We start from the raw sequence: 123,837 nt of genomic DNA, 5'->3' as shown, positions 1-123,837 counted from the left end.
TGTCTCCGAGTGTTTGATTAAAAGTATTGAAAGTAAACACAAGGAGGTATTTATCGCGATTCCCTTGTGTCAGGGGGCGGGAGAATTGGAGGGGTTCATACTTATGAAATAGCACATGGATTAATCTGACCACGGTTATGAATATTCGATTAGGTCAAGGCTTACTCAAATGTCAAAGCTTCACATTGGTCTACAGCATATGCTGATATATGAACGATTCCCCAGCTTTACTTTGCTGTGTTTGGACCCATACTGTCATCAAACATGCCTCCGGTTTGCTCGCTACGTTTGAGATACAGAGAAGAGATCTGTTCCTCTGCCATGAGGAAGTGCTTTGAGGAGCCAAGCTAGCAAAGCTCATCTGAATTCTGCTAGCGGAGCCAATCTCTCTGAGTGTGAAAGACCGGTGACGGGGGCACCTTCCAAAGAGCTGGAACCATTTCAATGGGAAACGCTGCTTTCCTCAGGGCTTGGCTCTGAGCCTTGACTAAAATACAGTAAAAGGATAAAATGAGACTAGATATTAACTGCATTACTGTAATGCTGAAATGCAGATATTGGAAGGTTGTTTCTTTTGTCTTTACTGTTGTTGTTGCCACCTCCTTTCTAAAGAAGTTGCTGATTTTTATAATACAAAATATGATGCACTGTACCACAAAATTACAGTACTGATTGCACAGTAATATAAAACATGCCATGTAAAGTCAATACTGATGGCAGAAGTGGAGACGCACTGCAAGTCAAATTTTAGTGTTGAGCTTATTTCTTCTGCTTAAAACGTGTGGAAAATAATATGTACAGTAAACCTTTTTAAACGCGCAGTATGGAATTTTTGGCCACCAGGGGTCACTCAATCAAAATAATAACATAAGACGTACTTTGATGACGTTAGGAAAGAGCGTAAGGCTCATGGGAGTTGTTGTTCATTGGAACACGTGCTCTGTCGCTCCCTATCATTCCTAACTCATTCTAACTTAGTATTTTGACAATCACGTCTTTTCAAAAGGAGAGACGGTTTCAACGGCAACAACATAAACAAACGTTACTGCGCATGAGCGCTTTTGTGGACCTAACTTCCGGTAGACTTTCCAAATAGAATCAATAACAACAGCCAAGTCCCTCTAGAGTAGATATTTTTTGATAACAAACAAAATGTTTGCTGCGTGGATCAGGCGGACTGAATGAAAATGCAATTCATTATTTGCCAACAGTAGATGTTTTAAAGCATAGACATAAAGCGCCAGAAATAGAGGTTTCCCCAGTAACAGCTGTAAACGAAGCAGAGCTGGTACGCTCACACGCTGCTATCAGGCATGTAACATGCAAGTCTTCCTTCAGAAATACAGCGATATAAAAACACCTGTGCCTCGTTTTGATATTTAAACATATAAATTTAAGGAATTATTATTATTAAACGAGCAGTACTTAACGTTACTCAATGAAGCCTTTTTGAAAAAAAATCAGTTTTAAAATTGTGGCGAGTCTCAAAAAATTAATAAATGTATGGGAAACGCATCCCACAGCACAACCACCTGAGCCCAACTTCAGTCTACTCATCACCTTGCCTTTAACTGCGTTTGTAGAAGGCACCGCAGCCAGACCGATATACACGACCGTGCGCCCAATGAAACAGTCTATATGAATTATGAGACCCCTATCAAATCAATATTCCATCTAGCTAGTAGTAATATATGTTAAAAAACACGGCCGCCTTTCGTTAATAATTATAATTACGTTATACTATGATATCGAACAAGTTATAGAACTGCATTTGAAGCTACTTTATTCAGCTAGATATATAACAAATGTAGATTTACATGAGAGCTAGTCCGTTTGCGTTTTACACAAGACATCATATCGTTTCACAAAATATACGGATAGATAAAGTTAGCTGAATGGATGCATACCTGTTTATCAGAATGCAAGCGAGTTCGGCATCTCTCTGTAGTTTCAGCTTGTCACGAAGCTCTCTCTATCTTGGAAATGCAACTCCAATATTTACCCGTGTCTTGTAGCTTCTCTTGTCCCAAAACCATCTCGGGTCATTTATTTCACCCGTGCGTTTGCGCTTCACAGAACGTGCAGGCAAAGCATAATCATGATCCATAACTAAGTTATTGATTTAGGTTTAAATACGAATATAAATATAAAATATAATAGTCTCAATCAAGGCTACTACTTTTTCTTCTTCGTCTCGTCTTTGTTTCTGTTCACCTTTGTATTTGGCGGTTCGCAGGAAGTTAGATAAACTAGAGGGGTCAAAGTTCATATGACGCCATAGACGGGCGACAAAACGGAAATAAAGAAACGTGCTGTGTCTTCTAATTAAACTTTAATTTTCTCCGGATTTGAAAGTTCGTGGAAACTGACAGGTTGATGTAAGTACACAACTAAAAAATATATATAACATAGATATAGTGATTTCTGCTATTTTTAAAGCAGAAAAATTACATATTGCGCCTTTAACATAATCTTTTGCTGTTTTTGTGTTTATAGAGTGATTTAATGTAATAAAGTAAACTACTTGCATCTTGTTTAAAAAGATATCTATTGGACACGATGCAAAGTTAATGTCTGAATTCAGACAGTTTGGGTTTTTGTTCCTTTCCTATTGAACTAATAGCTCCCATTTTCTGGCATTTATTGAAAATAAATATTGAATGCAGTAACCCAGAAGTCACTATTTTCTGTGTGGAGCCGAGTTACACAACAGAAACATTGTCCAGGTGAAGCACTATGCACATTTATGTTGCTGCTTTAAGAACTGCTTCTGTGGGGGAAACGGTGCTTAAACGTCAGCACATAACTCTTCCTGTTCCATTTGTGCAACTAAATGCATTAGTGCATGTCCACTTTTTCAGCAGCATTGGTTCCAAAACATTTTTTTTAGGTTTTAATTCATTTTTCTCATAGAGATATTAAAAGAGTTATCTTTAAAGCATTATATGACCACATAAATCACAATTGTTTTTATTTAAAGTAAAAAAAGGAAAAGGTACAAGACCGTGTACTTAAAGGGATTGTTCGCCCAAATAGCAAAATTATGTCATTAATAACTCACCCTTATGCTGTTCCAAACATGTAAGACCTCCTTTTATCTTCAGAACACAGTTTAAGATATTTTAGATTTAGTCTGAGAGCTCTCAGTCCCTCCATTGAAGCTGTGTGTACGGTATACTGTCCATGTCCAGAAAGGTAAGAAAAACATCATCAAAGTAGTCCATGTGACATCAGAGGGTCCGTTGGAATTTTTTGAAGCATCGAAAATACATTTTGGTCCAAAAAAAAGCAAGAACTACGACTTTATTCAGCATTGTCTTCTCTTCCATGTCTGTGTGTGAGAGAGTTCAAAACAAAGCAGTTTGTGATATCCGGTTCGTGAACGAATCATTCGATATAACCGGATCTTTTTGAACCAGTTCACCAAATCGAACTGAATCGTTTTAAACGGTTTGCGTCTCTAATATGCATTAATCCACAAATGACTTAAGCTGTTAACTTTTTAATGTTGCTGAAACTCCCTCTGAGTTAAAACAAACCAATATCCCGGAGTAATTCATGTACTTAAACAGTACACTGACTTGAACTGATGTGAAGAGAGAACTTAAGATGAACACCGAGCCGAGCCAGCTTAAAACAGTTCACCCAAATATAATTTACTCACCCTCGTGATGTTCTAACCCTCTATGACTTCAAGAACTTACAGTATGTTGGTAACCAAACAGTTTATAGTAGCCATTGACTTCCATAATGCAGTGAAAAAATACTATACTATGGAAGTCACTTTCTACTGTCAACAGTTACCAACATTCTTCACAATAATTTTTTGTTCAACAGAAGAAAGAAACTCATACATGTCTAGAACAATGTGAGGATGAGTCAGTGATGGTTTTGGCATGATTTGCCTGCCAACTTTCATTGCAACATTCTGATTGGTGGAATTGTCTGTATCCATCATGGATATGTTTCGTGATTAATTCAGCTTTTAAGCACGAAAAAGCTCTAGACAGCTGCAAAACAAAGCATATACCATCAATTAACAACCTCAGAACTTAGAAGTTATTCCAAATCAGTTTTCCTGTGGAGAAAATGGAGCGTTTACTTCTGAAACCCAGCTGATGCGGCCTAGATCACACAGCTTTTTTAGGCTTGCCAATTTCACATGGCTGACAATATAACGAGTGGAAAAAGTCCTTTGAGGCTCGAGTTGAAAAGGCGCTCTTTGAGAGTATCATATGGACTTGGGATTGGGCATTCGACCCACTCAACACCTTATCAACCATATAACGGAGTCCTGGCAGGCTCCCACAACACTCAGCGAGATTTGCTTTCTGGAGAAGATGTCAAACTGTAATTATTATATCTACAGCACTTCACATGCTTTCTACAATGCTAATTAAAGTCTGCTTGTGTAGCCAAGAACCCAAGAGGTAGAAAAGGTGCATCAAGGTGATAACAAGTACATTGCTTCCTTTACAGTATATTCCACTTCCTCTCTACCTCTCAGACAGGAAAGTCAGTCTCTTTGGAAATATCAGAAGAGCAAGGCGCAATTTTACCTATGGCAGGCCGCAAAATTCATGAGCAAATCAAGCCGCAATCCACCTTAAATTCATCTGTGACAAAACCTAATCAGAGAGTGCGGCAGGCTCTCCAGTTTTGAAGAGGTTGAAAAGGAGTTTTTCTCCAGTTTCACCATTCATAGAGACTGTGGACAGATTTCCATGAATTTATAGTGACCGTGCCTTTTCTTAACATATCTTGTGTAGCTCGTGTTCACTTTGACTGAAAATCCACATGAAGCACATTTCCCTTTGACACCAATTACAAACTGTGAGGCATTACAGGTTTAAAGCTCTGTGGTATAATAGCGGACTATGTCAGGTAGATGTAGCTATAGTCGTTGAATAATTTCATATATGTATTGAAGAATTACACAAAATATTACTAAATCAAAGGCTTAAAGTCTTTTTGATCTTACTCATTGGATTTTTCTTTGCTTCATCAAAATGAATGCTTTTAAGACTTATTAATGTGCATTTTATTTTTAGAATTATGTTTTCCAATATGTGAGTTGTTGTCCATGTACTGAATGTTTGAACTTCTTTAGCATTAAATAGAAACAACACTTTCCTTGCACTTTTCACTGACCTGCATTACAGGACTGTGTTTCCTGTGCAGGAATCTTCTTTTCAGTTTAGACAGTTGCCGAAACATACAGAAGTATTTGAAAGCAATCTGATTTTACGGTAACATATTCTAATGCTACTGTACACCGCAGCTGAATATAGCCCAAATCTGTCCCCGAACCCTCATGTGAAAAAATGTGCATTGCATCTGACATTTTTAGTTACGATCTGGGCCACTTTTTTATATGTGGAAAAAAAAAAATAGAACGCATATTAAAATGTTGACTGTTGACAGTGTGAGACGAGTATAAACATTAAGATAAGAATTCATATGGATTTTTTTGTCAATTGAATTCTACATTTGTCTTAGTAATAATGAAAATAATAATGTTCTTGATTTACAGTGAAGAAGGTGATGAAAATGGCATGTGCTCTTATGGATCATTTGTTCAAACACAAGTTTGTATGAACAATTTCAAGAAGATGTATTTAAGCAGAAAGTTGGAAAGGGAAACTAGTATCAATGCAGCCAGGCTATGTACAGTTACACTTGGAGTGTGGCTTTCCAATATCTCACTACTCCACTGCAATATGAGCTGTTTCCATGTCATTTTTGTGTAACATAGTACCTTTGTTAAGGTGTAGAGCATGAATATGGCAGTAGACTGCTTTGAGATGGGACCAGATATAGATATGGTCTGGTGTACTTGCATGTCTAAGTGTTCACCCAATGAAAATGGAGTCAAAACAGAGGCTTATTTCATATGCCCTCTGACCAAAGCTATGGGGGAACTGAAAATGAGACGTAACCCTGCACACGACTCCTTGAGGCCTGAAACTCAAGTGATGAGTTAGGACCATAAATCTTCCTTGCAGCAGTCTTACGTGACAAACGCAGGTGCCCTCCTGTCTCCTGTCTGAAAAAAAAAAACACAAACAAACAAACAACCAAAAAAAAACTATGCTTATTAGCATCACACTGGACAAGTGACCTAAAACATAACCAATAAAACTTTACTTTGAAACAAATTTTACTTAGAAATCCCAGCAGATTTCACAAATAATAAACAGAGAATAGAATAAACACAAATAGCAATTAACACACTGAATTAAAAGTGTAAAATAATCTCCAATAATCTTAACAGTGTATTACAGTATGTATGCGCGCGCGTGTGTGTTTGTGTATAATATCACGTCATTCATCCTTATTAATGATATTAAATATATTATACAGTCACATTTACAGATTTACATTGGATGTTATTTTAAAAATATTTGTTGCTTGAATCTTTTTTTTTCTCCAGAAATTACTAGTAAAGTAATTACTAAAATACGACAAGAAAACGGCACATTCAATTTTAATGCGCAAAAACATAGTATTTGGAGTAAATATATATTACACAGTCATATTAACACTGAATGTTGCATATGCACATATGTAATTACATGTTATATGTGGAATAAGCGCTCCCGTCTCTCCTTATTGGGCGCAGCGCTCGTTCAGAGGAAGTGAGAGAGAGAGAGAGAGAGAGAGAGAGAGAGAGAGAGACGCGCACAGAGGAGCGCATCGACTCCAGTCCACGGCTCTCCAGCGGAGGAGCGGAGCGGAGCGCACACAGACAGACACGCTGCCGGTATTTCGCAGTCAGTGCTTTCTATTCGACCCGCTTCGAAGATTTGAACACTGACGGATCTAAACCTCACCACCCTTCCCTTCCAAACACGGGAGAGCAGCGGCGCGTTTGGATATACGCACCGCGCAAGCACGGGGATGTGGATCAGAAAGTTCGTGTTGATTTGGACCTGCTGGATCGCAGTGAGCGCGGACTTCGATGGCAGGTGAGACCTCAGCTGAACGCGTGTGGACTACCCAGTCAATGTGTTTTGGTAGAGTAAACACATTTGAGTTTGTTTTATTAAAAGTAGTTTCCTTTTTAAAGGTGGTTTTAAAGTAAAGTACTTTAAGACTTTCAACACCCTGTCAGATAAGGAATCTCTACAAGTGTTAAGCTGCATTGGGTCATCTCAAGATAAATGTACAAATATTAAGATGTGTTGGGCTATGGAGGTGTGAGTTTAAAAGTAACAGGGTTGACTGTTTTACAGTTAATATATTATAAGCCATTACTAGATTAATGTGCAGGGGCAAAACATAAAGTGCAAAACACTTTATTTTATTGCTGATATTTATTGAAAGATCCAGTTTTGAATAAGCAGTTGTGTGATTTATGAAATCTTGATAACATGGTTGAGTGTTTAAGATCATCCCTCGACAAGCCTAACAGATAATGTGATACAAATCAAGGAGACACTTGTGCTTGAAGACCTCACATTCTGGAAGTATAATAATGACAGCATTTTTTATCAATAATAATAATAATAATAATAATAATAATAAATCTTTTAATAACAGGGTAGATGGATAACAAATCTAAAATAACCATAGGCATCCTCATGAAGGAAAGCTTTTCCATTTCTGAGGTCATCGTTTACACAAATGCTCAAGATTTGTTTCCACGAAAGTCACTTTTCATGAAATGAGCAAGTAATACTGCAACGCTTTAGAAAGCATAACCGGTGTAAAGCACAATTCAGTTTAGGACGGGTTTAAAGTTTGTGTTGTTACTGTGTTGTCAATGAAACTGTGAACTTGCATCTGTCTGAAGCTGCTCTTAAAGATCTTCACAAATGCAAAATCCTGGCATTCATTCTTTAACTTCAGTAGTTAAAATCAGTAGTTTTGAATACATAAATAGACAGCAGTTTGTAAAGCATGCGTGTTTAAGAATCATTCATTCTCCCTCTTTTACAGTCAGTGCGCACATTCCCGGTTGTTTCGTGCCCTAACATGTAATGTGAAATACGCTGTGAACAGAAACGTGCCAAAGATTCAGATCTGCTTAAAGCTTCATTGATATTAAAGAGGATCATATATCCATGCTCAACATTAACTATGTGCTTCAGTAGAGGTATCTCACTATACCTTAGGGCAAGGTTTCTCAGTCATTTCCTACAGGCCCACCTGTGCTGCTCATTATAGGGGTCTCACTAAACTGACACACCCAGTGTAGTTCATGAATCCCTCAGCTGGTGAGATGATAGTTGAATTAGATGTGCTAAATAAAAGAGATATTCAACAGCTTTCAAGAATGGCTTGCTGTAGGGAGATTATTACAGTGGTTCATTGATCTCTCCTGTCACATTGTGTAACTGCTTTTAAAGCAAGTTCTAAGTGCCAACTGTCAGCTTATTATGACTCATCTCTGATTGAGTATGCACTGCTGAATCACATCATTTATTATGTAATGCTTAATTATGTCATTAAAGTATGTATTACTTAAATAGGCCTACTCATTAAATATGAAAGGTAATACTTCATGTATTAATAAGTTATGTAAATATGCTGCATACTGAAGTATATAACAATTCACATAAAGTCAACATAAAATCAAACTGTTTACTTTTTTAATGCACATTTTTGGTCTTTATGAAACACCCCCCCCCCCCCCACATCCCCCACCCCCCCACACTGATTCCTGCCCTACAATTTTACTCCTATGGAAGAATAGTTCACCCAAAAATGAAAAAGGTATCATGTCATTCCAAACCAGTTTGAATTTCTTTCTTCTGTGGAACAAAAATAAATATATTTTGAAAAATGAAAGCAATTGGGTTCAGTGATGTTTTGGATCCCGCTGACTTTCATTTTATGGTTCAAAATACCTTGTCAAAGAAATTCATACATGTTTGAAAATGAGAGTGAAAGACAGAATTTTCATTTTTCTATGAAGTATCCCTTTTCATTTGGTAATAAAACTTATGGAAATAAAACTGGTTTCGAATAACATTTCAACATTTATTAACTTTGCAATGATTATTAATGTCATTTTAGTTTGCATAGCCATATAACGTCATGTACTAAGTATGCAATGCCTAATTCCATCATGTATTAATTATGCATCTCCTACTTATGCCATGTATTATGCATCACTTACTTAGGTCATTTATTCAGTTTGCATCACCTAATTACGTCATTTATACAGTATGCATCTCCTAATTACGTCCTTTATTGAGTATGGATCGTTTGTGTCCTGTATTCAGAATGCATCGTCTAATTACGTCATTCATTATGCATCATCTAATTACACTATTTATTCAGTATGCATCACCGAAATACGCCATTGAAGTATGCGTTGCCTAATTACATCATTTATTCAGAATGCATCACTAGTTACGTCATGTATTAAGAATGCCTTGCCTAATTATTTCATTTAAATATGTGTTGCTTAATTGTGTCATGTACTGTATTCAGAATGCATCACATATTACATCATCTAAGTATGCATCGCGTAATTACGTCATATATTCATAATGCATTACCTAATTACGACATTTATTAAGTACACATTGCCTAATTGCATCATGCATTAAGTATGCATCGTCTGCTTGCATCACGTATTAAGTATGCATCACCTACTTGCATCATGCATTAAGTATGCATTGCCTATTTACAGTACGTCACTTATTAAGCGTGTCACCTACTTGCATAATGTATTAAGTATGCATTGCCTAATTACATCATTTATTAATTATGCATAACTTAATTACATAATTTATTAAGTATGCATCGCCTAATTACGTCATGTTTCAGCATGCATCTCCTAGTTACTTCATTGTTGAAAACGCATGGCTTCACACTGATGCAGTCACCCGGTTCCTACAGGGTGTTCCTCTGAGACACTGGCCACCCAAGTTTGGACTTGTCAATGCAACTCGTGTGGTGATCTTTATGGCATTCTTTGTCTTCTGCTGTGCTGGGAAGCATTTTGTCCTGTTGGCAAGATGAGCAATAGCTGTCCTTCTAAATGGACTGGAAATTTATTCACTGGCAGAAGTACTTTCTGTGTTAAAATTCAAGCTTGGTTCTTTTGCTTCTTCATATTTCCCTTATTTATCATTGCCAGTTGCCCAGAGGCAGAGCACAGCTATGATGCGCTTTCGCGAACACATCCAAACACAGTTAGGGGGACATTAATAATGGGCTTTTGGTACGACATTACCAGCACCATTTTAGAGACATAATGAATAACTAATGCATATTTGTTTGTCATCTATATTTTTCCAAATGACCTTAGCGCGCTCATTTAGTCAAGACTCTGGAATTCATAGCTTTCTATACATTCTAACTTCTCCGTGTCATCCCATACATCATGTGTTTAATGTTTGTGTAACTCACCGACACAATATTGATGATTTTTCCGCAGGGCATGGCTTGCGCTGGCATTTCAGGAGCGGGAGCTGCCCACTGTAATGAACGTGTACATTAACCTGCTGGCATACGTTATTAATTTCAGTCGTGATGGAGTTCGCTTGTCACCAGGGCCATTATTTGCCAATTTGGCCTGCTTATAAACCTGCTTCACTGCCCCGATCTAAATTCAAAGAGAGAATATAGTGCATGAGTGCACTGTGAGGGGCCCATTCATTATCTGCAGGCCCTTTGCAGGGGCCGTTAAGCTCCTGTCTAATGGCTTATGCTACACCTGAGGGACGACTCGCTGCTAAACCGACAACTTGTCATTTGCTGACATGATAACAAGAGTAATCAATTGCAGACAGACTCATTAAAGTGTCCAACTTTTTAAACTCTTCCAACTTGGGCTTTTGGACGGTTGAGCAGTGGGTTTCTGTGACTCACTGGAGTAGAATGTACAATCCCTTCATCCCTTATTGTACTAATATTTTTTGTCAACAGTGCCTTGTTACTCCCTCGCATTGTCTTGGGGTACTACACTATGTGCCAGTTTAGAGGGCTTAAATGAAGTCCACATGTCCGGTTGGCCCTCCTTGTTGTCTTTCAGTTGATTTCATCATCTGAATTGTCTTAGGGAGCAGCATTTGACCCCAGTCCTGCAGTTGGCTGCCATGACCAGTGAATGTGCATTTGACCAGAAGTGCATTGGTCACTAAGTCTGTAAATTTACTTTCAGTGTTTATACTGCTCTAGCTCCTAATTGATTTCTAAATTTAAATGCATTCATTTAATATAATTTAATTTTATCGGTTGTGCACAATTGTTTTCAAATGCTCATAAACCTCTCAGAAACTGTGGGAGAGTCCTAAATCCATCCATTCTGTCACAGAGGTGCATTTATTTCAGACTTGTACCTGCTGTGTCGGATTGCCGCTTAGCACCGGATGAGATGGACTTTGCTTGACCGGTGTGTCAGTCTGCAGAGGCATGTATTCTATATTGAGGCTGGTGAATGAAGACAGCTCGACTCTGAAGCGCCTGTTTCAAAGGCGCGTGTCTAATTGTCTGGCAGCCTGTGGAGGTGGCGGAGGAATGTGAAGGGTTGTAATTAAACCCCCCTGCACTTGCACCCGAGCCCGGGTGCGTGTCATCATTCATATACATGTGCAGACGCACAACCGAACCGCATGAACAGTGTCAGACTGCCGCAGACAAATAGAAATGTGCATTTTTCATGACTTAAATGTGCCAGTGCACAGAGATAAAGGCATATACTGCTAATATTCGTGACCTGGTTGCCTTCTTTGAGCAGCCGGGCCGGAATTGCATTATGTAGATATTTGTGGTTTGTTTAATCTGCTAATGCCAGACTGAGCTGGAAATTGAAACTGTGTAATAGCTGCATCTTTAACAAGGTGAGGAAAGACACTTTCTCAGGTGGACGAGGGGTTTGTTGTGACAGCCTTGTTACCTCAGTGAGCACGGCGCCGGTTTCTTGCTGGGCGATGCTCTCTCTCTCTCTCTCTCTCTCTCTCAGTTTAGTGTCTCTTTGGATCGGGCCCAAAGTTTGCAGATTGCTGACTGGCACGCAATCACTTGTCTCTGGTGGGGCAAGTGCTGCACACATGGAGATTTGTCTTTCTTTCATTGTCCCTCTCAACTTTTCTTCATTCTTGCTCGTTTGCTTTTTTGTGTTAAGCGCTGAAGGTTATGTGAATCATCTTCTATTGTCAGACACAGTCTTAGTATTGTAACACGGTGTACTGAAAAGCTTTCCATCAAGTAATCTTTCAGTCCTCCCTGAAAGTCCAATTTTGGGTGAAAAGGCAGAATAGGAGCCAGTCGGAACATATTTGGTGTTCCACCCATCTGGAGTCCAACCGTGAATGATAGTATGCATTGTGACCCCGCTCTGTCATGCTCATTATTTTTCTAGACAGTCATTATTCTTTACATCAGTGATTCTCAACTAATGGCTGTTCTGATAGGGTCACGGTCAACTAAATGCAAATAAAAAAAATGCTTCTAACCGTATAACTGTGCATTGTTAGAATAGCTTAATAAATAGCCTTTGCATCTTTTAGCTGAAAATAAGTCTTATATTTTGATATTATTAATGTCAAATGTCATGCAGCAAATCAAACTGAGTATTTTGACTCATCTGATTCTGAATGAAAATCTGTGAAAGCTACTAAAAATGTGATTAAGACTAAATACGGCTTCACTTTCATTTAAACATAAATTTCTATGCTATTAAGCCGATCTTGTATGTTGTTTTTTGCCTACAGTTAAAACTGAAATATTATGACATACCGTATTATTGCAATTTAAAATAACTGTTCTCTATTTTAGTATATTTTAATATGAAATTAATTCATGTGATGCATAGCTGAATTTTTGGCACCATTGTTCGCATCTTCAGTGTCATGTGATCATTCAGAAATCATTCTAATATGCTGATTAAAAAAAAAAAAAACATTTCTTATTATTATCACTGTTGTGAACACCATTTTATTGCTTAAACCTACTGTTTCCTATCGTTTGTCATAAAGAAGTATATTTGAATACATATATTTTGAATGTCTTTTATACTCTCTTTAATAATAAACAGTTTTAATACTATATTGCCTTTTCCTATGTAAAATCTGCAGCAGAAATAGCTTGTTTTATAGTAGTGTCCTACCTTTTCTCACTCTTGTGTACCCTTAAATAGCCTCGTCAGTAAGGTTCAAATGCCCTTTCATCAACACCAAACCAGTCCTCATAAATATGTATAAAATAATAATCCTCAAAAATGTGTTTGCAATTCACATTTACACTGAATATCCCTCAGCATTCGAATTATAATTAAAATGGCCATTAATCCAAAGCACCATGCTTAAAACCAGGCAATGTTCTGGGTGAAAACAGACACCGGTTAGCTTCTACTCGAGAACGACATCCTCTGTGCATTTTCTAACTGCGTTTAGTTTGATGTTGTCATGGCAAAATCACAAAGGGCTTTGTATTGTTGTGGAAAAATGAGAGTGAAATGAATAAAGATGCATGTGTGGGGGCTTCATGGACAGATGTCCTGCTGTGTGTGCCATCTACACAGATTGACTACAACCTATATATAGACCTATTATTTGGTTATAATTTGGTAATAATTAAAATGCATGTGCACCCATGGGAACTATTGCAATAAATGACACATTGTGCACCCAAAGTATCTCGCATATGTTTGCAGTCAGTTAAAAGTGATGTTTTAATACACTCAGAGGAGATTATATGCTGGTACATAGTGAGTCTGGCCAGTCTGCCTGTGTGTGTGTGTGTGTGTGTGTGTGTGTGTGTGTGTGTGTGTGTGTGTGTGTGTGTGTGTGTGTGTGTGATTAAATGTATGTTTCAGGTGAGATACAGTGGAGTGACAGGCAGGAGCCTGGACTCAATCCTCTTAACATGCACGCTGTGTCTTTAGAGGCGTTGTGAAGTCTCCTCTCCCTCTCTGAGCTGCACACGCAAACATCTTCCCTTCAGCCTGTCACTCTCATTTAGTGCCACCATCACAGTTTCATACTGGAGTGACTGGCAGCAGGACGGCCCGCATTAGCATTTTCACCGAAGCCAATGCAGCATGTGGGCAAAATTCACAATTCACTTCCTGCCTCACTTGTGTAACGCGTGATTTGAAAAATATATAACAATGCCTAGTAGATTAAATATCTATCTATCTATCTATCTATCTATCTATCTATCTATCTATCTATCTATCTATCTATCTATCTATCGTTCATCATCTAAGGATGTGAATTTGGCATATTCTAGCACATTTGCAAGTCATGAGTTAACTTCTATTGTTCCTGTTGTCTTATCCATTGCATCAGTCAGCCACCTGAGGTTTTATCTATATTCTCAAAGCTTCCGTTGTACTCAGTGACACAGGTGCCGCAGATAAGACCACTGTGAATTATCATTGCGCGGTACCACACCAGAGGCAGATGTTCTCGGATGTTGATGCTGGATACACACACAGAGCCCATGATAAGATGAAGTCTGTCTGTGCTCCTGCTGCCTGTAGCTAGAGGGGAGTTATGGGAAATAAGAATGATGTTCTTAGAAGGAGATTTGTTGCATGACCCAACGATGTGAGCGAACAAGACAGATTTTTTGGAAAACATCATATTCTTGGAAACAAAGGCGAAGGGCCGTTTAAAACCGATTTTCCATAAAATGGAAAATAAAGATACAGCTGATGTGCTTTTGAATCTGAGAGTTTCTTGGCAGTGCACACTGGGATTACAGATTTCTTTTTTTTCCGCCAGCAGCGCTCCAAATGTTTTTGTGAAGAAGTAAAACCTTTTAAGGTCTGTGAAAATAAGGAAAAGGGAATGAGCACAGGTCAGATGACGTAACGTAAATGGATCATGGGTAATAGATACAGGGAAAGCACAGCACACAACCTAAAATTAAACTTCGACTTAATACGCCTGGCTGTATTTAAACAGAGAAGACAAAATAAGAGGGAAAATTAATTGAGCTGGTTATATTTCAAATATAATGTATTTAAAACATTCTCAGTTTTTTATTTTATTTTACTGAAGCTTCAGTGATTCTTCCTTGTCTGACAAGTATATGAGCATTGATTCAACAAAAAAAAAATACATTAAATTTAAGTCAATCATCTTGAAATGTCAATAAATTGATTCTTGATTAAAAAAAATCTTCCAAACAATATATTGCATCAACTTGTAAAATGTAAAAACGTTCAAGTGGATGGATGCATGCATGCATGGATGGAAGGTAATTCTTTGGCAATGTTATTCCGATGTAACTGATTTCTGTGTAGTGATTGGTCAAGGTCTAATCTTACTGTGTCCTGACAGGTGGCCCAGACAGATGGCCTCGACCAATGGGCTGTGTCGGTACGGCGCCCGCATCGACTGCTGCTGGGGGTGGACACGTGTCTCCTGGGGCCAGTGCCAGCGTGAGTAACTGCTGCTTTAGGGGTGAACAGTGCTGTGGGGGGCCAGCTAAGGGTGCTTCTAGACTTCCATGATGCTGTAACCTTCTTTAAGCCACTTAACAACAGCACGGCACAGCAAGTCACCAGTTCCCATTTGTGAAATGCATTTGAATAACTTAACAAAATTGAACAAAACCTCTGTGGACAATATTCAGTATTCGGTCCTAAGTTTGGCATAATGTTTGACATATTGATTTTCGGGGTCCATTTGATTCCAACACACACTGAAGAATGAACTGGTGACTTGTGATGCCCTCACTGAAGCGGTAGCTGCAAGGATCAGATCACGTGGGCTGGAAATAAGCAAGACTACATCCCGGGACATAATGCTTCTGAATTTCATGCTAACTAACTGGGTTAGACGTAAGAAAATACCTGGCAGTTGTCCGCTTTGTCTGTGAGATATTCTGCATGACACCCAATATTATGTGGTTCAGTCATTTGGAATAATTAAAAGGTACAATGAGCAGTTGCTGCAACAGCACCACATTCCTGCAGGATTAGTTTGAAGTCTAAAAAACTAAAAAAATAGCATTCTTATTCATAGTCTTAGTCTTAGTCTTTGTCTTATTCTTATTCCTAAATTTAGTTTGTGATTACATTACCCATAATGCCCTATATTAAAAGTATTAAAAATGATAAAAATGATCACATTGTTATTATTATTATCAAAAATGTAAATACAAATAACAACAATAACATTATTATTATTATTATCATTATATTTTTTATTGTTGGTTATTTGTTGTTGTTGTTGCTGTTGTCATTTTATTTAAGTTAAATGTTGTTTGTCATTACATTACCCATAATGCCCTTAGTTGGCGCTAGTGTGGTTTGTGCCAGATCTGTAATGTGAGATCCCTAAAGAAAAGTGCATTCATCTCACACTAGAAGTGATGAGGCCTCTCAAATCTTTCCCAGCATTAATCACATAATGATTTTCAAGTAGGGATTAGCTCATTTTATTGCGTTATTATCATGGAATCAGAGGATGTGCTTCCCCTGCTCATATTAATAGCGTCTTATGCTTCATTTATCAGCTTCCATATGTTCGCTACAAACCTAAAAATGATACAGCATGCTTCTGAGCGAATGTTTGACTGCATCACCAAATGGAAGCAGTCTAGTGATGATTCAAGGGCTATTCCGTGATGCATGATGGTATTAGCGGGACAATGTACGGGGCAGCCTGACAAACGCGAGATTCTCCGCATGGCTTGTGCACTTGATAGCCCAGCTGTTGCCTTTGCCACAGAATTGCAGATTGTCTGGGGGCCACATGCTGAGGGGCTCCAAAAGCTGACGCTGATGCTTTATGCTTGTAGATTGCCGTTGTTCTGACCATATTTTGTAACATGAAGCAATGTTTTCTTTGTGTGACTGTTGTACGGATGTGTGCAAATGTCTCTCACACTTCACATGACCGAGATGTGCTATTCTTTGCCCAACAAAGACTGTATTTTATGAGTATGCCTGACACAGACGGCTGAGAATGGTAATTGGAAGTAAATAAATATGCACAATGGGCGGCGAACCCACGATTTTATCCTCTATCACGGACGGCAAGGCTGCCAGCAGCTGAACTCGCAATTTTGGCAGAGAATAGAAAGAGCGCGGGGGGACTTCGAGGGCTCCATCATGACTGATTACGGGATCGCTGCATCTCACATCTTCGATGAAATTGCTGCGGTTTGTTTTGGCCGGTTGGTGATCATATGGAGTGAAGATACACATGGAGAGTGAAGGCCGTAATGAATGCATCCCCCGAACACAGACTCCTCTGGGAAAGTGAAGTGCTCGGCTCCGAAACGCTTTTCAAATATTCATCCAGTCAAAGGTTTCGCTAGGCGCCGAACTCATATCTGGCTCCATTCACAGCGCAATAACAGGAACATGAAGCTGCAATATTTGACTGGTCTCCAAACAGCTGGTTTAGGGGGCAGCCCTGGGTTTCGTGGGCTGAATTGGTGATTAAGATTAAAACCTCGCACAGCCGAAATTAGATTCCCCACTCATAACACCCTAATCATCTAGAGTTAACAAGATCTCAAGCTGAGGATGAATTTTGATGAAGTTCCTTGTTGTGTGGTGAAATATCTGAAGGAAAAAGGCGGCAGGACATCTTGGACTGTAATCTCTCTCTCTAAAAGCTGGATTTTAAGGGAACGTTGTGGGTTCAATACAACTTAAGCTCTATCAACGGCTTTCATGGCATAATGTGGATTACCACAGATGATCATTTCGACTCATGCCTCAGGTTAAAAAACAGCAAAAATCTGAGTTACACTGGAAGGCCATAAGGACAAAAAATTGGGGTTAATATGCTTTTTTCCCTTTATATGATCGAAAGTAATGGTATAAGACAATTACAGTAAGTTAAATTACGTTTTTTTTTTCAGTCCATCAAAGAATCATCAAAGAACAAAGATATTAAGCAGCACAACTGTTTTCAGCACTGATAATAAAAAGAAATGTTCCTTTAAATCAGCATGATTTCTGAAGGATCATGTGACACTAAAGAAAGGAGTAATGATGCTGAAAACTCTGCTTTGCATCCCAGAAATCATTTTGAAATATATTAGCATAGAAAACAGATATTTTAAATTGCAATAACATTTCACAGTTCTAATGTTTTTACTGTATTTTTTACCGAACATATGAAGTTTTTTGTTGTTGCTAAATCTGTCATTTTCCACACAACACATGAAATACATTGGTAATATAGTTCTTCCACCTAGAAGAGTAATCCCAAATCAAAAAGTGCTGTTTTTAACAGAATAAGTTGCGTGAGTGTCTTATCTGAACACCCTTTAATAATCAGTTTGGTGAATCCAAATTTGAGCTCCAGTCAATATCAGAACAAGGTTATGATTCAGTTACATGGTATATATTAAATTACTATGGTTTTTTCTTGAGAGTAATGTAAGCTGTGTGAGCGGCCGTCACTGCTGGTGCCAAAAGCATCGGTTAATTAGAAGTAATTGTCCCTCATGAGGACGGGTAAGGTCAGGCAGGACAAGGTGGGTGATGGTATCAGAGAACAGGATTTAAGAATTGAACATCGATCTGCAAGGCCAACTATACTGTTCCTAAGCTGCTCCCCAAATACCAGCTCAGCAAAGCATTGCTCAAATGTGTGAGCATCAGTGGTTCGCAGGGGAGTGAGGAACTGCAAAGAAACCTTTGTTACAGAGGCAGCCTCGCCTGGGCAAGAGAACAGAGAACCAGAGGAGTGCAACTCTGCTTTGTGGCTCAATGAATCCAACTTTGAAGACTTTTGGTTTAATTTTGCAAACAGTTTGAGCATTGTTGGACAGTGCTTTGATGTTTTGCACTTTGCAACACATTTAATGAATTATATGTAATATGTACTTCTAATTTTTTTGAAATTCAGATTTTGGTTTGAGGTGGGTCTTTTTTATGTTTTTGAAATCTAATGCTCTAATCTAACGTCTCTTATGCTTATAAGCATTACAATACAGTAAAAACCTTAATATTGTGAAAATATTATTACAATTTAATTTGTTTTCTGTTTTAATATATGTGACCCTGCAGCACAAAACCAGTCTTAAGTAGCACAGATATATTTGTAGCAATAACCAACAATACACTGTATGGGTCAAAATGATAGATGTTTCTTTAATGCCAAAAATCATTAGGGTATTCAGTAAAGATCATGTTCCATGAATAAATTACCTAATGTAAATATATCAAAACTTAATTTTTGATTAGTAATATGCATTGCTAAGAACTTCATTTGAAGAAACTTTAAAGGTGATTTGATCAGTATTTAGATTTTTGTGCACCCTCAGATTCCAGATTTTCAAATAGTTGCATCTCGGCCAAATATTGTCTGATCCTAACAAACCTTATATCAATGGAAAGCTCATTAATTCAGCTTACAGGTGATGTACTGTATGAATCTCAATTTCAAACAATTTCATAAAATTGACCCTTATGACCTCATGGTCCAGGGTTGCATATTTTAAAATGTATTTTATTCTTTGATGCAAAGCTGAATTTTCAGCATCATTACTCCAGTCTTTAGTGTCACATGATCCTTTTGAAAATATTATAATATGGTGAACTGCTGCTCAAGAAACATTTCTTATTATTATATAATACAGAAGTGCTGCATAATATTTTCCTCTATTTATTTATTTTTGTTGATTCTTTGATGAATACAAAGTTTAAAAGAACAGTATTTATTTGAAATGTGTATTTATTTAGTGCCATTTTGATCAACTGAAGGCATAATAAAAATATTAGTTTCTTTAAAATAAAATATATATACTCTCAGAAATAAAGGTACAAAAGCTGTCACTGGGGCAGTACCTAATTGTGTATATGCATGAATACATTATGAGAACATGTGAAATGTGAGTGACATAATGCTTTGTGTATGTGTGATTGTATGTTATGCATTTGTAATGCTTGTCCAGCATGGCTCCCATGTAATGTTTTCATCTCACATTTGGACCAAGCTTCCTTCTTTTTTTTTTTTTTTTGTCTGGCCGTTTGTTTTGCAGCTCTCTACGTCTTAACCCGCAGAGTATTCGGGATGAGGTGCCAACCCCAAGGTTAGCGCCACATCATATTTCCTTCGCAATCATCTTGCCTGAGCGTCATTCAGAGCATGCATCCGCTGAATCCCGAGTTCCCGTTTATTTATAGCCCCCCACACGCGCTCCTCCTTTGAGAATATCCTGATATCCTGTGAACACTTTACACCTGCTCCTGCCACCATATGAATATCTGGACCCTCTAGGATATTTGGATATCACTGTTTATATTCACTTATTTGTTTGCTCCCCAACGTAAACCTCAAAGGGTCTCACATCAAGAGTGTTTTTGGTCGTTTTAATACTTTTATTTACAGCATGTGAGAGAGAGGACAGGAAATGGAGAATGGAAACAGGAATTTTTGCAAGCCAAATATAAACTTGCATCACCCATAAAGCAGCTAAATGTCATCCATCTATTTTTTTGTGGGTAACTTAGAATGGATAACACATGTCCCAAGCAAAATAAACAAGAAGGGGAAAGAGCTATTTGTTCTGTAAAGAAGATTAACATGATTAACATGACATGATTTTGTAGTGCTAGAATTTTTTTTACTTGAAAGTTAAATATATTAATAATAGATTAATAATATATACATAGTATATATATATATATATATATATATATATATATATATATATATATATATATATATATATATATATATATATATATATATATATATTAAATATTAATGTGATATGAGTGAGTTAATGTGATATAAGTGATGTATTACACACACATTTTATATAATTTCTTTATTCACATTTATACATTCGCTTTATTTGTTTTATGTGTATTTAATTGTATTTATTTATTCACATATTTTAGGGAAATTATAGTGATTTTTTATGTTTAAGATAAATACAATGTAATGAATGGTAATATACACAGGTGTGCGCAAACACACACACACACACACACATTTATTACGGAAAATTAAATTAAAAAATATATTAAATATTGAAAAGTGAATTATACAGTATATGTATTGCACACATTTTTTTATATAAATTTTTATCTCTTATTTTGTCTATTTATTTACATATTTTAGGATGTAATTGTAGTATTTTTTCAGCTAAAGGTAAATACAATTCAATAAATACATTATATAATATATACAATTCAATAAATACATTATATATATATATATATATATATATATATGTGTGTGTGTGTGTGTGTGTGTATATTTAGCCATTTTGTAATTTATTGTTTCATTTATTGCTTCATTTAGTCATTAATTTGTTAAATAATTTGATTAATCCATTAATAATTTATAGAATTATCTATATGTATCTAAACAAAGACAACATTTACAATCAGTCAAATATCTGAGGATGAATGACAGGTTTGGCACAAACCACTAGTCTAGGGCTAAACAAGGGTTATTGATCTTTCCTACTCCTACTAGAGAAATCATTATTAGCCTTTCAAATTCTTAGTGCGACTTATTCTGAATCAGATTCCTCAATTCTGCTTTCTGGCGTATGTCTGTGAAGCTGCCGTCCACTCATGCGGCGTCGGAGCGCATGGACTGATAGGTATGCTATGCCGAGAGTGAAAGTCTCCGGGGATGGAGGAGCACTTGTGCCAGTCGTTTTGAAGCCAGCGGGACCATTTGATGTGGTTTGTCAATAAAGGGGACTTCCTTTGGCCCATTTCGCCTGTGGTTTGCGTTCCAAGCGCCGGTATTCACTGAACTGGACCGCAGATAGGTTTCCCTTTAAAGCCCCTTCCTTAAGCTCTTCATTCGTCAGCACTTAAAAATATAACCAATGCCTGTGATCACACGGCGTCCCGCCTGGATTAATCCATGATTTCATCACATTTGATAACTGTCTGGACGGCGAGATAAGGCAGCCGCCCGGATAAACTCTCAATGTCAGAGAACTGTGCCTCTTTCCTTGTTTGTCCCCTGCCAGCTGAGGCTTTACCACCAAATTAGGGCCCGTGTTTGTCCTTTTGTGTTTTAACCTCAGGGTTTGATCTCACTGCTCAGCCTCCATATTGAATAACGCAGGTTAAAACCGAGGTGAACATGTACCTTGATAAGCTTACTCAGTCTAATAAGGTAGAATGAGACGGGATGATTCTTATCTCGCTGTTTTTATTTTTTGCCAGAGTGGGCTAAAGCCTTTCCACCTTCCTGCAGTGTGAACGGGATGAAAATAGATATGTGTGTCTTTAATCTACTGTACACACCAGCAGGATCCAGTCTTGCATTCACCATCTGGGGTCCAGTGGGCTTTGAGTTGCAAAGACCTCAAACGTTTAAGTCTTAGTCATATTGTCACATGTTTGTGTATTTGTGGTGTATTCTTAGCTCCTCTCTCATTGTGAGAATGGCACCAGTGAGGAACATTAACAGCTCTGATAGGTCTCCATACTTGGAGACTCAATGAAGCTTTGAATGAAAATGAATCTCAGCTGACTGCAGACTCGGCTATGAAGCAGTGTTGAGAGTCCTGCTGTAAGCCTGGTCTGGTCTGGTCTGGTCTAATGTCACAGACGTACAGCAGCTGGTGTTTTGTGTTACAGTGTAGAGATCAAACTGTGCACACTCAGGCCCCATAGAATAAGACTGCAAATGAGTCTGGAAAATATGTGCTGCACTACAGGGGATAAAGTAGCTCGGCTAAATAGGAAACCTTTTTTGAATACACTACCTGTCAAATATTTTTTTTATAATATTTTTTGTTGAAAGAAAGTCTTAAATTTCCACCAAGGCAGCATTTATTTAATCAGAAACACAGTAAAAACTGTAATATTGTGAAATATTATAACAATTTAAGAGCAATTTGAATATATTTTTAACTATTATTTATTCCTGTGATATCAAAGCTTCATTCCTCCAGTCTTCAGTGTCACATGATCCTTCAGAAATCTGATTTCCTGCTCAATGTGTCATCAGTTTCATTAGTGCTTCATTATAAATGGTTTTTATTATTGACGAGACTAAAATTAGTTTTTGTTGCTTACAATTTTTGTGATAAATTTTACATATTCAAATAAAAAAATAGTTATTTAAATCATAATGAATAATAATATTCCATTTTATTACAGTTTTTTTTTAACTGTATTTTTGAGCAGATAATGTGGCCTTGGTAAGAGTCTTCTTTCAAAAACATAAAAAAAAACTTTGAGCGGTAGTGTACACAAAAACAAAATAAAAGTAAAATAAAAGTAAAAGAATAACTATTGTTTTATTATATAATAATATTTTTAATGTTAAATCTAATCCTGTTTTTAATTAATAAATTAACACACACACACACACACACACACACACACACACATACCTCTCTTGCCTCTGTTTATTCATACTGGAGACCCATTTTGTGGCATATTTATATATATATATATATATATATATATATATATATATATATATATATATATGCATGCAAAATGAATTAAATAATCTTAAAAAATCTTTGACATTTACTGTTAATAAATATTTGTAATTTTAATAGTAAAAGACTGTAAAAAATCTTTTTAAAAATACGGTACAAATGTCAAATGGTTAGCAGCAAGTTCCCTCTCTACACGTGATAAATTACTTGAATTGATCTAATGTGACATTTTAGTTTTACAGTAAAACACTGTTAAATGTACAGATTTTAGGAGTAAAAACTAATTTATCTTATACCTTAAAGTGTTTCCTTACATTTAATGGTATTTAGTTTGTTGTCAGTTATGTACAGTAGGTTTTTATGTTACACACAGTGTTGTTAAATGAATGTTTATTGCATTATTTTAGTGCCGTGTGTTACCATGAGAGTAGTATAAAACGGTCATTTGCCTCTTTTTCTCCTATTTTGAAAATGCAGATCCTAAATTTACCCCGTATCAACTCTGAGGTTGTTTTCCTCCAGTCTAGATCTCAAAGGTTTCTGATGTTGCTCAGCTCTGGGCTGTTTCCCAATCCAAATGTGAGATTTAATGAGTCATAAAGCAGAAGTGAGGTGGACCGTGTCCCAGGTTCATTAAAATGACCAAAGCAAACAATGAATTATTGATGTAGGGGGCGAGCGTTCCGAAATAATGTTTTAGTGGATCTCTCGCCACAATAACCTGGAGGTCTAATTACGGACACTTGTTTCCCACAGCAAGAAAGGCTGCTTTTTTCTTAGCAGGAAAACTAAAGGCTGTTTTGTTCCATGTTTCCATGTCTACTGCATAGACTCTGACATTGGCTGTAGAGTGATACTGATGATCTTTTCGTCTACAGCGGTATGTCAGCACGGATGCAAACACGGAGAATGCGTGGGACCCAACAAATGCAAGTGCCATCCAGGTTATACAGGAAAAACATGCAACCAAGGTAAGTGCTAAAGTAACAAAAAAAAAAAAACATTTGAAAATGTGATATAAAACTGTATTTAACAACTATTTTTAACCGTTCTATTTTTAAATAAATGAAAAAAGAATATTTTAAACAGTACTGTAACTATTTAATTCCAATTTAATTAAATGTAGTATATTTTATTTAATTTCCCTTTCTTTTGTGTGTGTGTGTGTGTGTGTGTGTGTGCTTTCGTGAAGTATAAAAAGTAGAGCCTATATATAAACTTTTTTTTTTTTTTTTCATATATTTGTATTTTTGGTCCAACATTTTGCATGCACATATGCATGTGAAAACTTTGCATGAATGATAATGATTTTAAATGAGAAATTGTCAAAAAAAAAATATGTTAATCATTATTTTAACAGCTCAGATTGACCTGCAACAAATCAGCCTCTCTATTCCAAAGCACCCATTTGTCACTTGCATTATTTAAAAGCCTCTGGATGTAGATGTCACCCTTTGGCGCTAGACAGAACAATGTATTGGCACTAATGGGCTTTTGTATTGAGTCGTAGTGATTCAGGATGTGAGGTTTCCCTTAAGCAGATAATATCTCAATTACTGCCCTAAGAACCCTGCACCTAAAATAAAACGGAGCCGGGGGACTAAATTCTGTCTGAAGTTGTCTCATCAGAAGAACGCTGGCGTCTGAGATAACCCCTGATTTAAAACAGCACATTTCCATTTGAGAGGAGAAGGCTGGGAGACTTAAAGAGAGGAGGATTCTGTGCCCTTGGAAGGCAAAGGGAGAAGGTGTAATTAAAAGACGGGAAGGAAAGGCAAAACAATCCCCTCTGGAATGTGGAATAGAATCTTTTCGATTTTCCCTTGCGTCATGGTTTCATGTCAGGTCGATGAGACTGCTTTTGCCTTGCCGCAGCGGGTGGAAATGTTTTCTTTTATCGTGCGTTTCTATCAGCTTCGCTGGGCTCCCGTGGCAAGAGCGATTAAAAGAATCAGATGGTTTTTAGAGGTAATGACAGATGATTATCATGCCGAGGGCTTATTTGTCTTGCATGTTTAAAACTTTGACAGGTGCTGGTTAGCGCGGACACCTGGGTGGCATATTAAAATCATCAGTGCAAATAATTAAGCCTTTAATTTTCGGTGCGACTGACTGAAGTGCTTTTCAAGCCGCTAAGTGTTTTTGTTTATTGCAATTATCTGTAGCAAAACAATCAGCATGCAAACCCAATTATACCACACAAGATGCCCAATCACTTTAAGATTATGTAATAATTTAGAATATTATTCAATATTTTTTGAATCCTGTGTGAAATCACAGTCGATGCTTTCCAGCGTTTGATCCTAGCAATGCAATGATTACTGAAAGCTCTCCAGAACAAGCATTTCTTATGATTCATATTCAGTATAGCATCTATATAGCTAAGATACCAATATTAATGTAAGAGCACACTCAAACCTGATTTATTAAGAGCACAATTGCATGCAACAGATATGTGATATGTGACTTACTATAAAATAGTCATGCAAAAAAATAAAACACAGAAATAGGTTGGAGTTTGCATGTTAAAATGCAGGGTTATGAAATATCTTATTTCTTTTTTGCTCTATCAAACTTGCACATCTCATATATAAACCAGGGTCTCAGTGTTAGAAGGATCCGCTATGAGTGATTAGTGTGCAGATAAACCACGAGGAGAGCTGAACAGAAATAATGATAAAGAGCTTAGTGCTAAATCCATGGCAATGAGGTGGGATAACACCCACAAAGTTAAATAACCAAATCGGGATTTAAAGGTGATACGTGTCACTGTTTCCATCTTAAAATACTTTCACCTATCCCGGTTTAACATGCAAAGACAAGTATGTCATTTTTCGCTTGATTTTTAACCCCCCAAAGGGCAAACACTGGGTTCTGTAGTCCTATTAAAATGTCATATTTTGATAGTAAATATAAAATACTACTACTTAGAAATGTTAATTGCATATGTTTGGGGCAAAACTGTTTGTTTATCCAAATCAAGTTTGGCTGGTTACACTTTACCTTTAAGTTATATTGTATATTTGAAAGGAATGCATTTTGAAGACATTTCTTTAGTTGAACACTGTTTGACATTTGTCATCTTGATCTTTACAGACGCACATATATCCCTGGTGACTGTAGGACAGCAGTTCATGTAACTCAGACTCTAACATCAGCCTGCAAAATGCCATGAAGAGCATCTGTAATAAAGCAGTGAGCCACAAAAGGCCGTGATTTTATGTTTCATAAAATGATGTAATTCCAACTGGAAATACTGATGGGATGAGTTGCATTTAAAGAAGTTGCAAACTTCATCAGCATCACAAAAATGTGTTTACGGTTGCCACTATTTAACGGATGTGTGCAATCTCAAGCATTAATTTTATAACACAGTCTTGATCATATTTATTTATTTATTTATTTTTGCAGTTGAAGCGCGATTAGCATTCGGCTCCTTTGATCTGCTTGATTTTGTCAGCAGTTGCTCTTCACTGTAACATCACTGTCATGGAGATGATATGAGGCAGATGGGCATCTTTGCCCAGAACAAATAAACTCATTAAAACGCTAATCCATTTAGGAGTGAAGTGACACAGAGCTGCATTCGGCTCTCCGTGGATCAAATCAATTTAATAAGATGCTAATTTTCAGTGGGGGTCTCTGTAAATGAGAATCTGCTTACCTGCTGTTCCCAAGGCCTGTCAGGAATCCATTACAGGGCGTCAAGTATCGTAAAATACTTTCAGACATGAAGATGGATCTGCTTTTTGGGGAACGCACGTCCAACAATGCGACCTCTGTGTCATTCTCTTTATAATCCACGGAAAACACTCATTTTATTAAAAGGATAGTTCACCTGAAAATTCTACTCATCTTTAAATTGCCCTAAACCTTTAGGAATTTATTTCAGCTGTTGAACTCAAAAGAAGATATTTTAAGGGAGACATATTATGCCCCTTTTTACAATTCCATATAAGTCTTAGTTGTCCCCAGAATGTGTCTGTGAAGTTTCAGCAAATACTTATATAAATATATATATATATATATATATATATATATATATATATATATATATATATATATATATATATATATATATATATATATATATATATATATATATATATATATATATATATAAAAAGCCTTTTCTTGAGCGGAAGCAGAAACACACAGTTTTTTTTTTCCTTCTTTTTTTGTGCATGTCTCTTTAAATGCAAATGAATGCTCCCTGCCCCCTTTTCCTGAATAGGAGTGTGCATATACTGAGCTCATACTGTACCTCAGATGCTCTTCTCAAAAAAACAAAAAAAAAACATCTGTTTGGTTTTAATAATCATGTTTATCACACTGAAATCATGCGTTTTAAACCAAATTAGTTAGTATATTGCTATTCACTGTAACATATCAGTGCATTATATTACTTCAGATAAAGTGTTTTCTGAGCGCACACATCCAAAGTGAATGCACCGAAAGTGGTTGTCACATGGCATGCGAGCACTAAACTAAGTTCTCTTTCATGTCTTATTGCGCTTAAACTGTCAAATGCACACAAGTTTATGTTAAAAACACACAGGAGTTACAAAAACAGTCAATTATGTCTGTGAAGTTAAACAGCTGGGAAATAAATCATGTTTATATTAGATCTGTGTGGCAGCAGAGTAATATACAGTGAATAAATCAATAAATGCACTGCTCTCTTGTCTCCTCTGAGGCTGGGACTCTGCGAGGCAGTGTTCTGTGCTCATCTGTGCAGCCAAAGACAGAACAGTTAGCATGCTTTGCTCAAACCTTCACCATGGCGTTACAATGGTACACTGTTGTCACTTTTGAAAACAAAGTGGCAGCACCGTGAGTGGGAACGTGCAGATTACGGAGACCTTTAATTATAATAAGATCCCTTTCTACGTCATCGGGGAGTGAAATCTGAGCGGCTCGTTTTAAAAAAAAAAGCTTACAGAGAAAGGCTTACCAAACAAATTTCCTGGGTTGTTCTTTTTCACGTTTTCTGGGTTGGCAGATTATAACATGAAAAAAGAATGCTGGCAGCCAAACAGTTGACAGTAGCCATTGACTTCCATTGTATAGAAAGAAATACTATGGAAGTCAATGGGTACCGTCAACTGTTATGTTGCCAGCTGTTTTTAAAATGTATTTTTTTTTGTGCTCAACAGAAGAAACTCATACAAGTTTGAAACAAGGGGGGTTGAACAAATGATGCCAGAATTTTCATGTTTGGATGAACTTTGTCTTTAAAAAGAGCATATCATGGAGCATCTGCAGTTTGCGATTATTTTTAATATCATGCAGAAAATTGTCATGACTTCTTGAAAGATATAACTAAAATAGATGTTCCAACATAGTCTCTTGTCAAACTTTAAGTCATTAGGCAAAAAAGTAAGATGATCTATTTGTTGGCTCATGTAAAATGTACTATACAACATTTAGCTTGGTTGGACTGAATTCTGGCTGATTTGGGGCATTTTTCAATTGGTCAGCCTGAGAGACAGGTTCAAACCTGTTTTGTTCATATTAATGTTTACATTTTGAACACCTTATTCAATATAAATAGAAGCAGACCAAGTGTACAACTCACAGAAAGTATATATATATATATATATATATATATATATATATATATATATATATATATATATATATATATATTAAAAAATGTGAAGTTAAACTATGACTTTTTGATGCAAGAAACCATTATATGTAGTCTTCAGGGCAAACATAAAGTAAAAAGTGTAAAATAGTCTCTTTAATGTTTTACTTGGTGCCTTCTTGTTACAAAACCATAAAACTCACCACCATATGGACGTACAGGTTTCAAAAGCTGACGGTCTACATCAATGTTTCATTTTGGCATGCCAGGGGGATAATAAGGGTTAATGTGTTTTGTGTTTTGAAAATCACTGTTCATTTCCTGGTATTATTTAGGAGTCGGAAAGCCAAGCACAGCTGAGGGGATTATATGGGATTCTTTCCATGTCATCATATAATTAAACTGTAAAGCATTGTTCTGTAACACTGACATTCCCTCTTCTCATCTTTTCTCCAGTGTCAGTCAATCACAGGCAGTCGTTGATACTGTACTGGATATTTTTAGACTATAAACACCACTATTTTGGGGTTTTGTCTTCTTGTTAATTGCCTAAAGTAATGTCAGCTGCTCCAGAAGAAAAGGGGACACATTTTTCCAGTCACGATGGTTGGTTCTCACCGTGTAATTATGCACTTTTTTTAATTTCTCCAAAAGGAAAGAAAAATCATCTGATCAGCATCTGCTTTCTCCATTTTCTGCAGACCAGCGATGTAACCTTTTCCTTCAAAGAAATCATAAAAGCAAAATTGCCTGAAACAGTACTGGCAGCCCATTTACATTTTATTTTCGAGTGAAACATCTGACAATAAATGTAGGAAAAGTCTTCATTTTATCCATCAGAAAATGAAAGGGTTCTGAAGATGTCTCTTTATATGACAGCTGGTTGGAAAGAACAAAAAGGAAATTATATAAAATAAAATATATTAAAGCTGCAGTAGGTAACTTTTGTAAAAATATATTTTTTACATATTTGTTAAACCTGTCATTATGTCCTGACAGTAGAATATTAGACAGATAATCTGAAAAAATCAAGCTCCTCTGGCTCCTCCCAGTGGTCCTATTGCCATTTGCAGTTACGGACCGCTCCCGGTAAAAAACAACCAATCAGAGCTGCGTTCCGTAACTTTTTTATGTGTTCAGAATTTACAAAATGTATATAATAAGCGAGTACACCATGAATCCATTTTCCAAACCGTGTTTTTGGCTTGTCCTGAATCACTAGGGTGCACCTAAAATAAGTGTTTATATTCGGACTATTTTAGATTGCTTCAGGGGAACCGCGGCGGAGTAACCCAGTACCTTTGTGATTCTTCATAGACATAAACAGAGAGAAGTAGTTCCGGCTACGATGTTCTTCCACAAGACGCAAGCAGTTCTGTTTATTAACCGCTAGAGCGTCAAAAGTTACCTACCGCAGCTTTAACTACAACCATCATACTTTTCTGAAATGAAAAGCCTAGACATTTATTAAAGGTGTCATATGATGCTTTTTTTAAAGTTTAACACAATGTGTTGACATTAATGTTCAAAAACACATTCTTTTTCAAATACTGTTGATTATTGTAGGTCCTCTATGCCCCGCCTCTCTCAAATGCTTTGGTTTCTACAAAGTCCCTCCTTCTGACAAGCGCGGTCTGCTCTGATTGGCCAGCTGACCCAGTGTATTGTAATTGGCCGAACACCTCAAGCAATGTCGGAAATATAATGCCCCTTTTCCATAATCACGAGCTTCATCTTTCAAAATAAATGTGAAGACAATTAATAATGTCCTTAGTTTTACAATCAGTTCAGGCCCGAAAGGGGAACAGAGTGATGTGACAGACAGTGATGAAGCTCACATGTGTTTGCAGTACACAAGCCACAGACGGTTAAGACAACACACACAACACACACAACTCTGCATTTGAGCAGTCAATACTCAATAGCAACTTAGACTAATAACAAAACATACTTACAGTAGTTGATTCAGAAGCACCAGAATGTAGTAGCAAAGTCAGAATTACCTCCTCTCCAAGGTTCACGAAATGGTTGTCCATAAAATGCATTGCTGTTCTGTTATAAGTAATCTTAAAGGTTCCTAAATGCATGTACTTTCAGAAGGCCAAATAAAGTGCTTTTGCGTTCGCCCAGTTACACACAGCATCTCCCTGACAAGAATGCTTCAACACTAACTGTGTTACTGAAACCATGTCTTCTTTCTTTGTGTGAACATTTGGGTGGCTTTACGCAAATATTCCCACATTGTGACATAGACATGTGAGGGCATGTTTGAACGAGGGCCGTGCCAGAGTCTTAACTTTGATAAAGAATATCTCTTTGGATTTGAGACTTTAGCCTTTGCAACTTTACAGATCTTCTTCATGCACCAAGAGCTTGTAACACTCCAAAGAGAAAGGAAAAATGTAAATAGCATCATATGACCCCTTTAAACTAAATTTAAATGTAACCTATTTATTTAGTTAACATAAGTTATAATATACACTATACCATACCTGTCAAGTTTTGGATTTGAAAATAAGGGAAATTTTCCAGCGCCCATTGCAAGCAGTCCCACCACCCCAACAAAGCTCCAGTGTCCCTTACATTTTAAGACAGGTGTTATAGCCCAAATGAAAACACAAAAGGGTATATATGAAGAGCATTTATTTAAAGGCTTATTTGCATATTTTCTGTTAATTTAACATTGCTTGTTTTTACATTTACATTTTATTTTAATTCCATACATTCTTTTCATTTCATATTGCTTTTCTTTTACAGTTTTTTTTTTCATTTCACAACTTTTCTTTTACTCTTTTAGTGAGTTGTTGTACCAATTTGTTGCAGACTTTGCATTCTTTAAAAAAGTAAATTCGCTGTCCCATTTATCACGGTATTTACACATGGGTTTTGGTTTTTTGGCAGGTGTGCCTTCACTCTCTATCGTAGCATCCATCATCCGTCTCTGTTTTTTCTTTTGTTGTTGTTGTTTTTCCCACGTTATAACTCATGTCATCTGACCTCACACACCCCTCGCGACAGGCTACTACAGGTGGGAGTTATCGCGAGACTAGTGACAGAGCTCAGATTGGGAATGTTTTTATTATTATTATTTTATTAATAACGCAGATAAAAAAAAAAAAAAAAAAAATACCGGAGATTTACGGGAAAATACTAATACGGGAGGACGGCGGGAAAGAAGGGTAAAATACGTGACTTTCCCGGCCAAAACGGGATACTTGACAGGTATGCAGTGTATATGTGTGTGTGTGTGTGTGTGTGTGTGTGTGTGTAGGTGTGTGTGTGTGTGTAAAGTACATATTTATTTCAGATTTTTATATGTATTTGTTTTAAGGATTACTTTTTCCCACATCAGAAATGACTCTCTTCTGATGTGGCTGGGGAAGATATTAATGAATATTATCATAGCCTGATTTTCACAATCAAGCCCTGTTGTACACTGTTTGCTCTGCATATGCTGAAGTTAAAAGCGCCGCCAGTGCCGTTTCATTATATCTACTCATTTGAATATAATCTTTACTGAATAATATTATTATTCTCCTCTACAGGAACACGGACAGCTCAGAGATGTGTTTTATAAATGTGTTTGTCCACGTTATCCTGTGTGCTGTTATCTGTTATCTGTTTTCCTCACTCCTAAAGAAGAGCAGGGCTATGTTAGCCCCCCATTATGGCACAGTCGCCCTCCCGTTTATGTTCCCATGGACCACCAGCCGATTGCGGTGCCTTCGGAGGGTGAGCTAATCCTCTGTGTGTGATTTTCTTGTAAGACCGCTTACCGGATGATGCCTGCGTCTGCCCCAAGCGCCGCCCCTCTGGCCCAAGTGCATGGTGCAGCGAGAGTGAATACTTTCCCTTTAGCAGATCCTCAAAGCCTCCACAGGCATGGCCGGAATGACACGGAGAAAGCCATGCATGCCTTGGCAGAAACACACACACACACATAAAGCCTTTAAGAGGCTGTTCTGCTTCACCCTGCTCTCTGTCTGCTACACACACATCCTGTCTGTGTCTGTCAGTTCCTCTGAACTTCTAAAGCAGGACATCTTTCATCCGCGAGCATTCAAGTGGCTGCCCGGCTGCTCTCTTTCTCTTTAACCTTCTGCCTGTCTCCTCGATCTCAGGCCCATCTCCTACTGCCAAACAAATATCCTGTCCTTCAAAAAGTGTCTGTCATGTTATTGTTGTTGTTGTCTGCCTCTGAGGTCATTCTGTTTGCACTAAAGGTTGTCAGTTTCAAGTGAACCGACCATAGTAACAGTAGCCAAATTTCCAAAATTAATGCAGTCATTTTTATGGTGACATTTTTTTTTTTTTTTTTAGTGGTGGTAAAATTGTATGTGTGTTTGTTATTTATCTATGGAATAATAGTTATTATTATTAACTTGTTTTTTTTCTTATCTATGTTTGAATAATGTATGGATGCTGGGATAGAGACAAAAGCTGTTCTTATAACTTTGCAACTTTATATAATATAATATAATATAATATAATATAATATAATATAATATAATATAATATAATATAATATAATATAATATAATATAATAAATGTATTTAAATCATTTTTATTTTATGAGATGATGTTTAATATAAAGATGCATGATGTTTATTAATAATAATAATAATAAGATGATGATAATAACCATGTAAGAAAAATACTATAAAAAGCAGATGTTTACCATTACAATTATATAATTATTATTATATATCATTATAATTATCAACCACGCAGAACATTCTAGAATTGACTTTTACATTAATTAACACCACATTTTCTTCAGAAAATTAAATATATATATATATATATATATATATATATATATATATATATATATATATATATATATATATATATATATATATACATTTTGTTGCTTTTACAGAATTAACAATAACTGTTGTAACTGAATGACAGATGGTAAATGTTTTAAGGGTGGCGTGATGGCTGGTGAATAATCTCTGTTTTATTGGTTTATAAGTGCAGCTCTCAGAATAGGCCGCGGTCACACTTTCCTTATGGTGTGAACTCATTTCGTCTACCTGCTCTCTGTTCTGGGTTTTCAACACCTTCACACCTCCTACCCTCCGCTTCCTCCCTTCAGACTGGACCATTTATTTTTTTGATTTCATATCATTAGTAGAGTATGTGTTGCTGCTCGGAGCTGTCTCTTGTCAAGGAAGGCTATTCTGGGAATGTGACATTTCATTTCCGCTGTTTTCAGCTTTATTTGAGTGAGCAAAAGTCCAATGAGTCGTCAGTGAGTCTTAGTCTGCTCTTCACCTCGCCTGACAGAAGCACGAGTTGCTTCGTTTTTCTAAATCATCTTTCTGAGATGAATTTGTCTACATGCTGCTCAGAGAGTCGAGCTCGTGTCTGAACCACTGAGACTTCACAATACAGACAAGAAAGAAAGTCAAGGTGAAGAAGGAGATTTTACAGATGATTTGATATCACTAAAGTCTGATTATTATATTTCGGTTTTAGGAAAGGCAACCTACATAGTTATTTCTTAAAGAGATAGTTCACCATAAAATGTCTATTCACTCATTCCATCTCATATTCATGAAAAATAAAAAAAAAACAGCAGATGTTTAAAGGAATAGTTGACCAGAAATTAAAATTGATTTACCCTCGGGCTTTCCAAGGTACAGTAGATGAGTTTGTTTCTTCATTGCATCAGATTTGGAGAAATGTAGCATTACATCTCTTGCTCACCAATAGATCCTCTGCAGTGAATGGGTGCCGTCAGAATGAGAGTCCAAACAGCTGATTAAAAACATGTTTTTAACTATATTTTCATATTAATATCAACATTATTGTATCATGAATTAGAATAATTAACGTGAAATACTTCAATAATATTGTATCATTTAATGATTCATCGCAATAGTCCCATTTTCAACCCTTTCTATTTGTTTCTATCAACAACAAAGTGTTGCAAACGGCCAGATGAAATCCAGAAGAAAAGACTGTGTCACGCAAGGTCAGCGTTAGTCAATTATGTCCCCAGTCATCATGAAATTGCTGCCTAATTGTACATTTAAATTCAGCCTGCGTGTGTAATCACAGCTTCAGTGGCTCGGAGCTGTGTGCTTGCAGAGAAATGGCATACGGTTTGAAAAGGTGTTAAAGACTCGGCCCACTTTTCTATTCATGCATAGTTTTTCATTGCACTGAAGTGGTTAAACTTTGCAACGGAGATATTTATGTAGTCTTTGTTTCGAATATAATAGGCGACTCATGCTAAGATGATTTAGGAAGTGATTGTAGCTGTCCTAATCATTCCCGCTGAGAGACCTCCCACCGCTGCCAATTAGCATTAATACACAGTGCCATTCATCTATTTCAATCTGTGCAGCTGTCAAATATAGAATGCATTCCCTGCATAACCCACCGCTAAAGATGGCGCCGTTCTCTCAGATCTGGGCCATGCCAAAGACACTCATGTACGGCAGCCAGGAGAATCTATTTTCAGTCCAGTGCAGATGAGACTGCAGGCATCACGCTACGTGTCTGGCCTATAAACTTGACTGTGTACCCTACGATATTGAGATCTAAGTGATATCGCCTGATGCGACTATATGGTTGAGCTCGGATTAAACTATGGCCAACCCTTGTGTTATACCCAAAGTGTTGCTTTGCCTTGGTAAAATAACAAAAATCATGAATTCATTTATTTATTTATTTGAGCTATTAACAAATGAGGGCTATTTTTGTGCTACTCAGTAATTATTTGAGCAATCATTTAATGTTGAGAATAAATAGATAAATTAATAATTTACCAAATGATTAAAATACATGAATTTATTTCAAACTAATTGATAAACTCATTTATTTATTTTGACTGTTTATTAAAATTACAACTTTTTGTATCTTGTTTTTTATCAATGGCACACAATTTTGTGTTAGAATAGAATATATAGAAAACTCTGGATATTCATTAATTATCCTTAATTACAAAATGTCTAATATTTTGGATTTTTTGGAAACTTTTCAGTTCAGCACATTATTATTATTATGTAATGATATATTTTTATTTTATATTAATATTTTCTGCTTTCATTTGAATTTTAGTTTGATTCATTATCCTTAATTATAAAATGTCCTTAATTGTAAAATAGAGAATTTTTGTAAACTTTTCAATTCAGCACAGTATTATTATTATTATTATTATTATTATTATTATTCAATAATCTAAATGATCCTTTATTGTCATATTTTCTGCTTTTATTTTACTTAGAGTTTTAGTCATTTTGTTTTTTTTCTTTACTTTTATTATATATATATATATATATATATATATATATATATATATATATATATATATATATATATATATATATATATATATATATATAGAATCTTCTTTCAACTTTTTTTTTAAATTTAATTTATAACTTTAGTCATTTTAGTACTTTAACTTATTTTATGTAAGTTAGCTGCCAAAGAAACAGTTATTTGCATTTTATTTTATTTTTTATGAAAACCATTTTGAATTATTTTAGTTTGAGTTTTAGTGTTAATTAACAGCAGTTGCAAAAGAAATTATGACAGATTTGATGTCAAAACTTTGCACATTGCACTGGTACTCAGCCTGCTATCCTGAAGGTTTGTTTTAAAGTTGCTTATGAATAAAGTTGTGACTAGTTACTTTTCAAAGTCTAGAACTAGGTCGACAGCTTCCAAGTTTAGAATATTATTTAATGTTCAAAGCTTGGGAATGAGTACGTAGTTGACCTTTGCAAGCCGTTCCCTTTCTGTGCGTCAGTATCAAATCCCAGAGTCAGACTCGGAGCGCTGGAAGTTAAAGTGCAGGTTTGTGTGGTGTGGAGTGAGACGCTGAGGTGGGCCTGTCCAGACACAGCTTCGTCCCGCAGACGCCTCCTCACAGGTTTGAAAGGATTGACCTTTCAGATTTGGCCTCTGGTTTAAGCCTAATTCCTGCCCCGCTCGGCCTCCCGTCTCACACCACGATGCTCTAACCTCCCCCTCTCTCTTCTTCTGTCTGCAGACTTGAACGAGTGTGGCCTCAAGCCTCGGCCGTGTAAACACAGGTGCATGAACACGTACGGGAGCTACAAATGCTACTGCCTAAACGGCTACATGCTGCTGCCTGATGGGAGCTGTGGAAGTGAGTCACATCTGCTTGTTTTGCAGCTGTGTCCAGCTGTGTCAATCGCCGCCTGGTTCAATAGCTCTTCTTGAAAAGTATGATAGTGCTGCCCAGCAGGGAGAAGTGCAATGTGTGTATACTGTTTCTACAAGCTAGATTTCCACTGGCTTTTCTGCATGTTGTTCCAAAACAGCTTTATAAAGGAAAACTCTACAGTGCAAAAATCATGTGGTGCATACAACATAACATTTTTAATTTGTTTTATTTTATTTTTCATAGATGCATTTAAAATGTTTTATTTTATTTCCCTATAGAAAAAAAAAATTGTTGAAAATGTTTCTATTTTTATAATTCATTTAGAGGAGAGAACAAAGAGCAGTACTGTCTTCCTGAATGTTTTCATTTTATTTTATTTTATTTTATTTATTTATGTTTTATTTTATCAGATAATTAGATTATGCAAAATGTGTGTAATGCTTGACACATAAAATTATGCTTGCTTCTATTTTTATGGTTTCGGTTAGAGAAAAAGCTGATTTTTTTTATTTGATTTTATTTCCCCAAACACAAATTAGATAATCAGACAATGCAAAACTAAAATGCATACAGCATAACATTATGCTTGTTATAGTTTTATATTTATAGTTTTGTTTAGAGATTAATACATAAGCAGAATTATTTGATTTGATTTTACAAATATGTATTTAAAATGTTCAAAATCAAAATTTTCCTTCCTGGGTTTTATTTTATTTTATTTATTTATTATTTTATTTTTTTTCCAATGTGTGTGTTGGTAGTCTCTTCTCCCATACACACATCTTACTGTGAGCTCAGGGCGTCCCTCAGCCCTGCAGTGAGTTTTCAGATGACTCACAAAAGCATATGAGAAAGCTGTGAACTTCCGCCCTGCCAGTAAAGGCCAGTTATTGCTGTCCTCAGGTGATTCTCACTACAGCGAGTGGCCCGTGCCTGTGCTTGTCTGGTGCTAAATCTTCTTCCAGAGGCCTGGAGATTCCACTCTCTGATAAATCTTCTCTCACCTCCCCACAGCTCACACTTCAGCAAACGCCACTGAATCACAGAGCTCCTCAGAGTGTGGAGCGGCTCCTGTGATCTGTGTGTGCTACAGTGATCCTCAGTGCTGGAATCACAGATTAATGCATGTTTGGAAAGGTTGGGTGCTGCTCTGATAAGAGTCTGAATGGGTCTACGTGCCTGGCTCAAATAATGTAGAACCTCATGTCACTGGATGAAAAGATTATTGTCTTTAATAAACTCAATAATAATAATAATACATTATTCAAATACAGCATATTATCCTGCCTACAATTAAAAATAATGCAAATAAATTTAGAAAATATGAGTTTTTTTTATAATATAGAATAATACTAATAATAATAATAAATTGTAAAAAATTGAATAAAAAAATAAAGCATAATATTCCACTTACAATGAAAATGTATAAATAGAATTATATAAAAAGATTAATTTATTTTATAATAATAATAATACTAGTAAATTATAAAAAATAAAGCATGTTATTCCACCTGAAATGAAGAATAATTATTAATAAAATACATTTAGAAAACATTAATAACTACAACAACATACAAATAAAACATTGCATGAACAATGAAAAATAATGAATAAAAATACATTTGGAAAATATGAATATATTTTTATATTATAAGTTAATAATAACAATAACAATTATTTTTTTTATTTTAGAAATATAAACAAAATAATAATAATAATAATATTAAAATCCCATTATAATGGCAGTCTAAAGTGAGTTTTAGGTAAATGTTGCTTAAAATAAATGTCAAACATTAATTAAAACATTTATTTCAAGAAACATTTATTCAAAACTCAATTCAGACTGCCGTATTAATTGCATTTTAATATTGTTTGTATATTTGAGATATTTCGTCCTGGCCCAGTATATATTGATCTATTACTCAGTACTGAAGAATAAAGAGATTTTGTAACACATCCACCAGTTCCCCTTCTCGTTTTGTTTCCTTTGGGACTAAGGGAATAATAGAGTTTTATTTTTGTTTTTCCACCTGCATTAGCAGTAGCGATGTGCCATCTCTTATCTCTAGAGTGTTTTTTACCTCGCTGTCTAATGGAAAATGGGTTGTACTGTGACAACACCAGTAGAGAATGTGGAGTGGTGTTTCTCCGCAGGGCTAATAGATCACTGCACAATCTAATAACACAAGGTTATCTGCTTCACCACTCATTTCCTTCAAGGCCATGAAGCTAAACGTGGAACAGTGTTCCCTTCTCTGACCTGTGGCCTTGCACCCCATTCAGTGGTGATTCATCTTTTGTCTATGTTCATTTGCTTGCCTGCTTACAGAACATCTATAGGTGCATTTTGCTTTTCATATGTCTTTACTGCTTACAGTAAGCTGTTCTTTGTTGAACTGAAAGTGGCAGATCTATGTGATTGTATGATAGATCTGCCGTCTGTGTGTTTCTGTCAGATGCCCGGACATGCAGCATGGCGAACTGCCAGTACGGCTGTGAGGTAATGAAAGGAGAAGTTCGCTGCCAGTGCCCTTCTCCAGGTCTACAGCTGGCTCCAGATGGCAGGACCTGTGTAGGTATGTGTTCATGAGGAATGCATTTCTGCTGCAGCTGATCACAGTTCACTGCTTTAAATGGGAAGCAAAGTTTCCTTGAGCTTTGGGAATAATTCACTCTTATTTCACAGATAAACCCCCAGTTCAAAATAATCATCTCTTCAAATCTGTCATTAAATGTGCCAATAAATTAGCTGCTTATTTAACTGTATTAATCGTATATTTTTATACTAATAATTTTTTTTTAATACAAATTATTAGTGTTGTCAAACGATTAATTGCGATTAATCACATAAAAACAATTACATAATATATCTGTGTGTACTGTGTATGTTAATTATGGATATATAAAAATACACACACATACAGTATATATTTAGAAATATTTACATGTATATAATATATATATATATATATATATATATATATATATATATATATATATATATATATATATGAACGTTTTTATATTCATATTATTTGTATTATATATAAATATATTTAATATATAAACACAATTTTTCTTACAAATAATAAATATACACAATACACACGTATACTATGTAAATAAAAATGTTTATTTTGGATGTGATTAATCGCGATTAATTGTTTGACAGCACTATCGACAATATCTTAATTTCATATGTATTATACATTATTTATAAATGATTAATTTACAAATATTTATATTGCTCTTTCAGCTCTATGTTTGTTAGTATTTATTATTAATAATTTTCAATCCTCCAGCTGTTTGCATTAGCAATGATGCTAGCAATGGCATTCATTAAGAAATAAGTGTCAATTAATATGATACATTTAATAAAATGTATATATTTATTTATTAAATGTCTTAATGGTAGATATAATATAATTATTATATATTATTATATATTTTTAAGTAATCATTATATGCAATTACATATTCATATATACGACTTAATAATGAATAATTAAATTAATATATATTTTATTTTTGCTTTTTAAAAATCTATCTATCTATCTATCTATCTATCTATCTATCTATCTATCTATCTATCTATCTATCTATCTATCTATCTATCTATCTATCTATCTATCTATCTATCTATCTATCTATCCATCCATCCATCCATCCATCCATCTATCTATTTCCAGATAGTGATAAAAATGTATAGGCCTCTCCAGAAATTGCCTTGAATGAAAGCATCTGTTCATTTGCATAACTGTAAATAGATGTAGACTTCAGTCAGAAAAAAAAAATGTACTGAATAAAAAACATGACCCCTTTAAGTCACAAGGAAAGAGTGCAATCTCTCCGTGCTCTTGTCATCTTCTGAATCCAGTATGTGACATGATCTAGACTTTCTCTGTTGTGGCTGTCACGCAAGATGACATCATTTCTCTGTTTCGTTCGTATCCCACACAACAGTCGCTTTCATTCACAGCTGCGTTCCTGCTCCAAAACCTTAAAGATCGCAATAGTCCTTGACATCAGAGCTGAGCTTCTGTCTTTAGATCTGAGTGCTTGGAAACTTCATTATGGTATTGGTTTCTGACTGCATTAATGGCAGAGACCACATCTCACACAAACATCTTTAAGAAGCCCATATTCACATCTTAACCACACAGTTCACTAAATCACAAAGGGAATGTGACAAATCGAGTCACACTTTTGTACACGTCTAGCTCCCCTCTTTACATTTTTCCCATCTTTCTGTCTTTTTCTGGAGGCTATGAGGAGGGGAGTGCAGAAAAGACTGTGAGTACCATCAATCAGGGACCGACCATCTTAATGTTTCACAGCACAGGTGTTCAGCTCTTCAGGTATTTCAGCAGAGGACTTTTATTGCTCCGAGGAGGGCAGCGTGTGTTGGATGGATGTCTGTACATGCACACAAAAGTGTCGAGTTTGCCGCACGCTGCTCTCCGTCTCCTGCAGAGCGTTCACACGCCGCTTGATGCATATCGCAATTTAGCTAAACCGTAAATGCAGCATATGCCAACACAAAATATTAAAAGAGGAATGTACAGAGATCCAATAAATAATCCTGGCAGCATTACGCAACATGACAGATCACGAATAACAGTAACAACCTCAATTCCCTGAGGCTTCTTTTAATTTGATCCAAAAACCTAAAGAGCTTGTAAAAGAGTGGAGAAATGTTTGTTTTGCAGACGTGGATGAATGTGCCACAGGTCAAGCGGTTTGTCCTCGCTTCCGTAAGTGCATCAACACATTTGGGAGCTACATCTGCAAGTGCCACGATGGCTTCGACCTGCAGTACATCAACGGGAAATATCAGTGTGCAGGTGAGCCGTTTCCACTAAACACAGATGTCAGTTCGTTTTGACTGGAAGATTCTGAAATACTGCAAGCTTTGCTTTTGTCTAGAACGTTTTTACACTTTCCTCGCATTCCTGCCAACAGCAGGTGTTTTGTGCCAAGTTCAGGTTGTAAATAATACAGCGGCAATTGTTTTAAACAACATTTCACGTTTTTCAGTTTTATAAATAGATAACAAGATCACTCTGTTCCAAAACTTTGAGAGTTGCCTGCAAAAAGACATTTTCTGGTTTCATAGGTTTGCTTTCAAAATATGAGCGAAATGCATTGGCAACCTTACATTGACTAGTTGTAAGAAATGATTGCATGTGTCCTTCACAGACAGGACAATCCCCCCCAAAAATGTGATAACTCTATAGTACAGGGTACATTTGCTCATTAGCGTGCCTTTAATTAACATATTGGCTGTTTACTATAGTGCTTATAAAGCACAGATTCTGCATATTCCTAATCCTTAAATAAAAACAACTGCCTTACTAACTATTAATAAACAGCAAATTAGGATTTTATTGAGACAAAGGTCATGGGTAATGGTTTGTTAATAATAGCTCACAATATTATTATTATTATTATTATTATTAAAAAATTTTATCCAATAAATGGTGAACATAAGAGACTCCATTGAGAAACATGAAAACAATCTTGTAGACTCCAAATTTTTGATTTGGGTATTGTTGCTCACTAGGTTTTTAGAATACAGCCAGTGACTTCCTGCTTTAATTGTAATTTTGTATTTATTGATTTTAGATGTGAATGAATGCTCTTCAAATCAACACCAGTGTAGTCCACACGCCACCTGTTATAACACACCTGGTTCATACAAGTGCAAGTGTAAGGACGACTACAGAGGGGTGGGCTACGACTGCAAACGTGAGTAGAGAAACCAAAATATAAAACTGCTCGCTACACTAAAAGGAACATTTTGATTGGCATCTGTGGTTCAATCAAGAACACCAATGGAATCTTTCCAGTCCACAAAAGGCTCCTTTAGTTTATTAAAACATTCTTCAGTGAAAAAAAATGGTTCTTTTAAGAACTGACCACTGAAAGATTCTTTTTTGGAACCTTTATTTATGCACAATCTGCAATGCTACAGTTGATACAGAAATCCAAACTGAGAATAAAATTATCACAACAATAAAAATATCTCATTTGGATAAATGAACACACTCCATCCATAAACTAATCATATTACAGCTCAGGCAACAATTTAATTGGTCCCAATCTGTTCTCCGTTGCAGTGATTTTGATTAATTTGGATCACAAGCAGCTGTATGAAGTAAAATAAGGTGGAACGGTGCTTTCAAAAGCACTTCAAGATAAAGGTTTGGAAAGGCTTAAGTCGGGGGTCATTAGTATAAAGGCTTTCAAGCTCAAGAGCCGAGGCAAGGTTATCATTAAGAGGTGGGAGGCATACAGTACCAAGCTAAAGGCTGATCACAGACGCTGCCAGGAGATTGATGGACTTTGAAGGAGCTACAGGCCATTTCTGTGCCAAAGACTGATCTGGCTTCTATGGCAGGGTGGACACAAAGTAATGACATTATTAAAAAGTTTATGATGCCTCCTTAATGTTGCAACTTCTTTCAGACTAGAGGAAGGAAACCATCCAAAATACATGCTTGAGTGTTTATTAGACTGTTGCATCTGTACATTTTTTTCTCTCCTGCACTAACAAGAAATCTCCACCTAGGTAACACTTTACCAAACTTTGCAGTTTTATTCCCGTTTTTTATTCGGAGGGTTGTTACATAACATTTTATTCTTGGCTGTTGGCAGTATTTTCTGCCAACAGCCAATCGTCTGATCATCTGTGTAAAAACTTTTAACTCTAAAATGTCAACAACAAAACAGTAATCACCAACCTGGCATTGTCCAGGAAATTCATGCAAATTAGTGCATTTTTCAGTAGATAATCACTTATATATATATATATATTTAAATATAACATTTCAGAAAGCTTGTAATAGAAAAACAGCTGTCTCAATTTACTGTCTTTAAAGTATGTTGGTTTCTTTTAGTTAAAATGTTCACCTGTGGGGTCTTGCTGTAGACCACTATTGCAACTGCAGCCACAGCAGTGTGGTAAATATTTCCTTTTCGTAGACCATTTCCCCTTTTCCTTGGATTGGTGCACTTGTCAGTAAAGAAAAGAAGATGGATGGTGCAAAATCTTGATGAAAAGTCTCAGACAGGAAGTTGAACATAGGTAGACTGTTAAAGCTTTGAGCGTGACTGCATCCCATAGCACAATGCCAACAGAGCGAATAGTGGCTGAGTGACAGGAAGGACAATGTCCATGAGGGAAGTGAGTCCTGACTGAAATATTCCCAAAATCTTTGGAATGAACTGAGCTGGACAGTCCATAAAGGGTTACATTGCACATTCATGTAGATAACAATACATGACAAGATATTTCTAAAGATGCTGTTGACATGAATTTTTCACCAGATGTCAATAACAACCAAACTAATCCATAAACACAAAGTTATTAAGTGAACAAAGAGAGGCTCACCATGAGCATCACAACTGAGCGCTCCACTGATTTTACACACCACTGTCCGTGGCTTTATCTGTGTTATACTTGCATTGCTGTAATCTTGATCTTGTTATTATTTGTTAAGTGGACAAATTTTTTTTGAGTCTGACACCAGATTTAATCAATGTTAAACCAATGAGGCAACACATCCCTCTTCAGCATCTGGTCTAGAAACTTTCATCCAGGTGTAACTCAGAAGTGCTGAAAGGGTTGAATTACTGCCTTTTTGGGAATCGCATATCAAAGCCCCTGTGAAACCTGAGATAGCATTGTCACATTGATCCCTTAAGTTTTCCTTCTTTAAGCACGACATAAGCACAATGGTGTTTAAACTTCTGCTATTCACGTCAAATGTGATGGATGGCTTTCGTGCATTCATTGAACACATGAGCTGAAACCATCCTTTTTATTTTCCTCTAAAATAAACGGTGAAATTTATACTGGAGTCTAACTTCATAATATCAAAATTAATGGTCCTTTTTTATTATTATTATTTGACATAATTATGGTTAATTACAAAGCTGAAGTAACAGCAAAAATGCAACAAGAAAAAAGGAAAAAATAAATTACCTAATGGTCCTGAAAAATATGTGAATAATAATGAAAAACAACTTAAACCAGCCTTCTTCTTTTATTGTATTTATTTAGGGTATTTTCAACTGGTTAGTCTAGTTGTTGTATTATTAGCTTAACTTACAGTAAACAACATTTGTAATGTTGTAAATTTGTAGTATATAAATTATATTATTTAAATTAAATGATTTAAAATGTATTAATTAACAATATTTTTAAATTTAAAATAATCTTGGGCATTATTCAGCTGGTCAGGCTTGGAGACCAACTTGACAAGCAGTTAAACTGTCTGAATGCCAGCTATGCCAGATGTAAACCTATGCAATGAGGAAAAAGACTTGGTTGAGACTAACTTAACTTCAGATTAAACTAAGAATCCTCTTTGTTCTTTTAGCCATCCCAAAGGTGGTAATTGACCCGCCACGACCTGGAAAGACCACACCGAGCAGCAATAACAACAAAGGGGGCAATAAAATTCCAGACTCAGACCAGAAGAGGACCACCACAACAATCAGACCACCAGTGACGGCTAAACGGATCTCACCTACAATAACCACTGAACCTCCTCCAACCAAAAAGATCACCCCTCCAGCGAGAGTCCCAACGACCACCCCCCGTAGGCCTCTCATCCCAACACGTAAACCCCCTGTGGTGGCGACAACCAAACCTAAGCCCCCATCCCGTCAACAGCCTACCACAAAATCCCCGGTGGTTACAACGGTGGTTCCCTTTATTCCAACACACAGACCTTTCATCCCGTTTGTGACGCCAGTTGATAACAGCATTAAAGACAATAACCAGAAACAAAGAGGGGATGTTCACAGTAAGTACATCTGCTCCAATGTTATTTAGATTGTCAAAATTCCTTTGCCTTAAAGTGCAGTCACATTAAGAAAATTTGGGCGACTCACACAGAAGTTACTTTCAAAACAAGCTTTTCGTAGGTCAATGTGACAAATCAGTGCAACAAACTTGTGCTAAATCTGCATGGGTAAATCTTTAGGCCTAACATGAAATCCCTGATCTCTTGATTTCCTAATTACTGGATTTTGCTCATGAAAATTTGCCAAACACTGGTAAATGTGACCCCAGCTTTACTGTAGAATGTGCATGTACTATACAGTGGTGTCCAGTCCTGCTCCTGGTGCACCAGTGTCCTGAAGAGTTTCACTCTGTACTGCCTTAACACACTTTTCTCAAAGTTTCTAGGAATCCGAAACAACTCGATTAGCTGGTTCAGGTCTTTAATTAGAATTGAAGGTGAGCCAGTTTCCTTGAGGGCCAGTTTTCTGAACTTGTCTCAACAGATTCTAGTGAGTCTGAAGACCTTGACTACCTTGATTCAGTTAAAATTAGGGTTGGAGATTGAAAGATTGGATACCCCTGCATTAGTTGATCCAACCTGAACGTTGTTTTGATCTCTTCACAAAGTCCCGCCCCCTTAGTTACTGTTGCTATGTCTGACAAGCCGTGGCGCTCGACCACACATCATGTGAAACATTGCGCAGCAAAGAGGAAGCTGACAATGCGCCGACAGACAAGACAGAGCAGGTTACTTCTGGTATAAACAAAGTCTCAGCTTTCAAATTTTGGCATTTATTTTATGAAATTCCACTTTAATGTGCCGTGACAGATCGCTGTAGTGCCTCAGTTCAAGCAGAACGTGAAACTATCATCTCTTCCTCTTTTCTAGTTATTTAATGAAATAAAAATAATCAGAAGGTATCTTGTTTCAACTGTCCAAATGTCAATAAACAGCATTTTTCAAGTTCAGTTCCACCAATGTTAATCTACTCTTCACATGGTTTGTTTGTAGGACAAAAATGGCACATTTGGTCTAATGGTCACTTGTCAATCAAACTCCCAGCCAAGGGTAAACTGATAAGTTTTATAAGATATCGAAATGAATACTTGACAAACATTTGATGTCTAGAGATTTCAGGCATCTTTCCATGTTCAGATCGATTGGAGCTAGGAAACAGCTGCTATGGGACTTTCCATAGGGTGTGCCATATCATTTTATGATTCAGAAACATGCTCCCCAGTGACAGTGCACTCTTTGCTGAGCTCGCAACAGTCCGTGTGCTGTTTTGCAACCAACGTGTGAATCCAGAGAACCGCTGAGTGCATCATTTGGGACTGAGCCATGAAGGCCTTTGGATCTGTCCAAGAAAACCATTTCCAGGCCCAGGGGACTATGTTGTTTCCTTGATGTTCATAAGCTTTTTTTGGGCATCTCTTGGGCTTCCCACAAGGCAGATTTTTCAGGGAAGCAAATTGCACCCCAAAGCCTCCTATCCAGATGACAGCACCTAATGAAAACAGAAGACACACCTAGAGAGATTACATTACCAGTCGGCCCTGCCTCAGGACATAAATCAGTTACCCTGCACTGCCTTCGAGAGCTCAAATAGGCCTAATAAATAATGATGCCTCTGTGTAACATAACAATGGGGAAATAAAGCAAATAGACTCCTAGGGATGAAGTATAATTATGTCTCCTTGATCAATTAGAAACAATAACAAGCATGTCAAAGTCGAACAGCCCCAACATGAACACCTGCAGTGTTGAACGACCCTAAGGTGAAGTTGGGTTATTACATTAGGTTTTAGGACGAGCTGCACATGGTGCTTTCACAAGCAGAGACTTGAGGACTTGAGGGATTATTGAAATCAGTAGACTAATCACAGAATTGACTTCGTTCCAGTTATCATGTCATATATTTGACGTACACACTCTCACTAGTCATCCAATCCTCCATTGAGTATGTATTTTGGTTATAGGTTAAAGAATTGAGGGGATAATTGTCTTGTCCCCAACATTTCTTTGTTTCAGTTAAGCCATAATGTACGAGAAATATTTATTATTATTATTATTTTTTTTTTTTTAAAGATTAATCACCTACTCACTATCCTGCATAATCATTTTACTATACTGCTCACTATAGTCTAACTGTTTGTTTTCTTTTCTTCCTTCTAGTACCACGAAATCATGGGCAGAACAATGTGCTTGATATCGGTTTAGACATTGAACTGGGCAACACGGAAGAGGAGCTGAAGGATGCCCCAGGTAAGAGACGGCTGCTTTTATTTTGGCTGAAACTGCAGATGAATTTTCAGTGTTTGATGTATATATAGAAACAGACATGCTGTGCTGTATGGGAACACAGTGAGACTGTACATTTGCTAATACCTCACAGGCATATTGTAGTTATTAATCTTGACTTACTATGATGTCACTCCAGACGAATTGCCTCGGTGGTGTGAAGTGAACACTGAACCCTGTGGGAAATTCAGGAATAGCACAGTTTTGAGTTACTTTTCATTTAGCGGTTTCACTTATGCGGCTTGCAAGGGCAGTTCCCCTGGAGCAGTCTGTTCAGCGTGTTACTCAGGGCCATGATGATAATAGAGGATTTCAGTTAATGGACATCTTGAATCGATCCCGTAATGCTGGGAATAGCAGCTTAGAGCCTTAACCAGTATTTTGATTGTTTGCAAACAGGGCGTGAAATGAACACTTGCCACCAGCCACATGCTTTTTTTTTATCTACCAGTGTGGAGGTCAATCTTTAAGAAACAGATATCTGTCAAGACAGGCCAGTGATGGGAAACAAATGAGATTTTTATTTTTATTTTATATAGATATCTGATTTTACTGCATTAAATTTGACTAAGTTTATTTATTTCCTTTACACTTTTAAAAATAAAGGTTCCAAAAGGGAGATTTCACATAAATGTCATAGAAGAACCCATTTAGGTTCCCCAAAGAACCTTTCAGTGAACACTACTTAGTGATTTACTTTAATTATGAAGACATATTCCTCCAAACTAACAGACATTTACAAATATGCCAGCTAAAAACAAAAAAACTGTAAAAAAGCTGTCAGTGGGACGTCTCCTTTCAAAAGGTACAAATATACCATATAAATACTAATATAAACCCACAGGGGTAAATAATGTACATTACAAAATTATTAAGGTATATTAGAAAATGTTGGTATTTGGTAACACTTTACAATGAACTTCCTTAGTTAACCTTACATTAGTTAACATTAAAAACTTCTAAAGTATTAATTACTCTTTGCTAATTTGAATTTCAACATGTACTAAAACATTTTTTAAAATCAAAATGTATCTTTTAGGTTATTGTAAAACTTTATGAATATTCTTTATTCCATAAAAGTTAAATACATTTTATGTGATGAAAATAAAATTTCCAAAAGTCCCATTTAAAACATTATTTATTTATTTATAATATCTTATGTTTCTTGAAATACCCTATATGCTTCGTAACTCACATTTTAAGTAATTTACACTGAAACATGAAACTGACATGGCTTTATTGGCAACCATTCTTATGTAATTTTAAATTTGATTTCATTTTAATTCCTCTTAAAAATTACAATTCTACAATTGTTTGCTGCCTTTATTAAATTAAATTCTGAAATGTCCCACAGCAATTGTGACTGTTCATATTGACAAAATTAAGATTTTTTTTTTCATAATTGTCCTCTTTATTTTTTTTTCAAAGTAATTTCTAAAATTCTATTTAATTCTTGTCAGCTGTATTTTTGAGCCATTGTGTGGTATTCCACAGAGACTGGACACCTGAGCTGCTCTTTTGACCACGGTCTTTGTGCATGGATCCAGCGCAGAGAGGGAGACCTTCACTGGGAGACAACAGCAGATCCTTCAGGTACAGACCAGTTTTCACTATGTTATCTATTTATTTTTTTCATAGAATATTTTTGGGTCAAATGAAGAAGTCTCAGATGATAAAAATAAAAAAATATTAAAAAGTGATGCAGGTGGCATGCAATATTTGTTTTCATGTTTCACACTTCATTCGATGAATCTAAAGAGGTCAAGTTTAATAAATATTTGGCATTACAAATATAACAAGTATAAAATTTTCAAATAAAATTTTTAATCATTAAAAAGGGATTTTTAAAACATCTTCAAGGTAAATTTTTTTCAAGTATTGTGCATTTTTGAATCATGTATTTTGTGGAGATAATGTTTTCACATATCAACCTGTATTAACCTTACCATGCCATTAAAAGGTGGGCGTTACCTGACGATCTCAGAGGGCGGAGAGAAGAGAGGTGGGCGTGGCGCTCAGCTGATCCTCCCCCTGACTGCGCCGTGGAACGAGGGGAACCTCTGCCTGGCCTTCAGACACAACATGGCAGGGCACCACGTGGGCATGCTGCAGGTGTTCGTCCAGAAGGGGCGGCAGCACAGTCCCGCCGTCTGGGGTCGAACGGGAGGAAACGGCTGGAGGTCGACGCAGATCACCATTTGGGGCAATGGGCTAGAAAGCGTAAGTGTCAACACTCACATCAGCATTTGAGAGCAGGTCAGCTGGAAACCAGCATCTGTGTTTTGTGGTTTATATCATTACAGGTGGTTGTGAAGGGCGAGCGGCGGAGAGGCCGTAAAGGCGAAATAGCGCTGGACGACATGAGTCTCAAACGGGGCTCCTGTCAGGAAGAGCACAATCTGAGGAGACTTTAACACCGACAGAGACTTTTAATGCCAGCTTTATTCACGGGACTCTAGGAAGACGGACACCTTACAGAAATGGAAGTGGCTTCCTGTCAGTCCCTGATGCACTTCCTCTGGCCTTCCTCAGTGGCTATAAGTGCATGTTCCAGCTCAATACAGTGCTGCAGGGATGACATATTTTTTATAGGCCAAATCCTTGAAGTTTGCATTTTCGTACTTTAGTTCATCGTCCTAAAGTCAATGGTTTTTATTTAATGACTGATCACACATATTTTCACATTTCTAAGGCATAAAACATTTCACATTCTAAGGCATAAAATGCATCAGTAAACCCTTTTTATTTTTTTTATTTAAAGCTGTTACTTGTATGGACAAAGGCAATTGCTAATTAAATTTCACAACAGGTAAACTCATCTACTCATCGCTTTCACAGCCTCATGTTTTTAATGGCGCTCTTAAACTATTCTAACTGAAACTTTCAGGGATAATGTTTTATTGGAAGTGTAACAGTGGTGACGCTGAAATCACGCGACCGTTGTGTAGTTTGTTTACCTTTTTACTTCTGGTGAGTTGTGTTCAGATTTTTCACGTAAGAATCACAAACTTTTGTTGATCACAAACCTAATTTTCGACAGTAATCCAAAAACCATTTGGGTTTCAGTCGAGTGAACCAAGGTGATGCTAACTTCCAGGTTTGCCTACAAAAATACATTACTGCAGCGCTCTATTGGCTAAAATGTCAGAAAATATACTTTTGTATATTTTAATTTTGTAGATGTAAAATTTGTCTCCCACTTCTAATATTTGTGTCGAACTGTCAAACAGATATTGTCATGCCATTGTAAATGCAAGTTGCCCAGTTGAACTGTTTATTTGCCACCTGAATGATGATGATGTCTTCAAAATCCCTTTTTAAATTCAGCCCACGTGTTTTGTTAACCAGCTAATCTGAGTGACGAACTATTTTTGGTGTATCATTGTTAATGTATTCATACATGTGTGTATATATATAAATATATTTCAAATATGCTTTGTAGGTGCATATATATGTGAATTCTTCATCGTATAAGTGATGCAGGACAGTGTTTACATCAAACAACCCAGTTTTGAGTATTTAATTGACGTATATTGTCAAGTACAAACCAGTAAACTGTTCTGAATTTGACTTCTTAATGGCTGTATCAGCCATTCTGTATGATCATCACAACCATGGTTACCCTTTAAGACTGTGTGTTGAATATGAAAGCTCTTGGTTTAATATTCAGATGAAGCAACGCTCTCCAGACATTAAAAGGTGTGTGAACATAAAATATATGTCTTGTATTTTCTTAATCTTTCAGTAGCGTGAAAGCTTTTTCAGTGACGAGTGAGAAACTGATTGTTTTTGTCATGTTGTTTTGCGCACACAGCTTTACAATTTAGCAAGCAGAGGCTATAGTTAAGCAGTTCTCCGAAACAATGAAATGATTTGTGTATTCATTTGACTCAGTGTGACGACAGCTGCACAGCAGTATATAGTGTCTTTTTTGTAGCAATATAGTTCTAATATGCATTTATAATATGATTACATTTCGAACATTATTATAAATAAAATGATTAATAATTACAAAAATTTGCAGTTTCGTTGAATGCCGTTCGCCAGTGTGTTTTTGAGTCGGTTCAATTAATTATGCAAATGTATATTTTCAGATACTTTTCAGATACTGCTTTTGTGCTCGAACAATCCGGTTCTGTCTATTAATGTCTGAAAAACATCAGGCCTCATTCATGAAATCTGCAGAACTATTGTGTAAATCTTTCAAAAACGCTTTCTTTTGTAAAATCATTGCATTCAACTCAATGATTCGCACAGAAATTTGCTCTTGCTTGCATTTTCCTCACATGAACAAGATCCATTTATTGCTTTGCTTTACTGTCTTATGGCCTTGATATGAATCAGTGATACTCCCTATACAAGAAATTCAAGTCCCATTGTAAGCCATTTAAAAAATATATGTTTTGAAGTGGCAGTTTTGAGTAGTTCTGAGAGAGTTCAGCTATAACCTTGGTACAATCAACTGTAATTTTCATAAAGAAATGCATTTTTCAACAATACAAAGCATTCAAGGACATACCTCGTCTGACCTTTGTTTGAATCCAGATGACTGTTGCTTATGTATACATCGGAAATAAGAATCTTCTGATGTAAATCCATTTTAGTGTGTTTTATAAAATATTAAAAGTCATTTAAATGTTAATTATACTTCAGATTTTTTGATAATCAAATAATAATAATAATTCTAAACATTATAAATATATTTTTTTTACTTTATTTTTAAACATTTTATGTATGTGTGTGTCATTTTGTGGTCCAGGGTCTCTCTCTCTCTCTCTCTCACACACACACACACACACATACAGATATAGATATATATACATATATATATATATATATATATATATATATATATATATATATATATCTATATGTATATATAAACAATGGACCACAAAACCAGCCTTAAGTGTCAATTTTTCAAAATTGCGATTTATACATTGCAATAAATAAGCTTTCCATTGATGTATGGTTTATTAGGATTGGACAATATTTGACTGAGATACAACTATTTGAAAATCTGGAATCTGAGGGTGCAAAAAAATCTAAATACTGAGAAAATCGCCTCCAAATGAAGTTCTTAGCAATGCATATTACTAATCAAAAATTAAGTTTTGATATATTTAAGGTAGGAAATTTACAAAATATCTTAATTGGAACATGATCTTTACTTAATATCCTAATGATTTTTGGCATAAAAGAAAAATCTATAATTTTGGCTATTGCTAAAAATATACCACGGCGATTTACAGTAAGCTTGTTTTGTGGTCAAGGGTCACAGACATTTCAAAATTTGATTATTCTGAAAAAGTTCAGATTTTTTGTTACTTATTTTAAAAAGTTACATTTTTATATTTTCTATATTCATTACATGTAAAGTAAAACATTTTAAAAGTTTTATGAGCTTACAGCTCATAAAAGTAAAAAATCCAGTTATCTCAAAATATTAGAATATTTACATTTGAGTTTTATTAAATGACCATACCTACAGTATAAATTCTGGGTATCTTTTGTTCTTTGAAACCACAATAATGGGGAAGACTGCTGACTTGACAATGGTCCAGAAGAGATTCATTGACACCATCCACAAAGAGGGTAAGTCACAGAAGGACATAACTGAAAGGGTGGCTGTTCACAGAGTGCTGTATCAAAGCATATCAAATGCAAAGTTGACTGGATGAAATTGGGAAGGAAAAAATGCACCAGGAACAGGGATGAACACACGCTTGAGAATACCATCAAGCAAAGCCGATTCAAACACTTGGGAGAGCTTTACAAGGAGTGTGCTGAAGCTGGAGTATCAAGAGTCGCCACAGACATCTTCAGGAAAAGAGCTACCAAGTCACTTCTGAAACAGAAACAACATCATCAGAAGCATCTTACTTGGGCTAAGGAGAAAAAGAAACTGGACTGTTGCTCAATGGTCAGTAATGATTTGGGGTGCCGTGACATCTGCTGGTGTTGGTCCATTGTGTTTTATCAAGTCCAAAGTCAATGCAGCCATCTACCAGGAGATTTTGGAGCTCTTTATGCTTCCATCTGCTGACAAGCTTTATAAAGATGCTGATTTCATTTTCCAGCAGGACTTTATCACCTGCGCACAGTGCCAAAACCACTTCCAAGTGGTTTGCTGACCATGATATTACTGTGCTTGATTGGCCAGCCAACTCACCTGACCTGAACTCCACATGGAATCTATGGGATATTTTCAAGAGAAAGATTTCTAGAGACACAGTCAATTCAACGATCCAGACGAGCTGAAGACTCAATAGTTCCTCAGCAGTGCCACAGTCTGATCACTTCCATGCCACACCTCACTGATGCTGGAGGTGGTGCTGAAGGAGCCCGACCAAGTGTTGACCTTTTCTGTTTTGCAAATCTTTTTTTTTTTTGATTAGGAAATATTCAAATATTTTGAGATAGTTTTTTTTCTTTCATGAGCTGTAAGTGCTTCAAATGTTATACTTTACATTTAATGGATCTAGAAAATATGAAAGTTGCACTTTTTGAAATGTTACAAAAAAACTTTATGGAATTTTATTTTTTTGAGATGCACCTGTATACACACACACTCTCTCTCTCTGTGTGTTTGTGTATACTACTCTTTTCTTGTAAAATATTTTGCCTTTACACTTTTAAAAACATAAGGCTGTTTGGAAAAAAAAAACCTTTGCAGAAGATTGTTCTTGTAGTAGAGTTGTGTTCCTCTAAAGGCACCACATTACAGCCAGCAGGAGTGAATGATGAGTGTATTTTTATATTCTCCTGTATGCTCTGGGCTGGGTAGCAATGAGGTTCAAAATCCCGCAGTTATCTAAAATATCAATTTTATTGATCCCCAAGGGGAAATTGTAAAAATAAGCACATTTGGCTCTGAACTTGCTGTTGAAATGGCAGCAGTCACCTCAAGAGACACAGCTGTGAGGTGAAGTATGTACTTGCAGTGGCAACTTTATTTGGTGCACTTACCTACTGTAGTCTTATTAACTCCATCTTTCGCCTCTAGCACAGTCTGAATTCTTGCAGCATGGAAACACTGTTAATGTTTTTTCCATCTTTTCCTTACAACAGTACTGGATTGAAAACTGCCAATGTCCGCGGTAGAAGATAAAGACACTTTGTAACATGACTGATAATGGGAAGGTCAGATACCCCTGTACCCCTAAATGGATCCATGCTTTCAGGACCAATGCATATGCAAATAACTCGTTTTAAAGAAATATTTCACCTAAAAATAAAAAATGCATCACTTACTCATTTCATTCCAAACCTCTGTGATTTTCTTTTATTCACAAAACACAAAAGATGCTATGCAGAATGTCCCGCCGCTTTTATGCATTCAAGAAAAAAGATGCATCTTGAGGAAATATATTTGAATATAAATGAGGAGGAGATTTTCAGCTAATAATGATTCAAATTTCAGGCAGACTGTTTCATAAACGGACAGCTTCAGTCCCATCACTAGAACTGAATACCAAAAGTAATGTTTAGCAAATTCTGCCCAACATCTCCTTTTGTGTTCTGTGGAAGAAAAAGCCATACAGGTTTGGATCAACATGAGGGATCAACATTTCCGACTGCAAACAGGATATTTAACAAGAGAAAATGCAGAATGAAGCTTCCTATTGGTTGGATCACTAACATTTCGACTATTAGTCAGCATTGTCCAATAACTCACAAAACGTAAACGGAAAAGGAAAGTCATTTAAGAGGAAGAGCGAATAGATTTTGAGCTAGCTCAGAATATCTTTTTACAATAACGTGGACACGCATAACACCAGGAACATTGATTAAAGTAAACAGGTTAATTCATACTAGAACGGGAATTGCAACTTTCAATTTAGTAACTTTTAAAAAATAAATCCATTTAAATTTGAAAACTACAAATAATGATTTTGACAACAGATATTTTAAAAAAACAACAACTTTATTTGTTTTTATTTGTTTGGTCCCAAAATGTTCAGTTTTGTTATTCATTTTCAAGTTTAAACTTTTCAGCGCTGACATGCATAATGCCTTATACAAGAAAACTGTATTAGCTGAGAAATGTATTCGCTTTTTGCATCATGTAAAAAGTTTAAAAGTTTCCCTTTAACAGAAGAACATCCCATTATATCTGCGGGGATGGGACGGTTAAGAGCCCAGTGGACTTCATCTTGTTCATGCCTCCATCCAAGACACAAACGCGAGGGAAATTTACCTTCACTAGGTGAGCTGCAAACTGAGGGAGAAAATAAAGTGAATTAACATCTTTATTCATTTGAATGCATTTTACAGAAGCCTCAATAATGTGACTTGCAGTGAGTGCATTTAACAGGATATTAATAGGAAAATCTAAGAACTTTACCGTGGTCGCATTCTTCATGATGCTGCTGAGGATCACGATGACACGCAATCTGTGTCCGGCCAGGGTGCTGGTGGCGGGACACTGGAGCAGCTCCCCCTCCGGCCCAAACGTGGAGGTGTACGGGATGTTAATGCTGCCTGGGATGTGACCTCGACTGAAGCTGCACATTATGGTTAAGGGCCGCATGAATGCATTTATTTAAATAAAAAAAAAACTGTAATATTGTAAAATATTGTTACAATCGGAAAGAACAGTTTTCTGATTTAAAATGTCATTTGTCCTGTGATTCAAAGCTGAAGTTTTAGCATCATTACTCCAGTCTTAGCTGTCACATGATCCTTCAGAAATCATTCTGATATGTTAATTTGCTGCTCAAGGAACACTTATTATTAATGTTAAACAATTAATGTTAAAGCCATGCCAAAATCATATCTTTTTAATATTTTTATGAAGGGAAAACTGTGGAGGCCATCATGAAGTTCTGCTCTACTCTGTGTATTACAGTGAATTAAGCGAATTCCCAGAGGTACTTTGGTGTACGTATGTTCTGGTAAGACATTTTAAGCAGCACGCAATCTCGTGTAAGCTCTTGAGCTGGCCGTTTGTAACTGTGTCAGCTGAAGTTCACAGGATTTACAGAACAAACTCCACATAGATCCATCGGCTTTGTGGAAACCGTCCAACTCCATCCGAAAACCACTGCAGCACTACAAAAGAAAAGAGACGGAGAACAAAGTGTGCAGGACAAGATAAAAAAAGAGTGGGGTTAAAATTCCCCTGGGACATCGTCTGAATACAACCAAAACGAGCGCATTCAAGAGCAAGTATCTCAAAGAGAAGCACTGAATGAAATTGGGCAGGTGACCGGAGAGAAACATGAGATGAGGAAAGAGAACGAGTGCATAGTGTAATTGAGTAATAACTCTTCTTAACTGCCTTCCTCTATAGATAAAGTTACAATCTGTGGTATTTTGCGCTATGTCATTCAACAAAAATGATCGAGATCTGAACTTTTCTGAAACATTTAACAAGGCCTTTCTCCGTTTCTCAAGAGGATGAGAAAATTCTCACATTAATCATTAGTTCATGCAGACTTATACAGGCATTAAAACAGAAAGGTCTTAGTCTAACATTCATATCAAATATTGATATGGTCATAAATGGTGCAGAATACAGAATGAGAGGACATTGAATATTTACATCCATATACCAGCCCTGCAGCTTTTACATTATATTTGATATACGGCAGCTTAATTTCCCTGAAGGCCTTGAATACATTTATTATGACTGCTCTTATGCTGCTTGTGTGCTCTCTAGAATCTACTTAAAGCAGCCCTAATGCAAACAATGACAAACCTCTTCAACAAATGTACTACTGTAATGCTCTCCCACACATTCCCACACTGGACTTTTAGTTTTCAGTTTAAACTGATCTGATTTTTACCTCATTTACATAAGAGTACAGCCAAATCCCAAATTATTGCTTTCAAACAGCAAAGCACAACTATGGCAACTCTGCAAGTATATTTATAAAAAAGCCTCCTTTGTTCTTGGAGTTGGTCTTAAATTTTTTAATGTTTCTAATGTCCTGAGGTCTAGCTTGGGCCCTCGTGAGTTACACATAGAATGCAAAAAAATCCTTTTCTAAACATAACAAGACAAAAACGTGTTATATCTCAAGAAGATACAATTACACAACTGTTCAAAAAGTTAAGGGTAACTAAGATATTTTTTAAAAGATATAAATACTTAAAAAATGAAAAAAGGGTGCTTTAAATTATTTAAAAATGCAAAAAAAAAATATATATATATTTCAAAGAAATGCTTTTTTTATTTCTTTTCTTTTTATTATATCCATCAAATATTAAGTAGCACTACTGTTTTCAACATTGATAATAATATGTAATGTATCTTGAACAGCAAATCACCATATTAGAATGATTTCGGAAGGATCAAGTGACACTGAAGACTGCTTTACGTCACAGAAACCGATCAATAAATGCAGGCTTGGTGAGAGTAAAAAAATGTTGTAAAAATTTTTATTTTCTGTAAGCGTGAGGAATCTATTTGCAGTATCATTAAGACTGAAAGGATACTCTTCAAGGCTGCGGATGTCCACTGCCAGAATCTTAGGTTTCCCAGTCCTGGCCCTCTTGACAGGAGTTTTAAAGCAAGCCAGTCCACTGAGCTCACACAGGTCAATGAGGTCTTCCACAGATATACGCGGAGACACTTCTGCTTTCAGCTCACTCAGCTTGAGTGGCTCACGGCTCTGAGGGTGCAAAAAATAAGTGGTAAAACAACAGATTTTTAGCAGCACTGAGCGTTATTTTAAAAAAATGTGCAAGAGAAAGTGATGAGTGGGTTGAAAGTAAGACAAGTAAACATAAGTGTTAAGCAAGAAAAACAGTGAAGAATCATGGAGTACATTTAATGAAAACACACACATATGTTCAACTCCTGCATCCTGCACCCTGACAATACAGGTATCCCTCAGGGATCTGTACTTGAGCCGATACCATTCTCCATTTATACCAGATAGCTTGAGTTTCTTACACAAATGCATAGCTTTTCTTTTTCACTGCCAAGTCGACCAAAATCAGGGCTCCTTTTCATGCCTCTATCTGTTTTCACTTCTGTGATCTTATATCCCTGTGACATCTCAACCTGAATGAATAATCAACACCTCGAGCTCAACCTGTCAAGACTGAGCTGCTCTCAAGATGGCTTCTGACTCTCAAACACAGCAGTTACCTCAAGGTGAATAAAAGCCCTAGATATCTGCGAAGATGACCAGCTCACACCCAGTGAACACATCACAGCAATCAAACAGTCTTAAGGCATTATGATGCACAACTCCAGAAAAATCTCAACTTCTCGTTAAACTTTTTTCCCCAGATAGCGGAGGCTGAGATTATTCACCCGACCCTAAACCAGAAGGAGATACAAACTGTGTTAAATGGTGTTTAGATGTCAGTCCGATGATCTTTTCCTGTCTGGTAAGCTGGAAATTAAAAGTTCTGCAAGATTAGATGTTTTTTATTAATGCGACAGCTCACCAGGCTACCTGGATGTGCTGTGTGACCCCTCAAGGGTATCCAAAATACTGCCGCTTAATTTAACCGTTAAAAAAAATGTCACAAGCTGTTGTCAGAAATCCTCACATTTGCATCTTTGCTGAAGTCTTCATGGGGTGCACAAACTTGCCCGAATCAAAACCAATTTCAGGCCTACAATTGCAGCCAATGTCCTGGGACCCTGCTATCTTAAATCCATTTTCAAACCCTTTTTTCAAAACCCGGTTGGGGCAATTAGCTTCATCTAGCCTCTATATGCAAGGAGCCCATCTGTCTGGAAATTTCTCCATCTGTGCCACATCCCAACGATTAACAGAGCAACAAATGGTCCAGTTGAACTCAGAACGAAAACCACTCATTCTCACATAAATATAATTTCTCACAGTCGACAGAAAAGCAATACATCAATATTATAGCACTAATTTGCACTTCAGGTTCAGGCACATTAGATCTTTATCAGAAAGGACTGATTTAATAGGCACAATAGGCGTGGACAACAATCACTGTTCCTATTCATCCTCTCTACACCTTAACACTGGCCAAATTCCCAAGCAAATCATCCACAGTAACCACCGACAGCAAACGTTTTACAAAAAGGGGTGGGCAGTATGGCCAATCTAGTATGTGTAGTGTGTAATTTTAGTAAAATCCCTTTCTTTAGCAATACTGTCAGGATTTCCAGTAGAATGAGCTATACATCTTTATCTGCATTCTGTAGCTCAAACAGCAGAGCAAGTCATAGCATTGCTGAGATTATGGGTTTGATTGCCACTGTTAAAAATAATGTTCTTTATTGGCTCAAGTACAGTATGGTACCAAGAACTTAAAAAATCTTTCCATTGCACAAAAGGTTCTTTATAAAAGGGAAAAGCTTCTTTAGAGGTAAAAATGTTCTAAAAAATATATTCAATGGCATCACTTTGCCCATTTAACATTGGATTGGGACTTGGAATGTCTGGGAAGAGACATACTGTCATACTTGAGAATCAAAACTGCAAAGGATCAGAAAACTTATAAGCATGTCATTTCATAGAAACATGTCTTAAATTAATCTATCACAGTGTAAACAGTATAGTAAATTCTCTACTTATTTAAACATCTATAATACCACCTTATTCATGATTGACATTTGAATTTAAAATGTTCAAATCCAGTCATACCATAGTGCTATTGTAGTGTAATGTACATATTTATATCGCATTTTGCCCTTTGTAAAAATTGCAATTGCAATTTAGTTCTAAAATTAGCCAATGATTTTATTAAGTATTTTCGCTGTTTTGCTGTCTTAGTATTGACTAATCTAGTTGTTTAGTGACATCTTATGATTGTGAAAAGCATGACCACTGTGATGAAAAAATGCTTTTCAGAATTTATTTCCAACTACTAAATGGTGCAATTGATTAGCCAAATATTATGCTTGTGAAAAGCACCAGTGAGCCACACTGCATAAACAGTAAAAACCCTAATAACAATGCGCATTATTGCTGAATTCCTCACTTCTTAGTGCAGGACTCTGAAACAAAGCGCAACAGCACAGGAAAGGGCAGTGAGGTGGGGGGATATCTCGTAAATGTCAATGTTCAGTAGCCCATGAAATCAGTCCAATCAGTCACAGAGTACCAGCCTCCCACAGAGTGCAGCCAATTACCTATGAGGTCACCTTAGCAATGGAGGTAAGTTTGAGGAATGGAGGGCGGCTGATGTCCAATGGATTCTGGTATTAAAGTGCATTAGATCCACAGGGCCCGTGGCATTCTCATCATTGCCTAAAGGAGGCCCTTGTGCCCTGGTTTCAGACGCTCTAAATGCAGGCAAGAGTCTTGACCTTTTATTATCAGTGGTGACATTTCAATAGGCCGTGAACTTGCCTGTTTGGATGCTCTGCGGTTTCAGAGAACGGCAAGCGATTCGAAAGCCACTGAGCTGGTCTGATCGGTCGAAGCGGGAAATGTTTTGTCTCAAAGCTGAAAGGAGCTGGCTTTAAAAATGGAGAAATAACCAAAACCATGCAAACATTCCAGTGGGTATTTATGGTCTGAAAAGGATTACCCGTGCAAATCTGAAAACAAGCTTGTGTTTGAAGGGCTTAACATCTACATGACAGGAGCTGTCAAAAGATATATGCTATCTTCTATCAAAAATGATGAGAAATGAAGATCTTGCATCAATTCAGTCATGTGACGATGTCCTGTGGTGCATGAGAGGGGTTTAACCATCCAACATCTGGCTTCAGTGGAATAGGTGATACATTTAGACTGCTGCACAACAGAGACACTCAAAGAAAGTCTGGAATCAGAATAATTATACAGATCTAAGACTGAGGGAATGAGACAATGGTCTGCTCACTTCCCCTCTCCTGACCAATCAGAGCCTAGAGTCACAAGCCACCTCAAAGCTGGAATATACTTAAAAAAAAAAAAAAAATAAATAAAAATAAGCATGCATTTTGTTGCATGCAAAATAATTCCATTGCCCATATAATCTGCCAAATTATTTGGGTTGATATTGTTAGATCATGCCTAACAATATGCTTCAAGTATTTTAAAAATGTTTAGTTCCAAGTACCCACAAATATGATTACTATATATTATGATGATAATCTTATCCTTCCTAAAATATAAAGGAAGCCATATGTTTCCATGCACAGGAAATGGATAAAAATAAATGATCAGCTTTTATTTGTCACTGCATTAAATCAAAAATATAAAAAAATATTTTATATTTAAATGTATATAGAAATATATGTAATAAATTAGCAGTGTATTGTTTTTTTCTACCTAATATTAGAATATAAAAACATTTTCAAATAAATTCAAAAGTATTTGTATAAAACTTTTCGTTAAAAAATATTATTCCGAAACCAGCTTCCCAAATAATAGTGGCATAAATCTAGTGAACAAGATGACAATGGTTTTTCCCCACAAAACAATGTGCATGGTTGTTTATTTCTAACTATTAAAATGCATTTTTGTTTCTGTAGAATCAACATCATAATACCAATAACATCGCAGTGGGAGTTTTGGTGGCTTATTGCGAATATATTGCTTTGGTTGTTGTTGTTTTTTTACTTATTTCTACAGAGCTGGAAGATTATATACTTCATTACAGTTGTCAGGTTCCTATCCAACACATGAGACACAATGACAATGAAACAACCAGAAACTAATGGACAGCATTAATACCACATGCCATGTCACTTAAATGACCAACAACATACCAATGCACACAACAAAATGAACAGCTAAACTGATTGAAAAGGGTCCAGTACAAGAGTACTGACTATTTCAGACTAAAGTACAGGTCCATTCGCTTCTAAGTTTTCGGTTGTGACAATGACCTCAGTTCACCGAGAATTCGTTTGCACTGTCATTCTGAACATCGATCATTAACAGGCTGACACAAAGGCCATGTACACAGCCCAAAGGGAATGTTTTTAAGAGGATTACCCACAGTTCTTTGGCTCTTTGTGTTAGAGTGGCGTGTTATTGAGAATCTTGTTATTGAGTTATTGAGTTAACTAGCTTATTCACTTAACAAGCCATAAATAGCCTTTAAAAGCATCTAGTAAAGCCCAAGTAATGGAGGTTGGATTCTTTACAAAATGAACTGAAGTTACAGTGTGTTTAATGGCTGAGACTTCAATGAACAATTGCTAGAACTGTCTGAAGGAGTGGAAGAACTAATGCTCAGAAATAAGTCTGCAGAGAACTCAATCAGCATCAGGACTCTCTTGTAAATCTACATGGATCTTCTGATGCAAAAGTGACAGTATATGCAGATATGTTAGAAGCGACGCATTGCAATACAAATGCCAACTTGTATCTGATGCAGATTTTTAAATCGGTGCATCGCATTGTTAACTGTTATGTCGAATTTGTCGATGCACCGATACAAATCGGTGAATCTTCCCATCCCTGGTATATATACTGCATATATATTTGTTTTTGTTTGTTTGTTTTTGAGCAGCAAATCAACATGCAATGATTTCTTTAGGACCGCGTGACAGTAAAGATGCTGAAAATACAGCTTTGATCGCAGGAATAAATGCATTTTACAATATATATTCAACATTTTTTAAAGTTGTAATATTTCACAATATTACTGTATAAATAAATAATAAATACAGCCTTTCTGAGCCTTTGTAAAACATTGTATATACAATCTCAGAACTTCTGAATTGCAAAGACCTGTTATGATGAAATGACTGATGAACAAAGCAAGAAAACAACATTTCAGAACTGGACTTTTTCAGTCCAGTTCAGATAATAGATTCTAATTCTGCAAATTACACATTTGTTTAAATAAAAAAACGTTCGGAATAGTGCAGAAAATGGCAAAACTAAATTGCATAACTGACTTGGAATTTTCATCTTGCATCAAATGGGAAATGGGAATTCAATCACAGAAATCTGTTTCTGTTTTACAAAACACATTTCAGTGTGTTATGCATCCATATCAGGTATGACCATTTGATTATACTTTATTGCAGTCAGTAACCATCGCAATAAAAGGCACGTTGTAGTTATTGCTATTCATCATGACAGTAATTTCAGAGCGCGACCATCTACAACTACTAAGTGTTGCTCAAAAATGCATTCAGCCGTGTACACATGATGTTTCTCTGATTCAGCTGAAGCCACTGGTATCATCATCTCTATCACAGACACACAAACACACGGCTGCACACAGAAAGTTTAGCTGCAAGTTCAGACTTGTTGGAGTCAGGCTTTAGTGATGGCGCCTGTCAGATGGCCGACAAAAAGAGAGAGCAGAGAGCTTGTTCAGCAGACACATCATGCTCTAATGACCAGGAGATGACAATCAACAGCAGGCCTAACCGCACCATTTACCACCCGGAGCACAGCTAGAGAAAAAAACAAGTGATTCTGCACAGAGGAAAATGCATGACAAAGGATGAATAAATAGAAGACCAAATCGAAAAGAAATAGGAACTCAAATAGTCACAGGAGAATGGGTCTAAAACTATAACACAGAAAAGTGTTTCAAAACATGTACTGAAGACTATTAAGTCACTTGATTTAAATGCATAACTTCCATTGAGATGAATGAGAATACTAACAGATTCTGTACAGACATCCTTGTTTCGATTATTTACTGGGATGTTTTTATCAGCTGTTTGGACTTTCATTCTGACGGCACCCATTCACTGCAGAGGATCTCTTGTTGAGTGATGCAATGCTACATTTCTCCAAATCTGTTCCGATGACACTTTCTACCAAGTTATGTACCTTCTACACGTTGTGGTTAATTGCTTATGCAAGAATGCATTCGCCAAGATGATTAAATGTAAATGTGTATGCGAGTGCGTAGGCATGTGAGACCATGAGCATTTCTCAGCCTTTCACAGACGCGGATGTAGCTATATAATCGCTGAAGCTGTGCATTTCCAGACATCACGCTGTGTTCAGTTAGAGAAAAGAACGAGATTAGGTCAACAGATGAGTGTTTGTGAAGCTCAGCACTGCCTTGGGCCCATCGCTGATGAATCTCAAACAGAGAACCAAACACAAAGAGGTAAAAGGTTAGATAGAGGCTCTCAGTGTGTGACTCCAAATACATCTCACATCCTCATGAGACAGAACCAGTCATATCTTTGCTAAGAAATTCATTTTTTTTAAGACTCACAAGCTTCTCCAGAAGTGTTAATATCAGTTATTTAATGATTACAAGACAACCTGTAATAAATAAATAAATATGGCACTGTTTCTGAATAAGCACACTGTTTTAATTATCTGGCTGGATTATTATATTTATTAAGTGGTGTCAATCTGATCATTATTATCCTGGTGGTGCAGAAGCACCAATTAAATTTCAAGTATGTGAAGGCCCAATGTTTAATCTTCACTATTACATTTTTTCCCATTACGTATGAAATTTTGGATGCTAAAATATAAACAATAATAATTACATTGATTAATACAAAAAAATATATATTATTAATGTATTCTTACAGTATTGTTCAAAATAATAGCAGTACAATGTGACTAACCAGAATAATCAAGGTTTTTAGTATATTTTTTATTGCTATGTGGCAAACAAGTTACCAGTAGGTTCAGTAGATTGTCAGAAAACAAACAAGACCCAGCATTCATGATATGCACGCTCTTAAGGCTGTGCAATTGGGCAATTAGTTGAAAGGGGTGTGTTCAAAAAAATAGCAGTGTCTACCTTTGACTGTACAAACTCAAAACTATTTTGTACAAACATTTTTTTTTTTCTGGGATTTAGCAATCCTGTGAATCACTAAACTAATATTTAGTTGTATGACCACAGTTTTTTAAAACTGCTTGACATCTGTGTGGCATGGAGTCAACCAACTTGTGGCACCTCTCAGCTGTTATTCCACTCCATGATTCTTTAACAACATTCCACAATTCATTCACATTTCTTGGTTTTGCTTCAGAAACAGCATTTTTGATATCACCCCACAAGTTCTCAATTGGATTAAGGTCTGGATATTGGGCTGGCCACTCCATAACATTAATTTTGTTGGTTTGGAACCAAGACTTTGCCCGTTTACTAGTGTGTTTTGGGTCATTGTCTTGTTGAAACAACCATTTCAAGGGCATGTCCTCTTCAGCATAGGGCAACATGACCTCTTCAAGTATTTTAACATATGCAAACTGATCCATGATCCCTGGTATGCGATAAATAGGCCCAACACCATAGTAGGAGAAACATGCCCATATCATGATGCTTGCACCTCCATGCTTCACTGTCTTCACTGTGTACTGTGGCTTGAATTCAGAGTTTGGGGGTCGTCTCACAAACTGCCTGTGGCCCTTGGACCCAAAAAGAACAATTTTACTCTCATCAGTCCACAAAATGTTCCTCCTTTTGTCTTTAGGCCAGTTGTTGTGTTCTTTTTTAGGCAAATTGTAACCTCTTCTGCACATGCCTTTTTTTTAACAGAGGGACTTTGTGGGGGATTCTTGAAAATAGATTAGCTTCACACAGACGTCTTCTAACTGTCACAGTACTTACAGGTAACTCCAGACTGTCTTTGATCATCCTGGAGGTGATCATTGGCTGAGCCTTTGCCATTCTGGTTATTCTTCTATCCATTTTGATGGTTGTCTTCCGTTTTCTTCCACGTCTCTCTGGTTTTGCTCTCCATTTTAAGGCATTGGAGATCATTTTAGCTGAACAGCCTATCATTTTTTGCACCTCTTTATAGGTTTTCCCCTCTCTAATCAACTTTTTAATCAAAGTACGCTGTTCTTCTGAACAATGTCTTGAACGACCCATTTTCCTCAGCTTTCAAATGCATGTTCAACAAGTGTTGGCTTCATCCTTAAATAGGGGCCACCTGATTCACACCTGTTTCTTCACAAAATTGATGACCTCAGTGATTGAATGCCACACTGCTATTTTTTTGAACACACCCCTTTCAACTAATTCAACTAATTGCCCAATTGCACAGCCTTAAGAGCGTGCATATCATGAATGCTGGGTCTCATTTGTTTTCTGAGAATCTACTAAACCTACTGGTAACTTGTTTGCCACGTAGCAATAAAAAAATATACGAAAAACCTTGATTATTCTGGTTAGTCACATTGTACTGCTATTATTTTGAACAATACTGTATATTAAGGTTAATTATTAATATTAATAAATACTATTATATATATATATATATATATATATATATATATATATATATATATATATATATATATATATATATATATATATGCTGTGAATAAAACTAATTGTTTTTCATGAGTAACCTTGAGTATATTAAATAGTATCATTATTAATAAACCATTATGAATAAATTGTATATTAAGGTTAATTATTAATTGATATTATTAATCCTATATATATATATATATATATATATATATATAGACAAAAAAATTTGCGAGAGTGATTTCTCAACGACAGTACTTACATAGTAGTCACATGTGTTTAAAAGTAGCTTATGATAAGAATATGAAAAGTCTTTGTATTACCTTTGGTCTTTAGTATATGTCAACCAGGAGATTTTCATAATATGACAGGAAGAGTTACGAGCACAATCAGAAGGTTAGGTCATCGGAAAGGTTGGATGAGAGCAGAGGATGGAATATTTATGGGTAAAGGCTGAACTCTCACACGCATTAGGACATACTTTGACAAATTAACGGCGGCATTCGAGCCAATTGAGGTCAACTGATGCCTGTAGCCTACATGGGAGTTTTGAGCAGAAACTCCAGACAGCCAGAACAAATGTAGCTGAAATTCCTTATCATGTTGGAAATGATAAAGAAACTGAGCTGAAATCTGAATTATGACCTCCAGCTTTGCCACCTACTCAACAACTCCTGGAAGATGTGATTTATTGGTGAAATGTATGCATTTCTAAACTTGAGTCCACTGTTTTTGTCCAGTTCATAAAAGTCAGTGGGGTTCAAACCAACACTGGACCCCACAGACTTCCACTATATGCAAATCTTCCATAGTCTCGTGTTATTGAGTTTCACTGTGTACAGGCCTACAAATCTGAAATAAAACCACCCATATTTTGACTTTTTAAGGTTTTCCAGTATCCCTTGGCACATGAATGTTTACTAGTGAGCTAAAGCATCTCATTAGGAAATGAACAGTGGGCAGCTGAACTCATCAGTGGCTAAATTCACCTCTGTTCTGACCGCAAACCTTCATGGATCCTCTGATTAGCAATGGGTAATTGGCTCTATCCTTCATAATCTCCGACTTCAGCTCTCGGCACACAGCAATTTTTAAAAGTCCAAAAGGGCAAAAGGAACACAGCAAGATGTCGAAGGCGATTACTGTTATAAAGGTCACTCTGTTGTTTAGGGTTTCTACCTTTATATCTTCAATAGCAACTACTCTCATGACAGTAATATAAGAGAGAAGAAGCGTTATTGTGAGAAGAAAATGCATCCAGCATCCTAATGCAGTAAGACAACCTTTTTGTGAGGAGACTGATTATGGAGCAGAGGTATTCCGAGGTATTCCGAGGTAAATGGCAGATTTGGGACACTTACCAGGTCTGTTTTGGTCAGGTCTTGATATTCTGTAGAGTAATAGGAAGGTGCTTTCCCGAAGCTGTTGCTGTCACTGGCAGGTTTGTTTGGCTGGGCATGCTGGCGATAAGTGGCACTTTTAGGAGTCCAACAGAAGAGGTTGATGGATTCCCGGACACAGCGTTCAATGTCGATCTCTGACAAAACAGCAAAGAGAAATATCACTCCATAAACAAGTCAAAAGTTTGGGGTTAAATTCTAAGAAGCCTCTTATGTTTTTAATTGACTAAAAATACGGTAATATTGTAAAATATTATTACAATTTAAAATAACAGTTTCCTCTTAGAACACATTTTTTAAAGTAATTTATTCTTGCGATGCAATGCTGACTTTTTCATTACTCCTTGCCTCAGTGTCATTCTAATATGTTGATGTGATGCTCAAGAAACATTTACTGTTATCAATGTTAAAAACATTTGTGCTGCTTGATATTATTGTGGAAACAAAATGCATCCGTAGTGATGTAAACACAAATTCTATTTCATAATGCCAAGCGAGTCTTAAGCTATTGAATCTAGCACTTGCTGTTACCGGAAATGTAAATATCTTAAGAGCACTAAGAACAGCAACTTTATGCTCAAATGGCAAAGCCGCAGGAGAATTACAGACTGTCTAACTTCCATCTAATTAACCTTGGATGACCTTGGAAAGCCTCTCCAGAGAGTTGCCCTCCAGCCGATCCAAAGACTCTGACACTCTGCCAATGCTTCATTCAGTCCCAAACAAACTCAGCGAAGACATCAACACTTCATTCACACTCTCCCAGCAGCAGAGGAAGAGAAGAAGAGGAGATTCAGCTGCTTCCTTCAAAATGCAAAGCCAGCTCTCTTGATCCATTCGCCTTAAACCGGAGATTAAAGTAACGGGGATTCACATGGATAATATAAACAAACCAGGAATCCTTTCCTCGCTATCTCACTCACTTTCTATCCTGTTAGCGACAAAAAAAGTATCCCTAATGAAGTGGTTTAGTATGCTTGGCCTACTATTTAAATCAAGCCGAGTGTGACAGCTTCATTTTAGTTAAGAGGATATGATCTGAATACTGGATTATAAACACTGGACTTTCACTGAGAGGCTGTGATTACTGAAGTAATAAAGGAAAGAGAGAGAAAGAAACAACAACTGTGTTGCCTACTATTTGAGAATTGCTATTTGTATGGCAAACAGAGATTCTGTCTATGTGATGGGTTTCAAATCAGTCACCTTTGATGCTCTTTTGCAGTTAAGATGGCAAATAAGGCTTTGGAATAGAGAAAGGAGGAGGAAAATGAATGCAAACAGCATGAGAAATGAGGCACCAATCAGTCAGTGCATTAGAGACCGTGACAGACGATCCACCTCTCCTCCAACCATCACCTCCCCGTCCCGCCTTCCACTGACCCAAATCTACAGGCAGAGATGAAGAAAGACAGACGGATCTGGAAGTTCAAGACACGCGCACATCATAATTACAGAGCATCGTCACCTCTGCCATAACAGTAATGTAACATCCTCCCAATCGAACCAGGGGTCATTGACACCCCACGTGCGACCCACATTCAATCCACACCGCTCTCGAATCCCAACCCTACACAGTGGCATGGAAGGAATGAGGAAAGACATCCAGTCACATTGCATGAATGTTGCACGAAACGCCTCCACCATCAGTGTAGCCAAGACAAATATCATGTGACCGAAGGACAGATTTGGTTATGCATTCCACATCCCATCTTTCTAAACAAAGCTTTCGTTACAGTATTAGCTGCAGACGTTATTCAGACTTTCAGATGGCATGAAATATACATGCATGAAGGAGTCATCTGGATTCAGTGGGAAAGTGGGATAGAACTAAATGACATAACTTCTCCTGAATCATCGGATATGGTTGAAAGAGTGAAATCAGCAAAATATGGATATGGAATAGATGTTATTATTATGCTTGTAATCATAATTACTGTATTAGCTATGATGTTTCGTAAACGATGGTTATCACGGTAAATTTGTGAAATGGTACCTCATGAATAACTGAATCTTGTGGTGAAAGATTTTTTTTTTTCAGAATGAACAAGCAGACAGAATTTATATTAAGAAATTGTACAGCATCTGCATTGATCCATGGCCAAATGTGTTGTCAATTAACATAAATGTTCAGTTTAAAATGGTTAAAAACTAAAACAATATACACTAATGTTCAGAAGATTGGGGTCAGTGAGATAGAAGCCTCTTATGTTTACCAAGGCTGTAATTATTTTATTAAAATGCAAAAAAAAAAAAGAAAAAAAAATTTAAATTAAAATGACCATTTTCTACTCAAATATATTCTATATTCTAAAATGAAATTTATTCCTGTGATGCAAAGCTGAATTTTCCCATTTTTGTCTTCAGTATCACATGACCCTTTAGAAATCATTCTAATATTTGGTTTTCAAGAAACATTTCTTCTCATCAATGCTGAAAACTGTTGTGCTGCTTAATATTTTTGTGGGAATTCTTTGATTTTTGGGGAAATTTATTTGAAATAGAAATCTTTTGTAACCTTTTTTTTTTTTTTTTTTGGAGGATATATCCTAACAATACTTTCGATCAATTTAATGCACCCTTGTTGAAAAACAAAATAATTCTGAAAGGTAGAGGGAAAGAAAACTATAAAATATTTATTCCAAAATAGACCATATTTTACATTTCATTCATTTGATACAAGTAGTGCTGCTGGAAAGTTTGTGAACCCTTTAGAATTTTCTAGAATTTTCTATATGACCCAAAATGTCATAAGATTTTCACATAAGTCCTGAAAAGTAAAAAGGAAAATGATCCAGTGGTACATATCTGTGCCTTGTAAAAGTAGGAATAACTGCATCTAAACATTTCTTGTAACTGCTGATCAGTCCTGCACAACATTTTGTAGGAATTTAAGCCCATTTTTCATTATGATGTTGGAAGGTTTCCTCCTACGAACTGGCTGCTTCAGCTCCTTCCACAACATTTCAAATGGATTAAGGTCTGGACTTTGACTTGGACATCCTGAAACAGCTTGTGTGCTCGGGGTCATTGTCTTGCTGCATGGCCTACTTTCTCGAGACTCAGTTCTTGGTCAGACATCCTGACATTTTCCTTTCAATTTTGCTGGTATAGTTCAGAATTCATTGTTCCATCAATGATGGCAAGCCGACCGGGACCAGATGCAGAAAAACAGGCCCAAACCATGATATTACCATCACCATATTTCACAGATGGGATCAGTTTCAAGCCATGCCAAGCAAATATGAGAAAGGCCTCTAGTTGCTTAGAAGTTACCTTGGAGTCTTTTGCAACCCCGCCAACTATTAGATGTCTTGCTTTCGGAGTGATCTTTGTTGGTGGACCACTCCTGGGGAAATTAACAGTGGTCTTGGATTTCCTCCATTTGTACCCCATCTGTCTGACTGTGGGTTTGTGGAGTCCAAACTCTTTAGAGATAGCTTTGTAACCTTTTTCAGCCTGATGAGCAACACCAACTCTTTGTCCGAGGTCCCTTAGAGATTTCCTTTGTTCATGCCATGATTCACTTCCACAAACATGATCAAACTTGGATAGATCCCAGTTCTTTAAATAAAACAGGGCAGACACTGACAGCTGAATGAAAACACCTGTGAACAGAATCGACTCTAGTTTCACCTTCAAATCAACTGCTAATCCTACTTTTGCCAATCACAGATCATTTTCCTGAATAAATAAATGTCAAAGAAAATATATGATTAGGTTTTCATTGTCTACTTTCAAGACTTGAGTGAAAATCGGATGATGTTTTGGGTCTTGCATGATCCATTCCAATGAAAGAAATTTGTTGCTGAAAAGTTTGATTGTCCATTGCTCTGCTGCAAAATTTAAATTTGAACAGTGAGTGCAGATCTTTTATCTGAAGGTCATATTAATGCAATTAGATTAGAATATTAGAAATATTTTTTGAGTGAATTCTGCTATCATCCACACTCCTTTATAGATAATAACATCAGTAAGGACCTTCACAAATGTTCACCGGTCGAGCGCTTACACCGAACATCACCCGGAGCTTCACGGCTTAATGTTCGCATGTCTTTTCAGAGTCTACAAAATAATAAAAAAAGTGCAAAGAGAGTGAACCTAGGCCATTTAACACCTATCGGCTCATGAATCCATTTCATCACTGCCAACGTTTTCCAGCCCACGGTTTCCATAAGATATAAGAAGGGAAGAAAAAAAAAACCTTGATAAAGGTGATAACAGTTAGTTAAAACCTCTTTATGAGGGAATGAAAAAAGCCAATGGAGGAAAATTCACCTCCAAGACTTTTCTCCAGAGAAATATAACTTGCTACCAAAAGAGATCTGCAGTTGTGGCCAAAACAAAACACTCAGGGACATACACAAACCCAGTCTCTATGGTTTAATTAGTAACCTGCATGAGATAATAATAATAATAAAAATGGTAACATGTTATTAACAAGTTGAGACGTTTGTGTACAGGAGGCAGGAACTGCAAGGCACTGGTTCACCAACTCTATATTTAGTGCTAACAGTGTGTAAAGTAAACCCAGTCATGTAGCAACAAGTGGGTCAAACAAACACGCTACGATCGAGGAATGTGATGACCGTGCTTAAAGACTCAATAGAAAAATGTTTTAGTGAATGCTTTGGGCATAAATGAATAATGCACTTTAATGAGAACAGTGTAAAACGAGAGTAACAAGTACCTTTATTCCAACAGTATTGCTTGATTCATTCGAAGCAGACTGATTCAGTACTCAATGAATCAATGATTCAGCAGTGAGGAATATCAAGGTAGAACACCTTAAATGTCAGTCTGCTCAACACAAAAAGCTCTTGCACAGCTCCTTAAGATTTGGAATGTAGTGCATATGGAATACTTTTATGATATTTTCATTATAACATCTTCGAATTTGTTCCTTTAGAATCGTTTATTTTCTGCTAAGCTGCTTTGCGACGATGTGTATCATGAAAAGCGCTATATAAAAAACATGAACTTGATTGAAGTGAACTGAGACCACCTAGAACTCCAAAGCAACCACATGTATAGCAATGCAATGGCAAACAATAACAACTGTAGCATTGTGCTAGTGGAGAACTGCATGTTCTTGCACTCCTCACATGCTCTTTAGTAAAAATCATAGTCAGTGATTCATATATGTTTGTGCAATGTTGGCTGGATCTCTGTAAAAATGTATAATCTCAATGGAGGAACAAGTGCTTCTGATTACTATTTGCGTGCAGGTTTTGTAGTTGAACTTGGAAGGACCACATTTTTGGACCAAATAAAATCAAGTTTTGCTTTAAATCTCCTGTATTAACAGGTTTGAGAGTTAGAGTTAAAACCTTTTGCATATAAAACTCACTAATAGAGTGAAATGTGTGTGTGTGTGTGTGTTTAAGTCTGAAAGACTACAGCAAACCGAGAAGAAGCTGGTAAGCAGCAAGGAAACATATTTTACCTATAAAAGGAGTTTTCTCCCTCAGACTTTTCATGTGGCTTTACAGCGAAAAAGAACAGAAAAATGTAATCCCAAAATCTCAGCAGTATCGACCTGTACCCCGTTTGGATACACCAGTCTCCTTCCAATGGCTTTTAAATGTTTAATGCCACCCGCTCCTCTCTGACGAGGAAATAGCCATTTAAAACCAGCGATCTGGAGACAAACGAAGCGAAACAATCTCAAGATGGGAGATAACGGCCCACACCATGGACGCCTGCCAGCGAGATCCTGTAACAGCAGAGGCAGGCGCAGTTGCATGTGAGGCATGCATTAGACAACTCAACAGCATGTGGTGGAGGAAACGACAGCCGTGACCTTCTCAAACGTAAGTGTCTGCATGTTCATCCACGTTCGTCAGAACTACCGCCCCACGTGGTGTTAATTACACCGCTGTCACAATTACAGACAGAAAAGAGAAGAAACATCAATCCCTGGAGACCTTCGTTCAAACCCATCCTCGGCTTCAAAAGCGAAACTTTCAAAGGCGTTTAATTCTCGGAGAGCCTGTGTGCGTTCGTGGGTTTCCGCAGCATAACGTTACTAGTCAGTAAGCTGACAAAAGTTCTGCTTTGAAACAAATTCCCTGTTCTGTGAATACTGATGCTTTGCATATGCCCAAAAAACCCCAGGCAACTTTTACAGACTTCCCCGAGAGAAATAATGTGACATGTTTGTAAATAATTCTCATAAAGTCTTCCTCTGAAGCACAAAATCCAACCGCGACAACTAGCTGAGCCTTGCAAAAGTTCTGTGGCGGTACCACGTCATAATAGATTAGGACTTTAACATGCCGTGGTATTTTGTGATTTTTATAGTTATGATATTAATACTCCAAAAAACATCACAGAATACTACAAAACTAACACTTTACATCCCATAAAACAGAAATAATGGTAAAACCAAGATATTTAACAGCATAGAAAGCATAACACACGGATCAATGATGATAACTTTTTCATCTATGAAGTGGCATTAAAAAATGCTATTAATACAGACTCCAATTATTGGAAAACGCCTCTTGTGCGATGATTCTGATAAAGAAAATTATTTTGATATTTTTAAAAGAATATAGCAAGGTGGTGTAAAACTCTGGAGATAGTAATAAAGTTTTTCCAACTACTTGCATGTAGATTGGTATAATATTTTATTATTATCTCTTCAAAAACAGTGGTAGTTTTAGTTTAAAATATTACTATTTAAAAAACAATTGGAAATGATATTAGAAAGCGAACCCTTGTAGACCCCTTAATGATGTTTTGTAGATATCATTATTATTATTATTTTAATTCAGACAATCTTAAGCAGATGTCATATTTGAAAAGAAATCATGTAATTTGTCAAAAAAAATTAATAATATTAATAATAACAAATTATGAAAATAATGAAGATGTGTACACTCAAGGAAAATATTTATATGTATTTAAAATGAATTTCATTATTACCCCACTTATGTATTATTATTATTTCATTATTACCTCACTTATGTATTATGTTTGCCATTTTCATACATACATAAAATACATATTTTGTACTACTGTTCGAACATTTTGAAATGTTTTTATAAATGAGCTTTAAATTAGATTTGCAAACAATTTTCCCATCTCGTATATTATCCCATCAATTTTCCCATCTCATACATCCTTATTTGTCTACAGAAAGAACAGACAGAATCAAAATCATCTGCATGTTTTTAAAAAAATGAGACCGTGTTAGCCTGAGGAGGTAATAAAATGTCATCACAACAAAAAATGTTAACAAATATTACAAAATACGAGATCAAACAGTATGTACAGCACTCTTTTTCATGGAAGAAAATATCCAACAGCACTGATTTAAGATGGATAATGGATGTCAGCTTATTTAGTCCATTTATATATATATATATATATATATATATATATATACCCAGGCAGCTTATTCCTAATCCAGTCTGCTACATGCCGTTAGACTCCAGAAGCTCCTGCAGGCAGATGTACATGATATAACACTGAGAAACAGGTTTTGACACAGAGCCACTAGTTAATCTGGCTTGAGGAACTGATCAAACCTCAGTGCATCCCTCGCATTGTCTGATTCTGTCAAGTTTTCAGCAATATCTGATAGAAGACTGTCCTGTAAAACCTCTGAATCTATTTCCAGACTCGTCAGTGACAGATGCTTATTAGCCACTTGTAGTCAGATCCTCTTTTTGTCAAAATGTGATTTGTGCTTTGCTTCCAGCTGGATATTTGTCTCCTGACAGGACGGAGTAATGGCGTGTCTCACGGGCTTCTGTTGAACATCGCTGACATGTCTAGATTTCTCTGTGATTGCTGGTGCAATGGTTTTGCTGATGTTAAAGTTGATTTCTTTCGAATTTTGCTTTTCTTTTGCTTTTTTTTTGGAATCATCCCTAGCACCACCTGACAGACATCACAGAATCAGTCAACCTGTTAAATCATACTCATCTTTGTGATGATCCTAGTCTCTAGAAACGGCAAAAAAAAAAAAAATAGATACAAGATATTTTGCATTTCTGTTTGGTGCCATTAGTGCTGCACGTTTTAGCTTTAAAGGTGCAATAAGCGTTTATGGTTCATATTCATCTTCTCAAACCACTCATATAACAGCATTAGCCTCAAACAAACAGATGCTCAGGTGTTTCAGTTCATTATCTTGGCTGAATTAAAAAATAAACTGGTCATGTGATCTTGACATGTTGGTCACAGTCAGTAAAATAAAATTTGTATTTAAAAAAAGATCAATATAGAATAAAATATATTTGTATATCACTGATATGACTTATTTTAGCATTATATACTATTTTTTTTATTTTAGTTGCATTTTTATTACTTTTTTTGTAATATTTCTGTTTAACTTCTATTAAGATTTTTATTTCAGTTGAAGTAATTTTAGTACTTAAACATTTCAGTTACTTGTGAAGTCAAAATGTTTGCTTTTTAAATTATTATTTATTTATATATTTTTATTTCATCTTTAGTGAAATTCCTAAAATTAATATTTAATATTTGAATAATTTTAGTTTTAGTTACCAAGATGAGTCTTGGTCTACTATTTGACTACTATGTCAAATCTACTATTAATATTTTTGTGTGCAAAGCATGTAAATGAATAATTAAATTAATTTTATTAAATTAATAATATATATTGCACCTGTAAGGGAAAAGCTAAACTGACAACTAAAACAAAACATTTTATTTTAGTTAATTTTGTGCCCTAGCCCTTTATATATGGCTCTGTATGTTTATTTTCTAAATTTGTAATTTTTTATTTTATTTAATTTTGTTTTGTGTCCTAGCTATCCATTTAAATATGTTTTTGTTTCTTTATTTTCTAGAGATTCAAAAATGTATTTAAACGTATACAAATTAAAGTGGAATAGACATTATCTTAGATGGTGGGAAAAACAGAAAGTATTGCAGCATGCATATCTATTGTCAATAAATAAAAAAAAGGCATTTAAATGCGCTCTTGCCTTTTTTACCTTTTCACACACACACACACACACACACACACTTTTACACACATTTTTTCACACCACTGTTTACACCAGTGTGTTTTAGCCTGAAAGATACAGCGACAAGTTTCAGAAATTGTCCTGCTTTCAACTGCCACGGTAACGTGATATTTTCCACATTATTTTGGGATGTAATCCCTGCATTGTGGCTGAGTATACACACCATCAGCGTTCCTGCAGCGCTGAATGCTCCCAGCTAATTCCCTCACATTAGACTCAATCATCGTCCATCACTTCAGCCACGCCGCGCAGCTCAGTGTTGACAGCAACCTCGGGGAATAGTGGCAAGCAGATGCCAGAGGAAACACACGGAGCTGTCCTGACCAAAACACCACTCATCAGGCCCATTGGTGCCTGCCTGCTGCCTCTCCCAGCATACCACATGGAAAGAACGGCATGAGCCGCATAACTTATCCTGAGCTCATCGCAAACAAGTCCCAACTGAGTCCCGGCGTCAGGAAGCTTACAGGGAATAAAGCACATTGTTTGACAGAGGGGAGGCAAAGTGCGCCTAACCAGACAGGTGTGCATCACTCTGCAGTTTCCAATTCTGGGTCCACAGCGACTGTCTGTTTCTCAGCACTATACACAGTGTTTCTATAGTGTAAAGAGGATTTACCCACAGTGCACCTGCTCTTAATAATTCTAGGATATACTTGAGGTGTGACCACATTTATCATTGCTCAGTAAAATTTTGTGGGTGAAATTCAGTAATTTTATCAGGAATCCACGTGATCCGTTTTGACGTGCTTATAAAAAAAAAAAAAGCCCTTTTTTGTAACATTTCCATTTAGCTTCTATTTATTTTTTTATTTTAGTTTTAGAAATCATAGTATTTGAGCTTATCTAAGTTAGTTGGAAAAGAAACCATGTTTATTTTTCATTTCTTAAATATTTACATTTGTCACCCATGCGGTCAAAATGAGTCACAAAATGCGCACAGTCTAATTTTGAACTACAAGCAAAAGATGTGAAAAATTTCCGTTTTAGTCGGACATAAATTTTCTGATGCCACTGGATACACCATCAGTGAAGTTCCTGGAATTATCGGGTGTTTCAACATCATACACCCTCCTCCAGGTGTCCCAGCTGGGGCTGATCAGACCAGCTGGCTGGACACTTAGTACTCCATGGCTCTCCTCTTTTTAGCCATTCCCACCTTGAAACCCTCTCTGCTGCTTAAGTGGTGCTACATATAGCACATATCTCCTGCTCGCTCCCTCAATGCCCAGCTCTCTGTAGACTCTGTAACATGCTGCAAACCCCCCACATCTAACTTCAACTGGGATGCACCTCGCTCTCCATCCTGCCTGCTTGCAGTCGCTGACGAGTCCTTCATACATGGAGAGTTTACTTTCGAATGCATATTCTAAGCAATCTTCCCATGGGACGGTCAGTTCCAGCAGCACAACTTGTTTTGTGGATTCCAATGGTAACTACAATATGACTAGGGAACTTCAGCTGTTTTTCTAAGTCCACTAGCAGTTGCCAGTCCCTTGCAGAGGCCAGAATGCCTGCAGATTTTCTCTTTGTTGAAATAGGCTGCTCTCCAACTCTGACGAAGTTAATTCTCTGCTTGGAGGGTCGGGACCGCTTTTCCCTTTCGACTCCAGTGTTGATAACTTCAACAATGGTCTTCAGGACTCGTTTGTGCCTCCATCGATACCAGCCTTCTCCAAATGCCTTTGGGCAGCAGCTCAAAATATGCTCCAGAATTCCTCGCTTGGAGCACAGTGGGTATGCTGGTGACTCTACTTTTCCCCAATAAGTGAAGATTTGATGGAGTCGGCAGAACATTGTACACTGTCAGGATGAGAAATGGACTATGGTGTGGCTCATCATGCCAAAGCTCCATCCAGGTAACTTTTCTATCTATTGCTTCCGCCCATTTCGTCCAGGCTCCTTGTTAGTTTCATTCCCAGATTTCCCACTGCCCTGCAGGATCTCCTCCACAGTTGCTGTCACCTCCTCCTGAACAAGGCTGTTCCTTTTCTTCCTTCTGATGAGGTTCACATGTGGTGCCGGAAAGGATCCCAACCTTTCCTCTGCCTTCTTAACAGCCTCTTCTTCCATCCATTTTCTGCCAGTCCTCCCTTGGATCCCTGCTTTGGGTACTTTCTGGTCTTGAGTCCCTGTATTATAACACTTCTATATTTGAAAGGTAGCTGCAGCTTGTTGTGATGTCCATAAAGCACGATTCTGCTCAGGCTCTTCAGCAATCTCCATCTCCTGATGGATGTAGCAACTAACTTACTTCTTCAAGATCTCAACTGTTGGTACTTCATATACAAGAAGAGGCCACAGAATTCTAGTGCTGGTATACCCAGGCTTTAAACTTCCCAGGCAAGCCAGAATTGAGTAGAACTGTCGAACACCTTGCCTAGACTCTTGACTGGCTTTTCTGATATATCTGGAATGTCTGTGCCTGCAATGTGGAATCTTAGTTTATCTTCCACCTTCCCTTTCTTCAGTACCAATGATCTTTATTTGTCAGGTTTGAAAATGCATAAGGGCACTTCATTAGCTCCTCTAGGCCCTGTAAAATCCACCGACATCCTGGGATCATCCATAAAAGCCCTGATGGGTGGTTGTCGCTGGAATACCTGCATCTCCACCCTTTTGTCCTGATGTATAGATATAGGTGTTTTCTGCCAAATAGGTGCGATTCGATTGAAGACAGCACTGAAGAAGATCTTTGCTCCTATGCTCAGCAGGGAGATTATGCGGAACTGATCTATACGAGTTGAGTTTTCCTCCTTTGGGATCCATACCCCTTCAGCCACTCGCCAATGCTCTGGGATTCTTACCCATCTTCAGAAAATGAAAAGAATCTGCCACAGATGAAAAAGGAGTTTGGGGCAGTTTTTGTAGTCTTTGTATGAGAACTGCAGCTCTGACAAGTGAAACTGTGACTCTGGTCCAGGAGACTAAAGGTGTCACACTAATCCAACTCCTGTTCTCTCTTTAGATCGCTGTATGTATTGTATATGTATATGTATGCATTCTTCCAGTGAACAGACCAGCTTTCCACTATGCTTCTGCCCCAGCAAATCCTTAGCAAACTTAAAAGGGATCAGCTATAAAAGCAGCATGTCCCTTTCACGACAGCACCTCTGATGCCCCTCTGCTCGGCGTAGGACCCTGATCTACTTTCGCAGGATAAACATCAGCGGAGCTATGCCAATGCACTCACTCTCTCCTGCCTCCTTAAACTGGGACTTCAGCGCACGCATCTCCTTCCTGATGTTATGAAATCTCACTGCTCTACAATTCTTGGAGTAAGGTGTTCTCATACTTTTCTCCTCTTCTCCAAACCATTCGGCTCCCATATTGACAATAATGGTCATCGTGGCTTGCAGCTTTCCTTCAGCATCTCCCTTAACTGTAGCCTCCAAAATCTCCCCCAAAAAAAGAGTTTATTAAACCCTCTTCTAGCAATCCCAATGCTCCAAATAGTTATTAAACATCTAAAATGATTGCTATTTGTACATTTTCTGAAAGGAATACTTTTTTCTATGTTCACTGGATAACTGCTGCTGCTTCTCACCACAAGATGCAGGACTATTGTTGCAAAGCACAGCATTCCAGCTTAGTGAATATTCATATCAAATTCTCAGTGACATGAGTCCAAAACAGTAAAATACGATTTTAAACCCAAGCTGATGAAAACAAAACAATCGGCTGACGGACATTTACAAACTGCTTGCATAAGCTGCGCCTTCCCTATAAAGTGCATCATTGTGAAATATGTCTTGGCAGGATTCAAACAAACATAATCTGTTATGATTTACATGAATGTTTGTTAATGGTTGAAGAAAAATCTGATGTAACGTTATATTAGATCCATGCATTACAGTAGGTTTTAATATAGATTTTAATCAAACATATTCACAAAATCAACTCTGCTGACTTAATCGACATTTTTTTCTGATTCCAAGAAGTCATATATCGGTTTGAAAATATTTTAATGGAGAATGTGAAAACAAATAGTACTCCTTTTTTGTTAAATAAAACAAAAGGTTTTAACTTTTAGTTTTAGGTTTTTCAACAAATAACGTAAACATTGAGAATGAATTTAATAAAGAATTCATTATTATGGAATAACATGAGGTATTGGATTTTTTTTTTCATATATTTATTCAGTTAATAAAAATATTTGTAGCAATGTATTTAGCATTTCTACAGTATGCAATAGATTTATCCACAATGCACCTGCTCTACATAATTCTAGTCACAGGTATCATTGCTCTGTGAAATTTTGTAGAAGAAATCCAATCATTTCAATATGTATCGACGTGATCGGTTTTGTAAAGTGCTTTTTAAATGTATTAGTTTTTTTGTAAAATTTCTATTTAGCTTCTATTTATATTTTTATTTTAGTTTTAGAAATTCTAGGATTTCAACTTATTTACGTTAGTTGGAAAATTATCACCATTTTCATTTAATTTTATTTTTATTCTCCCCATAAAACAAAAACTTTTAGTTTTAAATAACTTAAAAACGAATAATTAATTTAATAAAGAGCCACAATGCACCTGCTCTACATAATGGTTGTCACATTTCTGCACGCTTTATAAACAAACTCCAGCTGTTCCAAAATGCAGCAGCTAGAGTTTTTACTAGAACCAGGAAGTATGAGCATATTATCCCAGTTCTGTCAACACTGCACTACCTCTCTATCAAACATTGTATAGATATAAATCTTGCTTATTACTCATAAAGCCCTGAATGGATTAGCACCTCAGTATTTTAAGGAGCTCTTATTGCACTAGAGTTCTACACGTCCGCTGCGTTCTCAAAACTCTGGCAATTTGATAATACTTAGAATATCAAAATCATCTGTGGGCAGCAGATCCTTTCCTAATTAGCTCCAAACTCTGGAATAACCTACCTAACATTGTTCAGGAGGCAGACACACTCTGTCGGTTTAAATCTAGAACCTCTTCAACCTGGCTTACACATAACACACTAACACGTTTCTAATATTCAAATCCATTAAAGAAAGTTATTCTTTGGAATAACATGAGGGTGAACAAGTGCTAAGTGCAAGTATATTTTTTCATTTATTTAAAACTTTATTAGAACCTTTCATTATTAGCACTTTACTCAGCATTTTTACAGCATACAGTGGATTTACCCACAATGCACCTGCTCTACATAATTCTAGTAATTAGTGTGTGGTCACAATTATTGTTGCTGCAAAATTTTGCGGGCAAAGTAATTTTAACAGGAATCCATGCGATCGGCTCAATTTCACTCTTAGATAACAGACACTTTTTTTGCCAGCTAAATTTTGTAAAATGTGACAAGACCTTTACTCAGTTGATGGGGTCAAAATGGGATCTTTCCAATAAAATGCACTTTGAAGCTTTTAAATAAAAGCTCAATGTACTGTGCAGAAATTTTCCTTCAAAATGCTAATTTATGCTAACCAAACAGCAAAACAAGTCATTTAGAAACTGTCATCAGCATACAACCACCCATGTTGACATGTCAATGCCTGTTCAATATTCAACTAAATTTATGCATTTAGCAGACACTTTTATCCAAAGCGACTTACATTGCATTCAGACTAATAATTTTCTCTTAAGATGTGTTCCCTGGGATTCGAACCTACAACTTGCTAACTCGGTGCTCTACCACTTCAGCTACAGGAACACTAAGAACTTGGCGTGATGAATGAAAGTCTGAACTACACTGGCACACAGAGGTTATCTAAACATAACACATATCATTTACACGCAGAAGTCTTAAAGGTACAGCAGCAACAGCCTGTCAGGTCAGAAATGATCGCGAGAAACTAAATCATTGTTTTTGCTACAAGAAACCTACAAGTAACAATATACAGTAGATGGACTTTAGTATGGAAAAAAATAATAAAATGCTACAAAGGAATATGTAAAAGAAAAGAAAATGCACTGGTGACTCTTACCAGGCAGGTCTGAGAAGAGCAGTATGCACTCGTTGAAGCCGTTGGCCAGCAGACGGTCCCTCAGCTGCTGTAGAATAGCTACACCGATGCAGAAGGGGAAAGAGGAGTTTCCCAAAAGCAGAGTGTCCCACAGGTGGAAGATCTTGTGCAGGGGGAACACATCTGCAGAGGAAATGGGACAAGAAATGAGTTATTTTGCAGCCTTTGCACTGTAACAGCTGCGCATTAATTTGGTCAACAGGCCTTCTGCATCATGGCTGTTGCTATATTGTGTAATTTCTGATTTCAGATTCCAGAACTGGAACGATCCCCATAAAAAATAAAAAAAGACATTTTTATAATGTTATTATTTCAAAAAGTGATAATAAATAATAAGTAATAATTCATAAGTATAAGTCATGAATTTGTTGTGCATTTAAAGAAAAATGTACTCATGCTTGTTGCTTGACCATCAAAGGACAGCATAGCATCTTGAAATATTATCATTTTTAAAATGTTTATTACACAGTATAGTTTTACATTATTATTATTTATGCTATAATAACAACACTGAAAAATAATTTGTACATTATTAATGCAAATGCTAATGTAATATTAATAATATGCAAAATAATACAGTTTTTATTAATATTATTTCTTTTATTATTATTGTGTGTTTTATCATAAGATACTACACATTACAGAATGTATGATTAAACAAAGCACAATTAGTCCATCAGTGCTTATTGTTTTGGAAATGCAAAAAGAACAAATCTGACGCATTTATCATCGTCAAAGATGTAATCAGAACAATTCATTACGCCATAAATTACTACAGTGCAAATCAGTATAATTACGGCCAAGGTTATATGTCCTTCTATAATTTGACCAACTGAATCATCTTGACAGTGTTTTAGCAACCTTAATTTGAAGATTTTTTATTCCACAAAACAAAAGAAACCAGTCAACTTCAGGAGAAAAGGGACAGTAAAGTCCCGTTCACACCAAGCACAATAACTATAAAGAGAACGATAAAGTTCAAAAAATCTTGTGGAGTTCACACCACAAATATAACAATAAAGAATCACTTTCAGAACTATTTTTTCCAGCTGATGAACAATAAAAATATTGACAGCCAAACAGAATCCATCCTAACGTAACGAGCTCGAGAATTTAAAGCAGCAGACGTGCGCTTAGAATAACCAGACGATATTCTTCGCTGCTGGTGTGGACGCTAATATCGTTATCTTTATAGTTATCGTTCTTGGTGTGAGCAGGCCTTAACACTTCAAAATAAGGTACTATTTGTTATTATTCTTTAGTGCATTAGCTATAACCCATCCAGAAAATAATTGTGAAATTATGAAATCTTGCCAAGGAGTCACTGATACTTACGTGTGAACATTGTAAGGAACCACGGGATGGCATACAGCTGAAAGGAACAGAAAGAAAGAACATTCATTCTTGCACGAAAACCATTTTTACATGAACAACAATGTGATTATTATGAACAAACAGCACGGGCCCTTTTATAATTCCCAATAAACCACCTCAGCGATTGTTAAATTCATCAGAGGGAACCTGTATTTGTCATTCAGGCCTCTGCTTCACAGCCCTCTGTGAAACGAGAGGACGTGTGTGGGAGAGTAATGAACAGCCAGCATCCCCGCGTCTCTCAGCCGTCTCCCTCCAGCACCTGTTCCAACACTGCCTCTTTTCCCATGGTTCTGCTCGGTTGCGGTTGGGTAGGATGTATAATCCATTTCAGCAGTTGATTGGTGGCTCGGCCTCAGAGGGGTTTAGGGAGAAATGAGAGGACGAGCGCGAGACAGGCTTCGGTCTAGCCAAATCAGCTCCCTGCTGGGAAGAGCTCCATCTCTGACTGAGACAGACTGACCACTGCTAAACGTGACAGCACGGCCCCGGAGGAGTCAAAATTAGAGGCAACGAGGAGCTGTGCGTGATGGGACGAGGTCCAGTGACGTCATGACACCCAAAATAAATGGTGTCAGAAACAATATACATTAACGTTTAAAACGAGAAAAAAAAAACAGTTGTGCGGCTTAATATTTTTGTGAAACCATGATAATTTTTTTTACTGAATAGAAAAGTTCAAAAGAATAGCATTTGTAATCATTTGTAATATTATAATTGTCAATTTTAATTGTTTTAACGCATCCTTGCTGTAGTATTAATTTATTTTTTAAAAATCTTACTGATCCCAAACCGCCATTAAAGCGATAGTTCACCCAAAAATGAAAATTCTGTCATCATTTACTCAGCCTCTTGTAATTCCAAACCTGTATGAGTTGCTTTCTTAGGGCCTTTACATAGTCAACGAGAGAAACGCGAGCAAGCAACGTGAGCGACGTGAACGACGCGTTCCCTTTCATAGTCTAAACAGTGGACGCAAGCGTCATGGGCAATGCGTGTATGCAATACACCGCTCACGCAACAGAGGGTAGTAGAGTCGGGTGATAGTAGAGTCAGGTCGCGTGATATTCAGATCACAATGGCAACTGAAGAGGAGTGTATTCTGTTGCTGATGAACTATCATATAAATGTGGATGAATACGTATAAGTTCGCATAATTTTTCCTCTTCGCCCGCCATTGTATTCAAACCTTCTTCTTCTGTAAACACAATATACTTGAATTAATGTACAATACTTGCAATGTCGCCCCCACCGACAACGCATAGTATTGCATGCATCGGCGCGTCGCATATCAAAAACTAGGACGACACATTTGGGTACGCACCGACGCATAATGGCGGCCAAAGCGTAACGATGCGTAGCCTCATTTCTGTCAAATGATGACAGAATTTTAATTTTGGGGTGAACTATCTCTTTAATGTCCTTCTAAAGTAACAGAACGTCACCCTTGATTGCATCACAACAAATATTACCCAATTAGATCCAAAATTACACGTTTGCCATTTTGTCCAAGCAATTTAACAAATGCTTTGAAAGAAAATCAAAACAAAAACGGTTAGTTTTGGCAAAAAAACCTGGCCTATCCAACATTATCAGAATACCAACAAGAAGCAGGACACAAAACTAGGTCACTTTCCTGCGAATTCCAGGCCTTGTGCTGCCAAATATAATAGCACTCATGCAGACTTTACTGAACTGAGCCAAATACTCGACTAACATCAGCCAAGATGCATTCATGCCTCAAAGACCGTTTGATAATAACAAGATAAGTCAAGTCAGGGTCAAATATTATCCCAACTCAGTGAAAATTAAAATGACAACAACAGTGGGAACAAACGGACATCAAGCAAACAGCGCACAAAATGAATCTAGCTGGGGTGTTTTGGGTGGTCGCTAGGGTATTCATGCCAAAGTCCACCTTGCTTCAGAGAAAAGCATTAAATTCTACTAACAGGGCCCCTTTAAAAGCCAGCAAGGTGACTTTGGGATTGTGTTGTCAAGAAAACAAACACTTCCAGATCAAACGCATTGGGAATCATGGCAGGGTTAAGCCTATATAATGGTCTGCTCAGAGACTCCAGTTCAGCAGTGTCTTCTTTTGATTCATGCGGTCGAACCATAACAGCAGCTGTGCAGAGGCTGAGCTGAACGCCGGTTCTCTGCTCCTGCATCAAAGACCAATTCCGTGTTGATTCCCACAACTCATCATTTATTTGGACCCTCGGTCGCAGAGCTGTGGGTGGATTTGTCTGTGGAGGTCACCTATCCATCAGTATAGAGAGACATCATCTTGGCATTTTAAAAAATAAAGAGGGAGCGTTTGTGGATCACAGAAAATTCCGGTGTGTGTGTGCGCTCGGCGAAAACTTGGCCGGCGATCAAATCTCAGGGTCAGCCACGTGTGTGAGCGGCCCATCAATGACACGAGCCACAGCAGATCTGACGTGTGACAGGACTTGAATGCAAAGATGTGCTCAATCACTCTAGAGAGGATCTGCTGTCAAAACAAGCCATTATACTGTACACGCAATCAAAAGCATTTTAGCTCTTACATTTATTCATTTTTAAATGTTCTGGTATGAGTCAATAATATGAATACCGACTCAGATTTGAGTGTACCAACTACCCTTTTAGTAAACATCAAATAAGTTAAATGCTAAAAAAAGGGTCATATAAATAAATAATTAATACTAAAGTGAAACTAGAAAAACAAATCAAATTAGCAAATGTAATAACTCATTACTGAAGTAAATATTTATCATTATAAACAATATTTAATTATATTAAATTCTAGGCTTCTGCAAGCTTTTCCAAGGTAAATTGAAGACTTTTTAAGACTAATTAAAGATAATTTGACAAATAAATGAAAGGGAAAACAATATGTCAATATATTTTCTAAATGTAAATTGAATGAGCAGCACTTCAAAGTTTGAAAACTGAAACTGAAATTTCAAACCATCTCCATTACATTTTAATTTATTTCACACCGGCACACACACACACACACACACACACACACACACATGCACGCACACACACACACACACACACACACACGCACACACAGATTGCTTAACTGGAACATGAAAATAACTTTGCTTAACTTAAACTTTGCAAAAAGCTTACATTTAAGATGAATGTTTAAGGCCCTAATTTGTAGAAGGGAAAATTAATACTTTTTAAGACCAGCAGATATAATTGAATTTTATTATTATTAAATATTATTAATTTAAGTAAAATTTATATTATAATAAAATATCATTAATACTGTTATAAAATTAATTATAATAAAATAATGAATTATTATACTGTATTTAATTAAACTGTTATATATATTTTTTGTTAAAATAAATATAAAAAGTGATATTTAAATATAATATTATAAAAATATAATATAGCAATTATTATTATATTCTATTATCTAAATAAAATAATAGCCTCACTCATTAATGTTTGCTATAAGTGCAAGGGTCATTGTTATTACAGCTCAATAGTATTGTGGATTTGAAAAAAATTAATTGACTCTTGAACACAACAAAAGGTTAATAATGAGTAACACATTGCTCAATTACATTTTAGACACAATATTTCCCAATAGGTTTCTGTTCTGCCATTGGAAACACTTTTTCGGAGTAAACTAGCATATAGACGGCTCTCAAAGCTAACAGGAATGGATCAAATATTGATAGCATGGGGCATGCAACAAAGTAAACAATGTCAATTTGACTTGATTTCGATGCGATCTCATGAAATATTTACACTTACATCAGGTATGAATCCAATCTCGTTCAGGTGGTTGCTGAGCTCGGGGTCATGGAACGCAATCATCTGCGAGAAGACGGTCAGATATTCTGGAGAAGTGAAGAATAAGAGCATTCAGGCGTTTGCACTCCAGCCAAAAACACTTTTAACACGTTATACCCATGGCAGGACAAACACTCTGCTCAAAGCTCAGTCAGACAGCTAAACAAAGCAATTCTGCTCCTGAAGTGCTGACAGCTGAGCTTGCAAACCCAACAACAAACATGCCCAAATGTCAGGCTACAGAAATCCTCTAAGTGTTTACGGCTGCAATCACTGCAGTGTAACAGCCATAAACACTTAAAGGATTTTTAAAAAACAGCTGCAATGCAAGCAAACACGTGCAAACTGCCACACAAATCAGGCATGCCGCAAATCGATTAAATGTGGTTACTTTTTTCACACATTCCCAATCTTTATACTGTAGTTCTGTTCTTTTTGGAGAAACGAAAAGGTCCCCTTACCTTGTATCACATGCGAGTTGTCCTTCAGGAAGAAATTGTACAGATATTTGGGAATGAAGGCCGACATGCATGCATATGCAAGAGCTGAGATGAAAAATAGTAACAGGATTGAGTTAGTCCAGCTAGAGCCACTAATATCAGGAAGAATGTAAAAAAAAAAATATATAAGTTGGCCAGAAATCTTACCTTCGTTGTTGAAATTTAGATAGAGGAAAGGTGCGCAGAGCGAATCCAAGCCTAGAGCAAAAACATCAAATCAAGACATACATGGGACAATCTCACAAAACCGGTCAAGAAAATGCCCATGTCACATTCTAAAATAAAAATGCACCGAGAGCAATTACATATCATTAGAATTATCATTTTGGTGGAACATGGGTTTGATTGTAATGCTAATAAAAGGCATAATGAAAAACACCTTCACATTCTAAAAAATAAGCTTGATCTCTTCATATTTTAGGGTGAAATATGACCCAGATGTGTTCTTGACGGGTTTCTTAAGAGTGCACAAGAGTTGATCTGCTATCTCTATCCAACAGTGAACGCACAACAGAAACACTGCGAGTCTTTGGTGCCATCTAGTGGCAGAAAGCGGAACCGTGTGCATGACCCCACCCGAGCATGGCTCCATCACCTTGCCAGTACACCAGATCAGGATGAGACACCACCCAAGCCTTGAGCACCCGCCGAAACTTGATGTGACCCTGAGGTGACGACAGCAGCTCGTCGTACTGGTGACAGCGAGGGATGTCCACTTCAATCTGCGTGACAAATGCATAAAGTCTGCAGCCTTAAATCAACTAGGTGGGCGACACGTCTCCATCAGCGCTGTTTGCTCCGGGATCGTTTGAAATATTCAGCAGTGGACAGTCAAATCTTAACAAGGCTTAAAGGTGAAAACAGGCTCTTCACAAACAAAGTGAATAATTCAACAGGCTGATTAATTATTCAGCTTTCCAATAACCTCAATCAGTGCGAAGACTATTAAACACATAGAAAAGAGTCTCACCTGTCTGTCAGTGGGGATGGGCGTGTCCTTATCGATGCCGTCATATTTTGATTGGATGTCCCCCTGCGGGAGTACATTGATTGATTTGAATGTGGGAGTGTTGCACTAAAAGGCAGGTTTAATATTAAAACAGAACAACTGTGTTGCTATAAAGTGAAATGTGCATTGAATTTATGTCAAAATTTGATTGATTGCACGTCATGCATCAATAGTCCACTAATGACCAGAAAACGCCAGGCATGCTTTTAAGCTGCCAAACACTTCAACATTTTGATCTGACTCAAGAAATCCAGCCCACGGTTTCCTATAAAAACGGTCATAAAACATCTATTGCTGAACAATTAGAATATATTCCCTGGCGTATATGCAGTGTTTGTGTGTACCTCAACTCCTAATAAAGCTGCCCAGGCCAGACCCCTCAGAAGAGGAGGAATATCAACCCTCGCCTCCTTCCAAACCTGGGTCTTCTTGTAGGGGTACGCCTAAAAATGAATGCGAAACACATTTATGGAATTATTTACAGTAATAGCGGTTTGTTAAACTTTGTTTTATGAGCTGCTGAAGTCTGTTAAACTAATACACTATGAATTATTTCTAATTGTCAACATAAAAAAAAAAAAAAAGTGTTTGAAAAAGAACCAGTAAGTCAATATTAATGATTTGTCTTTTTTGAAAATGTCTTAATGAGCCGTTTGTTTTGTGGGTGGACATCCATCATGGGGTGGTTTCTTCAGCTATTTTTATGTGGTCATTTTCAGAAAATGTGTGTGTGTGTGAAGGACCTTGAGCAGTCTGTCGAAGAGGACGATGCGGGTGAGCTGGTACTCGGTGTCTCTCTCCCGGATAATGAGGGGCAGTGTGACGGTGGCAGACAGTTCATTACTGCTGTTAGACTGAGGCAGGCTGGACTGTCTGCGGGACACACGGGACATTTCCACAGCATCAGACACACACACTGACTGCTGCCAAACACAAGATCTGACTTCATGAATGATTTCTTACTCATCTTCTAGTAACGGATAGTACGTCTCTCCTGCGACATCCTTCAGCCTCTGGAATGAGAGATTAGCCGTGCTTTAGTGTCACCTCACGTTATGTTTTTGGATTTGTAAAAAAAACACTGTCAAGTATTGTCCATAACTATTACATTAATCAATTATTAAATATAAACATAAATCCTATATCAATACATATATCACATTTATGCAGTTTTTTATATTTCAATACAAACCCAAATCTTAAACATCTAAATATTTAAGATAATCATATATGAACATAATATTGTGTAATATTGTCTATGATATTAAATGTTATTAAATATTATTAAATATATTAAATATTTTAATCTTAAAACTTAAATTATACATTCAATATTTAAGATAATAACAATTGAACGATATAAAATAAAATATTGTCTATAATATTTAATATAAACCCCAAGTCATAATTACACACCTAAATGTTGAAGATAATCATAAATGTACAATAAAAAATAAAACATTGTCTACAATATTCAATATAAACCCAAATCAAAATTACATATCTAAATGTTGAAGATAATTGTAAATGTACAATAAAATAATAATAATATTGTATTAATTAGTTATACAAAAAACAAAAATAACGTGATTAAAATATTTGAATACTGTTAGCATCCTGGCCTAATTAATTAATTAGATTAAATAATCACAGCATCCTGTAATCAATTAGATTAAGAATTTGAATCGACTGGCAGCCCTAACATAAATACACACACACACACACACACACACACATATACATACATACATACATACATACCATACAGACAGACAGACAGATAGATTTTTGTTCTATGCTTATGCAAATAATACATTTACAATTGTATTTTGATGGCCTATACGAGCAAACACCCTTACATTTTTTAGCTGATTAAGAGAAAGCGTCACAGTTGTGTCATCGAGGAGGAAACTTCTGTCGCGGCCTTGACCAAAAGACTCGCCATCCTCCAAAATGAACCTGGAGAGCAAACACACGAATGCAAACAGCTGTTTAAAACAGATGATTTATTCTGCACGCTGAGACAGTCGTTAAGGGGTCAGAGATGTGGGAGTACTTGGGAAGGGTGCAGATGGGAGGTTTGGACTGGATGATCTCTTGATTGGTCAGCTCTTTCTCCAGGTCTCCTCCTGCCAAACACCACAGATGATGCACCTCATCTATGGCTCTCTCTGACAGGTAGTTCTCTCCATCATCTGCACAACACAGCAGTATCGTCATTTTTTTATAGTCATTAAAAATGTTTCCACAGTGTGAGATCTAGGCACTCGAACCTTTCCAGAGTTCACTGATGTCCTCTGGAAGCTGTAAATGAGCACAGCGCGGGGAGGAGGCAAACAGACGCACAGGGCTCTGGTAGGGTGTGTACTGACAGGAAATGATCTCAAACACAGAGTCTCCCAGAAGCTCGGCCGGAGTGGCTCTGAAAGACAACAACAATCAGACACTAACTATTATTATTAATTAACCATGAGTTTGGTCCTCTCTGTTTACTCACATACTGTATGCATTAATAATTATTAGTAGTATTAATATTAAGTAGTACATCAATTCCATATTGTGATGTTCGATTTGCTCAATTAGACCAAAGCAAACAAGTATGGAAAATTTCATTAAGGCAAATTCCCTGTATGGACATGTTAAACACTTTATGAATAAATTAATATTTAATATTAACAAATTAATTATTACAGTTAACTAAAAGTAAAATATAAAAATAAAATTATTGTTAAAATAAAATAATATTTTTAGATCATACTGTATGTCTTATTTATTTGTAGTATAAATATTAATTAATATATTAATTCCAATAATGTGATAATTTAATTAGACAAAAAGCAAACTTACTAATCGAGAAATAAAATAATTGATAATTGAAATTAAAATAAAATGAAATTCTAATTTCATTTAAATGGATTCTAAAGACTTATTCTGGAAATATAATAAATAAAAACTAAAACTAAACCAAAACTACTGAACTAAAACCAAAACTCAAATAAAACTAAATTAAACCTAAAAAGTAAATAAAAAATAAAATAAAATAAAAACAGGAAAACACGTCAAATTAATTACAAATCTGACTACATTGTCCTAAAATAAATCAAATAAAAATAAAAATGAATAATATATACTCAAATGTAATGAAACTGAACTGAAAATATAAAAGTAGTAAAAACAGATTCAAAATCATTATAAAAAACTATAATAGTATCTCTGCTACATATCTATATTCTGAAGTGTTAATGGCTGTTTAAATAAATATAAATATTGAGATGCAATATGAATGAAAACTACCAATTTTATAACTATATGGCCCATTCCTACAAAGAATTTAAATAATACATTTATTAGTAAAATAAATTAATAAATAATAAGTGCAAGTCCCTACTCGAGAGATTTAAAGGCATAATGTCATAATGCCAAATGTCCTTCTGACTGCATGAAAAGTTTTGGAAGATCAGAGTTTTATTATTTCCATAAAGAAATGATATAGGGCTAAATATTGTAGGTAACCTTTTTGAAGGGAGAAACGTCAGGCATTTCCTCAATAAAGCCTGCACATTTTCAGGCAGCTCCTGGGAAAAAGACGGAGACAAGAATATTAGTAAAGCATCAAACCCAGCCAAACTCTGATAAATCAGCACTATCTGTCATTCGTGCCATAAACCCCGCTGAAAAGTGAAGTTTTATGAGGACATTTGGAAAACATTAGCCGTACGACCAGTGAGCCTGCAGTGTCAAGCTAAGAAGAGTTTATCTGAGAGGTTTCAAAGTAAACCTTTTAAAGTCAAATTCCTTCGAGATGAAACCCCTGAGATAAAGCATTTCCAACCATGAGACTGATTGTGTATTGTTCTGTCCGGCAGTAAAAGGTTTACAAAAAAAGAAAACATAATCAAATATCTCATCAAGGAATGTAAAGTAAAAAGATGAAAGGCTATCCATTAAGATGAGCAAACTTACCTTAATTGTATCTAAGCAGCCGTGTTCCTCGGCAAGAACCGTGATTATGTCGTCCATGCATCCTGTAGAGACAATAAGGTATTCCAGTCAAATGCATTACAACAGAAAATAGACATAATAATGTGATGTGAATACATAAACAGGGTCACATAAGCACGAACTTGCCTAAGGTGATGATGAACTTCATTCTCTCACTAATATCAATGTTCTGTAGAATCTGCCTTCCCTATTGGACAACACAAGTCACATGACATCAAATAGTTAATGTTAAAATCATTGTGGTCACATTTCAACAGTCTGAATAGTTTTGCAGTATGTATATTTTTTCTTTATTTGCCAAAAGTGTAGTATACAACAGAGCATACTAAATGCAACGTTGCATCTCATAATGCACTGTGCCTGTTTTGACCTTGTATTCCTCTTTTTAAAAAAGAGAGTAGGCTTTGCCAAGCCAACATTCAGGTTTGTTTACAATTAGTTTCTTCTGGCCTGGGACAGTTATTACGGTTTACTAAAACTAAAACTATTACAACATTTTTGTTAACCGAAATTAAGTTATTAATTTATAATATTCAATATTAATCTATTTATTTCAACTATAAAATATTATTTAAAAAAAATTTAATCTATTAAAAATATTAGATTAAAACCTAAATATACTTCTAATGTTATTGGTGTTATTTAAATTATTATTTTTTAATTAAATTCCAGTTTTGTTTAGATTAAACTTAAAATAACCACCTAAAATATCTAAAATAAAATAAATATCAAACTAAAAATTAAAGCTGAAAAAAAAAAAACTAAATCATAGAAAAAGACAAAACAAAATACATAAAATTAATTACAAATTCAACTAAAATTAAAACTAAAACTAAAAGTATAAAAATGGATCTAATTCAAAATGATAGTAAAAACTATGACAATAAAAACATAATAATAAAATTCGAAAAAATTCGAGCTAGAAAAGAATTTTGTGTATTTCAAGCAAAAGTGTCCATTTTGCAATCAAACAAAGGTTTTTTTAGGGAGAAAAGGAATTTATAAACGTTATTGTCTTTGATTGATATATATGCATAAAATGTAACCTGTAAGTGAAAACTGGAGTTTTTTAAACTTACAATATATATATTGGAAACAATAATTTGCATTAATCTCAAATTCAGTTGAGTCCTTGTTGAGCAGAATCAATGAAAACTCTGAGAGCGTACCACACAGAGTTCAAACAGAAGCACCCCGAGAGACCAAACGTCTGTTTTGGGCCCTGAAGGAAGAGGGGCCTCAATGATCGAGGGGTCGCTGGAATAAAAACAGCCTTGAGCAATAACCTCTGGAGGCAGGTAAGATGGATACCTACAAAAACACAGAGAAACAGAAGACACGGGTGTTGGAAAGGTCTCGCAGGGTGCAGATGTGGTCCTTGTGATGACAGATTACAAAAGACATGTCCCACAAACCCTGATATTATAAAAAGGGCCCTCTGAGAACATGGGGGCTCCTAGTTGTGCCACTCAGCTAAGTTATTTATGATACCACACAAGGAAGCCGCTTTGATATCCAGGATCTGCTTTTGATCCAAACAAAGATGGGCCACAATGATGCACTTCTAATGTTAGTTCATCTTTCTTTATTACGAGAGCACAGCGTGACCCATTGATCTTTTTTTCAATGAAAGGCTGACGCTTCGATTTGGAGCCGCGATGCATCTTAAAAAGATTTAAAGCTCGCCCTGACTTTCTGCTCTGCAATAAGGATGCCGAGATGTTATCTGTACCCTTATATAGACTCCAAAGCACGTGAGTTTCACTTTGAGGAATATGTTAGATCAGGAAACAAATGGAAAACATTATAGCTGAATGACGTACCCAATAGGAAAGTCAACATCTGCTCCGTGGTCGGTCATGTGATAAAGGCCGAATTTGGCCAGCTTCACCTTGCCCTGTTGATTTGTAAAAGAACATCGGATTCCAACAGTGAGCTGAAAGCACCTCACAGTAAGACATCAATCCTGATGTAATTCTGACAATTTTACTGTGCTTATTATATTAAATAAACTCATGCTAACAGTAACATAGACTGAAGTCAGAATTCCCAGCTTATTTACTATAAAGCTTTTATATTGAAAATATGGAATATTATTACATGTTTGAGCAAAAAATAATAATAACAGGCTTAGATCAATAATAAAAAAAAGTAAAAAAAAATAAAATAAAAAAAGTAAAATTAAATTTAAAGCTTGTTATTACACCCTGCAGCTTATCTGTGTGTCTACACACCTCGCGGTCCAGGAGAACATTGTTGGGAGACAAGGCACGATGCACCATGCCGTGTTTATTCATGAACTCCAAGCCTTCCAGCACTTCATAGGCAACCTGTAGCACCTTCTCTGGACTAAGAGAGACAAGAACTTAAAATCTTGAAAAATGCAACATATTACATAATATTACAACCATATATGTACCTATGCTTACCCACATATACCCATGTTAAACTATTCATCACATCTCCTGGAATTAAGACCTGATCATGAACGATCGATTACATATTTTGGGGTAGAATTTGGAATTTTTCAAACACTTCTAAAATTTAAGTAAAAGTAAAAAGACAAAATACAAAGTTATTAGTCTAAAAATAAATAAATATATAAATATATATATGTATGTATTCACAAACATTTATAGATATATTTATATAGATACTATGGGTCAAAAGAAAGGCATAATCAGATAGTAAACATAAGAACATGCAATTCATTTAAGTGCCATTAATTCATAATAAAATATCAGATTTATACAGTAGATGGCAGAACAAGAGCAGCATAAATATGCAGTTGAAGCTGTTCAGTCACTGCTAATATCTGTCAGTTATTGTGAATACATCATTGGTTCAGCTGTTAATTCCACTCAGACAGCTACAGTTTTTCTGTGTTTAACGTGATACTGGATGAAAATAAAAAGCTGAACGTAAAAGACACTGCATTCATCTGCTTTTAATAGAAGACAGAGAGGACAAACAGTCTGTACAAACACAGGCTGCTGGGTGAGTCTGACCTCAAAAACAAATCCAAAACAAATATGGGTATTAAAGTTCATGTCACTTAATAAACTAAAGTGGATGGTTCTTATCAGTCAAATATTATAAACAGTACATTCTGACTTTTCTGCCCAAGTCATGGTAGCACTTTATTTTACAGTCCTGTTCACCATGTACATACTATGTACTAATAACTATGTAAAAACTAGGTACTAACCCTGAACCTACCGCTAAACCTAACCCTACCCCATGTAGTTACCTTGTTTTACCAGAACTTTCTTAGATAAATACACTGTAAGTACACTATAGGTACATGTAAGTACACGTACTGTAAAATAAAGTGCAACCCAAGTCATGAAACCTGTAGACAGGTCTGGGTGTTGAAAAACATGTTTCTTTGGAAATATCTGGATATGTAATTGGGGTGGTGAAAATATTGCTAGACATGACTGGTCTGATTGGAAATTGTGACTCAATACTTTATATACTGTCTAAAAAAATGGAAGCTTTACTGCTTGCAATAAGATGTTTTTGTCCTCCGTCTTGTTTTCAAGCAAGTTTTACCATCTACGTCTACAGTCCTTGATAGTGAATTGTTATCAAACTGGCCCAATTGCTATTAAATTAAGATATTACAATGTTGTATCTAATGGTAATACCACTGTAAATCACTATTTCCATGCTTTTATTTATTGGTGTTGCCTTAGATTGAGCAAAAACGGTCTACCTGTATTTCAAATAAATAATGGTTTTCATTAAAGAATCCCTCACTTGCAGCAAAGTCATGTAAACAGACCATATGCAATCAGTTATATTCCGTGTGCATGTATTACCTGACTGGTTTCCCTTGCTTCAGAAGGTCCTTCAAGCTTTTTTCATAGTGCTCAGCTACAATAACCAGACGTTCTGCAAGATGTCAAGAGGTCAAATTAGAGTTCATGGGAATCTAACCCACAACCTTGGTGTTGCAAGCACCATTATTCACTGAACTTTTAGCATCTCATGTAAATGTATCAGTGTTTTATTTATTCTATATTTGGTTCGCACTGTTCTGCATGCAACTGAAAAAAAAGGTCACAGTATCTTAAAAAAAACGCTATTGTTTTGCAATAACAATCACTCCAAAATGTACAACATTCATACTATTCCCATTTCAAAATTGACTTTAATAACCCAGTCATTATCCTCAGAAAGGATTATTCCCTGCAGCGAGATGATGACCTGCATTCAAGGTCATTTCTCAAACATGAAAGAAAGTTATAACTCGAATAAATCTGCATAATCGTCATAAGGACTTCAAACACATGTGTTTGCCTACACATGCATCGATGTCAGAGGGTTTTCTCATAGGGGACACGTGCATGATACAACGCGCATCGTGCATGATAAATACTGAGCTAGGAGTCATAAAGCAACTAAAGATAAAAAGAAAGATCCTCACAGGCAGAATCAGCACACAAATAATGACATTAAACCACAAAGATAAAAATCACTAAGATAAAAGATGATAAAACCCTCAAGAGCACCAGAAAACAAAAACAGACTCGGTGAGGTTTTTAAGAGAAATGAAAAAAAAGCACACATTTCAACTTAATAGCACTTTAGATTGCTTCAAAGCAGCTTCACAGAAATAAACAGGGAAAATAACAGTGTCAGTGTTGCATGGTCATCGGTTATGAAACAACTTCCATTTCAGCTATAAAGGTCATTATCACTTCGAATCAAATTCAATAACTGTGTCATTGTTGAAGTGTTCATCAATTCTGATACTTTACAAAAGGTATCAATATTGTTTAAAAGATTCAACACTGAGATGCATTTTTTTTTTTTTTTTTTTTTGTAGGAAATAAACTTTATTTACTGTCATTTATCAATTGATGTCGGTTCACCCTTAAGAGATATTTCATATTAAGTACCCTTATTGTTTTAACTGCACTGACACTATTGGATGAGGACAAAACTCGAATAGAATTTCAGGTGAATAATGACACTGTTGTCTTCTGCTTTATAGATGAAATAAACTGAATTAATTTTGCAACATAGACAGTTATTGAACCAAACTGAATCAACACTGAACTGACTCGAGTTGAAGACCAACACTGTTGTTTTCAGTAGAGCTTGTCTCATAATGAACCAAATTTAACTGAACTGACAGACACTATTGTCTTGCTACAGCTGCTTTACATTGGTCTCATTTTTCAATCACTGAGATCACTGATGTTGATTAATTCTTCCCTGTTTAATACTGTGAAGCTGGAACAATCTGTATTGCATGAAGCACTATGGAAAAAAAAAAGGACCGTGGGTTGACTAGACTTTATCTTATTTGGGCCTCTGATGATTTGCCGGTCATGTAGCGGGAAACGCACGACATCCTACCATGCTTCCCTCTGGAGATGTCCACATACTGGCACAGTCTGGGATGGGTGATGGTCTTGAGGATCTGAAAGCGTCCCAGGATCTTGATGGAGTTGGGGGTGAGAGGAAGCCCATTGCTGCCGCACACATCATGAGGAAGAGGAGAGGCGAAGAAGGTGGAGGCCCCCAGCTCCGCATCTCTGAGGGGCTGCATGACTCGCCGGATGCTCAACAAAAACACTGACACAGGCAATATACAGACAACATACAGTTATACAGAATATACTTTGTATCATTTTAATGTGTTATCAATATCACGTATAGGCTACTATACATTAAATACAGCATAAACAGTAACAACAGTTAGTGTTACAACAGTAAAATTGTAGTACATTTTCATTAGGAGCGTCAGGTATGTTCATATTATATATAAAATATGATAACCTAGATTAATCATAACACTAAAACGTGTTTATTCCATCTTAGAGCATAACTTACTATTTTGGTCTGACGCGTTTACAAACCGAACCGATGATATTTGACAAAATTTCATATCATTGAAATAACGTTACACTGTTGGATTTCTGACGTTTGGGGTTTACAAACGCAACATTGAATTAGCGGCATACCTGCTTGTCTGAAACGAAAGACTGCTCCATTTGATTCACGTGTCCATTGATGATATTTCTGATATATGTGTAATTTTGAGCGATCGGTGTAGTCTTCCGGCGACTGTAAACGGCAGAGGCGCGCGATGACGTGTTTATCCCGCGCACGCGAACAGCTGATCTCCGCGTGACCGTGACGTCATCATCTTCCGACGGCGGTGTGAGAAGATAGACGAGTGTAGCGTGTGGCTTTTGTAGGAGAGAACCGTACGGTTGCAGTTTTATGTGAGTAACAGAGCTCGCGTTGACGTTTTAATATATGAGTATTGTCTGTTTTTCTATGCAGTGTGTTAGGAATGTAGTTAAAGTCGAGCTGTGAGAGTACGGATGTGTTATGAAGATTGAAAGGTGAAGTGACAGTCAGCACTGTAACGTTATCTATATAAAGAAGTTTACAAATGACATCACGAGTCACGATGATCCTTCTGTATGAATATCACTACTAAAAATAAAAACAAAAAAAAATCGTATCATGTTTACATTTCCATCGTTGCGTAGATATCTGCCTTAAAGGCTTAAAAAAGTTAATTTATTTGATAATTTATGAGAAATTGCATCAATGATTAATATATTATTTCCCTCTTAATGATTATCTAAACTAAAATTTACTTAGAAATTATTAATTCTTTAATAGATTGCTTTGCTGTCTGTCTTTCTTTTACTTTCATTTATGTGCAGGATGTAAGTTACAGGCATGGCCAAAGGTTTTGGGGGTGAAATTTAGTGTTTTGCAAAGTTTGCTCTTGTTTTGGTCATTCACACTGTTTTTAGATTATTGTGTAGACTGGTGCAAAGTTATTTTCTCTGATGAAGCTCCCTTCTGGCTGTTTGTGACATCTGGAAAATCGATTGTTTGGAGAAGAAAAGGTGAACACTGGTCCTGTGTTGTGCCTACAGTGAAGCATCCTGAGACCATCCATATTTGGGGAGTGGGCTCTCTCGTAAGTCTGCTCCAAAACACTGCCAGGAATATACAATGGTATCAAAACGTCCTGAAAGAGCGACTTCTTCCAGTGAGCAAGTTGGTGATGATCCATGCATTTTCCAGCATGATGGAGCACCATGTCACAAAGCAAGAGTGATAAAGAAGTTGCTCGAAGATCATAACATTGAAATTTTAGATCTGTGGCCAGGCAACTCCCCGGATCTCAGTCCTGATCAACTCCAAGATCTATTAAGGCAGGAATGGGTCACTGTCTGTCAGGATTTGTCCCAGAAGCTAATATCCAGCAGGCCTGAGTGAATTGCAGAGGTAATGAAGAACAAGGGTCAACAGTGTATTGACTAATTAAAAATATTTGCCAATAAAAGCCTTTAAAACTTTATTTTGTTTTCATTTTGTTTTTCAGTATACCATAGACACATGTGGAAAAATAATCAACAAAAACTAAAGCAGCAAACTTTGCAAAACACAAAATTATGTCAGTGCAAAAACTTTTGGCCATGACTATAGTCTGTGAAACTGATTTATTTACTTGTCCTGAACAAGTCAACAGATACAAATGCCACCATGCATGGCTTCTACTTATCAAATTGCATAACTACACTGTGTTTGCTTAGGCCACCTATATATGAAAAAGCCTTAATCTTGTTTAATTTGTTTAACATAAATGAGCCCATTAACATAACCTTTAGAAATCATAAACTAGTGTGGTCACTTAATGCATTATGGTGTTGTAAACGATAATATGTTATTATTGTCATACATTCATTAAAACTAAATCATATTCCATTTTGTGTCCCAAAATAGTTTACATGCATAGGACGTCATGTGCTTTTCATTTGGGTCCTCAAGCAGTTATTTGTAGACCATTACAGTTACATAAAAACATCCCTGTGAGATGAGAGTATTTAAGATCGTTTATAATTTCTTAAAGATGAATAGAAGAGAATGAAGTCTTTACTGTGGACTGATGCTGGTGACCAATGGAAGTGCTGACTAATGTGCAGCACAAGTGCGTGGTCATTATCTCCTCACCATTCAGACTTGCATGACAGTGACAGCTGCTCCTGCAAGTGTTACATTCACTGGTGTCAGTTGGCCTTAAATGGGAACATTTTCAAGGTTTCTTTCACAGACGCCGTTGTTTTTGGTTGCATTTCATACATTTTATATCCGTTGCATGGCTAACATTCATGTTTATAGGCTGTCATATGATGCCGATGACCTCTGTTGAATGGCATTATGGGTTACAGTGACAACTGAGCTTTTAGGGATTTTTGGGGGGGAGGGTTTGGGCTCCGGGACTCATTTTCAGGGGTTATGCAAATGAAAACAGTCCTGACATGGTGCTCATAAATCCTTCCACCACAGGCCCATTTAAAGCAGTTCAAGAACTTCAAAAACAAGAGACTTTGATCCACGATATTATCAACTCCAGCTTTTTTGTGTTTCTAATTTCCTCATCTGAACTCTTTGTTTTCATCCCGCGCCAGCTGTTGTTTTCCAGCACCACCCTGCACTGTGTGTTATGATGTGTTCTTCTCTTTTCCTACGCCTTGTAAAAATTCCCCTAGTCCTTTTGCAGTGAATGAGCCCAAGCCAAATGTGTAAAGTGTCTGTGGTCCTTCACCAGCTGTCTTCCGACTGAATGGGATCCGTTGTGGGACCAAAGAGGATTCCTCAATCAAAACACAGAGCTGAGAGGACAGTGATGCAATTACGCAGTATTTGTCTCATTGTGGACATGAGAGCACACACATTTAGATGCCATATGGTTTGATTCCATCCACTTCCTTTTTGAGGAATATTTTAGTTGACCTGGACGTGGCGAGGCGATTCAAGCGGTACTGAAGTGCGAACCCAAAGCAGGGTTCACTGGGATTACGATGGAGAATGTACGCTTTGATGAGGTTTTCGCATGTTGTCTGGCGTCTAGCCGATCTATTGTTGAGCATCTGGCTGGTGTCAGATGTTTCATTATAATTCTCCTTCATGGAAGGGGATTAGGACAGAAACTTGGCCATGTATCGGTATAAATTACAAGTTAAAGCACCCTGTAAAGTTTGCCAAACACCTCGTGTTTACGTGCGCCAAAGATCTGAAAAGATCTCACTGAAAGAGGTCGTGCTCTAGTGCCGCATGTTCCCAAACATGGATAGGATGTCTCTGTGGATCCTCTTTTTGTGAACATGTTTATGAGTGACTAAGAGTTCCTACCGCGTTTGATCTTCTCCTTTGGCTTGTTTTCCAGGTTCCTGGTACGATCCCTGTTCAAGATGTCAGGCCACACACCCTCACTCATGAGACTGGAACAGAAGGCGGCGGAGGCTGACCAGATCATCGAATACCTCAAGCAGCAGGTCCAGCTGCTGAAGGAGAAAGCCAGTAAGTGGATGCATGAGGCGTGCATGTGTGCTGATCACGGGTCAATGACCAATGAGGATGTCTGAGAGGATCAAAAGTAGAAAGAGGAATCTTTTAATAATCGACTTCAGAATGCAAATGCTTGGAAAGATCATATTTTAATTCACAGAGGTTTCGAACACTTATACTAGTGCTGTGAAACAATCACTCACATCAAAAATAAAAGTTTTTTTTACAAAATATATGTATGTGTGTGTATATATTATGTGTATATATATATATATATATACACATAATAAATACACACCGTACACACTCACACATTATGTAAACAAAAACTTTTATTTTGGATGCGATCAATCATTTGACGGCACTAATTTATACCAGTTGGGCCAGAACAATATTAATTTGATAAGGAAAACAATATGATGTTTGTACAGAAGTCCTAAGAGGCCATGGATTATTAATTTACAGTAGATCAAACAATCACTGTAAATAAACAACAACAACAAATAAAACAACTTTTGTTTAGTTGAGATCACATGAAAATTAAATCGTTATCACGACAAACAAGAAAGAAAAAAATTATAATACTTAATCCGTATGTTTGTATTATTTAATGATATTTAAAGATGTATGTTTTTATACTTCCTTTCAGAAGTTTGGGGTCTTTTTTTTTTTTTGTTTGTTTTTTTTTTTGAAAGACATAAATGCTTTCATGCAGCAAGCATGCATTAAATTAATCAAAAGTGACTATTAAGAGATTTATAATGTTCTGGAAGATTTTTTCAAACTTTTGAACAGTGGTGTATATTAATAAAATAGCAAATGATTAGCAGTAGACAGTTGAGTTAAGAAGTTCTGAATGAATGTTTTTGTCTTGTTCTAATGAATGCAACGTTCGGTGTAGTTGTGCAGGCCACAGTAAAAGAGGAAAAGAAACTGATGGCGGAGAATGCCAAGCTCAAGAAGGACATTGAGGAACTGAAGGAACAACTTCTGGAAATGGAAAAGAGAAGAGGAGGTATAATATCACAACATACTGGTGAAATAATGAAATGCTACTTGTGTTGACCATTTAGCATTCACAGATACATTGTTTTTTTGTTTTTTTTTAGCAATAAAGAAGTCAAATCATTTGGTTTGTTCTTTACAGTGAAAGATGTGTCCGTGCCTTCAGCAGAGCCCAGCATCCAGTGTGTCTCTAAACCCACAGCCTCAGAGCCACCTGTCCCAGCAGCCCCTTCTGCTCCTGCCCCAGCCACAAAAACCCCACCAGCCAAAAACAGTGATGACGGCAAAAAGATGAAAGCCGAGAAGAAGGGTAAGCATATTACTGACACTATAAGGCGAAGTTCCAGTGCTATTGATTCATTTGCCTCACCATTCAAAACTTAGCAATATCTTAACTTTTATGTCTAATTAGGCTGTAAATTGCAATTGGAAGAAAGTGTCAGTAATATAGGGCCATAAAAATTAATTGATAAGGCTAGGCTGTGTCATGACTAGGGGTTCATTTCATTTTTGGGAATATGTGAATGATTTACACTTCAGTTACAAATAGGAACATGAATAAGAAAGACGTTTTACTAATGCACACAGTCCCGCACTCATAAACAGTGCAGCATAACGAACGCGTTTGAAGCTTGGTAGAGTTTGGGAGGACGCCATGAGTGAATGTGAGCTGTGGATGCAGGTCAAACTCATTTGGGTTATAACCAGATCTGAAAGCAAACCAGATTTAAAGACCTCACTGATGTCTTCTGGGGGTTATATTTCTAAGTATCCCTGCCCTACAGAATAGAGCATTTGAAATGGCTTAGATTTCCTTTCATGGTTCTTTATTATGAAAATGATTTTCATTTCCAATCACTTAAATCCCTTCAACTTGGGAACACTCTATTCATATCTAAGTACAGATCGCAGATTGTTTTTGTGCATTTATAGGCTGAGGAAAAACAAGTTAACTTGTGTGTTTCCTCCTGGCCAGATGTTAAAAGGAGTTTCATAATTTTCCAAATATGTCTCTTTTCCTTCATTGTTGATGAATGCTGTAGCACCTGTAGTTCACGCGTATCTATTTTTTGGTAGAACTGCATGATTTCTCACATTTAGAGGACTCTTGGCACTTTTTCTACCAGTATTTTCTGAACTTAGGGCTGCGTGATTAATCAAAATCACCAGTGAAATTCACAATAGCCCTGTGTGATTATTAAACCACAAAGGCTGGGATTGAATCACTTAGACACGTAGTCTGCATGCTTCAGAGTGAAGGGTTGTCTACTACACTCATTTTTCCTTATTAAAAGTTTGGAATATGCAGCATATTTAACAGCTATTGACATCTTTACCTGAAACTCAAAAGGTTTTCTGAGAAAATAAAGAATGTTTAGCCCGGTCACCTTGCAGTGGTGCGTGAACATGAACGATTATGAAAGAAAATAGTACTGGCGCTTTCCAAATAATGTTCAGTTTGGTGCCTTATGACTTTTTCAAGTATTAAAGGCAAAAATTGGTATGTTGAAAAAAAAAAAAAAAAGTAAACTGATTTTATCAACTCAGAAAAGCTTACACTACCGTTAAAACATTTGGAGTAAGATATAAAAAAAATGTCACTTATGCTCACCAAGGCTGACTTTATTTGATCAAAAATACAGTGAAATAGGAATATTGTGAAATATTACTATGGTATTTACAGTGCTGCACATTTTAAAATGTAATGTGTTGCCTTGATTGCAAATCTGTTATTCATTTGAGTGCATCCCTGCTGAATAAAAGTATTATTTCTTAACTGACCCTAGACTTTTGACCTGTGTTGCTTTGATTTCCTCCGTCTGGAAATCATTGTGTTCAGTGCTAATGTTGTATAGACTACACAGAGGTTTTTATTTTCAAGACTTTAAGGGTGAAGTGGTTTTCCAAAAACGGTTTCCCCCAAACCCCACAGGTCTCGGAAACAGTGGTAAAGTTGTACAAAATGACTGGAGCAATTAGAAACAAACACCATACTGAAGCCATTGTTGGCACAATTGTTTTGGGTAAAGTTAAAAACAGAACCCGGATGAAAAGCAGACAGAATTCCCAGTTCCAGACTTTTAAATGCATCCCAACAGCTCCCTAGGGAACAATATGAACAAGCTAAAAATATAATTCAAAGAGTTGCTTTAAAAACACCTATCAAACTAAAGCACATTTCCTTGGGGTGGATATGTACTGTAATAAAACTGTACCGAGGTTGGTACAATGTTTCTAACAGCTCTACATACACAGCTTGTGTTTTTTACTGATATTTAGGGTGTGTTGGGTGATGGTTGTAATTGTCAAAGTTACAAACACACAAATATGTGAAAGACATCATCTAATGATCCGTAATGCACTTTTGGTCCAGGAGAGAAGAAGGAGAAGAAGCCAGCGGCGCCTCCTCAGGAAGAGGCGAAAGTAGATGTGTCTCGATTGGATTTGCGAGTGGGCTGCATCCTCAGCGCTGAAAAGCACCCTGACGCCGACTCTCTCTACGTTGAACAGGTGGATGTTGGGGAAGCGGCTCCACGCACTGTTGTCAGTGGCCTGGTCAAACACATCCCTCTGGAGCAGGTACACTGACACATCTAACTCATGTTTATCACTGAGTCCGGTTTCGACGGTCATTGGAATTATCAATAATCACTGAAATGCAACAAATAATTTCATGCATTTATTTAGAACTTGCAAAGCATAAGTTGTCGACCGATATATCGGCCGATATTTGGCATTTTTCAAATATCGGCATTGGTCGATAAGTTTTTCTGCTTTGCCGATGTGTTCGAGGCGGGACTTTTATTTTGAATGACTAATGAACATTTAATTTCACAAACCTTGCAAACGTAGTCGAATCCAGCTGTGAGATCTTGTGAAGTGTGCATGTGATCTGCATGATCGCGTATTATCTGTGTTACGGTCAGTGTGAATCATGTGAATTGAATGCTTTAAATTTTAAATGTGATTTTAAATTATGATGCGCTTTATGCTTCTGCACACTGTCATAATTATGTCATTTTCTCTGTGTGTTGTATGTAAAATGAGTGTTACCCTGGCTTTATTTGAAAAATATGATTCCCAATACACACAAACTTCCCAGAATACTAAGTGCACTGTTGACTACAGGGGTTACTTCCTTTTTAATTATATTTTTATTAAATATTTATTTGTGAAAAATACTCTGTCATCTTAAGTATAAGTATGTTAATTTTATACATTTATTTTTTTAATCCTTTGTCAAATGATTTCAAATTTCTTAAATATTAATACTACTAAAAACAAATTATAATTATATCGGCTTTATATCAGCTATCGGCCCCCTGCTTTCCAAGTAATCGGTATAGGCATTGGATGTCAAAAAAACCAATATCGGTCGCATTTAATGACATTTTTAATTACATTAAAATAAATTACATTTAATAAATACAATTACATTATTTGCATATATTCAGTAAAAAAATTGTGACTGCTTATATGTCTTGCTACTGTACCTGAGAGCAATCTTTGTTTGCCATAAAATGAATGCAGCTCTTGTTGATTAGGTGTTATGTGTCAGAATATTGAGAAGGGGGATATTTCAGTTTTACTGTTTCATATAAAACGTCTGCACTACTACGATTCATGCAGGTCCATAAACCTGCTCCATGCAGACAGCTCAGTCTCTTGTGCTTTATTTTCCAGAACCCCGAGTTTATGATTTGTTTAGGGGATTCCTAGCAGCTCGTCAGAAATTCTAATGACACCCATAAAACGCATCTGTTTCCTTCATTCATTTAATTTAATCATGTTGGGTTTCCCCCCCTCTGGTTATGACTACATCACAGTTGCTTTAAGTATGTTTGGGCATTTATAAAGTTGAAATAATTATGAATGTCTAGAGTTCATTTTGGAAGTAGATGAGTTGAATGATTATTGCATGTATTCAATTTATTAGTTTTGTTAATGGTCTGTTTTGTTCTACATCCCTGGTTCTTGGTTATAAAAACAAATAATTCAGCAATTATAAAGTTGCCCAGCTGTTCCTCATAATACAGTATGCTGTTGATGTTTTGGTCCATTGCATAATTTCTCATTCTGCCATGCAATAAATTAGATATTAAATTTATAGTATTCTTTTTAACCACTTAAAAAGATTGCACTCGGTTCCTGTGCCACACATTTAGTTATTTTCATTTTTTTTTTCATCTTTAGATGCAGAATCGTATGGCTGTGCTTCTATGCAACCTGAAGCCTGCTAAGATGAGAGGCGTCTTATCCCAGGCCATGGTTATGTGTGCCAGTTCTCCAGAGAAGGTTGAAATCTTGGATCCCCCAAGTGGAGCCATGGCTGGAGACAGGGTTACCTTCCAGGGCTTCCCAGGTAACTTTATATATTTATACACAAACGTACCGCAATGAAATACGATATTACTGCCCAGCAGTCCAGTGGCATCTACAATCTGCTTTGTGGAGCCAATCTGAGTGTATCATGCTGGTTTATTAAAGGAAATGTTCTCACAAAAATCTAAGTTCTGCTATGATTCCAAAATCAGTTTGAGTTTCTTTCTTCTATGGGACACAAAAGTTAAATAGAACATTCTTACTGAATAAAGCATATGGTAACCAGGAGCTGTCATGCTCTAAATGGACAATGAAATGGATCCATATGATGCATGCACTATTCCAAGTCTTTGGTTTTTTTGATCTTCCTTTGCCATAGTTCTCAAAGTTTGCCGTGTTGGTTACGAGATGTTGACATCATTGATCAAACTGACAAAACATGTCTTCATCTTGTGAGGGATGCTCATATTTATGGGTTGGCCATTTGAAAGTTGTGACACTGGACCACAAAACCAGTCATAAGGGTCAGTTTTTGAAATTGAGATTTCTACTTCACTAAATAAGCTTTCCATTGATGAATAATTTATGATAGGATGATATTTGCCTGAGATACATCTATTTGGAAATCTGGAATCTGAGGGTGCAAAAAAATAAAAAAATTGAGAAAATCGCCTTTAAAGTTGTCCAAATACATTTTTAAGCAATGCATATTTCTAATAAAAAATTATATTTTTATATATTTATGGTAGGAAATTTACAAAATATCTTCAAGGAACATGATCTTCACTTAATATCATAATGATTTTTGGCATAAAAGAAAAATTGATCATTTTGACCCATTCGATGTGTTAATGGCTCTTTCTACAAATATACTTGTGACACTTGAGACTGGTTTTGTGCTCCAGGCTCACAGTTGTTCAAAAGGTTTCTACCTGTTTAAGTGGGCATTTTCGGGTCGCTAACATAAGCTGTAATCTAGACCAGACTTCATGTAGGTAATCATGTGCCATTCGTGGATCTGATTCTCAAGATTTTGTTATATAACCACAACTGTCTGTTTTTAATTCTTTAAGATCTCGCAGTAAAGAACATGAAGTTCTCTGTTTGGTGACATAGTTGTTTGTGCTCCACTATATGAGCTAATATTATTTTCCCTTTAAAAAAAGAAAAGAAAATGAATTCTTTAGTGCTTAAGAGAACCTCACAAAAGATACAAATGTTATTCTCGTGCTGTGAAACAATATGGTGGATCTGGCAATTTGGAGGAGTGTAGCATTTGCGGTCAGCCGGACACAACAACGGGGAGATTCCCAGGAATTGTGTGAATGTGGAGTGCAGAGGACAGGACACAATGAGAATAATGTCTCATACACCTTTCCATTTAGCCAAAAAAACATAATGTTGTCCAATTAATTTTTTTCCAAGTTAATCACAGTTATTCTTCCCCAAACCAAAGTACGCAGCAGGAATGAGGCAGTTCTCCAACTTCCTCCAACTGTTGGGAGTCATAAATGACCTCTAAATCAAAGAAGTGGTCATATCAGTTTATTTTGTTAAATTATTTTTTACTACCTTTTTCAACTCTTTCTTGTATTGTTTTGCCGTTTTTCATGGATTGCCACGCAATAGTTCAATATTCTCTCCTGTAAAAGTCTTTTTGATTCATATGACGACTTTATTTCTGCATTTTCTATTTTGTATTTACCGCACGCATCTGTAACTCGTCATTAAAAGTAATGGAGACAGGCTGTGACCTTTCTTAGTCCTTCCTCCGCTTGTGAATTTCTCATCTCATTTGGATTGTAGCGGTTATGATGGTTGCGAAAAGGTCAGCAGCAGAACAGATGCAAGTTACAGGATCCCCGTCTGCATTCAAATCAAGCTTTTGAATTCATTTTGGTTTGATTTATGACCGCTTATTGCAGGTAGTAGGAAAAACACCTGTCTTCATCTGCTTTCCATGAGTTCTTGGAGCTTCTCATTTTGGCTCGGCTCGAACTAATTATTTAAACTCGTTCTAGATTCATTACGAATTGGTCTGTGCAAGGGGATATTAATGATAATGAGTTGATTACAAAACCAGCTCTTGTTTTAGTCTTTTAACAGCTGTTGGGAAAAAAACACCAACTAATCAGCACTTCAAACTTTCCGCTTCTCTGTTTTGTTGTTCCAGGTGAGCCCGACAAGGAGCTGAACCCTAAGAAGAAAGTGTGGGAGCAGGTCCAGCCAGACTTGCGCACCAATGAACAATGTGTGGCCACTTACAAGGGAGCTGCCTTTGAGGTCGCTGGGAAAGGAGTGTGCAAAGCTCAGACAATGAGCAACAGTGGAATCAAATAGAAATATCTAAAATCATTTCCTTCTACTCTAACCTCTTGACTTCTCTAACGGCGCAACATGAAGGGACACGTTTGAGATGAATAAAGTCTTTGAATGCTACTCTTTGAATGTGTCTGTATATGGTAACATGTCAATAGATACATTTTTTTAAAGGAACAGAATTCTATAATGATTAAAATTTGAACTTTTGAACTTGAAGGGTCAGTTCACTTCCAAAATAAGATTTGCTAATTATTTACTCACCACCATGTCAATAAAAAGATGTTCATGTCTTTCTTTCTTCAGTCGAAAAGAAATTAAGGATTTTAAGAAAATGAATTAAGTTAATTGTCAATTCATTTTATTTTACATATACATTTGTAACACTTCAGGCTGTATACATTATAGTTTGGTAATTGGCCTTGATTAACAGTCGACAATATGTATTAAATAATGTTAGCCTACATTCATAAAATGAAATGAAAATGTTTTTGTTTGTGCGTTAATATTAATGAATTGAAATAAGTACAAGGCAACAATAAAATCAGATCAAATGTGTATTACAAAACACATGTAAAATTTCATGTTAACGTATAAGTTGGTAATGTAAGTTAATAATGATCTAAGCTAAAAACATTTTTAAGGTGAATCCATTTATAACGGGAACACAATAAAGCTCGTCTGATATCAGCAGCCCAGAGAGGTGAATTCTTGTAGTCCATTCCCTCTAGAATATAAGGCTTTTGGTTATTTAAGTGCCCTTATTATGGGTAATGAAAGGTACATATTTTGGTTTTGGAAGTCACTTTTATTGTATTATAATATGTATTTATTTTACGTTACTTGCTTAACGACTCCCAAACAATACGCTCAGCGATTGATTTTTTCCAAACCCCTCATTTGAAGCTAATCTGGTAAAAGAGCAAGTGGGCTGGCAATATGCTAATGTCCCATCATGTTGATGTCAACATGAAACGGCTTGGGATTCATTTTAAAAACGACTCGTTTCAATGATTCAGAGTCTAGTCTTTTCTTTTGAGAGACGATAACTTTATACAGGTGCACTTTTAAATTAAAACTTTGCCGGATGTTTTCATTCATTTAGAGCTGTGTTACACACCGCATGAAAGGTAATTTCCAAAAATCCATAATAGAAGCAATATTCCAGAATGGAATAATTATTTTTTATAGGTTGGTGAATCATATTCATTTCCTTTGAATTAATCTTATCTGAGCTTTTTTCAAGCCATTTTGATTTGCTGGGTTTTATTGGTCCCTCAAGGGGAACATCACAGACGTTTGCAGAGGAAGTTTCGCTCGCTGTTGAACAGATCTGCTCTGTTTCTGTTCTTTTCCGTTAAACTGATGGATTTATATGTCCATACAACCCCATTCTGTCAAAAATAATTAACTCCATAAGTGGACCTAAACATCATTGTCATCTAAAGGAAAAAAAAACTTTACTTTTCAGTTTTGCATTGTTATGTGTCTCTTGTTCTGCCTTGGCTCGTTTCACATGGAGCTTCTCAGATTAAAACTAGCTGCACTTGCTGATTGATTTAACAATTTGTAATTAAAGTAACAGTAAGCCATAAAGTGTGTTACCAACTAGGTAAAGTTTACAGTACATTAAACAACATGCTTTTAAAATTGGCTGTGTGTTGGTTCTGGATATTGAGGTGTAATGGGGCAGGTGAGTGCTGGATTCATGATTGTGTGTGGTTTATATGCCGAACACATATAAACCCTGAGAGGAAGATTGAAAAGGCCTTCACATGTGTTGTTATTATTAAGGAATCTATTCATTTGCCATTTCTAGATGCGAGTCTAGAAAGATGAATAGAAGAGGGTCTCTCCATCAGATCAGTTTAAAAGTGCACTTACTGTATGTTACTGGGTATAACAGTTAAATTGAATGGCATGGAAACTAAATTCCTCATATTCTGTAGGGCATTATGGGTTTAATGTCACTAGTGGTTACAATTTCCAGCAACAAGGTTTTCTAGGAAGAAAAAAAAACCTTCAAGAGCTACAGTTTCATCTGATAAATAGATGTAATATACTGTATATAGGTTTTTTTTTTTTTTTTAGATTCAACTTATTTCAGCTAGTTGGTAACATTTCTCATTTTCATTTAGTTTAACTTGATGTACTAAAAAATAGAAATACAAAAATGAATAAAAACCATATAGACACATTAAAATGACAAAATAATACAATTACTAAAACAAAAATATAAATGAAAAGGATACAAAAAATACATAAATATTTACACTATACTATTATACTAAAATAACGCTGGAAATATTTGGTAAGATGGTTTTAAACCATGCAAGCTTTAAATTTGAAATGTAAACAAAGAAGAAAAGAAAACTTAAATATTCAGTTTCAGTATTACATAAATATTGTTTCACTGATTTCTGCATTTAGCTCATTTTTTATTTCAATTGTATTGCCTGTTATCTGTTATTTGCTCCTGTAGATGCATAATTACAGAAGCTGACATATCTGTAAGCATAAACATACATTTCATGAGGTGTTTCTTGAGATACAAGGGGATGCGTTTTCTTAAATTCAGATGGCTTTCAGACCTTCAGGATGCTTGTCAAGAGTTTCAAGGATTCTGATGCTGTTACTCACTCAACATGAAGCGCTCTCTGATCACAGATTTGTTGCACATTTGTGTGTCTTTCTGCGGTTGAGTGTTGTGACAACACCCAGTCAGAGTAAGCCTACATCCTAGAATTACGTCGAATTTTCCATATCGCTTTAAAACCCCAATACAAACAACAGCAAACGGATCCAGTGTTTGCAATTCCTCTCTCCCAAAATGACATTGAATTCATTAGCTGCAAAACTGAAGATGTTGAGAGCGACCGACTCCATCTGTCCATCAAAGCATAGCTGCGACATCCATATGGACTGATGAACGTGTACAGTATATGTGAGAACGCAAAGATGTTTTCAAAGCGAATTAAGAGCTCGAGACCGACAAAAGTTTAATGGCCTACATGTGCATATAGTAATGAAAATCTACACACTTGACTTGAAATTTACTGCATGGTCACATAAAAACTCTGTAAAGGCCTTCGAAGGGTCTGTAAAAAGTTATTCAAGGGAATTATCTTTATAAGTAATAATCTTTATCGAGAGTCAGAAATAAAAACTCAACAGGACGAGTGGTCTCTGGCTGCCGTTAAAAGGGACGTTTGAAGCCTGCTGTTATGTGTGTGGTTTCATAGTTCACCAGCACACAATAAAAGAATAGGAAATCTATTAGCCATGTGAATGTTTTAGTACAGTTTTGCTCACAAACAGCAGTCTTCTTTACTCGAGTTACTTAAAAGACAACATCCACGGTGAGATGCTTTTCCTACGCAAATCAAATTGCACATAAAAATATTGAATCACAGTCTCCCTGTAAAGGTTTAGGTAGAGGTAGTTCAATGAAGTTATTAAACGCCTTGATGATGTATTCGTTTCTTACAAAAATTTAGTTTTTTTTACTTTACTAGGTGTTTATTGATGGACTGGAGTTGTGCAGGTTGCCTGTGGATTATTGTGATGTATTTAACAGCTTTTTGGACTCTCATTCTGACGGCACCCATTCGCTGCAGAGGATCCATTGATGAGCAAGTGATGTAATGCTATATTTCAGAGCTGGGTAGCAACTGATTACAAGTCATCTGGATTAAATAAATAGATTCCAAAAATGTGATTACATTCCATTACTCATACATTTACTTTTTTATTGATTACATGAGGTATTATTCGTGTTTTATATTATATGTTCATATTTCACACAAATTCCCATCATTTCTTATTTACATAAGACAAACCTCTTTGACCTCATGTATTTTCTGGAAGTAGCCCTTGAGATTTTTCACATTTGCATGTTCGTGGTTTTTCTTACATGTAAACAAATAAAATATTTAATATGTGTTTTATTTAGATTTTTGTTATTTCATTTTTATAGTTCCTTCACAAAATGTTTAATGTACTTCATTTTTGGGTTAACTGTTCTTTTAAAGAGAGGGCCATGTTTAGTGTTTTGGGGGCTCTGTGAATTTCACGAACCTAAACATGTCACTGCTTAAATTTAATAGTTTCAACAGTGCTTGTGGACGTCAGCGAGCTCCAGTAATATTTTGGACCCCACTGACTTTCACTGCATAATTAAAATCATGCAATGTGACATTTTTAAACTCTTCTTTTGTGTTCCACAAATCACTTTCACTGATTCTTCTGTTGCACGTTGTGTATTATTTCAGCTTTAGTTATTCTCATCATATTAGTCACATTAATATTACCCTATTTATTTTCTAATTTCCTAAACAAGATTTTTTTCATGGTAACATTATGCCACAAGTGCTGATGAGTGCTGTAAATCTGAGCAAAGACCACCAAGAAACGGAACAGCTCTGGTCCACTCTGAACAGCTTCTTTATACCCACATTTTGAAGTCTGCTATCAGTTAATCCAAAAAAAGAAGGGAAGAGTTGAATTAGTTTTCAATAATTCTTTGCATAATTCCGGCTCCATGTTCACAGCAGGGCGCTATGTGAGGAGCTTATGTGTTCCTGTCTCAGGCGGGCCACCATGACAAGTTAAACAGAGGCTTAAATCATCAGCATGAGATCTGTAATGACAGACTCAACAAACAAGAGAACAGAGGGATGACCTGAAACAAAAGACTTGACATTGCTGCGGTTCACTAAACAACTATTCTGAGTTAAAATAACACGAATCCGGCCCTATAGCACAGAATGTGCTGCAGTGACCCTCTCTAGAGGAGCTGTGCAGCTGGAGAGCTGAGGGGGATGACCAGTTGTGTAACTCAGTTCACTTCGGTTGTCCTTCACAGAGCCACAAATCAGGAAGTGTTTAGCCCGGGCCGCGGACCGGTACCGGTCCGTGCGGCATTTGATACCGGGCCGCACAAGAAAGAATAAATAACTTACATTAAAGCTGCAGTCGGTAACTTTTGGCGCTCGCGTCTGGCGGAAGAACATTGCAGCCGGAGCTACTTCTCTCTGTTTACATCTATGGCGACTCACACAGGTACTGCGCTACTCTGCAGCGTTGCCGACCCCAACCAGACTAAAATAGTCCGAATATAAACACTTATTATAGGTGTACCATAGTGATTAAGGATAAGACAAAAACACGGTTTGGAAAATGGTTTAATGATTTACTAGCTCATTATATATTATTCATGTTGTGTTGGCGCGATGTTACGAGGACGCTGCTAATAAATTTGCATACGAATACACAGTGGATTCATGTTTATTATTATATTTACAATATACCACAGTTTTTATGCCAGTCGTATCATTTTATTTTGTTGTATTTATGCTTCACACCTTAATGCCCGGTCCGTGAAAATATTGTCTGACATTAAACCGGTCCTTGGTGCTAAAAAGGTTGGGGACCACTGTTCCTGTGTACATAAACGAAGGCGGAAGGTTTTCGTAGGGTTTGTGGGGGTGTCTAAAGCAGTGATTTTTCTGATGTCACGTGACTGGAGGTGACGATGGAGAGTTGCCATGACGACCACAGGAGGGCAGAGCCTAACCATTAATAGTGTTACAGTACCAGAGACTGCGCTGACAGGGTTAATTAACCAAAGCTGGTACAGGTTTACAATAGAAATATTAAAGCAATTACATAAGATATTAGGAACTATTTTCAGAAAACATATTTTGATGTTTAGTTTTCTTTAAACATGGGCGCACATTAAAAAAATAAATGAGGTTTGTTTTAAAAATATATGTTTTTAAAGTGGTAAGAAATATAAATCCTATAATCTTAATTCATTTTGCTTTTCAAGTAAATTAATCTTGTTTAAAAGGTGTTTTATATGTCAACATTATAAAAACTTAATGATTAAGAATGACCTCCAAGTAAATTAAAATCTCATTTAAAAGATGCTTTTACTTGTCAATATCAATGTTGTAAGACAATGACCTATTTTTTTTTATGAATTTTGCATTGTGAAATCATCCTGATATTTTTAAGTTGGTATTGCAATAAACCTTTATGTACAATGCAGGTACTTATGCGCGTTGTAATGCATTAGATCTTTTATAAATAATTAATGAATAGATAAATATTATAATGAATTATAAGAAAATTATTCATGAGATCATATAAGGTGCACTAAGGTATAATTACAAAAATAAATACTTGTATAATGCATTATATAATTAGGCTTTAAGAGTTACCAAATCTTTAAAAAAATACTTTTTAAAATAATAATAATAACAACAATATATATATTTACATTACATTTACATTTATTCATTTTGCTGACGCTTTTATCCAAAGCGACTTACAGATGAGGACAGTGGAAGCAATCACAAACAACAAAAAGAACAATGAAATTAAGTGCTATAACAAGTCTCAGTTAGGTTAACACAGTACACGTAGCAAGGAAAACTGATAGAATAAAAAAAAGAATAGAGCAAGCTAGTGTTAGAGATCTTTACACACATACACACACACACACACACACACACACAATTGCATAATAAATGAAATGAAAATAGAATACAAAAAGATTAAAAAGTTAGAATAAAAAAAATAGAATTAGAATAGTAAGTGTTAGAGAGTCAAATAAAGATGGAAGAGATGGGTTTTAACCAGAGTCTATATATATATATATATATATATATATATATATAGAGAGAGAGAGAGAGAGAGAGAGAGAGAGAGAGAGAGAGAGAGAGAGAGAGAGAGAGAGGTTAATGGGTGTTTACGAAGAACATTAATACCAGTAATTACCAATTTATTACAATTGATATATTTATTGTAAAGATGTTATGCTTCCACTGTACTCAAACTCAATTTTTTTTTTTTTTTTTTTTTCAGTGTTTCTGAAATGTTGTCACAAGCATCATGCTTGATTGTGGTGTGCATGAAAACTACAGCAGAGGGGCAGTTTTCAGAAAATAGCATCTTAAATTTCAGTCTGCTGCTTACAAGAAGCTACTTGACTGCTTCAGATGACTTTGAATATGGGCAATCCCATCAGAAAAAGATTTGAGGTGAGGACCATAATTAGTCCAAGACATGGACTCCACCGTCCCGCAGGTGAAATCAAGCAAATTTCAGGCTGATGGCGAGATATTAGCCACCCATGGACAAACATCATTTCAGCACCCTGTACCGATCTGTAGTTTTAGGTTCCAGACGTCTAAGGAGCCTTTTTGTGTCAACACTTATTGCGGTTGCCAATTACCACACTGTTGGTTAGCCTGATATATTCTTTGGTTTGCTGAGTATTACCCACACAACCTCAGTACATCACTCAAAAGCATTCTGAGACACATTTGAGCACACTAATGGTCTGAAGTCTTATGTTCTTACAGGACCGTTTGAAGCCTCTTACCGGGATTTTCCAAAGATATATTTCACATATGAAATACATTTTCCAAATGCGCTTGCGGCCAATTATCATAATGCAGGCAAGTGTAAGTGATATTAGTACAGTTTGCCTTGTAAATCCAGCATTGTGTTACATTACACTTGCTATGCCCATCTGGTTTAACTATAAACAAAGACAGAGTTAAAGATGCCCACAACACTGCACTGACAAATCAAAAGTGATGGCTTTCTTTGCCTCAATTTGTCTGTTTTGATTTGAAGAAACCCCTAAGCAAGTCAAATACATATATATTAGAACTGACTTTGAGAATCTTTTCCTTGTTATAAGCATAAACCCCACTTTTTCATGCTTACAATAATAAGAAAAATAAAGTCACTCAAAATATATCATCGGAACAAAAGTGAGTGATGTCTTGGAGTCTCGTATAATGGGCTTTAGATTGCAGTTGAGATTTGATTGTATCTCCTTGATAAAGGGAGTGATGAATCTGGAATACAGACTGTGGAAATTCATGATCAAAGCAATAGAAAGCATCATCCTCGCTGTGTACTTTACTGATTTTTCCGTAGCGGTGAGTGACGATAGTTTGAAAGGAAGCAGACAGTCAAAGATGTCTTGACCCGTTATGGTTTCTGTAGCTGTAGTACATTAAGTTCTGATGATTAAAAGAAAATTGGAAAATCTACGTCGCCCTGTGATCCTCCCAGATGAAACTTTTCAGCATGTTCCCCAAATAATGGCCAGTATTGCCATTGGTGTTGTTTTTTTTTACACTTTAAGTACAGAAAGAACAAATGTTGTATGACCAGCTCTATTCTAAGAAAATTTGTGAACTGTTATATGCACATTTTAAGGCTTTGCAAGATCTCAATTTGGCCAAATTCCTGAGGAGAAGACAATACTCTAATATATTATCTATATAAATATATATATAAAAAAATAATAATAAAAATTCCAGACTGTTAGGAAAAAAAATGCAAAATAATGTCTAAGTGTCACATAAAAGTGCATTAAATTGGTTCAAACCTGATTCAAAATTGACTGTTTTATCCAATACGTGTGCAATGCACTATGCTTAGTAATCAAACTCTCTTGAAAACAATTGAGTCAAGTCTCTTCCTGTTAGAATTGCAAATTGTAATGTGCATAAGAGTTGCCACCCATTTACAATCAAAATCAGCCACTTTGTGGTTTCATTTCAATTAGGATGTTGCCCATATGTAGGTACAGTAGTAGACATCAAACAGCTAAGTTTTGGAACAGAACCATTATAGTAGGATGTATAGTAACAATCTGTAACTGATTAAGTCTTTAATTATTCCTGTTAGTATGCTGCCCTTTTTTGAGGAATTTGTACATTGAGTACTTTTCCAGTGCTCATCCAACACTGGAGCTATAATTACAATTACGCAATGTAAAAAATCAACCAAGCACAGATCTTCTGACACAGTCCAGAACCCGCTTCAGTATGTTTTAAGCAGTTTATCTTCCTCAAACAGTACAACCAAATGAAGACCACATGCTGATGGCAGATGGATTGGTAAATCATGTAAAAGAGACTGGTGTCACAGCCAAAGACTATACAAATCAACTACAGCTTGTGTATTTCAAGGTTCTTTGCTTTTTAACTCTCAAAATGCGACCTCAAACCAAACAGATCCCTTCTGGGAGAACCGAGGAGCTTTAATACCTGGAGAAACCCACCCATTAGCCATTAGCATTCCTATTCATCTCAATGGCAGCAGCTCGGCTAGTGAAGGACGAAAAGATGTATGCTGTTTGAATTCATTGTTCACCGATACACAGGTCTGCACACATGTGGCCATTTCTCTGGAGCTGCTAGAAAATCATGACGAGGAAAATGTCAATTTTTAATATCCATCCAAAAGTAAGCTTACTGCTAAAACACATGTGACAAATGACATGGGAAAATATGATTTTGTCATATGTTTTGAAGGAGAAGATTGATACATTGATCCGGAGCCAGTTTGCATCTGTTATTAATAAATATTTAACATAATTAACATCATTGCTAATTATTGTTAACGAGTTAATGAGTGCAATAATATAGCATTGCTTATATTAGTCTCCAGCATTGATTGTGGTCCTTTTCCATAATCTTTCTTCCACTTTGAAATGAATTTGTCTAGTTCATCTACTCAAGATGTGTGGTGCTTATTTTTATCAAAGCCTGTGGTGACAGACATGACCACATGATGGAGTTCAGAGGTTTACCAACATCAGCCTCAAGGGGCTGCCAATGCTTCCACCATAGATTCCACTGCAGAAATTGTTGAAATCTAGAGAACGACTATTCCACAAGACCAATGCAACTCTCTAAAGACTATTTGTCATAATAAAGGTTTTGGAACCAGCAGAAAACATCTGTGGAGTTCTGTAGCCATGTCACGCACGACTTTATACTACAGCATTGTTGCATTCTCTCAACACATTTCAATTGTTATTGTTTCTCTGCTTTTATTTAGTGATTTTCTGCATTTTGTCTTTGTGCTAGTTTTTTGATATTTGCATTGTTGACATCAGCATGTCATCTAAACATTACTTAAGAAAGCATCTTCAATTGTCTTTGTTTTACATTTTTCAAAAAATCCCAGATTATTCTCACCATCCGTTCTGACATCTGAGTCAGGATTTTGATAGCAGTTTGCTTGTCTTCCTCTCGAAATTTGTCACATGATATGCCACCACACAATAGCCAGCTTAGCGCATCAGAACAGAAATTAAGCTTCTTTGGACTTGGGTGTCAATGCACTGCATTCATACTGACAGAGGAAGAGAGATGGGAAATAACCTTTGACCCTTGCCTTACATCTGGCCCCCATTAGCCTGCCATGAACCTCAGCTGCCATTTAGTGACCTTCTATTTCAAGCACATCCATCACTTCTTGAACCACCATCACGGCACACGGACACTTGCCAAATATAAGAACCAACTAGGAGAAATGCTATCTACTTTGTCTGAAGCCAGAGATCATGTTACAGCATTACCGTTTTTTTTTTAAATTGCTTTGGTACTATTTGCATAAGTCAGGTGTTAATTTTTTTTTTTTTTTTACCCAAAACTCTTAGTACAAAACTGTAAACCGATCACACGTGTAACACCGCTAGTCATGTTTTCAAAACCTGATTTCATTGTACCGGTAGTTGCGCATATTTTCATTTCCCATAATCACTGTTTCAGTACACAAGATCATTGTGATATGTATTGAGAACATTTGGTTTAATCACCAAAACACAACAGTAAGATCTTCTTTCAATTTATTTAACAATCAGTTCATTCAAAGCAAGATACATGTTTCAAATCACCTTTGTTGCTGAAAATCAATCTGATTTTGTCAGGTTTTGCTCACTTCTGGTTACCAATTTGTCTCCAACATGTGGTTAAGTAGGTACACACACACACACACACACACACACACACACACAGGTATTCCTATGATTATGGTGACATTCCATAGGGTTACTGGGATTTATACTGTACAAATTGTATATTCTATCCCCCTGCACACCACCCCTTCTCCAAAACCTCATGATTAAGAGTATCCAATGCCAATAGTTTTTATGTGACTATGATATAGCAAAAACAACCCTTTAAAATAAGTATTTGGACACAACATCCAACATGTCCAGAGGGGTTTTAAGAGTGATGGTGTCGGTAAGGGTAGTAAAACAGTCTAACATCTCATGGCTGTCTGTTTCGGCCTCAGTTTAGTTCTAGCTCTTTAGTCAGGATGGAGAATGGATCACATGGGAGAGGTGCACTTTTTCTGTGACCAGTGAAAAGAGTCATTAAGGAACCACACTTAACTGTCCCTTAGAGACATCTTGATAAACACAGCACATCAATGGTTCAGGTGTCCTGTTACCACAAGGGACAGGGGCAAAGAAAAGATGTGAGAGTACTGAAGAAAGCATTGTAGTTTCTATTTTTTTTTATCTCTTTCTCTACTTGTCTTTTTTATTTCGTTCCGAGAGATTTTTATAGATCGGATTCCGCATCATTCCTCATCAAAATCATTCCGTGAGCATCAAAACAAAAGTCTGTGGGTCAACAATGACCGACACAGAGAAGAGTTTTTATCCTAGGGTCCAACAGTAGCCCGGGGATAGACTAAGGAAAAGAAGAAGGAAGTGTAGTGCCTCCTCCCTGTCTACATAAACAGATTCCTCGACGTGAAAGACGAGGAGGAACTGGCATGAAAGTAAAGGTGAAAGGTCAGTCACGAGCACTGTCATCACCTAAACCCTCCATCCACCCAAAAACCTGCAAGAGGAATGGCGAGATCCCTTGATAGGGAACTTCTGAGAGATGAGCAGACTTCGGCTTCTTTCCACTAGTACTTTGAAATCTTAACAGTATGTGGCCTGGATGAGCCACAGTCATTTGATGTTACATTCACGATATGTATTCTAGTCTCTTTTTTTTCAGAACAGATGAAGACAACTGTTCTTGAAAGGATCTTTCTCAGTGACCTTGAGTGTATTGGTGAAGACAAAACATTACAACACCAGTGATTTCAAGTGTGCTTCTTTCAGAGCCACCCACAGAGTTCTGGAAAGAATATTAAAAGTGCCAGTCAATGTGCTGCACTGCTGAGCAGGATGGAAATGTACACGAAGCCTTCATAAGTGCCATTAGGGCATGTTTTGTTCATTAAATGCGTTTATTCTTAACCAAGAGCTTTTTATTTCCATGCAGTGTAAAAGAAAAAGATTATGAAATGATCTTTGCTCAGTTGTATTTTTATTGTCGATCTTATTTTTATTTTATTTTTCCTCAACTTTTTCTTTAACCCTAATAAAATAATGCTTTTTTTTTAAAGACCCCATATGTTCAATAAGAAAAAAGTTCTAGTGCTTGGCCACAAAAAAAGGCAATGAATAAATATTGATGCTATTTTGTTACAGTAACTAAATGTCTGGATTTAATTTTTCTGTCCGGATTAATGAGTTTTTGAAGAGCATGTGTGAAAAATGTTTTGCGTGAGGTTTTCATCAAGCACAATTTGATTAGTTGCATCAAACTGTAAATTGTGCTAATTTGTAAAAAGAAAAAAATTTTTTATTATGATTTATTTAGGCTTAGCCTTAGCCAATCATGTGCATTATTAGCTTTTTTTTTTGACAGTTTTTAAAATTGTATTCAATTTATTTTTATGTATTT

At 36.4% G+C, this 123,837-nt stretch overlaps 3 protein-coding genes across 8 annotated transcripts; 2 read left to right on the top strand and 1 right to left on the bottom strand.

Moving 5' to 3' along the window:
* Positions 1-6,691: 6,691 nt before the first annotated feature.
* Positions 6,692-51,858, top strand: npnta (nephronectin a). Of its 6 annotated transcripts, none has more exons than XM_052545034.1 (14): positions 6,692-6,968; positions 15,249-15,349; positions 19,918-19,968; positions 24,186-24,278; positions 32,540-32,629; positions 36,910-37,029; positions 39,504-39,623; positions 41,757-41,891; positions 42,673-42,795; positions 45,432-45,860; positions 48,018-48,107; positions 49,638-49,736; positions 50,104-50,363; positions 50,447-51,858. In XM_052545034.1, the coding sequence occupies exons 1-14, from the start codon at positions 6,901-6,903 to the stop codon at positions 50,555-50,557; spliced, it is 1,890 nt and encodes a 629-aa protein (XP_052400994.1). In that variant the 5' UTR covers positions 6,692-6,900; the 3' UTR covers positions 50,558-51,858. The 6 variants fall into 6 exon arrangements, with proteins under 6 accessions (XP_052400994.1, XP_052400993.1, XP_052400996.1 ...); XM_052545033.1 differs by having other exon boundaries at positions 32,537-32,629; XM_052545036.1 differs by lacking the exon at positions 19,918-19,968 and having other exon boundaries at positions 6,693-6,968.
* Positions 51,859-56,049: 4,191 nt separating this feature from the next.
* tbck (TBC1 domain containing kinase) lies at positions 56,050-100,434 on the bottom strand. Its single transcript, XM_052545031.1, has 26 exons — positions 100,264-100,434; positions 99,656-99,874; positions 98,110-98,182; positions 96,520-96,634; positions 96,109-96,182; positions 95,455-95,596; positions 94,412-94,472; positions 94,247-94,308; positions 93,797-93,858; positions 92,557-92,705; positions 92,340-92,478; positions 92,143-92,242; positions 91,247-91,296; positions 91,027-91,156; positions 90,628-90,726; positions 90,245-90,307; positions 89,870-89,996; positions 89,422-89,472; positions 89,236-89,319; positions 88,736-88,821; positions 84,932-84,968; positions 83,558-83,719; positions 68,582-68,757; positions 58,587-58,762; positions 56,491-56,650; positions 56,050-56,364 (listed from the first exon to the last, which is right to left on the bottom strand). The coding sequence occupies exons 2-26, from the start codon at positions 99,846-99,848 to the stop codon at positions 56,254-56,256; spliced, it is 2,682 nt and encodes an 893-aa protein (XP_052400991.1). The 5' UTR covers positions 99,849-99,874; positions 100,264-100,434; the 3' UTR covers positions 56,050-56,253.
* On the top strand, positions 100,383-111,385 carry aimp1a (aminoacyl tRNA synthetase complex interacting multifunctional protein 1a). The gene is made up of 7 exons (XM_052545032.1): positions 100,383-100,527; positions 103,497-103,630; positions 104,520-104,633; positions 104,766-104,933; positions 106,998-107,203; positions 108,818-108,986; positions 111,120-111,385. Coding segments are annotated over exons 1-7 (960 nt in total). The 5' UTR covers positions 100,383-100,525; the 3' UTR covers positions 111,287-111,385.
* Positions 111,386-123,837: the final 12,452 nt, after the last annotated feature.

This window comes from Carassius gibelio, chromosome B1 (assembly GCF_023724105.1).
Source record: "Carassius gibelio isolate Cgi1373 ecotype wild population from Czech Republic chromosome B1, carGib1.2-hapl.c, whole genome shotgun sequence".
Lineage (NCBI taxonomy): Eukaryota > Metazoa > Chordata > Actinopteri > Cypriniformes > Cyprinidae > Carassius > Carassius gibelio.
The sequence above is the reverse complement of the archived record's forward strand: the minus strand, read 5'-3'. Positions and strand labels throughout refer to the sequence as shown.

What these genes read in the sequence shown, in the direction of transcription:
- npnta (XM_052545033.1), top strand. Translation starts at nt 6,901, where the DNA reads ATGTGGATCAGAAAGTTCGTGTTGATTTGGACCTGCTGGATCGCAGTG. An exon ending in AGGAAAAACATGCAACCAAG is followed by an intron (nt 24,279 to 32,536) that starts GTAAGTGCTAAA and finishes TCACTCCTAAAG; the next exon opens with AAGAGCAGGGCTATGTTAGC. An exon ending in GCCTGATGGGAGCTGTGGAA is followed by an intron (nt 37,030 to 39,503) that starts GTGAGTCACATC and finishes TGTTTCTGTCAG; the next exon opens with ATGCCCGGACATGCAGCATG.
- tbck (XM_052545031.1), bottom strand. Translation starts at nt 99,848, where the DNA reads ATGCAGCCCCTCAGAGATGCGGAGCTGGGGGCCTCCACCTTCTTCGCC. An exon ending in AGATTGGATTCATACCTGAT is followed by an intron (nt 84,969 to 88,735) that starts GTAAGTGTAAAT and finishes TGTTCCTTTCAG; the next exon opens with CTGTATGCCATCCCGTGGTT. An exon ending in TCATGAAGAATGCGACCACG is followed by an intron (nt 56,365 to 56,490) that starts GTAAAGTTCTTA and finishes TTTCTCCCTCAG; the next exon opens with TTTGCAGCTCACCTAGTGAA.
- aimp1a (XM_052545032.1), top strand. An exon ending in GCTGCTGAAGGAGAAAGCCA is followed by an intron (nt 103,631 to 104,519) that starts GTAAGTGGATGC and finishes CGTTCGGTGTAG; the next exon opens with TTGTGCAGGCCACAGTAAAA. An exon ending in AATGGAAAAGAGAAGAGGAG is followed by an intron (nt 104,634 to 104,765) that starts GTATAATATCAC and finishes TGTTCTTTACAG; the next exon opens with TGAAAGATGTGTCCGTGCCT.